Below are 135,600 nucleotides of genomic sequence, written 5' to 3'. Positions count from 1 at the left end.
TCCACCCCATCGCTCTGCTCCATTGTCCAGACCATCACTCCACCCCATTGTCCAGACCATTGCTCCGCCCCATTGTCCAGACCATCGCTCTGCTCCATTGTCCGGACCATCGCTCCACCCCATTGTTCGGACCATCGCTCTGCCTCATTGTCCAGACCATTGCTCCGCCCCATTCTCCATACCATCGCTCCACCCCATTGTCCAGACCATCGCTCCGCCCCATTGTCCGGACCATCGCTCTGCCTCATTGTCCAGACCATTGCTCCGCCCCATTCTCCATACCATCGCTCCACCCCATTGTCCAGACCATCGCTCCGCCCCATTGTCCGGACCATCGCTCTGCCTCATTGTCCGGACCATCGCTCTGCCCCATTGTCCAGATCATCGCTCCACCCCATTTCCGGACCATCGCTCCACCCCATTGTCCAGACCATCGTTCTGCCTCATTATCCGGACCATCGCTCCGCCCCATTTCCGGACCATCGCTCCGCCCCATTTCCGGACCATCGCTCCACCCCATTGTCCAGACCATCGTTCTGCCTCATTGTCCGGACCATCGCTCCACCCCATTGTCCGGACAATCGCTCCGCCCCATTGTCCAGATCATCGCTCCACCCCATTGTCCGGACCATCGCTCCACCCCATTGTCCAGACCATCGCTCCGCCCCATTGTCCAGACCATCACTCTGCCTCATTGTCCGGACCATCGCTCCGCCCCATTGTCCAGACCATCACTCCGCCTCATTGTCCGGACCATCGCTCCGCCCCATTTCCGGACCATCGCTCCGCCTCATTGTCCAGACCATCACTCTGCCCTATTGTCCGGACCATCTCTCTGCCCCATTGTCCGGACCATCTCTCTGCCCCATTGTTCGGACCATCTCTCTGCCCCATTGCCCGGACCATCACTCTACCTCATTGTTCAGACCATCGTTCTGCCTCATTGTCCGGACCATCGCTCCGCCCCATTTCCAGACCATCACTCTGCCCCATTGTCCAGACCATCACTCCGCCTCATTGTCCGGACCATCGCTCCGCCCCATTTCCGGACCATCGCTCCGCCCCATTGTCCAGACCATCACTCTGCCCTATTGTCCGGACCATTTCTCTGCCCCATTGTCCGGACCATCTCTCTGCCCCATTGTCCGGACCATCGCTCCGCCCCATTGTCCAGACCATCGCTCCGCCCCATTGTCCAGACCATCACTCCGCCCCATTGTCCGGACCATCGCTCCGCCCCATTGTCCGGACCATCACTCTGCTCCATTGTCCGGACCATCACTCTGCCCCACTGTCCAGTCCATCACTCTGCTCTCACTGCCTCCTTCCCATAGTGAACCCTAGTGCCACCTCCACCTCAGGTAAGTGACACTTACACACGCGGCAATACACATAACCGTAACGAAAATGTCATTAATCTGACCGGGCGCCTTCTTCCATTGCTCTAAGGTCTAGGTCTGATGGACAGGGGTCAGTCTGGCCACTCTAGACTGGTCTGTGGTCACATATACAGCAAACTGCGATGCCCTGTGTGTACTGACGGCTTTCTAGGGATCCATTCACATTACGTTGTATACATCCATTTAGCAGATCCAGTTAACGGGTGCAAAAAACAGATCCAAACACACAGACGCCCAATACATAGAGATCAATGCAAAATAAGGATCGACCCGGTTCTGTCCATTTGTTTGTATACCATACTGTTATATCCATCAGAAGAAAAAAATGATTTTTTTTTTTTATTTTTTCATACCAAAACAGCATTACACAAAATCTTGCAAACCCTATTGATTGTTATGGGGGCCATCATTTTTAACCCTTTCCCACCGGAGGCAAATTTCATTTCTGACTCCCCCAGGAGATCCGGTCGCTAATGCCTTGCAAAAATCGTCTGTATAGAGCGTCCTGTCATACAAATGAACGCTGGACAAGCCTGGGAGCCTTCAGCTGTCATAGCAATGGATGCTAGCCCTGGATCTTGTTCTGGGCGCCTGTGACTCTATCGAAAATGGCGGGTCAGCCCTGCACCGCCGGGAGAATAGCGCATTGGGCACTGATCACAGGCATTAGCGCCTGCTTTCGGGTTCCCATTCGTGGGGACCCAACGAATGGAAACCTATTGTGCTTAAAAAAGCGGTTATCCTTGGAAACCCGCTAACCCCATTGTTTATAATGGGGTCCCAAAAAATGCGTAGAGAGAAGTCCTGCTTGCAGGAACGGAGACTGGGCGCAGGTGTGAACCCAGTCTAAATAGGGTTTGTAGAAATCTAAATGCATGCTGCAAAAGCGACTCAATGTTGAAGGGTTTATGCAATTCCTAATATTCATGGCCTATCCTTCACTATTAGATCTGACAACCAAGACCCCCACAGATCTGTTGTTTGGTGACGACACAATATCCAGTAATGTTGAGATGTCAGAAGCCTCGCTGTTCGCTGCCATACAATTTTTAGTGGCGGGTTTTGGTACTGCAGTACCCCTTTGAAGTCTATAGGGCAGCGCTGCAGTACTGTACCTGCTGCTATAGTTTGTACAGTAAATGTTGATCTGCGGGGGTCTCGGCTGTTGGACCCCGCAGATCTAATATTGATGATGTACCCTAAAGGTAGGATATCAATATTAGGAACTGGATAACCCCTGTCATTTCTCCGAAAAATCTGAATTCGTCCCAAGAACACGACAGGGCCGTGGGTGCCATAAATAAGTTGGGGGGGCGCCCTAATATACAGGGGCTTCGTGTTACACCGTGTGACTGGTAACGCTCCTCATCCTTACAATTCCCGTACATCGGCGACTATTTGGAAGTGATTCCAGTTCTAGAATATTTCTCTGCTCTCCTTCATAGAAGCCGATTCTCATTTCTCACTTAAAACGAAAAAAAATTCTCTTTTCTTCAAACTACAGAAAAAGTCCATTTTGTTGCACATTTATTTCATTTTGCAGTTGCTACGGCAACAGGACTATTCCGTAGACATAGCAAAGTGACCGTTTTCTATAGTCTTATAAGACGGCAATCAGAAATATCTTTTATCAGAGGGAAAAAAAATAAATCTGTAGCAAAACTTCACAAACCAAAGTCAAGGAGATGATCAGTGTCTGATCGGAGGGGGTTCGCGTTGACTGCTGTGACCCCGCCAAGTCACAGACGCTATGAAAACCGCCACTCTTTTTGTAGACGCTTGGATGACTATGCAGCTTCCGTAAAAAACAAGCTGACAGAAGTTGAGGAGCCGTGGCGGGCATATTGTTCTAGCGAGGGTCACCGCAGACTGGTTTTCCAGGAGACAGTTACATTCTCAGTACTTATCGGTAGATCTACCTGGCAGGTAACTGCTGGGCGGCCCTACACTGCCTGCCGTGCTTGCTCTATAGCTGACACTACCACTAGAGGGAGCTCACTGCGCAGCTCCCATTGTGCTTACTAATCCAGATGCAGCTAGCTCCCTCTATTGGTGGCTTTATATACCCAGAATAATATTATTTAAAGGGCTCAGCCCACAATTAAATTCATTCCCAAGCTAGGAGATATCCTGTGGTTTGGTGGGGGTCTGACTGCAGTGATCTGCACTGGCTATGAGAATGGGGGTCCCGCACCTCCATTCAAATGAAGCAACAGGCCAAGTATCTGCTCACCCACATTGAAATGGAACAGGCCAAGTATCTTCTCACCCACATTCAAATGAAGCAACAGGCCAAGTAACTGCTCACCCCCATTCAAATGAAGCAACAGGCCAAGTATCTGCTCACCCCCATTCAAATGAAGCAACAGGCCAAGTATCTGCTCACCCCCATTCAAATGGAGCAACAGGCCAAGTATCTGCTGACCCCCATTCAAATGAAGCAACAGGGCTAGTATCTTCTCACCCCCATTCAAATGGAGCAACAGGCCAAGTATCTGCTCACCTCCATTCAAATGAAGCAACAGGTCAAGAATCTGCTCACCCCCATTCAAATGGAGCAACAAGCCAAGTATCTGCTCACCCCCATTCAAATGAAGCAACAGGGCTAGTATCTGCTCACCCCTATTCAAATGAAGCAACAGGCCAAGTATCTTCTCACCCCCATTCAAATGAAGCCACAGGCCAAGTATCTGCTCACCTCCATTCAAATGAAGCAACAGGCCAAGTATCTGCTCACCCCCATTCAAATGGAGCAACAGGCCAAGTATCTGCTCACCCCCATTCAAATGAAGCAACAGGCCTAGTATCTGCTCACCCCCATTCAAATGAAGGAACAGGCCAAGTAACTGCTCACCCCCATTCAAATGAAGCAACAGGCCAAGTATCTGCTCACCCCCATTCAAATGAAGCAACAGGCCTAGTATCTGCTCACCCCCATTCAAATGAAGCAACAGGCCTAGTATCTGCTCACCCCCATTCAAATGAAGGAACAGGCCAAGTAACTGCTCACCCCCATTCAAATGAAGCAACATGCTAAGTATCTGCTCAGCCCCATTCAAATGGAGCAAGAGGCCAAGTATCTGCATTGCTGCTCCATATACTGTCTATGGGACTGAGTGCAGTGCCCTATAGAATGAATGAAGGTGCAGAGCCCTCGTTCTTGTCATTGGTGGTAGACCCAGCAGTCGGACCCCCACTGTTTGGTCTAACCATGGGCTGTCCAATGACTGACGACAACAGATTCTGCAGGACCGCATTGACTTTAATGCTTGCAGAACATTTTCTTCCATGATTTCTCGGCACAGGTGTGAACGGAGCCTTGCCTTGTTGCAAAAATCCACCTTGGCTTGGAAACGACCTTTCTGACCGTTCCTCTGTAAGTGACATCATCATGCCTTGTATGATGTCACTCCTCCATGGTGATGTCACTGATTGAGCCCTAGTAGTCACATTAATCTGATCAGTATGATGGCCACTCCATCTTCTCTCCACTTTTTGATCGTAGATTATCTTCGCTGCCTTTATGGAAAAAAAAAAAATACACGGGTGACAAAGGCAAAATCTTTAAAGGGGAAAAAAAATGTGTTTTCCTAAATGGTTGTTTGTTCCATCAACAGTGAAAGGTGGCGGCCATTCATGCAAGAAATTCTCATTTAGCTTCGGGAGCGCGGCGTCCATCAGTCTTGTGGGAATTTGCGGCTTAGCGCTGAGAACGGGCTCTGCTGACACTCGCTGCTGTTTTGCTACAACAAACCTCTTATTATTTTCAATAGCAGCCACTTGTTTTCTAGATTCGGATCAGATCGCGTCGATCCATCTCCGAAGGAGTAAAGACAAAGCCGGCAGCGCTGAAATCGAGTACCGTACAATAGCCGTCAAGTGTCCCTAGTATTGTAGTGTATTTTATTTCTCATTTTCCACCCCAAAATGGGGATGAATGTCCTAGTTTTATAATATGTGGCGATTATTATAATTTATGTTCATATTCTTTCTGTACAGACTGAGCTGCAGTGCAAAGCATGGTGGAGGCGCAGAAAAACAGCCTACACGTGAGGTAAGACGGGGGGGGGGGGGGGCGTACATTTTGTATTCTGCACCCCGCTAACTATACCCACTTTTGACGTAACATCCCTAGACGGGTATTCTGGGATTTTGATATTGATGACTTATCCTTAGGATTTGGAGAGGTCTGACACCCAGCACCCCCAGCGATCAGCTGTGCTCAGGGAGGCTTATGTTGTCACGTTTGTTCCTTATGTGGCCTGTTTGAAGCTCAGTCGTATTCAAGTGAATACGACTGGTTACTCTTTACTACCCTAGACTACCAAGGATACCCACCACCCTATTTCTATCTGGTGGATCTGCGTCTTTTCTGTTCTATCTGGTCTTTCCCCCCCTCCGATGCTCCTGATACTCCTCTATGGCTATACTCAAGGGGTCACTTCAAGGCTTACAATACGATATTTTAAAGCCTGAGAGTCTGATCTGAGTGGAGAATATTCTGAATTATATCCAGTATATTCCTGTGAACTTCTGACACTGCATCAAACCATTCAGGGGCCATAAACGCATTGATGTTGTCGCTTATAGCGAAGGCCTGGACGCGTTTTATTTGTGCTATCATTGTGGCTATTCTGTTGGATTTAATACACAATTTCAGTGGAATATTTTATTGATGGATATTATGGCGCTTTGTAAACTTTACTGCTATTGCAATGTGAGCACTAAAGAGCTACAACATGGCCGAGTGCCACGGAGGGAGGAAAAATGGTTCTGGGGAGATCTAGCAAGAACAGCTGGTCTTTATGTAAAGAGACTGAAGTGACATATGAGATGCTCTAATATACTGTCCCCACTAAATACCTCCACTATAGTAGCTGCAAGAAGCACCATGTGAGTCCTCGGGGGAATTTGATTGGCTGAGAGGAGAGGCTGGGTAACTGGAATATTATATGACAAACGTATGGGCTGCATTCTACAGATATCCTTATATTATACTCCAGAGCTGGGCTCACTATTCTGCTGGTACAGTCACTGTGTACATACATTACATTACTTATCCTGTATTATACTCCAGAGCTGCGCTCACTATTCTGCTGGTACAGTCACTGTGTACATACATTACTTATCCTGTATTATACTCCAGAGCTGCGCTCACTATTCTGCTGGTGCAGTCACTGTGTACATACATTATATTACTTATCCTGTATTATACTCCAGAGCTGCGCTCACTATTCTGCTGGTACAGTCACTGTGTACATACATTACATTACTTATCCTGTATTATACTCCAGAGCTGCGCTCACTATTCTGCTGGTACAGTCACTGTGTACATACATTACTTATCCTGTATTATACTCCAGAGCTGCGCTCACTATTCTGCTGGTGCAGTCACTGTGTACATACATTATATTACTTATCCTGTATTATACTCCAGAGCTGCGCTCACTATTCTGCTGGTACAGTCACTGTGTACATACATTACATTACTTATCCTGTATTATACTCCAGAGCTGCGCTCACTATTCTGCTGGTACAGTCACTGTGTACATACATTACTTATCCTGTATTATACTCCAGAGCTGCGCTCACTATTCTGCTGGTGCAGTCACTGTGTACATACATTACATTACTTATCCTGTATTATACTCCAGAGCTGCGCTCACTATTCTGCTGGTACAGTCACTGTGTACATACATTACATTACTTATCCTGTATTATACTCCAGAGCTGCGCTCACTATTCTGCTGGTGCAGTCACTGTATACATACATTACATTACTTATCCTGTATTATACTCCAGAGCTGCGCTCACTATTCTGCTGGTGCAGTCACTGTATACATACATTACATTACTTATCCTGTATTATACTCCAGAGCTGCGCTCACTATTCTGCTGGTGCAGTCACTGTATACATACATTACATTACTTATCCTGTATTATACTCCAGAGCTGCGCTCACTATTCTGCTGGTACAGTCACTGTGTACATACATTACATTACTTATCCTGTATTATACTCCAGAGCTGCGCTCACTATTCTGCTGGTGCAGTCACTGTATACATACATTACATTACTTATCCTGTATTATACTCCAGAGCTGCGCTCACTATTCTGCTGGTGCAGTCACTGTGTACATACATTACATTACTTATCCTGTATTATACTCCAGAGCTGCGCTCACTTTTCTGCTGGTGCAGTCACTGTGTACATACATTACATTACTTATCCTGTATTATACTCCAGAGCTGCGCTCACTTTTCTGCTGGTGCAGTCACTATGTACATACATTACATATTGATAGGTTACTGCACCTCTACTTTCTTTTCAGAACTTTTTGGAGTGATGAAATCCTGAAGTCTCTCCCTCAGCTCTAGCGATGAGGTGCAGCAATCAATTCCTTGTGACATCTAGTCAATGACAGGAGATGTCAGAACAATCCTCACGGCTGGCCATGTCTCCGTGGTCTCACAATGGGAGGTTTTGTTTATTGGCCTTCAATAACAGAAATCCCTCCAAACAAGTCACTGGTGACTCTGATGAATGTGATGTTTATTTGTAGAAATGTCCCCGCGGCCGCCAATGTGAAGGTCAAATTTCCGCAAGTTAAGTTAAAAATGCGTCTGGGAACAGAGAATTAACAAACAGGGAGCAGGGTCCAAGATGTTTTGGGCAGGGGAACACTGCCATGGAGTCAAGATGGAAAGTGCATGAATGGGTTAAAGGGGTCGTCCAGGATGTAGAGGAAACTCGGGGTGACCAAGGTGGGTGTAAAACATAAACAAGTAGATGCTCTCCTCTCCTCTCCCCTGACACTATTTGTCCTGTTCTGGTCCCTCTTTCTCTCCTGCACCTGGACTTGCCTTGCTGGAAGCGAAGGGGCTCGCATGACCATTGGACCAATCAGTGACCTCAGAGGGACTGGTGACATCACTCACATATACCATTGATCTCCGCAGTCATGTGAGACCCGGCACAGGTCAATTGACTTCTATTAGTGCTGACTTTTCTGATCCAGATCCCTACAGCACCCCCAGAGGTGACATTAAGAATGACACTATTTTCATTAAAATTTCCACCATTAAAGTCCTCCAGATATAGAGATTTGTGCCTGCTCCAAAAGAAAGGGGGGTCTTTTTGTTTATTAACAATTTTCTGATCCGGATCTCTATTGAAATCCATGTGCTGCCCAACCATGCCCGATCTTCCAGAGTAAAAGATGCCCTCCCTAACTGCTCCAACAGAGGAGGATCTTTGTATTCCTGCAGGATTTTCTGAGCTAGATCCCTACAGCACTCCCACAGGAGAAAAGAAGAATTACAATAATTCTATTAAATTCAATGTCGGGCCTTGAAATGCAAAGACGGTGTCAGACTGGGATTCTGGGGGCAACAACAACCCCTTGGAAGAGGACTATGGTCTAATTCCTATTGTTGTACCTACTCTTGTTTCAGAGCCTGGGCCCGTTGGAGAATCCTCTGCTACTTTGGTGGGTTGTCCAACACAATGCCCAGAGATGCCAAATCCTCCAAACTGGGAGATGAGAATCCTTCTATTAGTGCATACTTATCTGAGCCAGATCCTTACAGCACTCCCATGGGAGAAAAGAAGAATTACATTAATTCCATTAAATTCAATGTCAGGCCTTGAAATGCAAAGACAGTGTCAGACTTGGATTCTGTGGGCAACAACAACCCCTAGGAATTAGACCATAGACCTCTTCCCATTGGAGTACCTACTTATGGACCATCATCGTTTCAGATCCTGGGCCCATTGGAGAATCCTCTGCTGCTTTGGTGGGTTGTGCAACACAATGTCCAGACTGGGAGATGAGAATCCTTCCATTAGTGCTGACTTTTCTGATCCAGATCCCTACAGCACCCCCAGAGGAGAATTCTAGAATTACACTGCTTCCATTAAAATCAATAGTTGGCTTTGTGATACCCAGACACGCCGGGTCCTCCAGAGCGAGAGACACTCTTTGTACCTGCTATAACGAATGAGGATACTTCTGATCTCTTTTTTAGCACCGTCTTCGAGTTTATAACTCAGGAGAGTTTCTTACCGCGTAATTTTTCCCGCCTGATGCCGCTGTTACCCTCACAAGATATCCTTCTAAGTGTTGTTCTTAAAAGCAATTTTAATCGCCCGGCAATTGTTCTATCCGGAGGGATTGTCTACGCGTGTCTTCTTTATGAATGTCTCCGCCGTAATGTCTTGTAATCATCGGATGGCGCCGTTGTAGGTTTTAAAACTTGGTGATTTCTTGCTAAGTGCCTCTGCGTGCGAAACGCGTCGGTGCAATGGCCGCCAGGATCATAATGATCAGAAGGTAATGTACCTCCGTATAATTGTTTCCATTTCTGCGTGATGATGACTAAATGTTTCCCACCTAGATAATACCGTAGATTTTCAGGTCCCATAGACACCGCCGTATCCACCGCACAATCCGAGACGTGATGTCCCCGGACCTGGAGAGGAGAGGCTGAGACTCGGCAAACAGATGGTAATTTTGCACATTTTAATTGAAATCATATTTCACGTCGGATAAAAGAGCAGGAGACTCACTGCTCCCCACCAGCAAGAAGCGCGGCCGGGCTGAAGCGTGTAATGTCATATGAGCGATGCTTCCCGCCTGTACTCCGTGATATTCACAAACTCCGTGGAACTGTAAGGTGTTCGCCGTCTGACTGATAGCTTCCCCCTCCGGGTCAGGATCCGCCATAATAAAGTACATTACGGGAAGGTTTCCCGGCAAAATAATTAGTCTGACTACTATGGCGAGCGGCTGCACACTCCGGTTATTAATGGAGCAGCCGAGGATCCTTAACCTCTTAAGGATGGGGTTCATTTGGTACTTAAAGGGGTATTCTGGTAACGAAAAGTTAGCCCCTTATCATCAGGGTGCAAACTAAGGAACCCCCACCAGTTGTGGGAACCATGTGTCCTTGCCAAAGAGACCTTGCTACGTTAGACAATTTTATGGGACCCGCACCAATCTGCACAATGAAGCAGAGCCCTCGAACGGAGACCTGAACCCAGATGTGATAGGTCAGAAATGATCGGTGCGGGTCTGACTCCAGGGATTCTGGCTGATCATACAGTCCAGCTGCAACCCATAGCATGGGGGCGTTGCAAGGATCCTGGATAGCCTCAGAGGTTTAAGGTGGGTTAGAGGTCAGCACTTAAATGGTCACTAACTCCTCCCCCTATCGGCCTTTTTCCTGCTATAACGGCCTACGTTCTAAAATCTCTGCGGAATACGTCCTGTTAGAGCAAGACGGACTGCCACGACGGACTGTCGCTCGCTAATGTGTCAGGGTGATTGCCCTTCATCAGTGCACACCGAACTGCTGCCTTCCAACAGGTGGCGCTAGAGGCACAGCTTTCTTATTATTTGAAAATGAGCTAATTTGCATACATTTTATTACCTCAATCAATGATGACCTATCAGTTGGAAAGGTCACTGCTTCTTGGGGGGGGTCTGTCTGCTGGACCCCCTCACTGATGTCATAGGCGGAGGCACTGATACCATATTTTTAGGTGATTTTCTGAGTAATGATGAATTCTGCCGGTGTCTCCTGATAATCACGGCATGTAAATGTTGATGATAATTACTCCCATCCTAATTGGAAGTAATTGGACATGTTAGAAATGTGTGTCATTGGGCAGTCCCCCTTCTGGTGATTGCAGTGTACGCGGGCAGTTAAAGGGGTGGTCCGGCTGATTAAAATAAAAAAGTAAAAAGACTTAGAATGGTGTAAAAGATTAATAGAAGTGACCTCACCTCATCGACCCTCCTTTCCTGCACAGACAATGACCATTCAGTGACTGGCTGGGGATTGTACATTAAAGGGATTGTCCAGTTCCTCAGGATAGGTCAGAAATGATCGGTGCGGATCTGACTCCAGGGATTCTGGCTGATCATACAGTCCAGCTGCAACCCATAGCATGGTGGCGTTGCAAGGATCCTGGATAGTTTCGGTTACAACAATCTTAATACCCAAGGTGTGTTTTATAATAATAATTTTACGCGTTGCTGGTGGCCTAGTGTCCTGGGCCACCTTCTCGTCCCCCTGGGCTTGTTTCGGAAGAAGTCCCTGTTGCACGCCGCACATGACAGCTGAAGCCAATCCGCACCCTAAGGAAAGGACCTGGGACGTCACAGGTTATGTATGATGCAGCACCGCACCTCCCATGAGGTGACTGCTTCAGGTGGCACTATGCTGGGCCCCCGGGGGGGGGGGGCATTTTTGCTGACCTAAGCCAGCCCAGGACAAGCTGTCCTGGACTGGCTTAGCGTCACCGTCTCGGCAAGCGGGTGGATTGGGGAGGTCCTGTGGACGCAGCGCTGCTCCAGCGGCCTCCCCTCACGCTCAGGCAGAGAACAGGTCCTCTCCCTGCCTGCTCTCTGCCTGCTAACGACGCTCGCTCCGCTCGGTCCCGCCCCCTTCCCCCGGGGTGGCTTTCTGACGTCCGCCTCAGGCGGCATAAAAGTTAGGTTCACCCCTGGTATGATGACTTGGGTCCTTTCCTTAGGCCGCTGAATGGCCTCATCGGTTATGTGTGGCGGGACTTCCAGAGGATGTCAAAGGACCAGACAGCGACCTGGGACAGCAAGGAACCGTGCCAAGTGACTATGGGTTGTTTTTTTTGGGGGGGGGGGGCTCCACCTTGACAACCCCTTTAAGTGGATATCCCTTTAAGCAGACAGTGCAGGTATTTCAGTGGAAGGCAAAGCCTATTGCGAGATGTGTGTTAGGGCTCGTTCACATCTGCGGCCCGGCACTCCGTACTTAGGTTTCCGTTTCCTGCCTAAAACACAGGCAGGAGACGGAAACCTGCAGGAGACTTTCTCACCCATTCATTTGAATAGGTGAGAGAGATGTCCAGACGTGCGCGGCGGTGAGCGTTTTATGCTCTCCGCCGCGAAACCGGGTTTTATAATCCGGACACAGAGTCGGACATGCAGTACTCTGTGTCCGGATAAAAAAATCCGGTTTTGCGGCGGAGAGCCTAAAACGCTCACCTCCGCGCACGGCCGGACCCGGTCTATGGTTTCCGTCTTCTGGCATGCAGAAGACGGAAACCATAGAACGGAGACCCCAAACGCAGGTGTGAACCCAGCGTCACTAATGGCGGTGATATACCAGGACAGTCATAAGCTACAAATCATGCCCGTGTCCAGAATTTCATCCCACAGTGAAGGAGTTCGGGGTCCCGTTCACGTAATAGGGCCGTATACGCTGGGACCATTGCATGAGACCAATAGGTGGCCAGCGTGTAAAGGAGTGATGGTGCGAGCACCACGGACAGCACCACAGTATAGCTAAATAAAGGTAGGACTAGTCATAGAGCGCCCCATAATCTCTAATAATAAAACGGAGACCCCATAAGTAACGCCGGGCCGAGCCACATACCAGGAATAGGGCCTTATTCTCACAACACTGAAAAACGGCCGTGTGACGTCCCAGGAAAGTCTATTGTCGTATTCACGTTGGTGTTTTATTCAACCGTCAAATTAGACAAATATAGGACAAGTTTTTATGACAATGACCATTAAAAAACATACGTGTGACTATACCCCTAGACTTTCATGCTTTTAAAATGGGCCTAGAGCTTTCCCAGCACGTAGTAAAGTGATACTCCATAAAAACCAATCACAGCGCAGCTTTCATATTGTATTCTGATCCATGAAAAATGAGAGTTGCGCTGTGATTGGTTGCTGTGGGTAACAGACAGGTTTTCTTTCAGAAGGTTTCGCAGATCTGTCCCATAGTATTCCCAGGAGCGGCGCCTCCATTACAGTGTCACACACCACACTGCTGTCTACTACACACATACACATCATGCTGGACACACAACCACACTATTGTCTGCAGACACTGCTATTCTCTATTCACACAGCTGTCTGCTACATAAACACACACACAGTGCTGTATACACAACTACACTGCTGTATACAGCCCATCCTGTACACACAGCCACACTGCTGTATACAGCCCATCCTGTACACACAAACACACTGCTGTATACAGCCCATCCTGTACACACAGACACACTGCTGTATACAGCCCATCCTGTACACACAACCACACTGCTGTATACAGACCATCCTGTACACACAACCACACTGCTGTATACAGACCATCCTGTACACACAACCACACTGCTGTATATAGCCCATCCTGTACACACAGACACACTGCTGTATACAGACCATCCTGTACACACAACCACACTGCTGTATACAGCCCATCCTGTACACACAGACACACTGCTGTATATAGACCATCCTGTACACACAGACACACTGCTGTATACAGCCCATCCTGTACACACAACCACACTGCTGTATACAGACCATCCTGTACACACAGACACACTGCTGTATACAGACCATCCTGTACACACAACCACACTGCTGTATATAGCCCATCCTGTACACACAACCACACTGCTGTATACAGCCCATCCTGTACACACAGACACACTGCTGTATATAGCCCATCCTGTACACACAACCACACTGCTGTATACAGCCCATCCTGTACACACAGACACACTGCTGTATACAGCCCATCCTGTACACACAGACACACTGCTGTATATAGCCCATCCTGTACACACAACCACACTGCTGTATACAGCCCATCCTGTACACACAGACACACTGCTGTATACAGACCATCCTGTACACACAGACACACTGCTGTATACAGACCATCCTGTACACACAACCACACTGCTGTATATAGCCCATCCTGTACACACAACCACACTGCTGTATATAGCCCATCCTGTACACACAGACACACTGCTGTATATAGCCCATCCTGTACACACAGACACACTGCTGTATATAGCCCATCCTGTACACACAACCACACTGCTGTATACAGACCATCCTGTACACACAACCACACTGCTGTATACAGCCCATCCTGTACACACAGACACACTGCTGTATATAGCCCATCCTGTACACACAACCACACTGCTGTATACAGCCCATCCTGTACACACAGACACACTGTTATCTATACACACACAGCCACTAATCTGTACACACAGCACTGCCATTCTCTACACACACATACATTATGCTGCACACACACAATCACACTGATGCCCACGGCACATACACTGCCACCATGCTGCACACACATAAACTAATGCCCACTGCACACACATAGTCACCATGCTGCACACACACACACACACTCATACTTATGCCCGCTGCACACACATACACACTGATACCCTTTGCACACACATTGACACCTGCATTGTCATCATGCTGCACACACACAATCACACTGTTGCCCACTGCACACATATTGTCACCATGCTACACACAATCACACTGATACTCACTGCACACACATTGTCACCATGTTGCACACACATACACACTGATACTCACTGCACACACATTGTCACCATGTTGCACACACAATCACACTGATACTCACTGCACACACATTGTCACCATGCTGCACACACATAAACTGATGCCCATGGCACACACATTGTCACCATGCTGCACACATACACACTGCACACACATTGTCACCATGTTGCACACACACAATCATACTTATGTCCACTGCACACACATATTGTCACCATCCTGCACACACACACACTGATACTCACTGCACACACATTGTCACCATCCTGCACACACATACACACTGATATTCACTGCACACACATTGTCACCATGTTGCACACACATACACACTGATACTCACTGCACACACATTGTCACCATGTTGCACACACAATCACACTGATACTCACTGCACACACATTGTCACCATGCTGCACACATACACACTGCACACACATTGTCACCATGTTGCACACACACAATCATACTTATGTCCACTGCACACACATATTGTCACCATCCTGCACACACACACACTGATACTCACTGCACACACATTGTCACTATGTTGCACACACATACACACTGATACTCACTGCACACACATTGTCACCATGTTGCACACACACACATACACACTGATACTCACTGCACACACATTGTCACCATGTTGCACACATACACACTGATACTCACTGCACACACATTGTCACCATGTTGCACACACACAATCATACTTATGTCCACTGCACACACATATTGTCACCATCCTGCACACACACACACTGATACTCACTGCACACACATTGTCACCATCCTGCACACACATACACACTGATACTCACTGCACACACATTGTCACCATGTTGCACACACATACACACTGATATTCACTGCACACATATTGTCACCATGTTGCACACACACATACACACTGATGCTCACTGCACACACATTGTCACCATGTTGCACACACACACTGATACTCACTGCACACACATTGTCACTATGTTGCACACACATACACACTGATACTCACTGCACACACATTGTCACCATGTTGCACACACACATACACACTGATGCTCACTGCACACACATTGTCACCATGTTGCACACACATACACACTGATACTCACTGCACACACATTGTCACCATGTTGCACACACACATACACACTGATATTCACTGCACATATATTGTCACCATGCTGCACACATACACACTGATACTCACTGCACACACATTGTCACTTTGTTGCACACATACACACTGATACTCACTGCACACACATTGTCACTATGTTGCACACACATACACACTGATACTCACTGCACACACATTGTCACCATGCTGCACACATACTCACTGCACACACATTGTCACCATGTTGCACACACACATACACACTGATGCTCACTGCACACACATTGTCACCATGTTGCACACATACACACTGCACACACATTGTCACCATGCTGCACACATACTCACTGCACACACATTGTCACTATGCTGCACACATACACACTGCACACACATTGTCACCATGCTGCACACATACACACACATTGTCACCATGCTGCACACATACACACTGCACACACATTGTCACCATGCTGCACACATACACACACATTGTCACCATGCTGCACACATACTCACTGCACACACATTGTCACCATGCTGCACACACACACACACTGCACACACATTGTCACCATGCTGCACACATACACACTGCACACACATTGTCACCATGCTGCACACATACACACTGCACACACATTGTCACCATGCTGCACACACACACACTGCACACACATTGTCACCATGCTGCACACACACACACACTGCACACACATTGTCACCATGCTGCACACATACACACTGCACACATTGTCACCATGCTGCACACATACACACACATTGTCACCATGCTGCACACATACACACTGCACACACATTGTCACCATGCTGCACACATACACACTGCACACACATTGTCACCATGCTGCACACATACACACTGCACACACATTGTCACCATGCTGCACACACACACACACTGCACACACATTGTCACCATGCTGCACACATACACACTGCACACACATTGTCACCATGCTGCACACATACACACTGCACACACATTGTCACCATGCTGCACACACACACACACACTGCACACACATTGTCACCATGTTGCACACACATACACACTGCACACACATTGTCACCATGCTGCACACATACACACTGCACACACACACACATACACACTGATACACACTGCACACACATTGTCACCATGCTGCACACATACACACACATTGTCACCATGCTGCACACACACACACTGCTGTTCTCTGTTCTCCACCACCTCCCCTCCCCTCACTCACAGTCATCCCTCCCATTTCCAGCCCCAGCAGCTTCATCCTTGCTCAGTACAAACACATTAGTGTCACACAGGCAGGGACCCTCACATGCCATTACAGTGGCAACAAGGAGCCCCCTGACTCAGCCGGGAGACCATCTCCTCCAGCCTGGGGAAGATGGGTAGGAGGGGGGGTGCCCACACCTCTCCATTTGGTAAGTCCTTTTTACACTATAGCTTTCTGCTTGTGGTATGGTCCATTCTGTGCATGGTGGGCTCAGGGGTCTATCACTGGGTACATGGTAAACACTTGTATCTGCATTGAGGAAGAGGATGCTGCTAGACGTTGCCTCTGCTGCATTGTGTGGCTTGGGTTAGGACAGATTTGGGGTACTGATGAGGGGGGTTCTTTGCATCCAGTGTATAGATTGGGGGGGGGGGTCTGCACTATAGCTGGGCCTATGGCCATATCTACAGTTTGTATATAGCATCCCTAGAGCTGTCCTGGGTGCCTCACTTGCTGGGATCCCCCCTATCAGCGTATAGCTCATTTAATAAGGACAATACATGGTGATGCCAGAGCCAGACTGAAATGTGAAAGTTCCCGGTACCACAACAAAGAGCCTGTCTGCTGTCACTGTGCTGCCTTCTGCCTGCAGGACCTGCCATTGGCCTGCTTGTTTTTTTAGCATTCCATGAAGGATCTATTATTATTCCAAGAAGGATCCCATTGTCAGGTGCAGCGAGGCGATCTGAGGTCACATGAGGGTGAAGGATTTAGTCGAAACCTCGTCAAACATTACCAGTCGGCTATTTCAGATTTGTATCACCTGACTTCTAGAAATAGCACCGCCATCCTGTGCTGAAGAGCTTGCAGTCACTTGAAGATCTGTACCCGTCATATTTCCATCCCTCATGTGCGGAAAAGTACCAGGAACTTGATTATTGATCCCTGCATTGGAGTACTGGGGGCGCTGCAGTTTTGCTTTTTTAGTACACAAGGCATAGAGATGCAAAGGATTGATGTGGGACTACAAATCTCAGCATGCCTTGGGTAGCATAGAAGTGCTGTATATGGGATTTGTGTATAGAGATCATGTACAGTCCTGATATATTCTTATGGGTAGCTACGACTGGGGTGATCTGGGGTAAAAAAAAACATTTTCACCTAACCTATGAGGACACTAGGTAAGAAAGGGGGTCTACTAGTCCAAATTATAGAGAATGGAGCCCCCCTGTGTCTATATCTGCACTCATTACCATACTGTACCAAATAATGCCTACACAATACCGCTATTCATTGTCTAAATAAAATTGCTATTCGACGTCCAAATGATACCACCATATAGTATGCATGCATAGTATATAGGGACCACATCACACTGCGCTATACTGTATACCCCATTCATTGTATGTATAAAATGTATAAATTGCTATTTGATGCCTAAACAATACTGCCATACAGAGATTAAATAATACCGCTATACAGTATGCATGCATAGTATATAGGGACCACATCACACTGCGCTATACTGTATACCCCACACAGTACCACCATTCATTGTATATATAAATTGCTATTTGATGCCTAAACAATACTGCCATACAGTGATTAAATAATACCGCTATACAGTATGCATGCATAGTATATAGGGACCACATCACACTGCGATATACTGTATATCCCACACAGTACCACCAATCAGTGTCAATATAAATTGCTATTTGATGTCCAAACAATACCGCCATATGGTGATTAAATAATACCTCCATACAGTATTGCCAATAATATTGCTATATAAGGTCCACAAAACGGTGGCATAGATTTCCCACCCAATAACACACTATTTAGTGTCTATTAAGTTACTGTTCACCATGTAGCTAATACCAACAAACAATGGATAAATAATACTCCATACAGTCATCAATTATATTACAATATAGGGTTCATCTTCCCACTCAGTAATGCCTTTTAGTATCTAAATAAATTTTGCTTTTTGATGCTCAAGTAATACCGCCATAAAATGTATAAATAATACCTCCATACCGTATGGAAATAATGTTACTATCTAGGGCTCATCTAACACTACCGTATATAGTGCTGCCATTTAGTGTCTAAAGTTGCTATTCATTGTTCAAATAATACCGCTATACAGTGTCCAAATAGTAAAGGGAGCCTGTCACTGTGTGCACCATCGGACTATGAAAGGAGGAATATTTTCCCTGATTTGGACTGTTGCGTTGCTAATATCTTCCTCTGTGACTCGGATTACTTATGGAGATCCAGTTCTTTGAAACCCCCTGAGAAATCGATGCCCTCCACCATTGCCCAGTTCAACATACGCCAAAAAAGTCCCTGATAGTAGCCACTTTCCTCTGTTGGCTAGTAAATGAGGATACTGAGAGCTTCTCTTTCACAGGATTTTAATAGACTCTGTGTAATGCTTTATTTATCCTGCGGAGGCGCTGCAGGAAAACCGAACACTGACTTAGAGGTGTGCCCTTACAGTGTTGGCCAAAAGTATTGGCCCCCCTGCAGTTCTGTCCGATAATCCTCGTTGTCCCCCAGATAATGATTACAAGCACAAACTCTTTGGTAATATCTTCATTTATTTGCTTCCAATGAAAAAACACAAAAGAGAATGAAAAAAAAGTCACATCATTGATCATTTTACACAAAACTCCAAAACTGGTGCGGACAGAAGTATTGGCGCCCTCAGCCTAATACTTGGTAGCACAACCTTTAGACACAATAACTGCGCACAACCGCTCCCGCTAACCAGCAATGAGTTTCTTACAAGGCTCTGCTGGAATCTTAGACCCTTCTTCTTTGGCAAACTGCTCGCGGTCCCCCCTGAGATGTGAAGGAGGCCTTCTCCAAACTGCCACCAAGAGATCTCTCCCCCTCCCCCACAGGTGTTCTATGGGATTCAGGGCTGGACTCATTGCTGCCACTTTACAAGTCTCCAGGGCTTTCTCTCACCACCATTTTCTAGTGCTGACCTGAAGTGTGTTTTGGGTCATTGTCCTGCTGGAAGAGCCCTGACCTCTGAGGGAGACCCCGCTTTCTCACACTGGGCCCTACATGATGCTGCACAATGTGTTGGTCGTCTTCAGACTTCATAATGCCATGCACACGGTCAAGCAGTCCAGTGCCAGAGGCAGCAAAGCAACCCCAAACCATCAGGGACCTCCGCCATGTCTGACTGTAGGGGGCGTCTTCTTCTCTTTGAAGGCCTCTCTTTTTTCCCTGTAATCTCTATGTTGAGGCCTTTTCCTACTTTTGTCTCATCTGACCAGAGAACATTCTTCCAGAACGTTTTTGGCTTTCTCAGGTAAGTTTTGGCAAACTCCAGCCTGGCTTATGTCTCTGGGTAAGAAGTGGGGTCTTCCTGGGTCTCCTACCATACAGTCCCTTCTCATTCAGACGCTGACGCTGGATAGTACGGGGTGACACTGTTGTACCCTCGGACTGCAGGGCAGCTTGGACTTGTTTGGATGTTAGTCGCGGTTCTTTATCCACCATCCGCACAATCTTGCGGTGAAATCTCTCGTCAATGTTTCTCTTCCGTCCACATCTTGGGAGGTTAGCCACAGTGCCATGGGCTTTACACTTCTTGATGACACTGCGCACGGTAGACACAGGAACGTTCAGGGCTTTGGAGATGGACTTGTAGCCTTGAGATTGCTCAGGCTTCCTCACAATTTTGCTTCTCAAGTCCTCAGACAGTTCTTTGGTCTTCTTTCTTTTCTCCATGCTCAATGTGGTCACACAAGGACACAGGACAGAGGTGGAGTCAGCTTTAATCCATTTCAACTGGCTGCAAGTGTGATTTAGTTATTGCCACCACCTGTTAGGTGCCTCAGGTAAGTAACAGGTGCTGTTAATTACACAAATTAGAGAAGCATCACATGATTTTTCAAACAGTGCCAATACTTTTGTCCACCCCCTTTTTATGTTTGCTGTGGAATTATATCCAATTTGGCTTTTTGACAATTCTTTTTGTGGTTTTCCATTGAAGACAAATTAAATGAAGATAATAATACCAAAGAATTTGTGATTGCAATCATTTTCTGGAAGAACATGAGTATTATCTGACAGAATTGCAGGGGTGCCAATACTTTTGGCCAACACTGTATGCTGCACTGCCGGACACATCCCCCGTGATGAGATTACAGGAGCCTTTTGGTTGCTATATCACCTGGAAACCTTATGCAAGTCCCAGGCCCGCCATTATATAGTTCCTATTACACCTTGCCTCGGGCAGGATTTAATAGGAACATAACAAATTTACCATAGACGGCAATACGATGGTGCTGCAGCCTACGCTATAAGCAATGTAATGTTCAAACCCCCTAGGGCTCTAAGAATAAAATAAAAAATAAAAAGTTATAAAAAAATTTTAAAAAAGTAGCAAAAGAAATAAAAATTTGGATTGTCCCATTTAAAAAAAAATAAGCAAAAAAAAAAAAGAACACCCCGGAAGATCTGGAAATACCCGAAATAAAATATAGAAGAATTTAGCCCATATGGTGAACCCCATTATGATGGAGGTCGGAATAGTTGTCATTTCATTGCTTCACCTCCCCCCCCCCCAACAAAAAAAAAAAAAAATTGAATAAAAAGTGGGGAAAATTAAAAATATAGCAAAAAGTTACTGAAAAATTTTTGGAAATATTTTGTTTTTTTTTCCCACGTTATTAAAATATAACAATAGCTATATAAATGTCGTATGTACTGTGGGCGGAATTAAAGGGGTTGTCCAGGCCAAAATGAACAATGCTTTTAACTTTTAAATCAGCCGGGGGCATTGACAATTTTTAAAAAATACATACTCGCTAGAGATGAGCGAACACTATTCAGAACAGCCGTTCCGATAGAAATGGTGGCCGGTCGCTTAACCCCCCACATGCCGGCTCCGTCCATTCATTTCTATGGGAGCGTGCTATTCGGAACGGCTGTTTCGAATAGTGTTCGCTCATCTCTAATACTCACCTGTCCCTGAAGCTCCTCCCACGCATTCCGTTTCTTCTGTTCCGGCGGCTTCTCCCGGACCATTTCCAGAGTTCCACTGATTGGCCAATGAGCAAAGGGCCTGTGATGTCACTACCTTTGACATCACGGGCCTGCTGAGGTCACTGATTGGCCTCAACAATCATGACAGCTGTCACGTTCCACCAATCAGTGAAGGGCCTGTAATGTCACTTCCTGTGACATCATGGGTCCTCTTCCCGAGGCCTGCTGAGGTCACCGAATGGCCTCATTGATCATGTGACAGTTGTCACGTTCCGCAATCAGCGAAGGGCCTGTGATGTCACTACCTGTGACATCACGGGTCCTCTTCCTGAGGCCGTTGATTGGCCTCAGCAGTCACATGACCAAGGAGATGTTGCTGGAGCAAAAGAACCGGGACGCACGGGAGGACACCGGAGCATTGGGGTCAGGTGAATATGCATTTTTTTAAAAAAAATTTCATTGCCCACGGCTAATTTAAAAGTTAAAAGGGTTGTCCATTTTTGTCTGGAGAACCCCTTTAATTTTGCACACCAGCACATACCACATTGATTTACCGTAGTCATTGTTATATTACACAAAAGCAAAAAATGGCTACGACAGATATAACCGCAGTCGTAATCACAACACATGGGGCCCAGACTGGGAGCTGCTCTGCCTCATAGAGGGGGCCCCAAATATCATACATGCAAATGAGTTGTCCTAATGGTATAACAGCTTTAATAGAGTCCTGCAGACTGTGGGATTGTGGGTAATACAGACTAATGCATTGCAGCCATGAACTGGTTAACCCCGCACTTCCTCACTCCCTCTTCAGTATTTTAGTAATTTCCTCTGACTTGCACATTCTGAAACAATTCCTGAAATATTTGTCAACATCAATGCCGAAACAAATGTCACCAACAGTCACAGCCCGACCAGAAGGGATTATCCGGGGCAAATATTATCAGATTGTGGCAGATTAGTTATATCAGGGATTTATTATTAACATTTTTTGTATTTTTTTTAAGTTAATTTTGTTTTAGTTTGTGATTATTCAGATAAAAAACATGAAGAATAATAAGTATAAAATGTAATGTATGTACACAGCAGAATAGTGAGTGCAGCTCTGGAGTATAATACAGGATAAGTAATGTAATGTATGTACACAATGACTGCACCAGCAGAATAGTGAGCGCAGCTCTGGAGTATAATACAGGATAAGTAATGTAATGTATGTACACAATGACTGCACCAGCAGAATAGTGAGCGCAGCTCTGGAGTATAATACAGGATAAGTAATGTAATGTATGTACACAATGACTGCACCAGCAGAATAGTGAGCGCAGCTCTGGAGTATAATACAGGATAAGTAATGTAATGTATGTACACAGTGACTGCACCAGCAGAATAGTGAGCGCAGCTCTGGAGTATAATACAGGATAAGTAATGTAATGTATGTACACAGTGACTGCACCAGCAGAATAGTGAGCGCAGCTCTGGAGTATAATACAGGATAAGTAATGTAATGTATGTACACAGTGACTGCACCAGCAGAATAGTGAGCGCAGCTCTGGAGTATAATACAGGATAAGTAATGTAATGTATGTACACAGTGACTGCACCAGCAGAATAGTGAGCGCAGCTCTGGAGTATAATACAGGATAAGTAATGTAATGTATGTACACGGTGACTGTACCAGCAGAATAGTGAGCGCAGCTCTGGAGTATAATACAGGATAAGTAATGTAATGTATGTACACAGTGACTGCTCCAGCAGAATAGTGAGCGCAGCTCTGGAGTATAATACAGGATAAGTAATGTAATGTATGTACACAGTGACTGCTCCAGCAGAATAGTGAGCGCAGCTCTGGAGTATAATACAGGATAAGTAGTGACACAACAGTTTTGCAGTATGGCTGTTATCCATGATTCATACTAAGATAGTTCATGGCTTCTATAAGATTGCATTGTATTTCTTTGCAGAACTTCTTCTACTTAGTGATATAATTCCCGGTTAGTGAGTTTGGTCGTCATCTCCTTCACCCACTCAGTGTATGGGTGAGAACTTCAGGACAAGATAGAGTGGGCACATGTTAGACGATGATGGCTGAGATAAATTCCTCCCAATAAGATGTGTAAGTTGATTTTCTAGTCTGGTTGTCAGTGTCAGATAATCACCTTGAGAGGCGTCAGACTCCTCCAGAAAGTCCTCAAGTCACTCGGTACCTTAAGTGCAGGAACACGCCGATGAGATCTCCGCTGTGCTGCAGAACTGATCAATAGCTCGCACCGATACATTAGTGACTAGATGAATCTATTGAATCAATGTAAAGTAGAATTTCTATCATTCAGTTTGAATACAATGGAAAATTCCTTGGAAAAAATAAGAGGCCAGCGCTGGGATAATTTCACGCTTTCAATGACATAAATGCTCGGCGCAGATCTAGATGGCGGAAAATTGCCTGATTATCTTTAGCATAATGTACATTTTGCTTTTTCACAGATCCTTGATTCCAAAGACGCCATCTAAGCATTGTTGTCTTCTGACAGTACGGTACTGTAGGTAGAGTTCGGCTATATGTTGATGTAGTTCTCCCTTGTCCCTGTAGATGTCACTGATACTGTTATATGGGAATGGTCAGCACTGACCCCTGCTGTCTCGGTTGAGTATGACATTTCTTAGTATGGATATATTACACAAAAATGCATATTAAAGGGATTTTGTAGGGTTTAACCCATTCTTAGGATAGGCTATAATGTGATCCAGATATCACAATAGTCTTGGGCTTCCAGGGAGAGCTGCAAAACCTTCACTGCAGTAAGAGATGCAGCAATTCATGTCCATGCAATACAGTGAATAGAGCTGAGTGGCAGGATTAATACTGGTTACTGCAGAGAAGTACTGCAACGCCAAGGTCACTTAATTCTGCTGATTGTGGGAATTTCAGGGTCACACTGACTATTTGTTTTAGAGATAATACAAACAGTGATGTCACAGTACAGGATAATACGCACAGTGATGTCACAGTACAGAGATAATGCACACAGTGATGTCACAGTACAGGATAATACACACAGTGATGTCACAGTACAGGGATAATACACACAGTGATGTCACAGTACAGGATAATACACACTGATGTCACAGTACAGGATAATACACACAGTGATGTCACAGTACAGAGATAATACACACAGTGATGTCACAGTACAGAGATAATACACACAGTGATGTCACAGTACAGAGATAATACACACAGTGATGTCACAGTACAGGGATAATACACACAGTGATGTCACAGTACAGGATAATACACACAGTGATGTCACAGTACAGGGATAATACACACAGTGATGTCACAGTACAGAGATAATACACACAGTGATGTCACAGTACAGAGATAATACACACAGTGATGTCACAGTACAGAGATAATACACACAGTGATGTCACAGTACAGAGATAATACACACAGTGATGTCACAGTACAGGATAATACACACAGTGATGTCACAGTACAGGATAATACACACAGTGATGTCACAGTACAGTGATAATACACACAGTGATGTCACAGTACAGGGATAATACACACAGTGATGTCACAGTACAGGATAATACACACAGTGATGTCACAGTACAGTGATAATACACACAGTGATGTCACAGTACAGAGATAATACACACAGTGATGTCACAGTACAGGGATAATACACACAGTGATGTCACAGTACAGGATAATACACACAGTGATGTCACAGTACAGTGATAATACACACAGTGATGTCACAGTACAGGGATAATACACACAGTGATGTCACAGTACAGGATAATACACACAGTGATGTCACAGTACAGGGATAATACACACAGTGATGTCACAGTATAGGATAATACACACAGTGATGTCACAGTACAGGGATAATACACACAGTGATGTCACAGTACAGGGATAATACACACAGTGATGTCACAGTACAGGGATAATACACACAGTGATGTCACAGTACAGAGATAATACACACAGTGATGTCACAGTACAGAGATAATACACACAGTGATGTCACAGTACAGGGATAATACACACAGTGATGTCACAGTACAGAGATAATACACACAGTGATGTCACAGTACAGGATAATACACACAGTGATGTCACAGTACAGGATAATACACACAGTGATGTCACAGTACAGAGATAATACACACAGTGATGTCACAGTACAGGATAATACACACAGTGATGTCACAGTACAGGATAATACACACAGTGATGTCACAGTACAGGGATAATACACACAGTGATGTCACAGTACAGGGATAATACACACAGTGATGTCACAGTACAGGATAATACACACAGTGATGTCACAGTACAGAGATAATACACACAGTGATGTCACAGTACAGGATAATACACACAGTGATGTCACAGTACAGGATAATACACACAGTGATGTCACAGTACAGAGATAATACACACAGTGATGTCACAGTACAGAGATAATACAAACAATGATGTCACAGTACAGGATAATACACAGTGATGTCACAGTACAGGGATAATACACACAGTGATGTCACAGTACAGGATAATACACACAGTGATGTCACAGTACAGGATAATACACACAGTGATGTCACAGTACAGGGATAATACACACAGTGATGTCACAGTACAGAGATAATACACACAGTGTTGTCACAGTACAGAGATAATACACACAGTGATGTCACAGTACAGAGATAATACAAACAATGATGTCACAGTACAGGATAATACACAGTGATGTCACAGTACAGGGATAATACACACAGTGATGTCACAGTACAGGGATAATACACACAATGATGTCACAGTACAGAGATAATACACACAGTGACGTCATAGTACAGAGATAATACACACAGTGATGTCACAGTACAGAGATAATACACACAGTGATGTCACAGTACAGAGATAATACACACAGTGACGTCACAGTACAGAGATAATACACACAGTGACGTCATAGTACAGAGATAATACACACAGTGATGTCACAGTACAGAGATAATACACACAGTGATGTCACAGTACAGAGATAATACACACAGTGACGTCACAGTACAGAGATAATACACACAGTGACGTCACAGTACAGGAATAATACACACAGTGATGTCACAATACAGAGATAATACACACAGTGATGTCACAGTACAGAGATAATACACACAGTGATGTCACAGTACAGAGATAATACACACAGTGATGTCACAGTACAGGATAATACACACAGTGATGTCACAGTACAGGAATAATACACACAGTGATGTCACAGTACAGAGATAATACACACAGTGATGTCACAGTACAGAGATAATACACACAGTGATGTCACAGTACAGGATAATACACACAGTGATGTCACAATACAGAGATAATACACACAGTGATGTCACAGTACAGGAATAATACACACAGTGATCTCACAGTACAGAGATAATACACACAGTGATGTCACAGTACAGGGATAATACACACAGTGATGTCATAGTACAGAGATAATACACACAGTGACGTCATAGTACAGAGATAATACACACAGTGATGTCACAGTACAGAGATAATACACACAGTGATGTCACAGTACAGGAATAATACACACAGTGATGTCACAGTACAGGGATAATACACACAGTGATGTCACAGTACAGGATAATACACACAGTGATGTCACAGTACAGGGATAATACACACAGTGATGTCACAGTACAGGGATAATACACACAGTGATGTCACAGTACAGGATAATACACACAGTGATGTCACAGTACAGAGATAATACACACAGTGATGTCACAGTACAGGAATAATACACACAGTGATGTCACAGTACAGGATAATACACACAGTGATGTCACAATACAGAAATAATACACACAGTGATGTCACAGTACAGGATAATACACACAGTGATGTCACAGTACAGGGATAATACACACAGTGATGTCACAGTACAGAGATAATACACACAGTGATGTCACAGTACAGGGATAATACACACAGTGATGTCACAGTACAGGGATAATACACACAGTGATGTCATAGTACAGAGATAATACACACAGTGATGTCACAGTACAGGGATAATACACACAGTGATGTCACATTACAGAGATAATACACACAGTGATGTCACAGTACAGGATAATACACACAGTGATGTCACAGTACAGGATAATACACACAGTGATGTCACAGTACAGAGATAATACACACAGTGATGTCACAGTACAGGGATAATACACACAGTGATGTCACAGTACAGAGAAAATACACACAGTGATGTCACAGTACAGGGATAATACACACAGTGATGTCACAGTACAGAGATATTACACACAGTGATGTCACAGTACAGGGATAATACACACAGTGATGTCACAGTACAGGGATAATACACACAGTGATGTCACAGTACAGAGATAATACACACAGTGATGTCACAGTACAGGATAATACACACAGTGATGTCACAGTACAGGATAATACACACAGTGATGTCACAGTACAGGATAATACACACAGTGATGTCACAGTACAGGATAATACACACAGTGATGTCACAGTACAGGATAATACACACAGTGATGTCACAGTACAGAGATAATACACACAGTGATGTCACAGTACAGAGATAATACACACAGTGATGTCACAGTACAGGATAATACACACAGTGATGTCACAGTACAGAGATAATACACACAGTGATGTCACAGTACAGAGATAATACACACAGTGATGTCACAGTACAGAGATAATACACACAGTGATGTCACAGTACAGGATAATACACACAGTGATGTCACAGTACAGAGATAATACACACAGTGATGTCACAGTACAGAGATAATACACACAGTGATGTCACAGTACAGAGATAATACACACAGTGACGTCATAGTACAGAGATAATACACACAGTGATGTCACAGTACAGAGATAATACACACAGTGACGTCACAGTACAGGAATAATACACACAGTGATGTCACAATACAGAGATAATACACACAGTGATGTCACAGTACAGGATAATACACACAGTGATGTCACAGTACAGGAATAATACACACAGTGATGTCACAGTACAGAGATAATACACACAGTGATGTCACAGTACAGGAATAATACACACAGTGATGTCACAGTACAGAGATAATACACACAGTGATGTCACAATACAGAGATAATACACACAGTGATGTCACAGTACAGGATAATACACACAGTGATGTCACAGTACAGGGATAATACACACAGTGATGTCACAGTACAGAGATAATACACACAGTGATGTCACAGTACAGAGATAATACACACAGTGATGTCACAGTACAGGATAATACACACAGTGATGTCACAGTACAGGGATAATACACACAGTGATGTCACAGTACAGGGATAATACACACAGTGATGTCACAGTACAGAGATAATACACACAGTGATGTCACAGTACAGGGATAATACACACAGTGATGTCACAGTACAGAGATAATACACACAGTGATGTCACAGTACAGGGATAATACAAACAATGATGTCACAGTACAGGATAATACACAGTGATGTCACAGTACAGGGATAATACACACAGTGATGTCATAGTACAGAGATAATACACACAGTGACGTCATAGTACAGAGATAATACACACAGTGATGTCACAGTACAGAGATAATACACACAGTGACGTCACAGTACAGGAATAATACACACAGTGATGTCACAATACAGAGATAATACACACAGTGATGTCACAGTACAGGATAATACACACAGTGATGTCACAGTACAGGAATAATACACACAGTGATGTCACAGTACAGAGATAATACACACAGTGATGTCACAGTAGAGGAATAATACACACAGTGATGTCACAGTACAGAGATAATACACACAGTGATGTCACAATACAGAGATAATACACACAGTGATGTCACAGTACAGGATAATACACACAGTGATGTCACAGTACAGGGATAATACACACAGTGATGTCACAGTACAGAGATAATACACACAGTGATGTCACAGTACAGAGATAATACACACAGTGATGTCACAGTACAGGGATAATACACACAGTGATGTCACAGTACAGAGATAATACACACAGTGATGTCACAATACAGAGATAATACACACAGTGATGTCACAGTACAGGATAATACACACAGTGATGTCACAGTACAGGGATAATACACACAGTGATGTCACAGTACAGAGATAATACACACAGTGATGTCACAGTACAGGGATAATACACACAGTGATGTCACAGTACAGAGATAATACACACAATGATGTCACAATACAGAGATAATACACACAGTGATGTCACAGTACAGGATAATACACACAGTGATGTCACAGTACAGGGATAATACACACAGTGATGTCACAGTACAGAGATAATACACACAGTGATGTCACAGTACAGAGATAATACACACAGTGATGTCACAGTACAGGATAATACACACAGTGATGTCACAGTACAGAGATAATACACACAGTGATGTCACAGTACAGAGATAATACACACAGTGATGTCACAGTACAGGGTTAGTGAGTACAGTTTCCCTGCCCCCTCCCATCATACATAATTATTGGATGCACTATACAATGTTGGCCAAAAGTATTGGCACCCCTGCAATTCTGTCAGATAATACTCCTGTTCTTCCAGATAATGATTGCAAGCACAAACTCTTTGGTATTATTATCTTCATTTAATTTCTCTTCAATGGAAAACCACAAAAAGAATTGTCAAAATGCCAAATTGGATATAATTCCACACCAAACATAAAAAAGGGGGTGGACCAAAGTATTGGCACTGTTTGAAAAATCATGTGATACTTCTCTAATTTGTGTAATTAACAGCACCTGTTACTTACCTGAGGCACCTAACAGGTGGTGGCAATAATTAAATCACACTTGCAGCCAGTTGAAATGGATTAAAGCTGACTCCACCTCTGTCCTGTGTCCTTGTGTGACCACATTGAGCATGGAGAAAAGAAAGAAGACCAAAGAACTGTCTGAGGACTTGAGAAGCAAAATTGTGAGGAAACCTGAGCAATCTCAAGGCTACAAGTCCATCTCCAAAGACCTGAATGTTCCTGTGTCTACCGTGCGCAGTGTCATCAAGAAGTGTAAAGCCCATGGCACTGTGGCTAACCTCCCTAGATGTGGACGCAAAAGAAACACCGACGAGAGATTTCACCGCAAGATTGTGCGGATGGCGGATAAAGAACCTCGACTAACATCCAAACAAGTCCAAGCTGCCCTGCAGTCCGAGGGTACAACAGTGTCACCCCGTACTATCCAGCGTCAGCGTCTGAATGAGAAGGGACTGTATGGTAGGAGACCCAGGAAGACCCCACTTCTTACCCAGAGACATAAGCCAGGCTGGGGTTTGCCAAAACTTACCTGAGAAAGCCAAAACCGTTCTGGAAGAATGTTCTCTGGTCAGAGGAGACAAAAGTAGGAGAAGGCCTCAACATAGAGATTACAGGGGAAAAAGAGGCCTTCAAAGAGAAGAAGACGCCCCCTACAGTCAGACATGGCGGAGGGTCCCTGATGTTTTGGGGTTGCTTTGCTGCCTCTGGCACTGGACTGCATGGCCGTGTACATGGCATTATGAAGTCTGAAGACGACCAACACATTGTGCAGTATCATGTAGGGCCCAGTGTGAGAAAGCGGGGTCTCCCTCAGAGGTCAGGGCTCTTCCAGCAGGACAAGGACCCAAAACACACTTCAGGTCAGCACTAGAAAATGGTGGTGAGAGAAAGCCCTGGAGACTTGTAAAGTGGCAGCAATGAGTCCAGCCCTGAATCCCATAGAACACCTGTGGGGGAGGGGGAGAGATCTCTTGGTGGCAGTTTGGAGAAGGCCCCCTTCACATCTCAGGGGGGACCGCGAGCAGTTTGCTAAAGAAGAAGGGTCTAAGATTCCAGCAGAGCCTTGTAAGAAACTCATTGCTGGTTAGCGGAAGCGGTTGTGCGCAGTTATTGTGTCTAAAGGTTGTGCGACCAAGTATTAGGCTGAGGGCGCCAATACTTCTGTCCGCACCAGTTCTGGAGTTTTGTGTAAAATGATCAATGATGTGACTTTTTTTTTTATTTTCTTTTGTGTTTTTTCATTGCAAGCAAAATAAATGAAGATATTACCAAAGAGTTTGTGCTTGTAATCATTATCTGGTGGACAACGAGGATTATCTGACAGAAGTGCAGGGGGGGCCAATACTTTTGCCCAACACTGTATGTAGATCTGTATAGTAGCTGCTTTGGGCTACGCCCGTCCCCCTAGTAGTTATATTTGGGGTACAGGTGACACTTCCTTACATACATGTGGATGACGTTGCTGTAACTCCAGAACATTGTAGAGATCTGTCCGTGTCACTTGTCAGCTTCATCCTCTGTTACTAGGCAAAATAAACCGAATATAAACTCTATGGAGATTTTGCCCCTCGGTCGATTTTGAAGCTTTGTGTAACCAAAAGACTCCGATCTTTAGCCCATAAGGATTTCTCTGATCTATCGTACAGTGGTCGCCTTCACAGATTTGGGGTATCTATGGCATAGAGTGACCCGTATTACATGGAGATAGGGTTTAGTAGGGGCGTGAGAAGGCCTGGATTAGAGCGGCCTATTCATCCTAATCTCCTTACTGGCGGCCATGCTTTCTCCGTCTTATGTGTCGCCTTGTTTATCCACAAACATGTCCTTAGATGCGAGATGACAGGAACGCAGTGACATTTGTTACAGGGACACCACAGCTGTGTATGGAAACACAATGGCGCTCTATTTAACCATCTGAACCCATGTGGAGTAACAATAGCTCCATTATGTGATATAATTACCAATTTCATCATGACAAGCGACTTCAGGAACGCTCCATCTCTATTCACAAACCTTCTTCTCGTCTTTTGTCTGGATGCGATTTCTCATACTCAGATTCTGGCACAGCCTGGAAGAAAATGATATCATAGAAATACATAAAACTATCTGACAAAGGACTGGATTTTCGGTGGTCACCAGTGACCCACAGCCTTCTAGAGGAGGCTGCTCCATTATCTCTGCATCTGAAGACGACCACCTACATTGCATACAAGATAACACTAATGGTCATTCTCTAACCCAGACCCAAATGTTATCATTTTATTTAGTTCCACAAAGGTCTATGCCACAAATCTGAACTCCAACCATGTTACAGGCTCAATACTCCAGAGCTGCACTCACTATTCTGCTGGTACAGTCACTGTGTACGTACATTACATTACTTATCCTGTATTATACTCCAGAGCTGCGCTCACTATTCTGCTGGTGCAGTCACTGTGTACATACATTACATTACTTATCCTGTATTATACTCCAGAGCTGCGCTCACTATTCTGCTGGTACAGTCACTGTGTACATACATTACATTACTTATCCTGTATTATTCTCCAGAGCTGCACTCACTATTCTGCTGGTACGGTCACTGTGTACATACATTACATTACTTATCCAGTATTATACTCCAGAGCTGCACTCACTATTCTGCTGGTGCGGTCACTGTGTACATACATTACATTACTTATCCTGTATTATACTCCAGAGCTGCACTCACTATTCTGCTGGTGCAGTCACTGTGTACATACATTACATTACTTATCCTGTATTATACTCCAGAGCTGCGCTCACTATTCTGCTGGTGCAGTCACTGTGTACATACATTACATTACTTATCCTGTATTATACCCCAGAGCTGCGCTCACTATTCTGCTGGTGCAGTCACTGTGTACATACATTATATTACTTATCCTGTATTATACTCCAGAGCTGCGCTCACTATTCTGCTGGTACAGTCACTGTGTACATCAGGCATGTCAAACTCCGGGTACCCCGAGGGCCACATGAGTAACAAGAGGTTGTTGCAAGGGCCGCACACGGCAGCTAATGTCACACACGTATTTTAACAGCAGTCATGAAAACAAGATATGAAGTAGTAATATGTAAGAGCAACATATATTTGCAGTGCGCAACAGCAACTAATATATTTAACAAAAATACAGCAATTAAAAACTAAACATTTATTTGCTATCATTTTTTTAGTGTTTTGTCCTAAGGCTTGACACCTCTTTGTGCTAACAATTGTTGGTATATCAGGCTGAAATGACAACGCAGTGCCTACTTTGATCAAAGATGATAAGTGGTGATCAGTCAGCCTTGTTCTCTGAGAAGATTTTGTTAGTTTCATAAAAGAAAATTATCTGTTTACATATACACCCTTCATCTGCCTCCAGTTTCATGTCCCCTCCATCTCTGCCCCCAGTTTCATGTCCCCTCCATCTCTGCCCCCAGATTCATATCCCCCCATCTCTGCCCCCCAGATTCATGACCCCCCATCTCTGCCCCCCAGATTCATGTCCCCCCCATATTCATGTCCCCCCTCCATCTCTGCCCCCAGATTCATGTCCCCTCCATCTCTGCCCCCAGATTCATGTCCCCTCCATCTCTGCCCCCAGATTCATGTCCCCCATCTCTTCCCCCAGATTCATGTCCCTCCATCTCTGCCCCCAGATTCATGTCCTCTCCATCTCTGCCCCAGATTCATGTCCCCCATCTCTGCCCCCAGATTCATGTCCCTCCATCTCTGCCCCCAGATTCATGTCCCTCCATCTCTGCCCCCAGATTCATGTCCTCTCCATCTCTGCCCCAGATTCATGTCCCTCCATCTCTGCCCCCAGATTCATGTCCCTCCATCTCTGCCCCCAGATTCATGTCCCTCCATCTCTGCCCCCAGATTCATGTCCCTCCATCTCTGCCCCCAGATTCATGTCCCCACATCTCTGTCCCCCAGATTTATGTCCCTCCATCTCTGCCCCCAGATTCATGTCCCCACATCTCTGTCCCCCAGATTCATGTCCCTCCCATCTCTGCCCCCAGATTCAGGTCCCCACATCTCTGCCCCAGATTCATGTCCCTCCATCTCTGCCCCAAGTTTCATGTCCCTCCCATCTCTGCCCCCAGATTCATGTCCCCACATCTCAGCCCCCAGATTCATGTCCCTCCATCTCTGCCCCCATATTCATGTCCCCTCCATCTCTGCCCCCAGATTCATTTCCCCTTATCTCTGCTTCTAGATTCATGTCCCTCCATCTCTGACCCCAGATTCATGCCCCCCCATCTCTGCCCCCAGATTCATGTCCTCTCCATCTCTGCCCCCAGTGTCATGCCGTCTCCTCCTTCATCTGCCCCCAGTTTCACGTTCCACCTCTATGTGTACACACATTAAACTTACCTTCTCCAACAACTCTGAGTCCTCGCTCCCCCGCTGCACTCTCTCTCTCTCGCTAACAGTTGTAGACGCGATGTGACGTCATCACGTCACATCACGTCTACACAGCGAGTAGCAGCGTGAGTTTTGTACATCTGCGGCCCGCACAAAAGTCTCAAACTTTGTCTCTAAACTTTAGAGACAAAGTTTGAGACTTTTGTGTGGGCCGCAGATATACCTGTAAAGGGCCGCATGCGGCCCTCGGGCCGCATGTTTGACATGCCTGGTGTACATACATTACATTACTTATCCTGTATTATACTCCAGAGCTGCGCTCACTATTCTGCTGGTACAGTCACTGTGTACATACATTACATTACTTATCCTGTATTATACTCCAGAGCTGCGCTCACTATTCTGCTGGTACAGTCACTGTGTACATACATTACATTACTTATCCTGTATTATACTCCAGAGCTGCGCTCACTATTCTGCTGGTGCAGTCACTGTGTACATACATTACATTACTTATCCTGTATTATACTCCAGAGCTGCGCTCACTATTCTGCTGGTGCATTACTGTGTACATACATGACATTGCTCAGAATACAATCCCCTATCCCAGTATGTGTTCCAGAATACAGCCGTCATATCGCGCCATGTTATAAGCTGGCAGTACATTAATTAGATGGAAATTTCAGCCTATGCGCACGTCTTTGCAGCGTCTGTAGACATATAAACATGCAGACTTCACTGCTATTTACGTGTATTAATATTTACACTCTGACCTTTTATGAATATGTAATAGATGACTTGCAACAAGTCCCTGAGACATGGCTTAGTGTCTGCAGCTTTTACCGCAGTCCTCAGCACGGCTCTCAGGATGTGCGGACGCTCACAGCAGTCCATGGATTCCAGCACCGCAGCAGCCACAACACAAACAAGCGATGTCTGCATAGTCTGCACTGAGACAGATTATTCTACAGTGCCAGGTACATTGTAGGACTGGAACAGTGATGTCACTCTCTAAAACATTAGAATTGTGATGTCACTTGTCACGTTATTCTCTATAATTCTCTTTTAATAGCTTAAAAATGATAGTAATACAAATATTAAAGTGCTCGTCCTATAAGGGACCTTCAATTGTGGCCCTGCGGACCCCACGGCGTATAGCTCAGCTTTGACTTTCTGCCATAGCTTTGCTTGATGTTTAGTCTCAGACAGGTTGAGACTAACTGTTGTGTGGCTGAATGATGGGAAGATCACGCCGGATTCTTCCCCATTAAAAATAATCGAAGCCAATTCCAGATGGAATTTGTTGCTGATTTTTATATAGAATACTCCAAATCTGCTCTAAATTCCTCCATAAGAATATATCCAAAGTGAGCACCAACTGGTAATCAGCTGATCGCAGACGATCCCTCCTGCCAGTGACTGCATGGTTCTTCTACAGTGGCCACTGGTGGCGAAATGTGGTATTACATGCTGCCTATATAAATGAATGGGTGGGCAAATAACACTTGGTCATGCTGAGTCCTCCATAATGGGAACCATTGCTTGCTACATGTATCAGAAGGAAGTTCTTTGTGGGCCCCTCTCTCTATGAGATCCATATATCCAACTGCTTCTGAATATCCGACTTGTTATTGTCCATGGACGTGACAAGCTTGGCAGGTATTCACTATATCATGTTGTAAAGTGACCTGACAGCAGAGTACACCTATTTGTATACTGCAAAGTCAAAGGAACTCCATATACTGCCCTATGACTTCCATAATAGCTACTATTAGCAAAGTTAATACCGCTATAATACTGCATGGTGTGAATATGGAACCATATAGAGATACTGTCTGGACTAGGGTTGAGCCGATCTTGACTTTTCAGGATCGATTTTGAAATCCGATTTCCGATCATTTTTCATTCGAACCCGATCTCGATCCCAATTCCGATCCCAATGCAAGTCAATGGGATTTTTTTACTAATCGGAGATCGGATTTGAAAAACAATCCTATTCACTATACAGCATGGAGTCTAACAACTGAACGCTTTAATTTTAGAATCCACACTGTTTAGTGATTTTTTTTAATCACTAAGTAGCCAGAGGATTTTTTTTTAATCCTCTGGCTACTTAGTCCCCCCTGGTGTCCACTTACCTGCAGAGATGGCTGGTCCAGGGCCCGGTGTTCTTCTTCACCTCGCTGCCCCCTGCCTCCCAGGTTAGGAGAGTGTGGACGGGTTAGGAGAGTGTGGGCAGGTAATGGGAGGAGAGACGTCACATCTCCCCACCCTATACCCGCCCACACTCTCCTAAGCCACAAGCCCCGCCTTCTTCCTAGCTCTTTAAGACTAACCTGGGAGGTGGGGGCAGCGAGGCGAAGAAGAAGGGGAACACCGGGCACCGGACCAGCCATCTCTGCAGGTAGGTAGCTACTAGCTAGTCTCCCATTAGAATGAATGGACGCAGCCAGCACGCAAGGGGTTAAGGCTGTGTGCCGGCTGCTTACATTCATTCCTATAGAACCACAGCGGAGCCTTCACACTGAGTATACAATACTCAGTGTGAAGGCTAACATTGTTAGCTTTTCCCACAATGCTTGGCCAGTAGCAAAGCATTGTGGGAAATAATCACCGATCTCGATCCCACCTAAAAAGATCGTGTTCGGAATTCCGATCGCGATCGTGAAATTTTCTCGATCGATGATCGGAATCCGATCTTTTCCGAACACGATTGCTCAACCCTAGTATGGACGCATATCAGTTTATGGGTGCTGTGAAGTACAGAATTTGTACAGAGTAGGGTTGAGTGATCGGGAAAGATTGCATCCCGATCGGCGATCGAGCAAATTTCACGATCAGGATCGGCTGAAGAATGATCGGAAAACGGGTTTTAAAAACGATCCTGAAATCTCAAGATCGGCTCAACTCTACTCCATAAACATAAAGTAACTAGGGTTGAGCAATCAGGATCAGAAAAGATCAGATCCTGATCGGTGATCGAGCAGATTTCACGATCGGGATCGGCTGAAGAATGATCGGAAAACGGGTTTTAAAAACGATCCTGAAATCTCAAGATCGGCTCAACCCTAGCACAAAGCCATTACATGACCTGTGACCTCCTCTGACCGCGCCTTGTCATGGACGCTCGCCAATAGGTACTTGGGAGATAACAATGAGGGTTGAATACCGCCTGTTCGCTTCTTCTTGTTAAATCGTCTGGCCCTGTGATCATTCTGAATGGCATTTTTTTTTTTTTTTTTTTGCTATTCCCTTGAAGAACGGAGTGATTGTTACGAAATGAGATGTATTGTACTAGGAAATAAGAGACCTGATATCTAAGTGGGTATTGATTTGCGATAAAAGCCTTTGGAGATGACTTTTCCGAATGAATTTGCTTTCAGTTGCTTTGAGGGGAAACTTTCATACAATTCAGCGGTTTTAAGTGATTACACAAATGTTGAATAAATCAAGATCCATAAACACGATGACATCATTATCCCGCCGAGCGGAGTCTTTACATAGAGATGGAGCCATTCGGATTATTCCGTGCAGGTGTACTATTAACTGCTCGTAGAGAAATCATTGAATGTCATTGAAAGAGTTCAGACAGGGACAGTGAGCGCAACGGAGGAACACACCAAATATTTCATCGACAAAAATGCTGTATTAGGGTATGTTCACACAGCGGAAAATGAAGAGGAACTCCTCTTTATTTCACGCCACCACCACTTTTGCCACGGTTTAGCTGCAACTGGATGCTGATGCAGTGTATGGGCATTGCATTGTGGCCTCCCGCTGATGGTTAGTCCCAGATGAATGGTCCTAATCTGCAGGGAGTTTCGAGCCGTGGTAAGATCGAACAAGGCGCTTCTTTTTTCCACGTCCTGCTCCGATCTCCGCCTCCTATTGAAAACAATGGGAGGCGGATTCTGGAAGGAATCTGCCCCGGATTCAGGATCGAAATGTACAAAGATATAACGACCATAAGACTTCAGGGTGAGAGGGCTTTGATTTTTACAGAGAGGCACTCTGATTACATTGATTCTGGATAAGACACACTCTATATGCTTTCAATACAGAAGGAAATGGAACATCAGACGCCCCTCTGATTTGTGTATGAAACCTAATACCGCTCCTTCTGTACAAGAATATAACTACTATAATACTGCTCCTATGTACAAGAATATAACTACTATAATACTGCTCCTATGTACAAGAATATAACTACTATAATACTGCTCCTATGTACAAGAATATAACTACTATAATACTGCTCCTATGTACAAGAATATAACTACTATAATACTGTTCCTATGTACAAGAATATAACTACTATAATACTACTCCTATGTACAAGAATATAACTACTATAATACTACTCCTATGTACAAGAATATAACTACTATAATACTGCTCCTATGTACAAGAATATAACTACTATAATACTGTTCCTATGTACAAGAATATAACTACTATAATACTACATCTATGTACAAGAATATAACTACTATAATACTACTCCTATGTACAAGAATATAACTACTATAATACTACTCCTATGTACAAGAATATAACTACTATAATACTGTTCCTATGTACAAGAATATAACTACTATAATACTACTCCTATGTACAAGAATATAACTACTATAATACTACTCCTATGTACAAGAATATAACTACTATAATACTACCCCCTATGTACAAGAATATAACTACTATATTACTACTCCTATGTACAAGAATATAACTACTATAATACTGCTCCTATGTACAAGAATATAACTACTATAATACTGCTCCTATGTACAAGAATATAACTACTATAATACTACCCCCTATGTACAAGAATATAACTACTATAATACTACCCCCTATGTACAAGAATATAACTACTATAATACTACTCCTATGTACAAGAATATAACTACTATAATACTACCCCCTATGTACAAGAATATAACTACTATAATACTGCTCCTATGTACAAGAATATAACTACTATAATACTACCCCCTATGTACAAGAATATAACTACTATAATACTGCTCCTATGTACAAGAATATAACTACTATAATACTGTTCCTATGTACAAGAATATAACTACAATAATACTGTTCCTATGTACAAGAATATAACTACTATACTACTGCTCCTATGTCCAAGAATATAACTAGTATAATACTGCCCCCTATGTACAAGAATATAACTACTATAATACTGCTCCTATGTACAAGAATATAACTACTATAATACTACCCCCTATGTACAAGAATATAACTACTATAATACTGCTCCTATGTACAAGAATATAACTACTATAATACTGCTCCTATGTACAAGAATATAACTAGTATAATACTACTCCTATGTACAAGAATATAACTACTATAATACTGCTCCTATGTACAAGAATATAACTACTATAATACTACCCCCTATGCACAAGAATATAACTACTATAATACTACTCCTATGTACAAGAATATAACTACTATAATACTGTTCCTATGTACAAGAATATAACTACTATAATACTGCTCCTATGTACAAGAATATAACTACTATAATACTACCCCCTATGTACAAGAATATAACTACTATAATACTGCTCCTATGTACAAGAATATAACTACTATAATACTACCCCCTATGTACAAGAATATAACTACTATAATACTACTCCTATGTACAAGAATATAACTACTATAATACTACTCCTATGTACAAGAATATAACTACTATAATACTGCTCCTATGTACAAGAATATAACTACTATAATACTACCCCCTATGTACAAGAATATAACTACTATAATACTACTCCTATGTACAAGAATATAACTACTATAATACTACTCCTATGTACAAGAATATAACTACTATAATACTACCTCCTATGTACAAGAATATAACTACTATAATACTGTTCCTATTTACAAGAATATAACTACTATAATACTGCTCCTATGTACAAGAATATAACTAGTATAATACTACTCCTATGTACAAGAATATAACTACTATAATACTACTCCTATGTACAAGAATATAACTACTATAATACTGTTCCTATGTACAAGAATATAACTACTATAATACTGCTCCTATGTACAAGAATATAACTACTATTATACTACCCCCTATGTACAAGAATATAACTACTATAATACTGCTCCTATGTACAAGAATATAACTACTATAATACTACCCCCTATGTACAAGAATATAACTACTATAATACTACTCCTATGTACAAGAATATAACTACTATAATACTACTCCTATGTACAAGAATATAACTACTATAATACTGCTCCTATGTACAAGAATATAACTACTATAATACTACCCCCTATGTACAAGAATATAACTACTATAATACTACTCCTATGTACAAGAATATAACTACTATAATACTACCTCCTATGTACAAGAATATAACTACTATAATACTGTTCCTATTTACAAGAATATAACTACTATAATACTGCTCCTATGTACAAGAATATAACTAGTATAATACTACTCCTATGTACAAGAATATAACTACTATAATACTACCCCCTATGTACAAGAATATAACTACTATAATACTGCTCCTATGTACAAGAATATAACTACTATAATACTGCTCCTATGTACAAGAATATAACTAGTATAATACTACTCCTATGTACAAGAATATAACTACTATAATACTGCTCCTATGTACAAGAATATAACTACTATAATACTACCCCCTATGTACAAGAATATAACTACTATAATACTACCTCCTATGTACAAGAATATAACTACTATAATACTGTTCCTATTTACAAGAATATAACTACTATAATACTGCTCCTATGTACAAGAATATAACTAGTATAATACTACTCCTATGTACAAGAATATAACTACTATAATACTACCCCCTATGTACAAGAATATAACTACTATAATACTGCTCCTATGTACAAGAATATAACTACTATAATAATGCTCCTATGTACAAGAAAATAACTACTATAATACTACTCCTATGTACAAGAATATAACTACTATAATACTACTCCTATGTACAAGAATATAACTACTATAATACTACCCCCTATGTACAAGAATATAACTACTATAATACTGCTCCTATGTACAAGAATATAACTACTATAATACTACCCCCTATGCACAAGAATATAACTACTATAATACTACTCCTATGTACAAGAATATAACTACTATAATACTGTTCCTATGTACAAGAATATAACTACTATAATACTGCTCCTATGTACAAGAATATAACTACTATAATACTACCCCCTATGTACAAGAATATAACTACTATAATACTGCTCCTATGTACAAGAATATAACTACTATAATACTACCCCCTATGTACAAGAATATAACTACTATAATACTACTCCTATGTACAAGAATATAACTACTATAATACTACTCCTATGTACAAGAATATAACTACTATAATACTGCTCCTATGTACAAGAATATAACTACTATAATACTACTCCTATGTACAAGAATATAACTACTATAATACTACTCCCTATGTACAAGAATATAACTACTATAATACTACTCCTATGTACAAGAATATAACTACTATAATACTACTCCTATGTACAAGAATATAACTACTATAATACTACCTCCTATGTACAAGAATATAACTACTATAATACTGTTCCTATTTACAAGAATATAACTACTATAATACTGCTCCTATGTACAAGAATATAACTAGTATAATACTACTCCTATGTACAAGAATATAACTACTATAATACTGCTCCTATGTACAAGAATATAACTACTATAATACTACTCCTATGTACAAGAATATAACTACTATAATACTACCTCCTATGTACAAGAATATAACTACTATAATACTACCTCCTATGTACAAGAATATAACTACTATAATACTACTCCTATGTACAAGAATATAACTACTATAATACTACTCCTATGTACAAGAATATAACTACTATAATACTACCTCCTATGTACAAGAATATAACTACTATAATACTGTTCCTATGTACAAGAATATAACTACTATAATACTGCTCCTATGTACAAGAATATAACTACTATAATACTGTTCCTATGTACAAGAATATAACTACTATAATACTGTTCCTATGTACAAGAATATAACTACTATAATACTACACCTATGTACAAGAATATAACTACTATAATACTGTTCCTATGTACAAGAATATAACTACTATAATACTACACCTATGTACAAGAATATAACTACTATAATACTACTCCTATGTACAAGAATATAACTACTATAATACTACTCCTATGTACAAGAATATAACTACTATAATACTACCTCCTATGTACAAGAATATAACTACTATAATGCTGTTCCTATGTACAAGAATATAACTACTATAATACTGCTCCTATGTACAAGAATATAACTACTATAATACTGTTCCTATGTACAAGAATATAACTACTATAATACTGTTCCTATGTACAAGAATATAACTACTATAATACTACACCTATGTACAAGAATATAACTACTATAATACTGTTCCTATGTACAAGAATATAACTACTATAATACTACACCTATGTACAAGAATATAACTACTATAATACTGCTCCTATGTACAAGAATATAACTACTATAATACTGCTCCTATGTACAAGAATATAACTACTATAATACTACTCCTATGTACAAGACTATAACTACTATAATACTACTCCTATGTACAAGAATATAACTACTATAATACTGCTCCTATGTACAAGAATATAACTACTATAATACTACCTCCTATGTACAAGAATATAACTACTATAATACTACCTCCTATGTACAAGAATATAACTACTATAATACTGCCTCCTATGTACAAGAATATAACTACTATAATAATCAGAGGCAGAGATCACTGCAGAACGCAGAACAAATAAGCTAGATCTTGTCGCCTAAGTTGTTGGGTTTATTAATAACATAAGTGCAGCTATGATATGAATGTGAAGATCTGTTGGAGAACTGTAAGGAGATCTATAGATCCTTCCCACAGACTTCTACACAAACTAAGCCGTATATAGGTGTAATCCTTGGAGAGGGCAGAGCAGGCCTGGCTGCAGGACATGATACTTGGTATTCAGAGCGGCTCCTACCTCAATTTTCAGCGACGCTTGTCTGCGCTGATCATATCGCTGCTCTTTCAATCAGACAAGGCCTCGCTCCACCAAGAAAACACACATCTCTAAGTCATTAAAAAATATGTGCTAGTACAATGATGTTGAATAAAAGTCACACAATGCAGATCTATAGCCGCAGGTTCAGGTTATCCAGAAACTGTATGTCCATTGTAGGAGAGGAAAAAGAGGCTAGTAGCGAAGAAACAATGAGGAATCAGGCTGAGAAATTAAAGGGGCTGTCCAGAAATTTCTGATTTCTGCAGGGAGGCCAGGGAAGATGAAAAAAAAACAAACAAACCATACTCTCCTGTCCCTGACAAATCGGGGCATGGTAAGGACAACAGAACTGTCTTAGGCCTCTGATTGGTATCAGCAATCACGTAAGACGAGGACTTTTGTCAGAAAACCTCCTGGGACACTGGAGAACTGGACAGCTATGGGAGACACCGGAGAGCTAGGGACTGAGAAGTATGTTTTGGGGGAATTTTTTTCACCGTCCCTGGCCTCCTTACAGAAATCTGAAATTCCTGGACATCCCTTTGAAATTTCTGCTCAAGATTGTTCCTAGGATACAGTATTATAGTAGTTATATTCTTGTACATAGGAGCAGTATTATAGTAGTTATATTCTTGTACATAGGATGTAGTATTATAGTAGTTGTATTCTTGGACCTAGGAGCAGTATTATAGTAGTTATATTCTTGTACATAGGAGGTAGTATTATAGTAGTTATATTCTTGTACATAGGAGTAGTATTATAGTAGTTATATTCTTGTACATAGGAGGTAGTATTATAGTAGTTATATTCTTGTACATAGGAGTAGTATTATAGTAGTTATATTCTTGTACATAGAAGTAGTATTATAGTAGTTATATTCTTGTACATAGGAGGTAGTATTATAGTAGTTATATTCTTGTACATAGGAGTAGTATTATAGTAGTTATATTCTTGTACATAGGAGTAGTATTATAGTAGTTATATTCTTGTACATAGGAGTAGTATTATAGTAGTTATATTCTTGTACATAGGAGTAGTATTATAGTAGTTATATTCTTGTACATAGGAGGTAGTATTATAGTAGTTATATTCTTGTACATAGGAGTAGTATTATAGTAGTTATATTCTTGTACATAGGAGCAGTATTATAGTAGTTATATTCTTGTACATAGGAGTAGTATTATAGTAGTTATATTCTTGTACATAGGAGCAGTATTATAGTAGTTATATTCTTGTACATAGGAGTAGTATTATAGTAGTTATATTCTTGTACATAGGAGTATTATAGTAGTTATATTCTTGTACATAGGAGGTAGTAGTATAGTAGTTATATTCTTGTACATAGGAGCAGTATTATAGTAGTTATATTCTAGTACATACAAGCAGTATTATAGTAGTTATATTCTTGTACATAGGAGGTAGTATTATAGTAGTTATATTCTTGTACATAGGAGTAGTATTATAGTAGTTATATTCTTGTACATAGGGGTAGTATTATAGTAGTTATATTCTTGTACATAGGAGTAGTATTATAGTAGTTATATTCTTGTACATAGGAGTAGTATTATAGTAGTTATATTCTTGTACATAGGAGTATTATAGTAGTTATATTCTTGTACATAGGAGGTAGTAGTATAGTAGTTATATTCTTGTACATAGGAGTAGTATTATAGTAGTTATATTCTTGTACATACGAGCAGTATTATAGTAGTTATATTCTTGTACATAGGAGTAGTATTATAGTAGATATATTCTTGTACATAGGAGGTAGTATTATAGTAGTTATATTCTTGTACATAGGAGCAGTATTATAGTAGTTATATTCTTGTACATAGGAGGTAGTATTATAGTAGTTATATTCTTGTACATAGGAGGTAGTATTATAGTAGTTATATTCTTGTACATAGGAGTAGTATTATAGTAGTTATATTCTTGTACATAGGAGGTAGTATTATAGTAGTTATATTCTTGTACATAGGAGTAGTATTATAGTAGTTATATTCTTGTACATATGAGGTAGTATTATAGTAGTTATATTCTTGTACATAGGAGTAGTATTATAGTAGTTATATTCTTGTACATAGGAGGTAGTATTATAGTAGTTATATTCTTGTACATAGGAGTAGTATTATAGTAGTTATATTCTTGTACATAGGAGTAGTATTATAGTAGTTATATTCTTGTACATAGGAGTAGTATTATAGTAGTGATATTCTTGTACATAGGAGCAGTATTATAGTAGTTATATTCTTGTACATAGGAGTAGTATTATAGTAGTTATATTCTTGTACATAGGAGTAGTATTATAGTAGTTATATTCTTGTACATAGGAGTAGTATTATAGTAGTTATATTCTTGTACATAGGATGTAGTAGTATAGTAGTTATATTCTTGTACATAGGAGCAGTATTATAGTAGTTATATTCTTGTACATAGGGGCAGTATTATAGTAGTTATATTCTTGTACATAGGGGCAGTATTATAGTAGTTATATTCTTGTACATAGGAGTAGTATTATAGTAGTTATATTCTTGTACATAGGAGTAGTATTATAGTAGTTATATTCTTGTACATAGGAGTAGTATTATAGTAGTTATATTCTTGTACATAGGAGCAGTATTATAGTAGTTATATTCTTGTACATAGGAGGTAGTATTATAGTAGCTATATTCTTGTACATAGGAGTAGTATTATAGTAGTTATATTCTTGTACATAGGAGCAGTATTATAGTAGTTATATTCTTGTACATAGGAGTAGTATTATAGTAGCTATATTCTTGTACATAGGGGGCAGTATTATAGTAGTTATATTCTTGTACATAGGAGGTAGTATTATAGTAGTAATATTCTTGTACATAGGAGTAGTATTATAGTAGTGATATTCTTGTACATAGGAGGTAGTATTATAGTATTCTTGTGTTTGGGAGACAGTTTTAAAATTTTTGCAATTTACTTTTAAGAAGTTTGTGTGTGTTCTCAGTTATTCGTATGAGCAGACTAATGTAAAACCACAGATGCTGTAACACATTGTGCAATCATTTTGTCACATTACATCTCGGCTCTGCTTCTCTCTCCTTGCGGTCGCTGTATGTTGTTATGTTGTGTCACACTTACACACCTTATTTATTAGATTTCTGCTTTTTTTGAAGACTTTTGCACCCTGTGACACTTGTGACTGTCTGGCTTTTTCTTTATTCACTCCTGGTTTTTTGTTTTTTTTTTGTTTCTGTAAAAACATTAAGAGAAGCAGTCCAAAGTATTCTATGTTCCCCAAAATGGTGTCATATAAAAATACAAATTGTCTCACAAAAAACAAGACCTTATATGGCTATTGTTGATAAGGAAATATATATGTTGAAATACAGAGAACAAAAACATTCCCTATTTTCTGTCCATGATTATGGAGGCGGCCATCTTGTCTCAGTGGCTGCTCTTCTCTGTTATAACAGCATTTAGTGATTTGCTTTACAGCAGTCTCATAGTTATAGACCGCAATAGTGTGGAGACAACTCTTTAAGGTTTATAGGAGGGTTTTCTAGACATGTTCTATGCAGGGAGGGGAGGAGATGAGTTGTGACATTATCTATTGTCAGTAGTGGATGCAATGGTGGGTCAGTGGTGTTATCTATGGAGGTGTTATCTTCTATTGTAATCCTGTCTTCAGAGTAAAAATTGCAGGACATAGTTCTTAGTGCCGTGGAAAATGAAATATAAAATGATCAAAAAATCCTAAAAAAAAAATGTGTTTAACATAAAATCTTATTTTACAAGATCGGCCCTTTTTGGTGACCCTTTAACAGTCGGCCCTGGTGATACGCTTTCACATTTTTCAGTCTCTCCGTTCTCGTCCTAGAAATGCTTGGAGCGCCTTCAGGAAACCCTTGTCTGTGCAGTGAATGGAGATTTCTGGCCACGAGCGATCACAGCTTGGAACTAAAAAGAATTGTTTTTGCTCTCGGTCGCAACAAAACGCTCATTTGTCACAGCCCATAAATAGCGGGATGTAACTATGGGCAGATGTAAGCCACAATCGGTGCGTTCATCTTACTGGTCACTCGTCTGGATCTGATCTCGGCCTCGTGAGACAAAGTCACATTGTGCGCAAGAAATGCAGAAAGACGTGTATGCAGTCACATATACTGTGAATCATCGCCCGTGACCTTTGCAAGGAGTGTTCTGGTGAATTGTTTGTTTTTAGGGGTGGGGGCTACACTGTGAGTTTCTTACTACTGCTGCTGGTATACTTATAGCTCATTGGCTATACATTAAAATGGATACACTGTAGCAAACATCAGCTGTGTGAAATTACAAATCTATAGGCCTCAAGAATGTTCACACTAGTGTTGCATTCTCGTTTGGGTCTGTTGGTGGACCTGAACGATGGAGAGCTGGGTCGCCGTTTCAGCGATTACACGTGGACACCGGCGGACCCCATTGACCATAATGGTTGGGTATCCGCCATTTCAATGATGAAACCAGCTCACAGAAAAATCCTCTGTCCAGGACTTTTCTCCCCGCCATTGGAGACTCCAACACACATATGAACCCAGCCTTACTCACTGGCAGCAAACAGAGATCTTGAAGATAATGGATCAATAAACAACAAAAGATTTTACATCATTTTCTTTGCCTAAAACCCGATATCCCCTTCAAGGAGCATCTTACACCTCCTCCACCAATTCCAGATCTCTGCCTCCTTCCATAGACACCGCTCCACTGATTCTGGGGCAGTTAGAATTTTTTTTCTAGCCCCTACCATTCCCAAGCAACCACCAGAGATAGTTTCAGCACACTTTTGCGCTCTGTTGCCTGGTGGGCGGTCCCTGACTTTCTGCTCCAGTCTAGGACCGCCCACCTGAGACCATAATTGTGCTGAAACTCACAGCATTGATTGTTCGAGAACGGTGCGGGCTAGCGAAAAAATTCCAACTGCGCCAGAATCAGCGGAGCAGAGCCTATTGAAGGAAAAAATGGGTTGGAGTTGATGGAGGTGGTGAAAGATCCCCTTTAAGGGTATGTTCTAATCCAGGGGGTAGGCAATCTTGGGCACTGCAGCTGTTGTAAAACTACAACTCCCAGCATGCATACTTGCCCTGCTACTGTTGGAACTCCCATGGAAGTGACTGGAGCATGATGGGAATTGTAGTTTCATAAAGCTGGAGTGCCAAATGTTACTGACCACTTTTCTATTGGTGCTTTAAAGGGGTTGTCCAGTTTAGGGAGTTGTTAGCCAGGGTACCCTGTTCAGGATCCTCAGAGAAGTTCCAGAGAACATCTTTCACTCTGGAGGACTTGTCTTGTCCAGTACTACACAGTCAACCCATTCATGTGAATGGACAGCGTGCAATACCTTGTTTATCCCGTAGTGGCACTGTGAAGACGAGTGAAGTTTTATGGACAGGTTTCTCCCCAGATTACAACAGATACCTCGGGGTCTCAGCAGGTGAACACTTTTTGATCTGTTCATTGTGAAGGGATCCTTCTAATAAGGAGACATTCCAAAGTGGAGAATCCCTTTAAGAGCCACTTTTATGTATTAGGAAATGGCAATAGGGTTCTATAGTACAAGTGTAACGTATGAAGATCCCTTTAAGGCTGTTGAAGGTTTCCTCTTCCTTCCCCTATATGTATATAGACACTATATATAGTCAGACGTATGCTATGGCTGCTGATGAAGTAGGACATGTATTGTAGAGCGCTCTCAGTATATGACATGTTGATTTAGCAGGTGATATGGGATGGGGGCGGCGGAGCGCTCCACTATGCCACGCTGTATGTTCGGTGATGAATATTTGCCCTGCTTTCTCCTCATTGGCTGCTCCGTGTTCTATTTTAGACTTTCTATATAGAGATATGATGTGGATATGAATATTTAATACACATTTCTCAAACCCTGGAAAGAACAGAATTTATTTTTATTGCTCGAACTTCTCCAATTGTTTCACTTAATACAGAGGAAATGATGCAGGACCTAATCTCCAGGACTAGAACTCTGCCCCTGGCCTAGCACATCTTGGTAAATTGTGGGCAGCTACCCCGACTGGTCCTGCTGGTAGAGCGCCCCCTGTAATATCATGATGTGTACAGTATGTAAGTGTTATATCTATATCCTACAGGGTATAATGTAATGGATTGTACTGTAGTAATATCTGTATAAATCATGATGGCCGCCACGACCAGACCCTCGTATTCTAGTAATGACATAATGCAGATAGTTCAGCCGTCCAAGATGAAGTCATGGCTATATGTGACTGGACTGATGTCATCCAGGGTAGCAGGTAGGTAGGTTCACCGATCCCAGAATGCATCGGCTTGGCCGTGCCTGCAGGTTTACACTAGCAATTGGCTGAAGGCCTGGAACAAAAAGACTGATCAATGATGACAAAGAGGTGAAGGCTTATAGACCATAAGAGAAAGGAGAGGATACTGCCTGTGATCTACTGAGCTGAGAGGATAGATGGATAGATAGATAGATAGATAGATAGATAGATAGATAGATAGGAGATAGATAGATAGATAGATAGGAGATAGATAGATAGATAGATAGATAGATAGATAGATAGATAGGAGATAGATAGATAGATAGATAGATAGATAGGAGATAGATAGATAGATAGATAGATAGATAGATAGATAGATAGATAGGAGATAGATAGATAGATAGATAGATAGATAGATAGGAGATAGATAGATAGATAGATAGATAGATAGATAGATAGGAGATAGATAGATAGATAGATAGATAGATAGATAGACGGATAGATAGGAGATAGATAGATAGATAGATAGATAGGAGATAGATAGATAGATAGATAGATAGATAGATAGACGGATAGATAGGAGATAGATAGATAGATAGATAGATAGATAGATAGATAGATAGGAGATAGATAGATAGGAGATAGATAGATAGATAGATAGATAGGAGATAGATAGATAGATAGATAGATAGATAGATAGACGGATAGATAGGAGATAGATAGATAGATAGATAGATAGAAGATAGATAGATAGGAGATAGATAGATAGATAGGAGATAGATAGATAGATAGATAGATAGATAGATAGACGGATAGATAGGAGATAGATAGATAGATAGATAGATAGATAGATAGGAGATAGATAGATAGATAGGAGATAGATAGATAGATAGATAGATAGATAGATAGGAGATAGATAGATAGATAGATAGGAGATAGATAGATAGATAGATAGATAGATAGATAGACGGATAGATAGGAGATAGATAGATAGATAGATAGATAGATAGATAGATAGATAGATAGATACGGTAGATAGGAGATAGATAGATAGATAGATAGATAGATAGATAGATAGGAGATAGATAGATAGATAGGAGATAGATAGATAGATAGATAGATAGATAGATAGATAGATAGATAGGAAATAGATAGATAGATAGATAGATAGATAGATAGATAGATAGGAGATAGATAGATAGATAGATAGATAGATAGATAGATAGATAGATAGGAGATAGATAGATTCCGGGCAGGGGAACGTTAAGTATCTACACTGAAATTACTCCGATCTTGTAGGCCGCAGGTTTGTGACCTCCAAGTTTGGGAAGCTTTATAACCAAGTTGGGGGTTTATCTCTCCCCGGTTCTGTCAGTCCAACTGGTCGCTTGTGGTCTGTGTAGTTGGGACCCCTGACCTATGGTATTGTCAGTCCAGTGATGGGTTTCAAGTCCCAGCATTCTCTATGATCCCGGTGCTCTTGGAATATGCAGGGCTGGCAGTGGAGAGTGAGCGATCAATGATTGTCGCTCTACTTCCTGTTGGCGGTCTTTGTACTTCCTGCTACAACACTCCACATCAATATCCATCTAGCCACCACATCTTTGTGATTTTAATGTGACCCAAAGCGGTTGACAACAGAACACTATATTGCAAAGTATAGTAATTCATAGTCCTCCATATTTTGGGCAGAAGTTAAGCGAAAGTGAAGTTTCCCTTTAAAGGGTTATTCTCATTTCACACATTTCTAGCGTATCTGCAGGATCTGTCATTAATGTGCAATAGATGTGGATCCCTACTTTAGCATTGCTGCCTATTATAAGTACATGTCGCAGCCACTGACAATGAAGTGGTGCCTTTATTGGGCAGGGCCAAGTTCTATATTGTATATATTATATTCTGTACACTTTATTCTGTAATCCTGAAATCGGGTTAGGCTCAGCCAGTTATCTCCCTGACAAGATCTGGATTATTTGTGTCCTGAGCTTTCCTAAATGCTGATTATCTGCGGCTAATTGTCGCCAAGTGCGGGAGGGCGGACGTGGTAAATAACCCATGGAATGAAATGTATGGGGGACACTTCACGCCTTATAAGTATTGTCAGATTGTGGTTCCCTGAGTCCTGCAGAGGGACTGAGCACCATCGCCTGACTACTGTAACACTTATATACTGAGTCAGACACCGTGTGATACCGAGCGGAAAACATTCAGGATGTGACATGTATCACACGGCCTTTATATCTACAGCAGATATGTATGGTATGTAATATGTGTAAGGAAGGAAGAAAGAGGGGGACAAGATCCATAGGGCAGACAATACAAAGTCACTCCAGCCAAATATTAGAAAAGTCATAGGAGGCACTATTATAGTAGTTATATTCTTGTACATAGGAGCAGTATTATAGTAGTTATATTCTTGTACATAGGAGCAGTATTATAGTAGTTATATTCTTGTACATAGGAGCAGTATTATAGTAGTTATATTCTTGTACATAGGAGTAGTATTATAGTAGTTATATTCTTATATATAGGAGTAGTATTATAGTAGTTATATTCTTGTACATAGGAGCAATATTATAGTAGTTATATTCTTGTACATAGGAGCAGTATTATAGTAGTTATATTCTTGTACATAGGAGTAGTATTATAGTAGTTATATTCTTGTACATAGGAGTAGTATTATAGTAGTTATATTCTTGTACATAGGAGTAGTATTATAGTAGTTATATTCTTGTAAATAGGAGCACTATTATAGTAGTTATATTCTTGTACATAGAGTAGTATTATAGTAGTTATATTCTTGTACATAGGAGTAGTATTATAGTAGTTATATTCTTGTACATAGGAGGTAGTATTATAGTAGTTATATTCTTGTACATAGCAGTAGTATTATAGTAGTTATATTCTTGTACATAGCAGTAGTATTATAGTAGTTATATTCTTGTACATAGGAGCAGTATTATAGTAGTTATATTCTTGTACATAGGAGTAGTATTATAGTAGTTATATTCTTGTACATAGGAGTAGTATTATAGTAGTTATATTCTTGTACATAGGAGCAGTATTATAGTAGTTATATTCTTGTACATAGGAGCAGTATTATAGTAGTTATATTCTTGTACATAGGAGCAGTATTATAGTAGTTATATTCTTGTACATAGGAGTAGTATTATAGTAGTTATATTCTTGTACATAGGAGCAGTATTATAGTAGTTATATTCTTGTACATAGGAGTAGTATTATAGTAGTTATATTCTTGTACATAGGAGTAGTATTATAGTAGTTATATTCTTGTACATAGGAGCAGTATTATAGTAGTTATATTCTTGTACATAGGAGTAGTATTATAGTAGTTATGTTCTTGTACATAGGGGCAGTATTATAGTAGTTATATTCTTGTACATGGGGGCAGTAGTGATATAGTAGTTATCCTGGTACATATCAGGGGTTATTACCAAGCGGTGCTGAATATCTATGTGATTAGAAATGACTCTGTGGGGGTGAATATTAATCTTCTAATCTGATATGGACATGGAGACAGCGCTCCCTATAACTTTACCAGGCATACGATAAGCTGATCAGCTCTGCGGGGAGAGATCAGTCATACATTTTCATATATTTGAATAATTTGTACACATTTTTTTCCCAAGAAAATGAAGTAACGTTTCCAGATCTGAGGTTGAGGTAAAATCTGATTTAATTTTCGCTATCACTCATCCGAGAATGATTCCATTTAATGATGCTTCACGCACAGGACGCAGGACTCGCTGTTTCAGGGGAAATAAGATGAATTTATTTAGAATTGCTAAGTGCAAGTAAAAGCATAGAGAATATGGGGTAGTGATGGGGAATGTGAAATCCTAGTTTTTAATATTTTTTTTCTGAAATCCCAAATTTGTGTTGTAGATCCTAAACCTTCAGTATTTTGTTGTGTATGGGGCCCTTGGAGCTCCAGGCTCTACTGGGTCTGCAATGGTTCTGATGTTCTGGCATAGGCCTAACATAATGTGGGCACTCTGACATGATGAATTGAGATGCAGTACCAGGCTTGTCCACTACTACATGTATGGCGCTGTTCCCTCTCAGCAATAAAGCCCCTTCCCTCACCTGAGTCGGACCTGCACCAATCTGACATTGATCTCCTGTCCTAAGGTTAGGCCTATATTTTCGTTCCTTAGGCCCCCTTTAAGTCTCATAATCTATTAATTGGTCACATGGGTGCTGCATTATTGGAATTTTCCTGTGTATAGTATAAGCCGAGACGTGGTACAAGGAGTCTGAATCTTAAGAAAACAAGTAGAGACCGCCAGACTTATCGGGAACGTAATAACATGTTCCTTCCTGTCAGCAAGATATGAGTGCGGAGCTCCTGGGATTAGGGATAAGCACACAGATGGTTTTATCTGCCTGTATATACTTATTACTATTTTGCGAGATATAGGTCAGTGTGTATTGTGTTACCCCCGGGATAATCCTGCAGACAGGTCTGAGAAAGCAAACTACTACTGAGCACCTGGGTGTGCGGCTGTTTTATTGGATCTATTACAGTATTTTATTACTTTTAATAACATTATATTTCACCCAGGAATAACTGAAGCCACTGGCGCATGGCGGAGACCCCCCTCCTAAACCCCCTACCGATACTGCATTACAAAATACATAGCATAGCAGGTATATATGAGCAATGGCCTAGTTATAGCCTGCTACAGCAGAAACAGAATAAGAATTACACACATTTTTAAGAACTTCACAGATGAGGATGACAAAAGGATTTATATCAACTAATGTTTCTTTTTTTAATTTGTATTTTATGGGCTTTTTATAGGGAATATTCAATTATTAATACATCACTAATTTAAATACATTACATTGCTTATCCTATATTATACTCCAGAGCTGCGCTCACTATTCTGCTGGTGCAGTCACTGTGTACGTACATTGCATTACTTATCCTGTATTATACTCCAGAGCTGCGCTCACTATTCTGCTGGTGCAGTCACTGTGTACATACATTACATTACTTATCCTGTATTATACTCCAGAGCTGCGCTCACTATTCTCTCCCTGCAGTCACTGTGTACATACATTACATTACTTATCCTGTATTATACTCCAGAGCTGCGCTCACTATTCTGCTGGTGCAGTCACTGTGTACATACATCACATTACTTACCCTGTATTATACTCCAGAGCTGCGCTCACTATTCTGCTGGTGCAGTCACTGTGTACATACATTACATTACTTATCCTGTATTATACTCCAGAGCTGCGCTCACTATTCTCTCCCTGCAGTCACTGTGTACATACATTACATTACTTATCCTGTATTATACTCCAGAGCTGCGCTCACTATTCTGCTGGTGCAGTCACTGTGTACATACATTACATTACTTATCCTGTATTATACTCCAGAGCTGTGCTCACTTTTTCTGCTGGTGCAGTCACTGTGTACATACATTACATTACTTACCCTGTATTATACTCCAGAGCTGCGCTCACTATTCTGCTGGTACAGTCACTGTGTACATACATTACATTACTTACCCTGTATTATACTCCAGAGCTGTGCTCACTTTTTCTGCTGGTACAGTCACTGTGTACATACATTACATTACTTACCCTGTATTATACTCCAGAGCTGCGCTCACTATTCTGCTGGTACAGTCACTGTGTACATACATTACATTACTTATCCTGTATTATACTCCAGAGCTGCGCTCACTATTCTGCTGGTACAGTCACTGTGTACATACATTACATTACTTATCCTGTATTATACTCCAGAGCTGCGCTCACTATTCTGCTGGTACAGTCACTGTGTACATACATTACATTACTTATCCTGTATTATACTCCAGAGCTGCGCTCACTATTCTGCTGGTGCAGTCACTGTGTACATACATTACATTACTTATCCTGTATTATACTCCAGAGCTGCGCTCACTATTCTGCTGGTACAGTCACTGTGTACATACATTACATTACTTACCCTGTATTATACTCCAGAGCTGTGCTCACTTTTCTGCTGGTGCAGTTACTGTGTACATACATTACATTACTTATCCTGTATTATACTCCAGAACTGCGCTCACTATTCTGCTGGTACAGTCACTGTGTACATACATTACATTACTTATCCTGAGCTGTGACTCTGGTATCTGTGTAGATTCTTGCTGACTGTTTCCATCACTAAGCATTGGTTATTACAGCTCTGTACTATTGTATCTGGGATAACTAAGTATAAGATAAGTAATACAATGTATCTCTTCCCACATCTGATGTATACAGTGTAATCCGGTGCTCGGCCTGGTCCTATCTCCACCTGTAGAAAGTTAGGTGCAGTTGAAATGAGGGCAGTGTATAGTCAGTATGGGAGCAGTGAGTGGAAGGTGTGATTTATCAGTGTGTGGGCCGGGCCCAGGCTTCCCACAGTCACTGACTCTTCCTGCAGCAGACGGAGCCTCTGAACAGGTTTATTTTTAACCTAGTTAAAGAGTGTTTTGTACGCCAGCTCATGTACTGGAAACGCCGCGTATAAATATCCTGGAGGAGAGAGGACGCCGCAGGAACATGGCCAATGAGGAGAACTACTATGGAAAACACGGTAAAAAAAAATCCCTTTCATCTTTTTGTCGGGTCACGGTGTAAAGTTTATTGTGTAGATCTCTGTATACCTGTATACAAGAGGCGATGAGTAACACAGCAGCGATTCACTAAGAAGGTGCCTGTTATAGGACGCCAGCCCATCAGACTGTAAGGTTATAGATAATACACATGACAGGGCGACTTTTCTCATGTGACGCCAAGATCACAAGATGTCTTCGTGACTTCGCAACCAATAATTGTGTTACTACAGACGACCGTTGTGAACAATCCACACCTGCTGGATTTTTGGGTCACGAAACGTAAGCGACTTTTCGAGCATGGCGTCATGTGCGACCTGATGTTCTTTTTGATCGTCTACGACATGGCGACTCTGGTGGTAACACAGGTGACACGCGAATGATTGAAATGTGGCCCCCTCTGCATCGCGTCACGTTGCATCTCGCAAATGACCAAACCATGATGCTGATCTAAAAAAAATTGGGATTTTTTGTGACTGGCAAGTATTTACTTCCGTTAGACGCCAATGTAGGTGGGGCGATGCTGCCGTCGGCTACGCAAGTTGATATGCGGGCAGTTGTAGTCGCCACGTTACCTTAGTCTTTGTTGGGGTTGAGCCGATCTTTAGATTTCAGAATCGTTTTTAAAATACGATTTTCGATCATTTTCCAGCCGATCCCGATCATGAAATTTGCTCGATCGCCGATCGGGATCTGATCTTTGCTGTGATGTGTTTCTGCGGCGGTTTTTCTGCAGTGCTTTTTGGCTGCTGTCCACTATATGGGGCCTTATCCGAAAACCGGATTCACATGGCTAAAATACATCTGTGTTATTCTATGTATAACCGTATGACGCCTTCAAATTCTGTCCTGGCGGCAGGCCTAATGACCCGAACTTCTATAGGCGTCATAGCGCCTATGGTCGTACGAATCTAGCCGTATCTAAGCTTTCGCTACACTTGTAATAGTATAGACTATGTCATTGCTCTCTGGTATCAGCCACTTTGGGCTAGACAGAGGCTGACTGTATAATACATCAATGGGATGACCAATACCAAGTCAAGAAGAATTCATTGCTCTTCACCTTCTGCATTGGATTTAACCTGAATTTTTTTCCTTTGTGTTGCAAATGGTGAAATGTATCACTAAAAGTTTGCAGCAATTCTGCAACACAGTAGGGTTAAAATTCCCAGTAAGCTGCCGTTTCTGGACTGTTTTTTTATGCTATGTGTGAACTATAATTTGCCACGGATTTTGTTTCTGACACCTGCCCCAAAAATCAACAGCAACTCCATCATATGTGAACAGGGCTTCACTTTACAAATCTTGTGGTGGGGTCAGTCAGTTTTGCAATGTTATGGCCCTATAGAATGTATACGTGTCTGTACTCTATGTATGTACACCATGACCGGGTTCTATAGGATTTATGATTATAATAATATGTAATATACATAATTATAGGTACACTCATTGATAAAAAAAAAAAAAACATACCGCACCCAGATTGAGATGTTATATTGCTCCATGCAGTGATGTAAATGATTACAGGTGTGGTCTGAGTAGATACTGAGTACTGCCACCAGAGGGCGTAAAAGCGTTTCCTCTGCTACCCTATAAATAGGCTACAGAGGCTACTTTTAGGTAGTGTACCTCTTAGTGAGAGATCGTTGAGTGCTAGACATGCCTCTACAACACTCTCAAAGGCGTATTGCCCATTTGACAGACTTTAAGGAGGAGATCTATGGATTGAGAGAAGCAGGATGGATGAGAAATCTGGACTTATATATACTGTATATATACTTACACTACAATATCCAGTCAGTCACGGTTTAGGCCTGTGTGAAGACTACACCAAACAGCACCCCTATCTCAGCTTCCTCGACTTGGGACCTCCAGCTGTTTCTCCAGTTGCTGTATATGATGTGGTAAAGCAATGACTATGTCATTTTTGCCTTACCCCCCTCTAGGAAATTCTAAGTTATTAGAGGGGGGGTCCCCTGTTCAGGATCCTCACCCCAAAGAGTTCCTCTTGCTCTGGAGGACACAACACGTCCATACATTACACAGACATTTGTGTAATGAGAATTGTGTAATGCCTCATTTTCCCTGTGGGGGAGCTGCAGGGAGATCTTACACTTGCTGATGGTGTGTTACAGCTGATGGCTGGGGATCTCAGCAGCAGTTTAACCTTAAGGAATACTTCTAATAAACCCTTCCTGTTTACTCGGAGACATTACCGCCTGGATCGGAATAATTAAGAACATTCGTTATGATAATTGCTCAGTGTAAATGAATGAGAACAATAAACTATAAAAACATCATTCATGAAATGGATATTTCTTGTACGAGATTAGCACAATCCCTCACTTGTGCACTGACATTTGTTTCTCCGCTTAGTTGTTAATGGTCGCTTAACAAACATCCCTGCTCTGCAAATGCTTCATGTAAACAGGCATTAAAGGGGCTCTCCGCTATCTACAAACTTTACTTGTTACAAGGGGTCCCCTGGCAATAAGCTGATCACAAAGGGACCTCCAGATGAAACCTGCGGAACCTGACAGTTGAGTATTCAATTTCCCTGCAGCACCCCCACAGGAAAAATGAGGTATTACAGTGTCCATTCATGTCAATGGCTTGTCTGTGTAATACAGGAGAGTCCTCCAGAGTGGGAGACACTTTGTAACCACTCTGCATTCTGAACAGGAGATCCTGACCAGAGCACCCCGATATTAAAAGGGTTTTCCGGGCCCAAATTGAGTTTGGCTTACAGGGTGAAGGGCGTCTCATGGCCGTCTGTGTGAGCAGCTCAGTCTTAGGATGAGTTTTCCGCCTCTGGATTCCCTGACAGCAAGCAGAGATCTGTACATCTATTAAAGTGTACTGGAAATACAGGTTTCTTGTATGTCAGTCCCCGGAGTTCCTTCTATTCAGAGCTGCGTTGTGTTTCTGTCACTCTCCGCTCCCACATCGGGGGTGTAGTCGTGCTGGAGGCTTCCGGGCCTGCGACTGATAAGGAAACTATAATACAACAATGGGGTGCAAAGTCTGCTGGTTAATAGGTTAGATATTTAGGACCAATGTATTAGAACGTACACAGGCCTGATGGTAAATGTGACCCATATAGGTGAAGGATATCTCCAGATATAGAACCTTATACACAGAATAATGAGGCTTTATACCATGTAGAAGCTACGTGGGGGGCATTATACAGTGTGGGGGCAATTAGGGGACAGTACTGCACACACTTATGCCCCATAATGGCCCCTGCACATACTATTACGCCCCATAGCGGCCCCTGCACATACTATTATGCCCCATAGTGGCCCCTGCACATACTATTACGCCCCATAGTGGCCCCTGCACATACTATTATGCCCCATAGTCAGGGGTGAACCTACCCCTTTCGCCACCCGAGGCGAACGACAGAAAGCCGCCCCCACCCCCGGGAGGAGGGGGGCGGAGTGGAGGGGGCGTGGCTGAGCGGAGGGGGGGTGGCTAAGCGGAGGGGGTGGTGCTTAGCAGCGTTTGTAGGCAGAGAGCAGGCACGGAGAGTACCTGCTCTCTGCCTGAGCGTGAGGGGAGGCTGCTGGAGCAGCGCTGCTCCAGCGGGCTCCCCAATCCACCGCTTGGTGCTAAGCCAGTCCAGGACAGCTTGTCCTGGACTGGCTTAGGTAAGCAAAAATGCTGCCCTCCCTGGGGCCCTGACATAGCGCCGCCTGAAGCGGTCGCTTCAGGTCGCCTCATGGGAGGTGCGGCGCTGCCCATAGTGGCCCCTGCACATACTATTACGCCCCATAGTGGCCCCTGCACACACTATTACGCCCCATAGTAGCCCCTGCAAATACTATTACGCCCCATAGCGGCCCCTGCACACACTATTATGCCCCATAGTGGCCCCTGCACACACTATTATGCCCCATAGCGGCCCCTGCACACACTATTATGCCCCATAGCGGCCCCTGCACATACTATTATGCCCCATAGCGGCCCCTGCACACACTATTACGCCCCATAGTGGCCCCTGCACACAGTGTTACGCCCCATAGTGGCCCCTGCACATACTATTATGCCCCATAGTGGCCCCTGCACATACTATTACGCCCCATAGCGGCCCCTGCACACACTATTACGCCCCATAGTGGCCCCTGCACATACTATTACGCCCCATAGCGGCCCCTGCACATACTATTACGCCCCATAGTGGCCCCTGCACATACTTTTACACCCCATAGTGGCCCCTGCACATACTATTATGCCCCATAGCGGCCCCTGCACACACTATTATGCCCCATAGCGGCCCCTGCACACACTATTACGCCCCATAGTGGCCCCTGCACACAGTGTTATGCCCCATAGTGGCCCCTGCACACAGTGTTATGCCCCATAGTGGCCCCTGCACATACCGTTACGCCCCATAGTGGCCCCTGCACATACTATTATGCCCCATAGTGGCCCCTGCACATACTATTACGCCCCATAGCGGCCCCTGCACACACTATTACGCCCCATAGCGGCCCCTGCACATACTATTACGCCCCATAGCGGCCCCTGCACATACTATTACGCCCCATAGCGGCCCCTGCACATACTTTTACACCCCATAGTGGCCCCTGCACATACTATTACGCCCCATAGCGGCCCCTGCACACACTATTACGCCCCATAGCGGCCCCTGCACATACTATTACGCCCCATAGCGGCCCCTGCACATACTATTACACCCCATAGTGGCCCCTGCACATACTATTACGCCCCATAGCGACCCCTGCACACACTATTACGCCCCATAGTGGACCCTGTACTTAATTTTACACCCCATAGTGGCCCCTACACACAGTATTATGCCCCATTGTGAACAGCCATGAACAATTATTATACTTTGGGGTCTTTTCAGGCCACAGAGTATAATAGTCATTAGGGGTGGGGTTTGGACCAACATGAAAAACACTGTCACTTACCTATCTCTGGCTCCGCTGCACCTCCTCATTGGTGTCGGCCATCTTGATTGATGTCGGGGACGTCACACAACTAGACCGGAAGCCTGCCTGGAAAGGTAAGTAACACTGTTTTTTATGTTCCCTTACCTCTCCTGGGCCTTCGATTATTATACTTGGGGGTCTGAAAAGACCCCCAAGTATAATGATAGTGTTTGTGGGTCCTGCGGCGTCACTTACCGATCCAGGCCCCTGCCAGGGATCGGTAAGTAAATAGGGCCTGTTACCGGCTGGAGTAACTCCAGTCGGTAACGGCCTGTTAAAAAAAAAAAAAAAAAGACGCAGAGGTAGTGGCTGTCACTGGGCCCCCTAATGTTCCTGGCCCTGTGGCAGCTGCTACCCCGGTAGTTACGTCCCTGACTGTGTGGAAGCACTGAGGAGAGCATTACATTGTGTGGCGACACTAAGCAGAGCATTACACTGGGGACAATTAGGGGACAGTATACTGTGTGGGGACACTATGGAGTGCATTATACTGTGTGGGGACACTATGGAGTGCATTATACTGTGTGGGGACACTATGGAGTGCATTATACTGTGTGGGGACACTATGGAGTGCATTATACTGTGTGGGGACACTATGGAGTGCATTATACTGTGTGGGGACACTATGGAGTGCATTATACTGTGTGGGGACACTATGGAGTGCATTATACTGTGTGGGGACACTATGGAGTGCATTATACTGTGTGGGGACACTATGGAATGCATTATACTGTGTGGGAACACTATGGAGTGCATTATACTGTGTGGGAACACTATGGAGTGCATTATACTGTGTGGGGACACTATGGAGTGCATTATACTGTGTGGGGACACTATGGAGTGCATTATACTATGTGGGGACTCTATGGAATGCATTATACTGTGTGGGGACTCTATGGAGTGCATTATACTGTGTGGGGACACTATGGAGTGCATTATACTGTGTGGGGACACTATGGAGTGCATTATACTGTGTTGGAACACTATGGAATGCATTATACTGTGTGGGGACACTATGGAATGCATTATACTGTGTGGGAACACTATGGAGTGCATTATACTGTGTGGGGACACTATGGAGTGCATTATACTGTGTGGGGACACTATGGAGTGCATTATACTGTGTGGGAACACTATGGAGTGCATTATACTGTGTGGGAACACTATGGAGTGCATTATACTGTGTGGGGACACTATGGAGTGCATTATACTGTGTGGGGACACTATGGAGTGCATTATACTGTGTGGGGACACTATGGAGTGCATTATACTGTGTGGGGACACTATGGAGTGCATTATACTGTGTGGGGACACTATGGAGTGCATTATACTGTGTGGGGACACTATGGAGTGCATTATACTGTATAGCAACACTAATAGGGCATTATATTGTACATTGTGATCTACCCTGCTCTGGTGAACCTCTCGAAAATCTTGCATAAGTGGAGGGGTAGCTGAGCATAAACACCCCCTTACCCAGTGAGCCACTTGTGGCACTCTTCTTCTGATCACCGGGGTCCTCACTTTGGTGATATCTGCCTTGAGCCTGTAACTACTTCTAGAGGGCAAATATCTAATGCCAGGCTGATAGACATATTGTACATGGAGGGAGGAGCCGTATGAAATATATCACTCCACCTGCAAACATATATTTATAGAATGGCGCTGAACTCAGAGCGAAGAATTTCTCTCCGACACCTACCCTTGTGATAAAAAATTCAATGCTATGTTCCTGTACGCGGCTGAAGTGCAAACATAGGTTGTGATTAATATAACAATGATAGGCATCACACCCCAGTTACCCAGGGCCATCAGAATTAACCATTTTTAGGGTATGTTTTAGAGGGTGACAAATTGGGCATTTGGAGGGACCTCAGGAGCTGAATCCTATGAAACAGCTAAGAGTGGAATATAGAAACCTTCAATGTCCTAGACCACCAGGGACTTCATCATCATATCCTCACTGCCTAGACCACCAGGGACTTTATCATCACATCCTCACTAGTGTTGAGCGAATAGTATTCGATCGAATACCTCGCCGGCATAGGAATGCGTGTAATTGGCTGAACACCATGGGGTTAAACGCACCGAATATTTGAAGCGTTTATCCCCTTGGTGTTCGGCCGATTACATGCATTCCAATGCCGGTGAGGTATTCGATCGAATATTACTCGCTCAACACTACTCCTCACTGCTTAAACCACAAGTGCCTTTATCATTACCTCCTCAGTGCCAAGACCACCAGGGACTTTATCATTACCTCCTCAGTGCCAAGACCACCAGGGACTTTATCATTACCTCCTCAGTGCCAAGACCACCAGGGACTTTATCATTACCTCCTCAATGCCTAGACCACCAGGGACTTTATCATTACCTCCTCAGTGCCAAGACCACCAGGGACTTTATCATTACCTCCTCAGTGCCAAGACCACCAGGGACTTTATCATTACCTCCTCAGTGCCAAGACCACCAGGGACTTTATCATTACCTCCTCAGTGCCAAGACCACCAGGGACTTTATCATTACCTCCTCAGTGCCTAGACCACCAGGGACTTTATCATTACCTCCTCAGTGCCAAGACCACCAGGGACTTTATCATTACCTCCTCACTGCCTAGACCACCAGGGACTTTATTATTACCTCCTCACTGCCAAGACCACCAGGGACTTTATCATTACCTCCTCACTGCCAAGACCACCAGGGACTTTATCATTACCTCCTCACTGCCTAGACCACCAAGGTCTTTATCATTACCTCCTCAGTGCCAAGACCACCAAGGACTTTATCATTACCTCCTCACTGCCTAGACCACCAAGGACTTTATCATTACCCCTTCAATGCCTAGACCACCAGCAGTTTTATCATTACCTCCTCACTGCCAACACCACCAGGGACTTCATTATCATCATTACCTCCTCCTCAGTATTATGTTGAAGGTATATGGCAGTATACTAGACAGTAGCATGATTTGGATACTGTATGGGGGTTATTTAGGTATTGTATGGCCGTATTATTGTCTTGAAGGTATTCGGAAGTGTAATGTAAGTTAGTATAATACGGACACTGTATGGGGAATTATTTTGGCATTGTAAGGCAATATTATTTTGGCACTGAATGGCAGCATTGTGTTGCAGGTATATGTCAGTGTACTATGTGGTAGTGTTATTTAGCCACTGAATGACTGTACTGTTAGAAATATATGGCAGTGTATTATACAGTAGGATCATTTTAATGCTATATGGAGGGATTATTTAGGTATTTGGATACTGAATAACAGTATGGTTTTGATGGTGTATGACGGTGTACTATATGGTAGTATCATCAGCCTTTGGTGCAGAGCCACACATTGTAGACGCCTTGTTTTTTGCAGTTTTATAGTATAACACCTATGCAGGTAAGTTTAGTATAGGGGAACATGATGGCTGACAGCGATAGCAGTAACCGACTTATAATGTAACCCATGTCTGTGCCGAAAACTCCAGAACTGCAGCTACTGCCGCATAAAAGAACATTACAGAGGGTGACGCACAGATTATACTCCAGAGTATCAGCGCTGTGTTTCCATATCTGTCCTCCCACAATTCCCTGCACAGCAGCTGCTAGACGTATGGCTATGATATCCTTGTTTCACGAATAGGATGCTGGAAAGACAGTAAAGACTGACACACAATTAGGCTGGAGACATCAGAAATCACGTACTGCAAGGCCAACTTTTTCGTCTGGGGATTTCAATAAAAAAAAAGACACCTGACAGACACCAATATAGTTAATGGGGTCCCTTGGGCTCCAATTGTGTCCACATTTCTCTGCGTCTGTCTATTCCCAGCACTGATGTGAACATATCGTCGCCTGTTGTTACTCTGATCACCCTGTTACTGCTACCTCTCTGTTCCCAGGTTTTGAGGATTTTCTGAATGGAATGCCAGGAGCGCATATTGTACTGACACACAGGGCCACCATCAGGAATTTTGGGGCCCCATACATCCTAAGTGTCTGGCTCCCCCCCCCCCCCCCCTGCCATTTTAAAACGACCTTATTTTGCGTCATACCAATTATGTATTACATTTCCCTTTATTTAGCAGCATTACAAGGCTTAATCAGATTCTATTTGCAGGTAAAATCTGATACGTGTGACAGCGCCTATAGTGAGCCAACACCATCTATAAGAGCCCTCCTAATAAATCCTCAGGGCTTATTCACATTGCGTTTTTGGCCTCCCTTGCCGGGATACGTTGGTAACCAGTCAGAATCAGCTGTCAACTTATCCCTGCACGAAGAACTGGCCATTAAAAAAAAGGGGGGCCTGCAGTTCTCCGTGCAGGGATAAGTGGGGAGCTGATTGTGACTGGTTACCAACGTATCCCAGCAAGGGAGGCCAAAAACTTTGCACGCCGCGGGAAATTTAGCCCCACCCACTGTTGTGTTGACTCCGCCCACTCATTAATTTTCATGTGCCCGCACACTGTATAATCCTCCTACAGTCACCCGTAAATTATATGTCCCCCCTCCATCTCTCCCCCAGCTTCATATACACCCTTCATCTGCCCCCAGATTCATGTCCCCCCATCTCTGCCCCCAGATTCATGTCCCCTCCATTTCTGCCCCCAGATTCATGTCCCCCCATCTCTTCCCCCAGATTCATGTCCCTCCATCTCTGCCCCTAGATTCATGTCCCGCCCATCTCTGCCCCCAGATTCATGTCCCCACATCTCTGCCCCCAGATTCATGTCCCCCCATCTCTGCCCCCAGATTCATGTCCCCTCCATTTCTGCCCCCAGATTCATGTCCCCCCATCTCTTCCCCCAGATTCATGTCCCCTCCATTTCTGCCCACAGATTCATGTCCCTCCATCTCTGCCCCCAGATTCATGTCCCCTCCATCTCTGCCCCTAGATTCATGTCCCGCCCATCTCTGCCCCCAGATTCATGTCCCCACATCTCTGCCCCCAGATTCATGTCCCCCCATCTCTTCCCCCAGATTCATGTCCCCTCCATTTCTGCCCACAGATTCATGTCCCTCCATCTCTGCCCCCAGATTCATGTCCCCCCCATCTCTGCCCCCAGATTCATGTCCCCCCATCTCTGCCCCCAGATTCATGTCCCCCCCATCTCTGCCCCCAGATTCATGTCCCCTCCATCTCTGCCCCCAGATCCATGTCCCCTCCATTTCTGCCCACAGATTCATGTCCCCACATCTCTGCCCCCAGATTCATTTCCCCCCATCTCTGCCCCCAGTGCCATGCCGTCCTCTCCATCTCTGCCCCCAGTGTCATGCCGTCCTCTCCTTCATCTGCCCCCAGTTTCACGTTCCACATAATCCACATTATACTTACCTTTTCCTCGTTCCCCCGCTGCTCTCTGCGCGCCTCTCTTACTGGCGCACAGTTGTAGACGCGATGTGACGTCATCACATCGCGTCTACACTGCCGGGTAGCCGGCGGCAGCGGCGAAGTGAGGAGCTGACACAGGTCAGCTCCTCGCTTCAGCGGCTGAAGCGAGCTGACCTGTGTCAGCTCCTCGCTTCGCCGCTGCCGCCTCTCTTGCTGACGCTGACACATATGCGGCTGAAGCCAGCCGCATATGTGTCAGCCAGAGAGGCCGCAGCGGCGAAGCGAGGAGCTGACACAGGTCAGCTCGCTTCAGCCGCATGTGTCAGTGAGAGAGGCGGGCAGCGGCGAAGCGAGGAGCTGACCTGTGTCAGCTCCTCGCTTCAGCCGTGTACGTGTTCAACTCAGATCTGCGTCCTCTGGACGCAGATCTGAGTTGAAACAAGCAGGACATACAATGACTGCTGCCGGCGCCAGGGGCCCGGGCCCCCCCAATTTTTAAGTTTGGCCGGGCCCCTGACGCCAGTAGCAGTAGTACTGGCCTATCGGCGGCCCTGCTGACACACGGTGCAACAGTAAAGTACAAGAGGGAATGCAACAAGGCTAGGAATAGTAAAATGTAGATAAGATGATCCAGAACTGTTATTTTATGGACAAAACGACAAAGTATTTTACTAATATTGTGGATAATGAATGGACGTCGTACTGATATTCTGTTTTCTGTCTTGTAGGTGAACCAAGGAAGTTTGATCCAAAGTTTAAAGGACCCATTGGAAACAGGTAAGCGTGTACAGTCCTGAGTATTCGGCATCTGGCACCCCTGTCCTGTCGCCTCATTACTTTCTGCAGGGGTTTGGCCCCTGTTACTGGAGATATAATAGTGATATTATGGTTGACACCTAAACAAATATAAAAACCCCCTTAATAAATTCAGAGCCCCTAAATACAGACATCAGACGAGACCCTCTAAATAACTACAAACTCCTGATCCCTAAACCAATAATGACTTCAGACCAGATCTGTTATACAAATACAGACCCTCCAAACAAATACAAACCCCCATTAATAAATCCAGATCCTCCTAAATGCAAATCCTAGAACAGACCCTCTAAGTAAATACAGACCCCTAAACAAATATGTGTCCCAGACCAGGCCCCTGAACAAATACATAGATCCCCTTCATAAATACAGAAATCTGATGAGTCCCTCTAAATAAACACAGACCCCAGACCCTCTAAACAAGGAAAGATTTAAGAACAGATCTCTTACACCAGTACATAGTCCAGACCCTCTAAACAAGTTCAGAACCAGACTCCATCACTAAAGGAAGACCCTCAAAATAGAACTGCAAAAACAGACCCTCTAAATAAATAAAGACTCCAGACCACTGCAACAAAAAGACCTTAGACCAGATCTATTATACAAGTACAGACCCTCCAAACAAATACAGACCCCCATTAATAAATTCAGAACTTCAGAATAGACCCCCTAAATACAAACCCCTAAACAGAAACATAGACTCCTTAATTAAAACAGGCATAAGATGATACCCTCTAAACAACTACAGACCCCAGACTCCAATTACAAATACAGACCCCAGACCACTTCAACAAAAAAAGACCTTAGACTAGATTTCCTAAAAACAGACTCCAGAGCGGATCTCCTGAAGAATGACAGAGCCCAGACCACTGAATAAATACAGACTGTAGACCAGACCCCTTAGCAGGTCCAGATTTCTGACCATGTCCCTAAACAAAAATACACAAACAGACGAGATCACCTAAAGTTACACAGACCCCCGACCCTATTCTGCAGATTCTGGCTTCACCTCTTTTCTGCAGTTTTGTTATCCTCTTCCCTCCTACAGACTGTCATGTCCGGGCACTGGAGGACTGCAGGACTAGGAGAGGTGACGATGATCATGGGGTTTCTGGGACACTTAAAGGAATGCTATCATTGGATACCCTTTTTTTCTTGATAACATGTAGGAATAGTCATATGAAGGGCTATTCAACTCCTACCTTTAGATGTTTTCTCCACGCCGCTGTTCGGTAGAAATCCGGGTTTTATTCGGTATGCAAATGAATTCTCTCGCAGCACTGGGGGCGGTCCTCAGCCCTCAAACAGCACTGGGGGCATGTCCAAGGCTGCGAGAGAACTCTCCAGCGACGCCTCCATCTTCTTCAGGAACGCTCTCTCCCTGCGTCTTCTTCCATCCTGGGTTTCAATCTTCTGGGCCTCAGGCAGAGCCGACTGTAAATGTCCGGGCCACAAGAAAATGGCCGCTTACACAGTAAGCTGTGTAAGCGGCCATTTTCTTGTGGCTGCTTACACAGTAAGCCGGTGTAAGCGGCCATATTCTTGTGGCCCATGCATGTGCAGTCGGCTCTGCCCGGGGCCTAGAAGAGAATTGGAGAGTTCTCTCGCAGCACTGGGAACGCCCCCAATGCTGTTTGAGCACTGGGGCCCGCCCCCAGTGCTGCAAGAGAACTCATTTGCATGCCGACGAAAATCAGATTATATACTGAACAGTAGCGTGGAGAAGACATCTAAAGGTAGGAGAAGAATAGACTTTTCTTAAGGCTATCCCTACGTGTTATTGAGAAAATAAGGGTATCCAATGATAGGATCCCTTTAAGTCCTGGAGGTCTTTTCTTATTCTGATGGAAGATTTCTTGGACACTTGGGGGATTTAGGAAGAGAGTGCTATTGTCACTATGTCGGACTGCGTAGTTTCCATCTCGGAGACACCAAGCCCGTTGCCTTGTCTTGCAGCTCCTGAGCGTTTGGTCTTTGGAGTTTTGTACCAAAATGAAGGCAATTAAGAGAGAGCGACTTTCCATCCCTCGATTCGGGGCACAGAAAAGGCCTCCTGTTTGGCAGCGGAACAAGCTTTTGTGACTAACTCATCCCAATCTGACCACTCTCCGCACCCTACGCTTTCTTCATAAACAACTATCAAGCTGTCTGACTTGTTTTCTTTGCCAACGTGTTAGGATTGTACGAATCCGACAGATGCCACCATTGAAAAGGATCCGGAAGAATTCCAGAAATGTCTCTGTGTGAACATTACCATAGATGCCCCCACATTCTCCGCAGCCTGACAACAACATCAATTCATTCCTCTGCCTTCCAAGACCGCGCAGAGAATGTGTCGTTTCCATGCCATTCCCGGGACTCGGCGGCCTCATGAATACAGAGTGGCCTCATCTTCTGTTTTTACAGCCCCGTCCACTTCAGAGCGGCGCGGCCGGCCAAATGAGGGACATTACACTTACAGCAGAGAGGCAATGGGCCGGGAGATGTTCTGCTTTCTGTGAGAAACGAAATGTGCAAATCTATCCAAGCCGAAAGTATGATCCGAATTCTGACAGTGTAGGGCGGCGCGCCTGGTAAGGAAGCCATTGATAACCAAGAGATCGCACTACATCAGGTGCAAAAAATGGCCGTGCTTATCAACTTTGTCCAAGGGCACCCCAGGAAAACGGCGTGTGAACCGTGTAACAAACATATTCAATATACATTTGGACTCTCAGAATATTCCTCTGATGGAAGGTTGCAGCATCGCCCACTGTATTGGTATACCGCCAGATATGTCCCCTATATATCCCCTTCCCCTCTGACTACAGTAGTCTGTAATGTCTCCTCCGATCTCGGGAAATAAGAACCTGCCTACAGGCAAAGGCGCAGGAGGGCGCGCCTACTAAATAATTTTTACCAAAAAACAAAGACTTTTTCATGTGACTTTTGGTGCAGTTCTTGAATTTACTTCCGGTGCTCAGAGCTTCACCATCTGATACTTCTCATCCAACCCCCTGCACGGAGAACATATCAAGATTCATCTTTACCATCGCCCACCACCCACAATACCGTAAATTCACCTTCTCCATGCTCCCTTTCCCCCATGTATTATAATAGTCTCCAGTGGCCCCTACATAAAATAGAATGGTCCCCAGCACCCCTTACACACGTCATAATGGTCCCCAGGGCCCCTACACATGTTATAATAGTCACCAGTGGCCCCTACACACCTTATAATATTCTCCAGTGGCCCCTACACATGTTATAATAGTCTGCAGCGAACCCTACACACACTATGTGATCTACAGCAACTTCTACAAGTCATAATAGTCCCCAGTGGCCGCTACACACCTTATAATATTCACCAGTGGCCCCTACATTCGTTAAAATAGGCCCCAGTGGCCCCTACATACTTTATAATATTTACCAGTGGCCCCTACACATGTTATAATAGTCCCCAGTGGCCCCTACATACATTATAATTAGCCCCAGAGATCCCTACACACGTTATAATAGTTCCCAGTGTCCCCTACATACTTTATAATATTCACCAGTGGCCCCAACACATGCTTTGTGATCCCCAGCAACTTCTACAAGTCATAATAATCCTCATTAGCCCCTAGACATGTTATAATATTCTCCAGTGGCCCCTACACATGTTATAATAGTCTCTGGTGGCCCCTACACACCTTATAATAGTCCCCAGTGGCCCCTACACACCTTATAATATTCTCCAGTGGCCCCTACGCATGTTATAATAGTCTCTGGTGGCCCCTACACACCTTATAATAGTCCCCAGTGGCCCCTACACACCTTATAATATTCTCCAGTGGCCCCTACGCATGTTATAATAGTCCCTGGTGGCCCCTACACACCTTATAATATTCCCCAGTGGCCCCCTGCACATGTTATAATAGTCCCCAGGGGTCCCTACACACACTATGTGATCCCCAGCAACTTCTACAAGTCATAATAATCCTCAGCAGCCCCTACACACGTTATAATATTCTCCAGTGGCCCCTACACATGTTATAATAGTCCCTGGTGGCCCCTACACATGCTATGTGATCCCCAGCAACCTCTACAAGTCATCCCCCTACACATGTTACAATACCCTCCAGCGGACCCTACACATGTTATACAGTCCTCAGGAACCCATCCACATGTTACACCAGTCCCCAGCGCCTTGAGGAAATAGCTAGAGCTGAATGAAGAATTGCAGCCATCTTCCCACCAGCGTGTTATAGAATCCCTATGTAGTGTGTAACCCTGCAGCCGCCATTTTTAAGAAGCCCAGAAGCTCCAGTGATACCTCTGTATATTGGGACAGTTCGGCCACTGGAGCCCCCCAATGTATTTGTGTGACAGGCGCCATGTCGTGACCTATAGGCTGCTATGACGTTCTATAACTGCAGGACGGAGTAGCGGCGCCTTGTATTCTCATACACTCAATGCAGTCAGACTACAGCACCAAATCCTTACCACAATCCTAGCTATGTGAACACGGCCTTATAAGCCTGCTGCTGCTCCTGTGGTCGGATTAAAAGAATCTCACCGAAACACACAAGGATTTTTTTCTTCCGTCTTTTCCAGGGACGTGTTCACTTTAAAAGAAAGTCTGTAACGCGATGAATGCGTCTCGCTTCATTTTTTTTTCCTGTTGTGTTGACTTCAATCTGCTTATCTGGCAAAAGCTTTTCAAGGGGAAGCCGCGCTTTATTTCTAAAGTGAAATGTCAGGAATAATTTCGGATTGGCAAACTGCGCTTTCACCTTGTGATAAAATCTAATCGCCTCACCCCGTGTTCCGGCAGGTTCTCTCGACGCAATCAGAGCTCCGCCTGACAGTCCTGCATTTCACACTTGTTTTTGGCTGCGGTCGCCGAGCGCCGTTTCAATCTCGAGTTCTGCGGCGCGCTGCGTTACCTGCTTTTCTTGCCTGAGGGTAATTAAGGGGAGCTGGGAATTAAAGGTGGGGAATATGCGCAACGCAGTCTATGGAGACGGCCTGTCAAGAAGCGAGCGGAGCCATGCCGGGGAGCGGGAGGTTTTATTAAAATCTCTGCTGTGATACAGCCCGGAATATCGCAACCGCAGCAGACATGTTAAGCGTCTCCTCACTTCTTGGAGTGAGGGGTGTTTGACATTGGAATGGAGAGATTAGAATTTTTTGACAACCTCGTTCTAGAGGTCAGTCATGTGTGGATGTCAGGATGATGCAATGCAGATAGCCCGACAGGCCCTTAAAGGGGTATACCGGCTTCGAAACTTACAGGCAGCCCAACGGGCCCTTAAAGGGGTATACCCGGCTTCAAAACTTACAGGCAATCCGACAGGCCCTTAAAGGGGTATACCTGGCTTCGAAACTTACAGGCAGCGTGACGGGCCCTTAAAGGGGTATACCCGGCTTCGAAACGTGTAAATGTATGACGGGTGTGGTAAATAGCTGTCTCCAAAATGGGGATCCCTTGACCCCTGTCCTGAAAGGATGAAGTAGCCACTGTGAATGGAGACGTGGAGGCTCATCCATGACTCTGTCCATTGACTTCTATGAGAGTTCTGAAAACAGACAAGCACCATTTTAATGCAATGTAGATCTATTAAAGGGGATGTCCAAGACTCAGGAAAATTGGAAACTGATAACTTATCCACAGGATGGGCTACCAGTATTAGACCGTTCAAGGTCTGACACCAGGACCCTGCACCGATCAGCTGTTTCAATGGAAGAGGTAGGGTATATGGCTCCTATTCAGATGAGCGGGATCGGGGTGGCCGTTCTCATTGTCAGTGCTACAGTATATGGAGTGTATACGGCGTCGGATCCATACACTCTAGTGGTGATGCCTGGAACTGCAGACACGATCCCATTCATGTGATTAGGATTAGAAATAGTCCAATAAATAGGATTAAACCTTCCTCCCGTATACCCGGTATACAACTTCCACATTTGAAACAGCTGGATTATATTATTGGTCCCTTTAAATGTATTATTCATGTGCTAACATTATTTTTTCCTCTTTTTCAGACACTGTACGGACGTCCTTTGCTGCATCATTTTCGTGGTGGTCATTTTAGGTTACATTGCTCTAGGCATTGTTGGTAAGTGGCAGTTAGGAATACATATGTGTGTATATATATATATATATATATATATATATATATATATATATATTTATATATTCCAGGTTTACACACTGTACACACCATGCAGATTACATCAGACAAGCGCCCCCTGCAGTTCGTCCCCATCCAGGACATGTGGCGGCTGCGGCAGTCTTGCAGCTTTGCCATAACTGGTTAATCAGATAATGTCTTCTGATATAAAGCGCTGATATTTAATGGCTAATAATGTAATTTGCAGCAGGTGGTGTTTTCCAGGCTGACCAGCGTCATTACACGGCCGCTAGCCAGCTGCTGTGTTCTTCTAATATGCTTTATTACATTGCAGACGGGCCGTCACTTGGCAGCGCCAGCCTGCAGTCTGCACATATAGCCAAGATCTCCCTGTTAAGATAAGAAAGATAATGGTCATGAGGCTCCTGTAGTTACTACGGTATAGCCGGGCGCAGATTAACCCTTGCAGGCCCATAATCCCCTGAGCGCTGGTATTTTGGGTTGTGTTCCCGTATTGCCTCTACCATCCCGCCATACACAGACTCGTCCCCCCAGGGCTCCTGAATACATCTCCATATCTCTCCTGTATCAGCTGATACTTTGTGCAGATTTATTTCAGGTTGTCCCTATACATCTGCGTTGCGGTGTAGTAAATGCACCCCCCACCCCCCCATAGATATGGCGCATTCGTCTCGTAAGATCTTACAGACTGTCACATAAGGCGGATTCATGGAGAACAATAGATGTTATTTCATTAGAGGGAACGCGGCAAATGTCTCCACGTTCTGCTCCTGTCACTTCCCGCAGATATTTACATGGTGTCATCTCCGCAGCACATTTCTGCAGAATGTGGATGGCGGTGAAGTTTATGAGATGAGCAGCACAGGCCCTGCGGGGCGGGGGAGTCTTATTAATCATCTTAAGTATTAAAGTGACAGTACTCCGTATTATAAGACAGCTTAGAGACAGACTACACCGTGCCTCTGCACAATCCTCCAACTCCTGATCATGTGACTTTAAAGAGGACCTCTAACAGTATAACAATTGTGGAGCATCATTTCCTAAAACACTGTGTTCCTCTGTTAGTCCTCCTGGAATTGCATGAATAAATTTAGCGCTACTTGGTGAAGGTGCAAACCTCCCAACCATCCCTGATTTAGCGGGACAGTCCCGAATTTTGGAGGCAGATACTAGTATAGCTGGTAGCCTTCCATACACTTCTTTACTAGTTCACCGTTGTCTCTGGATACATAGGAGCAGGCGGGGGCGATGTAATGACTTCACTACTTTGTGTCTGCTACTCCCAAACCGCCAGCAACAGAGACTGGAGCGGACTCCGGGGGAACAGAACAAAGATAGTATTACTGTGGGGGTACCAGGATGGGACATTATACAGTGGGGGCCATATTAAAGGGGACATAATACTGTGGGAACCACATTCAGGAGGACATTGTATTGTTGGGGCCATATTGAAGGGGACATAATACAGTGGGGCCATATTAAAGGGGACATAATACGGTGGGAACCAAATTCAGGAGGACATTGTATTGTTAGGGCCATATTGAAGGGGGCATTATACAATGGGGGCCATATTAAAGGGGACATAATACTGTTGGAACCACATTCAGGAGGACTTTGTATTGTTGGGGTCATATTGAAGGGGACATTATACAATGGGGGCCATATTAAAGGGGACATAATACTGTGGGAACCACATTCAGGAGGACATTGTACTGTTGGGGCCATATTGAAGGGGACATTATACAGTGGGGGTCATATTAAAGGGGACATAATACTGTGGGAACCACATTCAGGAGGACATTGTACTGTTGGGGCCATATTGAAGGGGACATAATACAGTGGGGCCATATTAAAGGGGACATAATACTGTGGGAACCACATTCAGGAGGACATTGTACTGTTGGGGCCATATTGAAGGGGACAATGTCCTGTGGGGACCACAATAAGGGGAACATTATTCTATGGGGTGCGCATTATACTGTAAGGGCTACAAGGGAAAATTATACTGTGTGGGGACCATAAGGAGCATGGTACCATGTCAGGTCCACTAAAGGGGCATTATATTATGTGGGTGCACAGAAGGGACTGGAAGACCTAAATCTTGTCCCTCTTTCAAAAGTTGAGAGGTATAGGGGTGTGTTGCTACTGTCCAATCAGTACTCATAGTGCCATGCCACACCCTTTGACCATGGAACTGGTAACACCCAGTTGTCAATGTAGGTAGATATTTCCAGGAGGAATAACAGTGGAATGGCACAACACAAATTTTTAACAAAATATGATCCAGAATTGTTATATCATGAGAAAGGTCAGGAGGGGTGACAAACTGCAAATATTTTATGATTTTAAGACCTAAAAAGTGAAGCAAAAATATAGAAAAAAAACCCCCAAATAACGTGCACTGTAACCGAACCTTTTATTTCCCCCTTTAGCCTGGATTCATGGTGACCCCAGGAAGATTGTATATGCAACAGACAGCTATGGGCAGTTCTGTGGACAGAAGGGGACTGCAAATGAGTAAGTGCTTCCGATCCCTCCGTTCCTGTACGCAAATCTGAATTTATTATTATTACGAGTGGGCTGTAGTCCGATGTCCACCATGATTGTAAGAGGTGATACCCAGCAGTAAAGGAATATCTTCAATCAGTTACAAAGAAAGTTGTAACTTGATCTAATTCAGCTTATGGTTGTGCTGTGACTTGCTGCTGCGAGAGGGGGAGAGGGAGCTGCATTCTACATTGTCCCTTCTTATAACCACTCCGCATAACAAAACTGGGGAACAATACAGCAAAGGGAATGGTTATGGTTATGAGGGTCTCTTTAACCCTTTTCTTTCTTATTTTTTCCAGGAACAAGACCGTCTTAATGTATTTTAATATTCTAAAATGTGCCAGTCCGGTGGTGCTTATAAACCTGCAGTGCCCTACGACCCAGGTGAGCGCTGTACTGCATTGTGCGCCTTTTCCCCTGAAACGCTGCGTCCCAGATTCCATGTAATCTCATCACCACACTTCCGTAATAAAAACATTGCAGAAAACACATGAATTTTTAAAAAATGCAACAATTTTACCTGCATTTTTTGTCCCATAGACTTATATGGGAAGAAGGCAAAAAAAGGAAAAACACAGCAGAAAAGCGTTTTTATTTTATGCTGCATTTAGGCTGAATTTTTTTTTTCAGCATTTTTTTTTAATCCTAAAAATTGCTTAAAAATGTTCCTCTGTTATTCCTTCTGGAAATGTCTTGCTGTGTAGAGACACGCCTTTTGACAAAGGGGAGTGGTGGCACTCAGTTGTCAATTTGCTCATAAACTTCCAGTAGGAATAGCAGAGGGACAGTAGACAGCAAAGTTCTCAAAAAAGATGATCCTCACTTAATATTATGGGAAATGTAAGTATTCGCTAAATCAGACCTATTGCACGTGTCTGCCGTCACACGTGTTGTATGATCCTATGTTGATAGCCGATTTTTATTTCCAGCTTTGCGTTTCCAAATGCCCGGATAGATTTGCCACGTACCTGGACATGCAAGCCAACTGGCTAAACAACAGCTACTGGGAATTTTACAAGCAATTCTGTAAACCAGGGTTTAACAGCCCCAGAAAGGTGAGTGACAATAAATAATGGCGGACATCGGCGTTAGGAACATATCACATGTGATCCTCCAGAATATAAGCAGCGCCCCCTGGGGAATGTTAGCTAGAACTTCATTGTACAGTGAATTACCATTTCCTGTTATTTTTCACGGAGGATACAGCAGAAGCTGTACTGTATTCTATTGGGTAACAGAGTTTCACCAGTATGATGTGCACTGATCGATACATTGTGACTACCAGACGGTACTATAAGAAGAAAAATAATTGCAATATATTGTAACAAAATTCTGTAGGTTGCTCATAGACTTGTGTACACTGCTCATAGACTTGTGTAGGCTGCTCATAGACTTGTGTAGGCTGCTCATAGACTTGTGTAGGCTGCTCATAGACTTGTGTAGGTTGCTCATAGACTTGTGTAGGTTGCTCATAGACTTGTGTAGGCTGCTCGTAGACTTGTGTACACTGCTCATAGACTTGTGTACACTGCTCATAGACTTGTGTAGGTTGCTCATAGACTTGTGTAGGCTGCTCATAGACTTGTGTAGGCTGCTCATAGACTTGTGTAGGTTGCTCATAGACTTGTGTAGGTTGCTCATAGACTTGTGTACACTGCTCATAGACTTGTGTACACTGCTCATAGACTTGTGTAGGTTGCTCATAGACTTGTGTACACTGCTCATAGACTTGTGTAGGTTGCTCATAGACTTGTGTACACTGCTCATAGACTTGTGTAGGCTGCTCATAGACTTGTGTAGGCTGCTCATAGACTTGTGTAGGTTGCTCATAGACTTGTGTAGGTTGCTAATAGACTTGTGTAGGCTGCTCATAGACTTGTGTAGCATTCATTAAAGGGGTTGTCCGGGACTATTATATTGATAGTTGTGACCTCTTCACTGCTTATTAAGCACAGCATCGTACATTGTATAGTGGCTGTACTTGGTATTGCAGCTTAGCCACATTTATTTGAATGGGACTGAGCTGCAGCATGGTCATGTGACCCAGTGGTTGTGATGTAATTGGCCTGAGAAGAGGAAGTGGAGCTCAATATCATAGTCCTGGGCAAGCCCCTTAACAGTCTTACCCTTCACTGTACTGTACTCTGTAATACTCCTATACCGCGCATTATTATTAGACCTTCATCCTTTATGGTGCAGAGGAAGTTTCCCCTACACCAATATAGAGACGTTTCCTAGTCATATGTAAGTTCCAGGCATGAAGATATTTTACCTGATCTGTGATTCTCTCAGTCTATTACAGAAGTTCTACGGGATGAAGACTGCCCCGCTATGATCATTCCCAGCAGGCCGTGTAAGTGCATTATATATATATAAATAAACATACATATATATATATATATATATGTATATAATCTTAACTCAGACTGTTTATTTATAAAGCTTTATCTCAATATTCACCTCACACAATGAAGTCTATGGAGAGGGGAGGAGGAGGCTATTCATTCATATATTGCCTCATTCGGTGTAGTGATCGTGAAGCATAACAGTGTACGAAGAGCTCACTAACTTACAGTGTAGCATCTGCAGTTATTTCTGTGTCTTTTCCAGCAGACTCCTCCCCATCTCCATAGACTTCTATGTAAAAAGTAACTCATCCTGATAAGAAGCAAGCAGATTTCTTTAATCAGATATATTATACAGTTTCCTTTCTTCACTTGTACTATTCATTATGCTTTGTTATATGTTCTGTGTCCCCCTGTACAGTCCTGCAGAGGTGCTTCCCAGATTTCTCCACCAGGAACGGTGTTCTGACTGTCGCTAATAAGACGTTGTTTAAAGATGGAAGTGGCCATATGAGAAACGTGACTGATCTGAGAGAAGCGGCTAAGTAAGGATCGCAAGTAATTCCTCTTACCTGGGGAGCAGCGTTCTCCTATAGTCTTTAGGGGCTATAATGCCCCCCTTGATTGTTCAGTACTGTATACGTATATCCTTCTACATTCTTCCTCTTTTGGGGTCAAGGATGATTGATATATCTGCCGTGACCTCTTCTCAAGGTTTACTATGTATATTGTTGTGCGACTTCATTCTATTTTTCGCAATGATATGGCCCGGACCCGATCTTGGTTTAGTTGTCTCCAGAATGGAGTCCGACACGCAGTTCCGTCGCCTGCACAATGATGTTGTATGAGGTTTAGTCATTTTCGGCATGGAGCTTGTACAATGGAGACATCTCTGTAATGTCATCCTATACAGTCTAGGAATCCAGAAGGAAGTCCTGCACACAAGATATAGCATTCTCTAGAATGGAGCTGCACATGGTATAGAAGTCTCTAAATTGGAAACTTATATACTGGACCAGTCACTATACAACTATTATATTATTAATGGTCACGTATAATGGCATCCTGTATACTGGACCTGTCACTATATCAATATTGTATTATTAATGGTCACCTATAGTGGCATCCTGTATACTGGACTGATCACTATGTCACTTATAATGGATAATATAACTTGTTTATTGGGTCGATCACTAGACCAGTATAGTATTATTAATAGTTATCTATAATGGAGTCCTGTATACTGGGTTGATCACTAGACCAATATTATATTATTAATGGTCACCTATAGTGGAGTCCTGTATACTAGACCGGTCACTAGACCAGTATTGTATTATTAATGGTCACCTATAGTGGAGTCCTGTATACTGAACCGGTCACTATACCAGTATTGCATTATTAATGGTCACCTATAGTGGAGTCCGGTATATTGGCTCAGTCAGTATACCACCTATAATGGCGCCCTGTGCAGTATTAATGACACCGTCGGTTTTCTCCCTCCATGTTGTGTATTTTGCAGGATCGGTCGGACGTCTCATCGTTGGTTTATTTCACCCTCATAACCGCTTTCATTTTGTTTTATAGCCATGTAACTACCATTCAACATGGGACTACAAGGTTACCAATCACATTTCCTAACGTTTTGTGTATGGCTTGTACGTGCTCAGCTAGAACAAAGCAATACTGACACACATTAATATGGCCGAACGAGGCGTTACGTAGGATATTAAGGTACTTAGTCATTGCTAGGGGTGTAGGCCGTAGTCCTGAGGGGCCGAGCTAAATTACCTCAACGGATGGCCACAGCTGGCCGGGAATCCGGAAAATCTACGCGCTTAAAGGGATTGTCCCACCAACATAATCCTATGAACAATTGTAGACAATTAAGAGAGCAACATTATTGCAAATATAAATCACTTTAAAAAGTTGCAGTTTTCTAGATTTCCTTTACCCATCTTAGGCTGAGGGGTACGGCCTCAAAATCCTGACCAAAAAGACAGCTCCCATTGAAATGAACGGGAGCCGGTCAGTTCCGTTTGTTCCGGCTCCCACATCCGAATTCTGCCCTTTTGCAGGGCATTGGAGGGAATAGCTGCCTATATACTCAATATACTCCCTGTATATGGGAACAGGGGCTGTTATATACAGAAGTATAGATGACAATGTAGGGCACTGATGGATACTGAAAGGGAGTGTCACCTGACCCAGCCCTGCAGATAGATAGGTTAACCATACAGGTTCCCTTGTAAGTCGCTGCCAAGATTTTGGTTCTTAAAATTCCCCATTATTTTACAGATCTGTGCCAGATTATCAGCTTTTCTAGATTACCAGATGCATCTCCATCAGGCTATAGGATTACATATTATATTAGCTGTTCCGCCCCCATCCTAGATACAGCCGCCCCTGGCGGCCCTGACCAGATATTGCCATGTTCTATAGCTGAATACATAGACGATGCATGGAAGCCAGCACCGAACACGTGACTATGACACGCCATCTTGTTATAACCCATTAATAAAGGCCATGATGTGGAGACCTCCCCCGAGGAGACCCATCTCGTGCTGCAGGGGTAACGCCGCAGCCGCTTTTACGCATGATATCATTTAATCTTATTTTTTTTAAGGCTGTTTTTATAGCCCTGGGCATGTTGGAATTCGGGGTGCACCTGTCATTCACACACACGGGTAAGACCCCAGTTTTATAGGCTGAATGCAAACTCGGCCTATAAAATGGCTCCTTCCTGTGGTGACAGGTATATACTATAGGATGGGCCCTAATCAATCAGTAATGTCTATAGTCTTTATGTGTATGGCCCAGTGCTGATGTAATGGGACCAGCGCCCGTGTGTGTAGCCAAAAGGAGTGCAAAGGTAGCCGTCACGGCCTGATCCAGGTGTTTGCGGGGGCCCTAAGACCTCTAGGCCAGACACCAGATTTTGCACTGGGGCCTCTGCCAGGGTCTCTTATTCCCTAATGTGGTAGAGGGGTCTTTATGATTTCACACCCCTGTCTGACTGCACCCCTAAAGCTATATTATTAGGAAAGGCCCAAATAGGTATGGGGATATGTCAGTTTTAGGATAGCCATGCTGCCACGTAGTCCTGTGTACATTGGTGTACCACCTCACAGTATCATGAGCAGGATAACACAGGGTCCAGTGGGATAAAACTGTAGCCTAAACCCTATAGTCGAAGTTGAATTAAAGGGGACTTTGGTATCGATCACCTGACCTTAGCATAGGTCATCGGTATCAGTTTGGTGGGGGTCCGACACCCAGAATCCCCCCTAATCAGAGGAGCGAAGGGGCTGCAATGTTTACCAAGCACAGCGCCGTACATGGTGTAGTGGCTGGGCTTGGTATTGCAGCTCCAAAAACTGGCCTAGATGGGTTGGGGTAAATTGTTCCCGTTTTTTGTACCTGTGATGGGTCAGGTGTTGTGTTTTCCTGTCTGAGTGACTACCATATCAGCTAGCCATGTGGCAATGTGTACAGAGGTGGTCACAGGAAGTTCTGCCTACTCTATAGTAGACTGCCTCTCCATGCTGCACAGGCTTGCTTTACATCTGAGAAGATAACAGGACTAGGCTCTAGGATAAGAGTGAAGCAGAAGAAACTGGATATCCTTGACATAACCTGTATGAGATGGAACAACCCCCCCATCTCATAGATTTCGGGATTGATTAGGGCCCTGCGAATTCTTGATCTTCCTAACCTTCGCCTCCATAACATTTGTATCCTCCTCCATATAACATTTGTTGCATCGATGTAACCTGGCTGTGATAGCTCCGCACTAATTCATACTATAACCTGGATTATGCGCAGAATTTTGCCTGTTTTTTTTCATATAAAACATTTTTGGGATAATATTTTTTTTTCCTCGTTCCCTTTTATTCACCAGTGGGATAAACGCCGTCCTCGATGCCAGATCCATCGGGATGAAGATCTTTGAGGACTACGCCAGCTCCTGGTACTGGATCCTCATGTAAGTGATGGCGTTGTGTGATAAGTATCGAAATCCTAGGCCCTAATATAAGACCTATAGCAGGGCGCACCTAGGTAAACGTCAGTCCCCTATGGCACTGTATAGAGATTGCTGTGACTGCAGATCTGACAACCATGGAGTCATTGGTCTGTTCCTGAGTGTTGTCCTGGTCATGTGATGGTCACACAGGTGTATGGCTCGTTGCGCTGTAAGACTGACCATAGACTTGTGTGGCTGACAGCTATTCCTCCAAACTTCTCCATACACATGCATGCTGGGTCTGGCCAGAGTAAGCCATTACCAGATATCACTAGTGATACGTTATTTTCCCTGTGAACTAATGGATTGGACTTGTTGCATTTTAACATGCCCAATCCTTTCCTCTTCCAGCATCTTCAGTTGATGGAGAGTTATTAGCCCCAGTTGTGGACTTTGATCTTCTTTCTGATTCCTTTTGATGGCCAGAAGTCCGTGCATCGTATATATATATTCCCCTGTCCTCTGGTGCACTGGAAGGTTTATGATACACAGCCTTCCACTGTCAGAAAGGATCAAATTAGCAGCATGTAGTCAAGAATTGTGTGTGTGGGGGGGGGAATTGTGGTGCCACAGGGGGACACAAGTACTATGTGGGAGGGCGGGGGGCTAGGACAGTAGATGACAATGAAGGGAAGCTTGTGTACATCGACTTGTTGTAAATAAGTCATCATGGTGGTCTGGGCCAGATAGAGAAGGAAAGGGAAATATATGGATGGTACACGGCTGATGAAGTAAAGAGAAGAGGTACGGGGGGGGGGGCATGTGTGAGTGTGTGGCCATCTTACTGTAACGCACCATGCACCTGCGTGTCCATCACATGACCAGCACAGATTTTTGTCCCTCTGGGGGTAACCAATGAACAATTCTATTGAATGACAGACAGGATGCAAGAAATCTATTGCAAAATTCTAGAACTTTTATAACAGGCCGGCCTATAATAACAAGGTTGTAACAAGGTGGGATCATAGGGTGATCGAGATGGACCTGTGCAGGGCTCGAGGCACATGACCAAGGTGCAAGACGGATGTGAAAAACATCTATTTTTGCACCCGATGGGCACTCGAAAACGGTCAATAGGACAATGATGGACATTATGGGAATGTAGTCTTATTCAACCTTATCAGCTATTACACCCCTTTAATCTGGACACCCGTATGACAAAAGTGAGGGGACGTGTTGGACTCAGTGGTCTCAAATCAGACTGTACCATATGGCTATGACAAATCAGACAATTTTGACAGGGTTTCCCCTCTCACCCATCCCTGTCCCGCCCCGTGAATGAGTCCTTAAAGAGTTAATAGATATGGCCGCCTCCTAATTGATTCCAGCTCCTCGGGAAGGTTTCTGGGGGTCTCGGGTTTTGATCTCATATCTGCTTTTATTATGTCAACTTGGCAAAGAGCAAATAATCTAATTTAGTGGGAAGTGATAAGAGATCTCTCAGGTGGCGCTCTCGCTCCGGACCACAGGCCTAACTCTAAACAAACATACAATTTTCTGAATTTTCGTTGCGATAATTTTTTTGTTGTTCCATTTGCCTTCCTCACAGAGCCCTCTTTATTGCCATGGTCATCAGCCTCCTCTTCCTCATCCTTCTAAGATTCACCGCGGGGGTATTTTTCTGGATTTTTATATTCGGTGTCATTGGAGTTGTGGGGTACGGTAAGTCTTATGTCCGAAATCTAGGGGAGTCATTTAAAGGGGTTTTCTGCCAGTGTTGGACTAAGGTTCCTTGAGCCCACAAGATATAATGACCCTGCTGCCCATCCTGCAACAACCCTTAGGAATAGACTGCTATACCCTTCATATTCGGGCGCCTTCTGTTGGATCCTCTGGTACGCTTCCCTTCTGCAATATACTGAATAGTACTAAGTCCAATGAATATAAGTCTGTTTCCCTTTAAGACATCAGAAGGGTAGACTGGATTTACCCCCCTGTGCGGGCACTGTGGCACTCTAAAATCAGAGAAGGGCATCCTAATTCATGCTAATGGTTTCTAGATCCCATCTCAAGATGATAAGAAAGATGTCTCCCAGTCCTCCAACATCCCCTGCTGTAGCCGGACTGTCTGCCTGGTTCCCCTCCCTCCCCCATCTACCCTGATGGATAACCTCCATGAAGGGCTGTAAAGTGATCGGTACATAACTCTCTTCTTCAGGCATATGGCATTGCTTTTGGGAATATAACAACTTGAAAGGGGTCCCCGGATCGGACTTAACCATCTATGACATCGGGCTGCAGACGGACTTCAGGGTCTATTTACAGCTGAGGGACACGTGGTTGGCGTTTAGTAAGTATTAATGTATGTACACAGTGACTGTACCAGCAGAATAGTGAGTGCAGCTCTGGAGTATAATACAGGATAAGTAATGTAATGTATGTACACAGTGACTGTACCAGCAGAATAGTGAGTGCAGCTCTGGAGTATAATACAGGATAAGTAATGTAATGTATGTACACAGTGACTGTACCAGCAGAATAGTGAGCGCAGCTCTGGAGTATAATACAGGATAAGTAATGTAATGTATGTACACATTGACTGTACCAGCAGAATAGTGAGCGCAGCTCTGGAGTATAATACAGGATAAGTAATGTAATGTATGTACACAGTGACTGCACCAGCAGAATAGTGAGCGTAGCTCTGGAGTATAATACAGGATAAGTAATGTCATGTATGTACACAGTGACTGCACTAGCAGAATAGTGAGCGCAGCTCTGGAGTATAATACAGGATAAATAATGTAATGTATGTACACAGTGACTGTACCAGCAGAATAGTGAGCGCAGCTCTGGAGTATAATACAGGATAAATAATGTAATGTATGTACACAGTGACTGCACCAGCAGAATAGTGAGCGCAGCTCTGGAGTATAATACAGGATAAGTAATGTAATGTATGTACACAGTGACTGTACCAGCAGAATAGTGAGCGCAGCTCTGGAGTATAATACAGGATAAATAATGTAATGTATGTACACATTGACTGTACCAGCAGAATAGTGAGCGCAGCTCTGGAGTATAATACAGGATAAGTAATGTAATGTATGTACACAGTGACTGTACCAGCAGAATAGTCAGCGCAGCTCTGGAGTATAATACAGGATAAGTAATGTAATGTATGTACACAGTGACTGTACCAGCAGAATAGTGAGCGCAGCTCTGGAGTATAATACAGGATAAGTAATGTAATGTATGTACACAGTGACTGCACCAGAAGAATAGTGAGCGCAGCTCTGGAGTATAATACAGGATAAGTAATGTAATGTATGTACACAGTGACTGCACCAGCAGAATAGTGAGCGCAGCTCTGGAGTATAATACAGGATAAGTAATGTAATGTATGTACACAGTGACTGTACCAGCAGAATAGTGAGCGCAGCTCTGGGGTATAATACAGGATAAGTAATGTAATGTATGTACACAGTGACTGTACCAGCAGAATAGTGAGCGCAGCTCTGGGGTATAATACAGGATAAGTAATGTAATGTATGTACACAGTGACTGCGCCAGCAGAATAGTGAGTGCAGCTCTGGAGTATAATACAGGATAAGTAATGTAATGTATGTACACAGTGACTGTACCAGCAGAATAGTGAGCGCAGCTCTGGAGTATAATACAGGATAAGTAATGTAATGTATGTACACAGTGACTGTACCAGCAGAATAATGAGCGCAGCTCTGGAGTATAATACAGGATAAGTAATGTAATGTATGTACACAGTGACTGCGCCAGCAGAATAGTGAGTGCAGCTCTGGAGTATAATACAGGATAAGTAATGTAATGTATGTACAGAAGCCTGGGCTGCAGTATCTGTAATGTGTGTTCTTGTGTTTGGGGCCATTGTAAATGACTCAGTGCTAGTTGTGCTGGCTCAGTGTGTACGGAGCCGTAGTCTTATACAATGGTTACTTTTTATTATCTATGTAGAAATGTCCCTTTTCCCATGATGCCGTTCTGTCTGTATTCTTCCCCAGTGATCATCCTCTGCATTGTTGAAGTTATCATCATCCTTATGTTGATCTTCTTGAGAAACCGGATCAGAATCGCCATAGCGCTCCTGCAGGAAGGAAGCCGGTAATACAATCTATACTGTCACACGTGGCCTTCAGATACGGGCTCATCCATGTGATCCTGTATGTGGTCCTGAATAGTAGTAGTGCTGTATTACACTGGAGCCAGGCTTACTGCTGTATATGACAGTTTTCTTCATATGGATCCATACTGTGCCCTGTATTATGTAGACAATGGACATGTATTACAGACATGGCATTACCTTTGTCATACACTGGAATATGCCACGATTGTAAGCAGTTTCTGCCGTCAATGGACACACTTGGGCTTGAACATAAGGCTCAGGCTGTTGCAGTCTATCTTGTCTTCAGCTTTGCAGCCAAAATAACGCTAAATCTGCAATGTGTATTGGACAGAAGCATCGACAATAGTGACGCCACTATGGAATCCAATGATCTTTGGATCCACCACTATGGCAGACCGGGCACCTACAGCACAACTATGAGTATAGCCCTACTGGAGAAAACCGCAAGCAGCCACTAGATGGCACCATACACCCCTGTCCTTGCCAAATGTGAAAAAAGTATAGACTATGGTGTTAGACCAAGTGCCACCAGATGAGGGCGCTGTTTAGTTAGATATATATAGAACTGCGAATACCTAGATAGATAGATAGATAGATAGATAGATAGATAGATAGATAGGAGATAGATAGATAGATAGATAGATAGATAGATAGATAGGAGATAGATAGATAGATAGATAGATAGATAGATAGATAGGAGATAGATAGATAGATAGATAGATAGATAGATAGGAGATAGATAGATAGATAGGAGATAGATAGATAGATAGATAGATAGATAGATAGGAGATAGATAGATAGATGATAGATAGATAGATAGGAGATGATAGATAGATAGATAGATAGATAGATAGATAGATAGATAGATAGATAGATAGGAGATAGATAGATAGGAGATAGATAGATAGATAGATAGATAGATAGGAGATAGATAGATAGGAGATAGATAGATAGATAGATAGATAGATAGATAGATAGATAGATAGATAGATAGATAGGAGATAGATAGATAGATAGATAGATAGATAGATAGATAGATAGGAGATAGATAGAGAGATAGATAGATAGCTGATCTGTTGGGGTCTGACACCTGAACCCCACACCAATCTAACATCAGTATGACGCATGCATTACAGGGTGGAAAAGCCCTTTAACCTCTGCAATATTCTGTTTCTTTCCTCCTCTCTCTTTGGTTTTGTAACAATGTGTCGCTTTCTTCTGCAGGGCTATCGGCTACATCATGTCTACCTTGTTTTATCCAATCATCACCTTCATCCTGATCGCCATCTGTATCTCGTACTGGGCTGTCACCGCCGTGTATCCTTTATATCACATCACTATATAGAGCACCTTTCACAATCCGGAACATATGGAAATAATCACATTGTTTGTCCTTAACTCTGAGCCCCAGGTTCCTGGCCACCTCCGGAGAGGCCGTATATAAGGTGATGGCCAATAAGACCTTCTGCCAGTACGCAGGCAACGTCTGTTCGCCTGAAGTAAGTCGTCCTATAACAGCATACCGTATCTCAGCATCCGACTACAGGAGAGTTTTATAGGGGAAAAGTCCTGTCTACCACTATGTCTGGAGAGTCCTCGAAAAAGAGGAGGCGTCTAAAAGTCCCTTACGCCACATGTTGCAGAAATGTAGCTTTGCTGCTTTGTGTAATGCAGGGAAGCTTTGGCTGAGGGCGCCGCGTCATACAGTTACCGTATTTTTCGGACTATAAGACGCACTTTTTTTCCCCAAAATTTCGGAGGAAAATGAGGGTGCGTCTTATAGTCTGAATGTGGGTTTGCAGCATGGCCGCGCTACTGCCACCGCTGGTTTTCTTCAGCGGCAGTATCGCGGCAATCCGCAGGCCCCGGCAGCTAAGACAGTCCCCGGCATCTGCTGTAATAGACCGGCGGATGCCGGGGAGTGTCTTAGCTGCCGGGGCCTGCGGATTGCCGCGCTACTGCCGCTGAAGAAAACCAGCGGTGGCAGTAGCACGGCCATACTGCAAACCCACTCCTCCTCCACAGGTCCCGACAGTTAGTTAGCCCCCCCCCCCCCCCCATACCTTTAGTGATGCAGGCCGGCTCTTGCACGGCGAGGCCGCAGGAGCCGGCCTGTTCCGATGACAGCCGGGAGCCTAATGAAGGCTCCGAGGCTTGTCATAAATATATATTACTATCGCGGCTGGTCTATGACCCTCCGCGATAGTAATGTATAGAATCTCCCATAGATGGCAATACACTTGTATTGCCGTCTATGGGACTTGCAATCAAATGATTGCAGGTTCAAGCCCCCTAGGCGGGGGATATTAAAATAGTCAAAAAAAAAATAAATAAAAAAAAACACTTAAAAAAAAATATAATAAAAAATAAAATAAATAAAAGTTCACCTCCTTTCCCTAGAATACATATAAAAGTATAACATTACTGTGAAACATATACATTAGGTATCCCTGTGTCTGAAAATGCCCGGTCTACACCTGGCCCCACAAAAAAAACGCCCTATACATCCCCGTACAGCTGCAGGGTCACCTGTCAATGTGGCCTTGCAGCTGTTCCAAAACTACAACTCCCATATATTAAATATTTTACCATTTTTTGCCTGAAAATTTTTTTCCCCTATTTTTCTCCTCTAAAACCTGGGTGCGTCTTATAGTCCAGTGCGTCTTATAGTCCGAAAAATACGGTATATCTCGGGTATTATAAGACTTAGAACAGTGACTCTGGTGTCCTATGAAAGAGCAGATTCACGGCTTCCATATGACATCAGGATCACAGTTCTGCCTTTATCATTTTCGGAGATATTACAAGTTGAATACACATTTGGGTTTAGGAGCAGCTTCATAGAAATATGTCAGTCCCAACTGTGTGTACAACTGCTGATATCTCCGGGAGTAACACAGCTAGAACGGTGACTGGAGTCGTATGGAATCTGAGAGTCTCTTCTTTTCATATGACACCAAGACTCTGTTCTAACTACGTTTTATATTGCATGAGATATAACTGTATGAAATTCCCTCCCAACCTGAGCTTCCTTGCCTTATACAGGAGTCCCCACCCGTACTCCAGTGACATGCAGTGTACAGATTCTGCTGACAATAGAGGAACAATCAAAAATTGTTCAAAAGTTTAGATACACGTAAAGGGAATGGGGGAGACTGTGGGTGTCAGGCTGGGTTTTGGGGGTCTACATTTTGTAGTTTAGGGGCTGACGTTGGGTTATGTGGCACATATGAAGATGGCGGTCAGTGTTTTTTGTTGCATTTTGTACATTGGGTAAGTTCAGTATATCAAGGGGCGGGGAATATATTTAGAAATTGGGCATCATGTTCCCCTGTGATTTCTGAGCAGACCCGCCCCTCTCTCACAGCAGACCCGCCCCTCTCTCACAGCAGACCCACCGCTCTCACACAGAAGACCCGCCCCTCTCTCACAGCAGACCTGCCCCTCTCTCACAGCAGACCTGCCCCTCTCTCACAGCAGACCTGCCCCTCTCTCACAGCAGACCTGCCCCTTTCTCACAGCAGACCCACCCCTCTCTCAGAGCAGACCCGCCCCTCTCTCACAGCAGACCCCTTCCTCTCTCACAGCAGACCTGTCCCTCTCTCACAGCAGACCCGCCCCTCTCTCACAGCAGACCCCCCCTCTCACACAGCAGACCCCTTCCTCTCTCACAGCACACCCGCCCCTCTCTCACAGCAGACCCGCCCCTCTCTCACAGCAGACCCGCCCCTCTCTCACAGCAGTCCCGCCCCTCTCTCACAGCACACTCGCCCCTCTCTCACAGCACACCCGCCCCTCTCTCACAGCAGACTCGCCCCTCTCTCACAGCAGACCCGCCCCTCTCTCACAGCAGTCCTTGCAGCACTTTCCGCAGTTTTTATACTTCACCTCTTGTATTTTCCAGACCTTCAATACCACCAACGTCACGCGGCTGTGTCCCGGGTCTCAGTGCACGTTTGCGTTTTACGGGGGTGAAAGTTTCTACTATCAATACATCCTGATCTTTCAGCTCTGTAACGTCTTCGTGTTCCTATGGCTGGTGAATTTCTCCATCGCTCTGGGGCAGTGCACTCTGGCTGGGGCCTTCGCCTCCTATTACTGGGCTTTTAAGAAACCTGCTGACATCCCGGCGTGCCCGCTATTTTCATCCTTTGGCCGAGCAATAAGGTAACGATCAGCAGTCTTGCAGAGCTGGATGGACTTCGAGGTTCAGTCTATACCTCCTCTTACACCACAAGTGGCAGGTAGAAGTACTACACATTTCCCTGCAACGTTTCTACTGCACTGACCTCTCCTTCCCTGCAGGTATCACACTGGATCGCTGGCGTTCGGTTCCCTCATCCTGGCTCTTGTACAGTTTATACGAATTATATTAGAATATTTAGACCATAAACTTAAAGGTAAAAGTCCAGAGTCTGCGATTTCTATCCGTGTTCAGTTATATATAGATTTTTCATGATACTTTGCTATATTGTATATATTGTATATTTAGAGCTACAAATGTAGCAAACTTGACTTGGATTGAGCACGCTGTTGGTTTTACCGGTATCTGTCCTGATCCCAGAGATACCTTTGCAATATTCTTGCACTGTCATAGGGTCGGCCTCATAACTCTGCATCATCACTGGGCAGTGAGGAGCGCCCCCCTTAGGTTTCAAGAGTGAATACTGCACCGCACAGAGGTGACGCTGAGTTATGAGGCCGGCCCCTCTGCAAGTGCAGGGATATCGCTACCGAAACGAATGGTATCAATATCCCTGCACTGTCATTGGGGCCGGCCTCATAACTCTGCATCATCCCTGGGCAATGAGGAGCGCCCCCCTTAGGTTACAAGAGAGAGTACTGCACCGCCCAGCGATGATGCAGAGTTATAAGGCCGGCCCTTCTGACAGTGCAGGGATATCGCTACCGAAACTAATGGTACCAATATCCCTGCACTGTCATAGGGTCGGCCTCATAACTCTGCATCATTGCTGGGCGGTGAGGAGCGCCCCCCTTAGGTTACAAGAGAGAGTTCTGCACCGCCCAGAGGTGACGCTGAGTTATGAGGCCGTCCCCTCTGCAAGTGCAGGGATATCGCTACCAAAATTAATGGTACCAATATCCCTGCACTGTCATAGGGGCCGGCCTCATAACTCTGCATCATCGCTGGACAGTGAAGAGCGTCCCACTTAAGTTACAAGAGAGAGTACTGCACCGCCCAGAGGTGACGCTGAGTTATGAGGCCAGCCCGGCAGGGATATCGCTACCAAAACTTACCGTACCAATATCTCTGCAGCCAGAGCACGTACGGGCGCACTGAATCCAGCACACTTTGGACGCACAATGTTAGAGGGCATGAAAGGTTCCCTTTCATGTGCTGTCCATTTGCTGCACTGACCTGGGCCCTTTATCTCCCCCTTTACCTTCCATATTTAGCTGCTTTTACCTGCAAAATCAATAACTGATCCCCTAGATTGGACTCATAGGGCTATTAAAGGGGCTACCCGGGACTAGGATACTGAGCTCTACTACTAAAGACATCACGTACATTGGTCACCGCCACCTAATGTACTACCTGTAGGCCCTCTACAACAGCATATATAGGGGGTTTAGAAGTGATTCTGCCCACCTCACCCCTGGGTTAGTAGTAGCATCCCTGGTGGTCCGGAGGTGAAGTGCAGGTCCTGTAGATACTGAATGTGTTGGATTCATTGTGTTTTGTCTTCTCCCCGCAGCGTCTCAGAATTCCTTCGCTAAGTTCTTATTGTGCTGCCTGAAATGTTGCTTCTGGTGCCTGGAGAAGTTCATCAAGTTTATCAACAGGAATGCGTATATCATGGTGAGGACACCGGGCCGGGTATATCGCAGTCATCTCCTGATGTCCCCTGGGGTGACGCCATATTAGACCAGGGAATCCAATTCAGATCCCCTCAATACCTATGACCGCCATGACCATGACTTTAGACGTATTACTACGTAGCCCCAGCTTTAGAGTAAATCTCCGCTTATTATCATCATTCGGTACTGATAACTTCATAATATATTTATGGTATAGATGTAAATGCTGACGGCTGCCACTAGAGGGAGCTATTTGTATACTGGGTTGTTATTGAGCTCAGTGTATCACCAGTATGCAGTAAACTCCTGAGCTCCCTCTAGTGGTGTCCGCAGGCACCGTGTTATCTTGTATATGTATAATCTGATGATGATTTTCTATTGCAGATTGCCATCTATGGAAAAAATTTCTGTACTTCGGCTAAGGATGCGTTCTTTCTATTGATGCGGAATGTTGTGCGGTACGTGTCTGCTCCGTCCATCTTGAATTGAATTATTTAATATGGATGGCATCGCACCCTCACCAAAATACTGAAAATTCTGGTTTGAAATCAGTTGTACCCCCTCCCTCCCCTCACTTATTATTATAAGCTGAGATCTATGCTGCTGTATGCCGGCCTCTTATAGTAAAGCAGGTTTGATATCTGTATCACTGCTACAAGGCATGGAGGGCGAGAAAGCCGTCACCAAATACGTAACTGAGACGTTCTGCAGAGCTGAAGAGTCAAACCTTTTTTTTTTCTGACTCCCCAGAGCCACCATACTTTTAGAGGACAAAGTCACTAGTAATACCCTTGAAGGAAAAAAACATTTTTGCTTCAAATCTCTTTTTCTTGGTGAAATATAAACATGAAAAATATTCAGCCTAATAAGAGCCATATTGTGTGTCAATACCATCCGGATCCAAGTGTCAGTGTCATTCATTGCCTAAACAGCTATATACAGTGCCTGAAAACTACTTCTACACAATGTATAAATAACACCGCCATACAGTGTCTAAATAATACTGCCATACAGTGTATAAATAATACCGTCATACAGTGTATAAATGCTACCGCCATACAGTGTATAAATAATACCGCCATACAGTGTATAAATACTACCGCCGTACAGTGGTGTATAAATAATACCGCCATACAGTGTATAAATAATACCACCGTACAGTGTATGTATAATACCGCCATACAGTGTCTAAATACTACCGCCGTACAGTGGTGTATAAATAATACCGCCATACAGTGTCTAAATACTACCACCGTACAGTGGTGTATAAATAATACCACTATACAGTGTATAAATAATACCGCTATACAGTGTATAAATACTACCTCCATACAGTGCCTAAATACTGTAATACTGTCATATATTATCCAAATTATACTACTGTACAATGCTTAAATCGTACCAACATAAACTGTATAAATAATAACATAAAGCGCTCAAAAATCTTCCCTATGCTATCTACCTCCATACAATGTATAAATAATACCACCAGTGCCAAATACTGCAATACCACAATATAATGTCCAAATAATACATTGCCTATATAATACCATTTATAGTGTCCACATAAAATCACAACATAGTGTCCAAGTAATACTACCATACAGTGTCTAAATAATGCCACCATATAATATCTGAATAATACTACCATATAGTGTCTGAATAATACTACCATATAGTGTCTGAATAATACTACCATATAGTTTCTGAATGATACCACCATATGGTGCCTGAATAATATTACTATACATTGTCCAAATAATACCACCATATAATATCTGAATAATACCTACCATACAGTGTCCAAATAAGTAGGCTTACGATAATGTGTTCATCTGGTAATGAATATCACTGCTTCATGCTGAACATTTCTGGTCTTTGAGCCCCTGAATCATGATGGTCACATGGTGGGTATTGTTGGAGGGTCCCGGGGTGTTGTCTTCATCTGACCAGTGTTACTCTGCCCCACAGGGTGGCTGTTCTAGACAAGGTGACAGATTTCTTGCTGTTTCTTGGGAAGATCCTTGTGGCGGGTTCTGTAGGTAAGTCGTCCATAGCTTTAACCCTCCGTATTCCTTACACTCAGTGGTATACGTATTGGTGGGATACTAAATTTATTCCAATGTATAATCATAAATGGTCATAACCTGTAGCTGCGGTATATACCCCTCACTGTCCTCTGTATACCCCTCACTGTCTTCAGTATACCCCTCAGTGTCCTCTGTATACCCCTCACTGTCTTCAGTATACCCCTCAGTGTCCTCTGTATACCCCTCACTGTCTTCAGTATACCCCTCAGTGTCCTCTGTATACCCCTCACTGTCTTCAGTATACCCCTCACTGTCTTCAGTATACCCCTCAGTGTCCTCTGTATACCCCTCACTGTCTTCAGTATACCCCTCAGTGTCCTCTGTATACCCCTCACTGTCTTCAGTATACCCCTCAGTGTCCTCTGTATACCCCTCACAGTTTCTTCTGTATACCCTATCCAGGTGTCTTGGCTTTCTTCTTCTTCACAAGGAAAATACCCGTCATTACCGATGAAGCTCCCTCGCTAAATTACTACTGGGTGCCGCTCCTGGTAAGGAATATTCCTCTACAACATGATCTTATATATCAAAGTAAAATGCCTTTATTCCTCTATTGTATTTATACATCGCTCCAGATCCTTTTCATAGTCAGAGAGTCAAATAATAAAAATCTGGCTTCCTGCAGCCACCACTAGAGGGCACTGAGGAGCACACTGTATACTGTTTATAGTCACAACTCTATGATAAGACAGTAAGCAGAAATCTCTTGAGCTCCCCTAGTGGAGGCTGCAAACAACTACAGGTTTACCAGTCAACTGCATTTATACAGGGGATTTGCAGCCGTATCAGAAACTTATATCGCAACCGTATGAATTATATGGACTAAAGAACTTTGACTTGTGGGATCGATTCATTTCCTCCTTGTACCCCACAGACGGTGATCATTGGATCTTATCTCATTGCACACGGTTTCTTCAGCGTCTACGCAATGTGCGTCGATACACTCTTCCTGTGTTTCTGTAAGTATTATGACAAATTTACAATTTTATAAGTGTTGTAATATCAGTGATGATCATATTCATGTTAATTATCAGACACCGAATATTCTCATTGTATATAGCGCCCTCTTGTGTCAGTCACAGAAATAATTTAAAGGGCAATTCCGGTTAGACGCGATATTAACGCACATCACTAGGTTACCTGGTAGGTGTAGTCATTACGACTCCCATCATGCATCAGGGGGAGCTCTTACTCCGTTACCCTCTCTATTCTTATAGGGGCTTTTCCTTTGCTCTCTGATGCCCCCTGTTGGGTAAAATGTGTAACTTACCTGAAGAGAGGAGTAAAAACAAGAACTAATTCTGAGCAGTTTATGGAGATCGCACCGTCTAGTAGCCTGCGGGTACACGGCTCATTTAGTGTACCAGAGTACTGACAGTAACATGCTCTGCAGCTCAGAATTAAAGGGATATTCACATATTGCTGTGATGTGGTGGGGTCCCCACCAATCCTGAGGGTGAGGGGGCTTCAGCGCTGAGTCTCCTACATTTACCCTGCACGTGTGATCACGGATTGACAGCTGACCCCGTCCACTTGCCCATTCACTCCCTGCAGAGCAGCATAGTTTCATCAATGAACATGACGCTGTGGCCCAACCTAATTCTCAGGTTTATGAGGGTCTCAGAGGTCGAAGGTTTTTTTTTTTTTGGGGGGGGGGAGGGACTTTTTAATTGCTGACATATCATTAGGATAGGTCATTATTTAAGGATTCATTGGGGTCCATCACCTGGGATGATTGCAGCTCAGTCCCATTCAAGTGTGCAATACCAAGCACAGCCACTACCTAATATATGGCGCTGTGCTTGGTAAGTAGCGAAGAAGCCGCAGCGCTCGCTGGAAAGCTGCGGCCTCCTCAAGCAGCTGATTGGCTGTCGGCCCAGGTGTCTGACCCCCGGTGATCTCTAATAGAGGATCTATCCTAGAGATAGGTCATCAATTATTTAGGCCTGGAAAACCCCTTTAAGGCAAGTATTCTTCTTCCTCACGTAAGCAGTAAGTGTTCCTATCACTGGGGACTGAAAAGAAAGTCCCATTAAACATCGCAGTCCAGAGCTGTCGCATTCTATTCGTTATCTGCTGCCTGTTCCAAGCTTTCCTTTAGCATGTGATCTGCTTACTCGGGGCTTATTCACACCACAGTAACAAAAAAAACACCACCTATAACAGCCAATTTGTATCGCTGCCGTGTGAATAAGGCCTTATGGGGCATTCTCATGTGATAATCTGCAGGGACTGGGGCTCATTTACTAACATCATAACGGAGCGTGCCTAATAGGGCCCAGTACGTCGGAGGGCCCGGTACACATGGCTGTGATATGGATCCCCTTTTGGCACCATATGGCGGCACATCCATCATCTCTAAGCATTGATCTCCATCACGGTCCACAGGTTCTCGCTGTTAGTAAATGAGCCCTATAAAAAAATCTGACGCGTTTCGCAACCTACAATTCTTATCACTCTCCCCTCCAAGTCTTCTGTGTCACGTTGCGTTTCTGTCTGCCGCTTATCTGGAAATCTGCTCCTCATTTTCTTCCTTCTTTCCCCCCTCCCTTTTCTCCGTCCTGTCCCTTTTGCTTCCGCCATCTTGACCTTCAGGCGAAGATCTCGAGAGGAACAACGGCTCGGCGTCCAAACCCTACTACATGTCTCCGGAACTTCATAGGATTCTGAGAAAAAAGGAACTGGGCTCCAAGAAGGCAAAGCGTTAATGTCTTGCACTCGCTTTCGCTAACAACACGCTCCTTCTAACCCAATAACTAAGCATTGAAGAGGCGCCTCGCGCAAGAAGGAAGATTCTCTTTCCACGCGAGGTCCGGAGACGTCTGTGAGATCTTAGAGGAGGTGATGGTTTGCTTTGGGGAAGAGATGAGGACCCACTGGTGAGGGAAGCGACGAATATCCGTTCTTGAGTTTGCAGCGACTGGTGAGGGAGATTCGCTGCGTGAGGATCTTCTGTTGAGGCAGTTTAGCTGGAATCTAATCTTGGGAGGTCGAGGATTCGGGAAGGACCTTCCATCAAGGGTGACCTTGGCCGAGGAACACTATGGGGAGTCAATCTGGTATGGAAGACCTTCGTTTTTTGACCTTGACTAGTGAGGAAGGTTCTTGACCCGTGACCACCCAAGAATCTGACCCTCCTGGTGGAAGAAGTCCATCTCCACCACCCGAGACGTACTTAGAGGGTCCTTGATGTAAATCATGAGGAACAGTATTACATTTTAGTGCCTACGAACAGGAAAAAAAACAAAATGTCAATATTATAGCTTTTCCTAAACTTGCTTTTAGGGTTTTAATATTTTTATAGAGCCGGCGCCCGCACGACGGGCCGGCGCTTTTTATAGATGTAACCTTTCACTTTTCATAGAGGGAGACAAAAAAAAACAAAATACTTGATATAAATGGTACCTTGATAGAATTAGCCATATCTGGTTTTTCTTTCGTACGTTTGGTTTGAATTTCTTGCAATTTTTTTCTTTTCGAATGAAAGATTTGGCTACGCAAACTTGACTTTCCGAACATTTGGTGCTAAGTAATATTTGCACTTCACAGAACAACCATTTATACTGTGACTTCATGTTCTCCGGTGGGGTGACCAGAAGTGGGTAATGGTACGGTAATGGTGTGCTGCATTAACCGAGGGCTGCTCTGAAGTGTTCCTTGTTGTGTCCGTGCGGTCGAGGCAGCCATTTTGAAGATGGTCATCGATAGAGTCCACCGTGCACTGTTGATGTTCCTGTTTTTTGGTTCTGAGCTAATAGAAGAGGCCGAGTAGGTGTAAAGAGTGTCTCCCCCTCTGGAGGACTGTCCTGCATTATACAGACAAACCATTGATTTGAAAGGACGTCCTGTAATATTTTATTTCGCCTGCAGAGGTGCTGCAGGGAATGTGACCACTTGTTACCAAGTTACAGCTGATCGCTGAGGGTCACATCGCGATCTGGTTATTGTCAAGAGAATCACATGAACTCACCTTAACACTGAATTTAACCCAAAACGGCAATATTATGGAGAGGGGGCAAACTATAGGCCCTCTCTATCCATGACCCCTTAGCCAGTACCCTAGAGTCCTCTCCTGTTGAAGGTTCAGACAGTGCTCCTATGAAAGGGGTTTCCAAATGGGAGAGGAGGAAAGAGGCGGAGTTACCTGGAGTCTGGGTGCTAGCTCCGATCCCTTAGGTACAAGATCTAAAAAACCCCAAGGTATGTAAGTGGCAAACAAGACTCTCCGGAAAACCCTTTATAACCGTAACTCACCCACGTGACCCTTGGCCAACAACTCTTGTAACAAAGCATTTCATGCAACCAGACTAGAACATGCTTTATACTGCAGCGCTGCATGTTCATATACACTCACCACTAAGTCAGTGCCCAAAATATGGATTTTTTTTTTAAATTTATTTTTACAGAATTATTAGAAATCACAAATTGTTTGATAATTTCTTGTTAAGACTTGGGCCATAACACACCAACGTTCAAAATGGCTGCCGCTACCGTACACGAGCACCGGGTACAAATCCAAAAAGTGCAATCAGATTTTTTGTTCTTTCATTTAGGCCTTACACTAGCGGAAACGTCTGTCCTTGTAGATCACGTTTCTTTTATTCAAGTCACATTATAAATAAGCAAAATTATATTTCCATAAAATGAAATATTCATGGACTGAAATTTTTTTCTTTATGTTTTTGGGTTTTTTTGTTTTCCTTATTATCCGTTGTAACAAAACTTCTCTTACCTGGATCACTTGTCCTATTAGAAGGTGAGATTCAAGACTGTTCAGATTACAGTCCACACAGCACAGCGGCCACTGCAGGAGAGATGTAGTATTACATGGCAGACATTCAAAGTAATGGGCAACTATGCAGTAACATGGACGGGCCGGGTCCTCCAGGAGTAGAGAGAACCACCTTCTGTGCTGCCTAATGTAAAGGGAACCCAAATGGATTGACGAGACAGCCCATATATTAATAATAATAATAATAATAATTAAAAAAAAAAATTATATATATATATATATATATTTTTTTTAAGACCCCTTTAATTTTGACAAGTTCAAAAATATTTCATTTTATGCTATATAATATTTTATTCTTACTGGGAGTCCGGGGAGTGGTTTTGCACATTAAGTATAATATATAACATTTGTGTTAATACGATAAGACTTTAGATCACTACACAGAACGATATGGGGGAGGTTTTGGAAATGTTTTTGTTTTTATTCAGCACATGTTGCTGGTTTATAGGATCGTTTATGCTAGTTTATTGAGGATGTAGTGTGACACAAGGGGCTTGCACATGTACCTCTGTCTAGATACAATGGCAATTTTTTTTACCCTTGGTGGGACATCATTTTTTGTTTCTTCTGGAACCTAAAGGGATCCTATCTTTCAAACATTTTTTTTTCCAGAGTAACACATCAGAATACTTAAGAAAGGCTATTCTTCTCCTACCTTTTGTTGTCTTCTCCGCACCAGCATCGCCTAAAATCCCGGTTGTTGTCGGTATGCAAATGAGTTCTTTTGCAGCACTGGGGGCGGTCCTAAGCGCTCAAACAACACTGGGGGCGTCCCCAATGCTGCGAGAGAACTTTTTTTTCTAACTAACACGTCGGAATAGCCTTAAGAAAAGGCTATTCTTCTCCTATCTTTAGATGTCTTCTCCACGCTGCCATTCCATAGGAATCCTGGTTCTTGGCAGTATGCAAATTAGTTATCTCGCAGCACTGGTGGCGGTCCTCAGCACTCAAACAGCACTGGGGGCGTCCCCAATGCTGCGAGAGAACTCTCTCCAGCGCCACCTCCATCTTCTTCTGCAACGTTCCTCTTCTTCCGGCGCAGGTTTCAGACTTCTAGGCCTCAGGCAGAGCAGAACAGACTGCGCATGTCCACAGGCCATGAGAAAATGGCCGCTTACACAGTATTGTAAGCGCCCATTTTCTCGTGGCCTGTGGGCATGCGCAGTCTGTTCTGCCCGAGGCCTAGAAGTCTGAAACCTGTGCCAGAAGAAGAGGACGTTGCTAACAAAGATGGAGGTGGCGCTGGAGAGAGTTCTCTCGCAGCATTGGGGACGCCCCCAGTGCTGTTTGAGTGCTGAGGACCGCCCCCAGTGCTGCGAGATAACTAATTTGCATACTGCCAAGAACCAGGATTCCTACGGAATGGCAGCGTGGAGAAGACATCTAAAGATAGGAGAAGAATAGCCTTTTCTTAAAGCTATTCCGACGTGTTAGTTAGAAAAAAAAAGTGGGTTGTATGATAGGTCCCTTTAATTTTTTGTTTTGTTTTTAAGAAAACTGAAATACTTAGAAACTAAAATATTTTCCCCATTTATTTATTTTCTAATATTCTAAATAAAAAAAAATGCAATAAATTTTCTAGCAAAAAAATCTGCATAAAAAAAATTGGTCGTAATCGATTTCTAAACTTACAGAGGAGGTTTTCAATTTTTTTTTTTTGTTCGCTTGACCACTTTACGTATCATAACATGATTCTCTTTTGCGACTTTATTCTGACATGACAAGTGCACTTAGGAAATGGGAAAAAAAATAAAAGTATTATTCAGAAATGAAGTGACACAAATGTAAAGTTCTATGGGAAAAAAAATATAGCAGTCGTTTGTAGGAACGCAGTTCTGCCAAACAATTTTTATGCAAGCTTCAAATCTCACATTTTCATAATAATGGGTAAATTTTTGTAACTTGTGGTTAAAAAAAAAAAGTAAAAAAAAAAAATTAAATTATTGGATATTTTCTACGTTGCAATGTAAATAATTAGGTCATTACTTTTATTGAATAAAATATTGGATGGATTTAAGGTTTCAAATTTTCTGAAATTTAATTCCATTGTCCGAAATGTTTAGAATTAGAAAAAAAAATATCAATGTTGAGAATGTATTTGTATTCTACGATATTTAAGATGAATATTTCGTTTTTCGGCAAAATTCTGTGTAACCCCGACAGCAGGTCGGATTGGAATTTTTTTCAAAAATTTAGTCCGGACGTTTCTTGGCCACGTTGGAAAAAAGGTTTTATACGGTAAAAGTAGAATAAAGGCAACAATTTTTTTTGAGCTCTATATGTCTTACATTATATATATATATATATATATATATATATATATATATATGTCTGGTTATTGTATGTCTTCCTATAGAAGATCAGAGTTTTTAGAAATCTCATCAACTTTTGGAAACAGTTCCAGCGCCATGACTACAGACTGGGGAGGGGCCGCCAAAATCAGAGGCCGCCTCAGGTTCCGGACCAAAAAAAAACGGGTAGCCACGACTGAATGCTGGTGCAGTGCACCAGCCTCCAGACGTGCACTCCACTCCAATGAATGGGCCTAGTCAAGAGAAGGGAGTGTCTTCAGGCCGAATCGCGAGGCGAATAGGCCTGAAGAATGAACATCTCGCTTCTTTTTTCCGGGACCGGCTCCCAGAGATACGGATACGGCCTGACCAAAATACCCCGTGTGAACTCAGCCTTAAAGGGATATTCCAGGACCAGGATATTGATTGCTGAGGTCTCTTCACTACTTACCAAGCACAGCGCCACACCTTGTATAGTGGAAAACAACCACATGGACCTGAGTCCACAACAGGGAATCCGCACTCACTGGTAGATTGAGGAAGTGCCGGGTTGACAATCCAAATAAACAAGCACCTTTTATTGGGATGAATAAAAAAAATAAATCACAACGCGTTTCAGGCCACCAATAAGCCCTTTCTCAAGTCCAGAGTAATAGGTCACGTTGGGCTGTGACGCATCTGGGCCAACGTGACCTGTTACTCTGCTCTTGAGAAAGGGCTTATAGGTGGCCTGAAACGCGTTGTGCTTTTCTGTTTTTATTCATCCCATTGAAAGGTGTTTGTTTGGATTGTCAACCCGGCACTTCCTCAATCTACCAGTGAGCGCGGATTCCCTGTTGTGGACTCAGGTCCATGTGGTTGTTTTCCTTTGTTCTCTCGATTTCCAGTGTTAAACAGGTTGAACCGCTGCCACCCTCACCTGGGTATCTACATGCTCTATAGGGTGTTGTGACCAACACAACCCCAAAAGGTGAGAGGTCATCCGGTATAACGACTTTATTTAAGACATCTCAATAACATCTAGTTTAATACTACACTCAGGCTCTCGGTGTCACTCCCTCTTTTCTTGTAACACCTTGTCTAGTGGCTGTGTTTGGTATTGCAACTACTTCCTGGTCATTTGAATAAGATAGAGCTGGAGCTTGGCCATGTGACCAATGGGTGTGATGTCATTTCCTGAGAACAGGAAGTGGCGTTCAATACCATAGGCCTGGAATACCCTTCAAAGTCAATGGGATGTCTGATGTGATCCAAAAATGTACCTCCCATAAGGCCAATGGGCACTTGGCCGAGGGTCACAAAACCCTTCTAATTCAGTGTATAGTATATATAGCGGCTGATGGTAGGGAGAATCTTATTGTGTCTATGCAGAGGGTTTGGAGCTTTGTATCAGGAGCTCCACATACAATAAAGGTAAGTTATCAGCACTGGATGAAGGTATCGGGTTTGTCTCCAGCGCTTCCAGGTCTCGCCGCCCGTCATTTTTGCGCCATTGATCACTCATTTTGTATTAATTTTTGCTCCTAGTGGAAGATCTGGAGAGACACGACGGCTCCGCCGAAAAACCCTATTTTATGAATAAAACCTTGATGAAGATCTTGAACAAACACAATACCCCGGCCAAACCGCAGTGACCGCCTCTAACCGTATTATATACCAAAGCCTTATAGACCAACGTCACCATGGACGGCGCCGGAAGACGTGAAACAAAATATAGTCAAGTCTTAAAGGGCCTCGGAAAAGGAGACCTTAGTGCCCATGTCAACCAATCAGAGCTCACCTATCATTGCGTGCCGTGATTGGTTGCCATGGCCAATAAGTATGGTAGGAGACTACAAGAGGTCGTCCACAGCCATAGAATATTTTTGATTAATCTTGGAGGTCAAAAAGTTGCCTGGTTGTAAATAAATAAAGTGCCATTCTAGGGTTAAATAGATGTATAGAACGTCTAAAAAAAAGGATCCGCTACATGCTTTGGGTTACCTACCATGCTATAGTTAAAGGGGGTGTACAGGATTACAAAACATGGCTGCTTTCATTCAGAAACAGTGCCACCCTTGTCCACGGGTAGAGTCTGGTATTGCAGCTCAACTCCATTGAAGTAAATATTGAATCTCAGTCTCATTCAAGTAAATAGACACGAGCAGTCTTCTTTCTGGGGAAAATAAACACACCCCATTTTTCTGTACGCCTTGGCGAGTTTAACCGTGACCCACAAATTATGAATAGAATACAAATAGGATTTCTTGCAGACACTCAGATTTCACAATATTGTGAAAGGCTTGGCCCAAATGGACAAAAAAACCACAATGGTATTATAAGGACCAATGTTATTCAATAACTTACCATTTTTTTGTGTGAAGTTATGTGCTCCCCTCTGCAGCACTGACACCCTCCTCTGCTTCTACAGGTCTATAGTAGTCAGATCAGAACTTCTTGATGTACACAGTATTCGTGTGAACAAGAGGTCAGACCCACATTGCAAGTCAGAGGGCAGAGAGGAGTTCAGTGCTCCGGAGGGGAGCACATAACTTCACAATGAAGCAGTTATGTTATTCAATAACATTTCAGGGGTGGGTTTTCTTTAATTTTTTTTTTTTTTTTTTAAATTGGAGTGCCTCTTAGTTTTATACACCGTACTTAGGGGGGGTCCTGTTACTGATTTTTGGGCCCAGCAACTTCAAGTTACTCCTCAGCCTATGATGTTCGTTTGTTATTAATCTGATGGTTGGGCAATGAGTTGTAACCATAATACGGGTGTGAATTAGCCCCCCACATTACAATCGGGTGACACTCGCTCAATAATTTAAAAATTTCTGATAATATATTCTATTTGATTTTATTATATAATTATATTTTTGCAAAAAAAAAAAATCACAGCACAATGAATAAAATGATGTTCTAAATCTGTGCCAAAATCTTATACAATAATGAATAGCAGTAATCAGAATAAGTCCCTTAAAGGGGATGCGTCAAGTTTACAAGTAAGGGCCTGGGCACATGTTGTAACGTGGTGTTGAATCTGATAGGTAAATCAAGTGCTGCAAAACAGAATCCCATTGACTTCAATGAGTTCCGCCTTACGCCCGCTACCCATTGAAGTGAATGGGATTCTGTTTTGCAGCACTTGTTCTGACACGAGTTTATGTGTCAGAATCAACGCCGTGTTGCGTCGTGTGCACGGGCCCTAATTCCCTAGAATATAGATAAAGTTGCAGGTCGGTGGGTGTATAAAAGAGATGACATTGACGGTCATGTGACTATAGCCTATCACTTCTGTCTGGAGGCGACCACCATGTCCTTTAAGTTAGAGACAATGGAAACAGACACGGATGGAGGGGACGCCATCTTTGTCCCTCACTCTGCTCCTATGATGGATGACAGCAGACAGATGTACCCTGTTTCCCCAAAAATAAGTCATCCCCCCCCCCCTTCACCTCCTGGACCACCTACAACCGGCAACTGCCGATTGTCCCTCGCTCCAGCCGCTGCATAAGACATCCACCGAAAATAAGACAGCTCATATATTTCGGAAGAGAATTTAATATAAGGCACTGTCTTATTTTCAGGGAAACAGGGTAGTAGTGTGAACATAGCCATACAATTCAAAAAGTGAAACTTTTTGCACAAAAATAAAGCAAAATCGTACAGCACCGGGCTCAATAAATATCCCCAGATTATATTAGAAAGTTGGAGAACGTTTGATTTCTACAGAATTACGTATTTAAGGAACGGTTACCCTTCGAAGTCAATGCCCAAAATAAGTTTGTAGGCCGACTAGACTGGAGCCTGCAGCATCGTACCTTACTATAGGCAGGGCAGCACATGTCGGAGGACTAGCGGTACCATCTGCTGTGCAGAATCCATTGGAAGATACAAGATTGGTTTTAATGTATATTTTTTTGCTTACGTTCTACAATGTAAAATTTTATTGTATTTAAAAAAATAAAAGATTTTTTTAAAAATATATTTGTAAGTATTTTTCTGTGACTGATACAAATGAACAGAACAGCAGCCTAATATATTGCTCCGATAGTGCCCCATCATTAAGGGGGCATTCACCTGGGAGAATTATTCCTTGCAGAAAAATTCACATTCTGAAATTTGGAACTGAAAACTTTCTGCTTGATGAAGTTGCATCACATTCTGCACCTGAGCAATCGGGAGGAAGTGACAAACCAAACATCAGCTTAAAGTTAATAGAGGAGGGGCCACACAGTGGCTCAGTGGGTAGCACTGCAGCCCTGCAGCGCTGGGGTCCTGGTGTTCAAATCCCACTAAGGGCAAAAAATTTGGAGGTGGAATCTGCCTCAAATTCAGTGTCGTGAAAATCCCCTTAAGGCTGGGTTCACACGGGAGTTTTTTGGATCAGATTTTGACGCAGTGGCCGCCTCAGAATGTAGTACATTGGGTGCGGTAGTACCATCAAACTATATTGGACAAATTGGGTACTTACCTTGTTCGGGTCACGTCCTGACTCCTCCCACCTGGTATTGCCGGATGATGTACTCAGCCATAATGGCATCTGATTGGCTGAGCCAGCGGAGGCGCGGTCGTCTCCCAGAACTGGGTCCATTTAAACCCTGAGAGTGTAGTGGACGGCGTCAGACCTGCTGCGAGTACTGGGACCTACCATCAAGGTCCCAGGAAATGCATTTTTTACCGCACATCTTTATCTGTTCTCTCCCAAAAAATCTTAGTCTCTCCTGAGCAGCTACGAGTGTAGCTAAACACGTTGAGGGCATAATGCATTGACGGCACCGGCCGTGCCATACTGGGGCTTTACCACCACATACAATTGCACTGAAGGGGAAGGGTTAGGTATTAGGTAGGGAGGACTATGTTGGTCTGACCCAGTGTAGTTTGCCGTGGGCATATTGATAGCCCCGAAAGCCAAAGGCCTTCAAAACATACAAAGACAAGGTTTCCCCATTGTGCCCCTGAAAGTAATGTCCACTAGGAATACCACCTGTCCCCATGCACAAAAATAAATAAAAAGACAAGTACCCAAATGATTTCCTTCCCAACGGTGCAGACTACAACCAGTAATGGTTGGGCCTAGTGCAGATTGTACATTGCAGCTCATGAGATCCAAGCTGTTCTTCTGAGTGGCATTGTGAAGATACCGGATGGCTACTGAGTGGCAAGAGAAGCGGGACAGCGAACACCACACACGGATGGACACAGACAGCTGTGGGCGTCTGTGTAAGAACAGGTATGTTCACCTTGTTTTCCAAAATTTCAGCATGGCACAACCCCCTTCTGTCTGTTCTGAACACCTAGCAACTATATCACAACGACTTAATCAGCAATTAATTGAAATTATCTCATGTCTCAGTCGTCCTCTCGAAATCTGTCAGCTGGGCAAAAATGCATCATCAAGGTTTGTCTAAGTCAATGAGCTCTCGCCTCGAGGTACACTACCCAAAAGTAGCCTCAAAGAGCCTTTTTTACAAGACGCAACGTCTAGTCATACGACAATTCCAATCTCAACAAACCGAGACTTTGCCAGGATGTAATCAAAGCTTTATTCAGTTTGCTTGAAAAAAAAAAAAAAAAAAAAAGTAAAAAAAAAAAAAAATGAAAAAAAAAATAAAATATCCAACTGAATTTTGTCAGTTCACAGATGAAAAAAAAATAAAAAAAATTTCAGAACTGTTAAAGCAAATCAACATACATATGCACTTTTGTAATAATTTACAGATACACAATAATGAAAAATACAATTTCACAAAAAAATTGTAAACATTTTTTTGCACACTTGTCAGTCTCTTTTTTTTTTTTTTTTCTTTTTTCCTCTTCTTTTTGGCAAAGTGCTCTCTCCATGACAAATAAATAAACAAACAGAACTAAGTTTGGACTAATTCCAGACAATACGAGAAAAAAAAAAACAAAAAACGCGCGAGTCGGGAACTTAGTGGCGCAATAATACTCATAGAAGGAGGAGGGGCGGCGACACACGGGTCATGGGTCTGTCACGTGTAGGCGGAGCCGCTGGCAGCCATGGTGCTGAGGGACACGTGAGCTGCGGGCCGTGTAGTTCAGCATAGAAAGGAGTTATAAAAATAACTAATGATCTTCATTCTATTTTATACACAATAAATGACTCCAGATTTTTTTTTAACCAAACATTTACATTCTTGGAAAAAAAAAAAAAAGAGAAAAAATGGAAGTGAAGTTTATGCGTGACTTATAGGTAGCTGTGCCATGGAGTGCGGCAGGAGCGACTGAAGACCAATAGGAGTTGGAGAGTGAGCTGCGGAGACGAAGAAGAAGAAAGTCACGTTATATAGGAAAGATGACGGGATAGACAAGATTACAAAACATGGCCACGCCCATGACTCAGGAAGTGACATCACTTCCTGCCAAATTAAGTCCAAATTTTTTTAGCCCCCCACCCCCCGCAGGGCTTGACTATGTGATCTTCAGATCACTTGTGCCATAGACTGGTTGATTTGCTATGTAACGCTTGAAGCCTGCTGCAGGCATCCGTAGTTCTAGTACTATGGCAGGTAACGGGACGGCCCCCGCGATCACGTCGCTGCATTACTGAACATGATAGGGAAAGTGAAAGTAACCACTCAGATGCCGTAGTCAAATGCCCGTGATCTGTATCATCTCTGATTACGGGCAATGCTGCCGGGTCTCCGCTGTGTGAAACAGCACAGATCCGGCAGCTAGTGCATTTGCTCAGCTTCAGAGTGGACACCATAGTTAGTCATTGGGGTTAATAGGGCTGAGGTTCAGCATGGCCATGTGACCAGTAGATGTGATGTAACTTCCTAGGAAGAGAAACTAAAGCATATGCCTTGCCGGAATCGCTTGCATTTATTCCCCAGCAACAGTAAAGTGGATGGGATTAAACCAAACAAATAATTCTGCACCATACGGGGGAAATTTAGCTATCTCCCTGCACTCGTTTTCTGACAGAGGGGCGACATTGATGCAGATTTGTTGCAAACCCCTTTCTTGTGCACCACTATACACATTCTATGCTTTGCTCACCACATTGGGCAGGGGCATTATAATTCACACCAGTATTTCGGTGCAAGTTACGTTGGAAATCTAGGCCGATCCCAAGCCAGTGTAGATTTCCATTCTGGCGCTGGGATGTGCAGCTGATTTATAAAGAGGAGGTCAAAGCCTCTACATAAATCAGTCGTTTCCCGCACCAGTTGGAGATTTTTTATTAAGACTGACATGATACACCAGTCTTAATAAATCTGCCTCAAAGTGACAACTGCTGCAAGTTTAGCTATGGATTTCCATCTCTGCAATGCAAAAGGTTCGACTCCAGCCAGTCACATGAAACCATCTGTGAAAGCCTCAGCATACAAGAGAGGACTACAGGTTATTGTTGCTGCAGGTGGGTCTGCTGCGGCCTTAGCTTAGAAAGATCTTCCAATAGATCGTGCATGAAGGCGAGCTGTCATGTCTGAGCTGTAGGTGGCGTACATCACTCATCCTCAAACATCGCTGATTTCCAGAATGCAAGGTCAATGGCACAGGGGGGTTAAGGAGTTGTCTAGGTCTTGACATATCAATTGTAGCCATGTGATTGGTGGAGGTCTGACACCCAGCACCTCTACTGATCAGCTCAGGTGAGTGCTACAGCCTCTTCACTGAATATCACCATACAGGTCGTAGTGGCTGTACTTGGGATGCTCAGTCTCATTCACTTAGATGGGACAGTATCGCTATACTACATGACCTACTCACCGTCCATGTAACTGTGCAGGGCGGTCAGCATGGGCCCATCTTGAGGTACGTATGCAGAGTAGGTCATTTCATCCATCATTGGTGGAGAAAGCCTTGAGGACTGAATGGCTGTAACTGGTGCAGTTGAGGAGTGAGTAGGACTGACGTGCTTCTTGTGACGCGCTCTACAGTTCTGGAACCAGACCTGGTACCGGGATCAGAAGGTAAGAGGAGATCAGCGGAGAGCAGAAGGATATACAGTATGTCGCTGAACACAGGCAGAGTCCTAACCAGGGACATTGTGGCACTGCTGAGTCTTTGCAATGGGTGAACAAGAAGGTACCAACAAAAGCGTTTACTGGGTTATGGAAAACCATCAGGCTAAATGTATATAATTGTATATTCTAGGACTGAGAATATATATTATCATACACATCAGGGAAATCCCGACTACTCAGCCAAGTAGTGGTATAATGATGTCACTTCCCAGAATGCAAATCACCAGAGACCTAAAGAGTGAGCTAGCACAATAGTGAGCGCAGCTCTGGAGTATAATACAGGATAAGTAATGTAATATATGTACACAGTGACTGCACCAGCAGAATAGAGAGCGCAGCTCTGGAGTATAATACAGGATAAGTAATGTAATGTATATACACAGTGACTGTACCAGCAGAATAGTGAGCGCAGCTCTGGAGTATAATACAGGATAAGTAATGTAATGTATGTACACCGTGACTGCACCAGCAGAATAGTGAGCGCAGCTCTGGAGTATAATACAGGATAAGTAATGTAATGTATGTACACAGTGACTGCACCAGCAGAATAGTGAGCGCAGCTCTGGAGTAGAATACAGGATAAGTAATGTAATGTATGTACACAGTGACTGTACCAGCAGAATAGTGAGCGCAGCTCTGGAGTATAATACAGGATAAGTAATGTAATGTATGTACACAGTGACTGCACCAGCAGAATAGTGAGCGCAGCTCTGGAGTATAATACAGGATAAGTAATGTAATGTATGTACACAGTGACTGCACCAGCAGAATAGTGAGCGCAGCTCTGGAGTATAATACAGGATAAGTAATGTAATGTATGTACACAGTGACTGTACCAGCAGAATAGTGAGCGCAGCTCTGGAGTATAATACAGGATAAGTAATGTAATGTATGTACACTGACTGCACCAGCAGAATAGTGAGCGCAGCTCTGGAGTATAATACAGGATAAGTAATGTAATGTATGTACACAGTGACTGCACCAGCAGAATAGTGAGCGCAGCTCTGGAGTATAATAAGTAATGTATGTACACAGTGACTCCATTATGTATTCAGAGAAATTCCATATATAAACTGAAAATTAGGTTTTAAGGGAGATTCCCTTTAATCATGTGTAAATCTGGGGCCCCCTTGTAGTTAGTAAATAACTGCACATTGCAGCCTGCGTCTCCAACTCCCCCACCATAAATTGCTAGCATATGATGTAGACACCTCGTGTATGAAGACATAACATTACATCTCAAGCTTCCATTTACAATAAGTCATACAGAATCTGCACTGAGATGAATGGCAGCAAAAATTAAAATAAAAAAAAAAACCAAAACCCCTCAAAAGCAAAACGTTAAGTCTCTGATATAAACATCTGCTACCTGTATTACGCGCCTGCTAAGACCTGTCCTTTCTGACAACTTCTGTAGCGTCTGTGCATCAGGGTTGTTGTCTTGAGCAAACTGTGCTTGCATAACCTATAAGCAGATGGAAAATACAAGGTTTTCAGTGTGGCAAAAACCCAGAGCTATGAATACACATGCGGGATCTTAGCAAGGTTGTATACATCATGTAAATGCTCACACCTATGCAGCGGCTACCATGACAACACTTCCTGTCACTTCGCCTTCCCTGCACCCCTCTTTACTGTAGGTTTGGATGTACACAGAGCCCCACAGTAACTTACTTGGAGCTGATCTGCGGTGAAACTTGTCCGGGCCCTCTTAGCTGGTTTCGGCTGATTAATATCCTGCTCCGTCAACAAAGCCCCTTCCACACTAACCCGATTCCCTGAAAAGAAAAGGGAAAAAAAATAATTGACATTTTTGCTGCATTCCATGAGCGCCCGGTCCTGGTGTGGCGGAGGCACGCACCGTTTTCCACCGCTCTCTTTAGGTTATCCAGCATACAGTCGTAATGCACGCGGCAGAGAACCTTCTCCTCCACCAGAGCAAACTCTTCCCCCGTAGAAAGCTGTCTCTTGCAGGAATAGCAGGCAAAGCATGCCAAGTGGTAGACGTTGCCCTTCGCTCGCCTCACCCAGTCTGTGGAGTGGATGTGTCTGCCGCAACGCGAGCACCGTGTTCCATATCGCCTACGTGGAAAGACGACACATTACTATGTGCAACATAAAATATGGCGTACAAAACACGCATTGTATTTATCGACATAACGTACAATTTTACTGTCCCCAAACTAACTAAGTAACCCATTAGGTCATTGTGAGAAGATCTATTAGAGCAGAGAGAAGCAGGGATCTTAAGGGCTCGTTCACACGGGGCAGATTGACGTCGAACCCACCTCCAAATTTGCCCCCTCACAATGAAGGTCTATGCAGACCACTAGCATTCTTTTTTCCGTGAGCGGTATGTTCTGGCTCACGGAAAAAAGAAGCGAGCTGCCCTTTCTTCAGGCGGACTCCGCTGCGGATTCAGCCCCAGCATCCACCTCGCAACAGCATCCTCCTGACTAGGCCCATTCATTTGGGACTACTCTGGAGAGGGAAGCCGCGACAGATGCATTTTGGTCCTATTCTCACGCGGCTTCCCATGTCAAAAATCAGGACCAGAATACGCAGTCACTAGCCTCGTGTGAACTAACCCTAAGTAACCACTCTGGAGGACCCAGCCATGTAATGCTTCACTTCTCCTGTGGAGGCACTGCAGAGAATGGTAACATTTGCAGTAGAGAAGTGTTAATTGTTGGGGAGAGCCAGTGGTCAGCCCAGATATAGATAGATAGATAGGAGATAGATAGATAGGAGATAGATAGATAGGAGATAGATAGATAGGAGATAGATAGATAGGAGATAGATAGATAGATAGGAGATAGATAGATAGATAGATAGGAGATAGATAGATAGATAGATAGATAGATAGGAGATAGATAGATAGATAGATAGATAGGAGATAGATAGATAGATAGGAGAGAGATAGATAGATAGATAGATAGATAGATAGGAGATAGATAGATAGATAGGAGATAGATAGATAGATAGGAGATAGATAGATAGATAGATAGATAGGAGATAGATAGATAGATAGATAGATAGGAGATAGATAGATAGATAGATAGGAGATAGATAGATAGATAGATAGATAGATAGATAGATAGATAGATAGGAGATAGATAGATAGATAGGAGATAGATAGATAGATAGGAGATAGATAGATAGATAGATAGGAGATAGATAGATAGGAGATAGATAGATAGATAGGAGATAGATAGATAGATAGGAGATAGATAGATAGATAGGAGATAGATAGAAGATAGATAGATAGATAGGAGATAGATAGATAGATAGGAGATAGATAGATAGATAGATAGGAGAGATAGATAGATAGGAGATAGATAGATAGATAGATAGATAGATAGATAGGAGATAGATAGATAGGAGATAGATAGATAGATAGATAGGAGATAGATAGATAGATAGATAGATAGATAGATAGATAGATAGATAGATAGATAGATAGGAGATAGATAGATAGATAGGAGATAGATAGATAGATAGGAGATAGATAGATAGATAGGAGATAGATAGATAGATAGATAGATAGATAGGAGATAGATAGATAGATAGATAGATAGATAGGAGATAGATAGATAGATAGATAGGAGATAGATAGATAGATAGATAGATAGATAGGAGATAGATAGATAGATAGGAGATAGATAGATAGATAGATAGATAGATAGATAGATAGATAGATAGATAGATAGATAGGAGATAGATAGATAGATAGATAGATAGATAGATAGATAGATAGATATCCATATACACACACAGCCCCTTTATATTGCTATACATTTGCATCAGCTCATTTATGCCAAGTATGCATGCTACACACTTAAGACATGTTGTAGAGACATTCACCCCCAGTCCAATCTGCTTAATATTTGCATTTATTGGGATTTATACCATACAAACATCACAAGAAGCGGGAGATTTATCAGAACCGATGCCTCTATGGGCAACTATTTTAATAAATCTGCCCTCTTGCGGTTAAACAAGCAGTGAACATAAGACTCTGAATACAAGGGTGAAGTATGGAGGAAGTGACAGTCGCATGGTTGTAATGAATACATACATGAATAGTACCTAAAATAATCAAGTTTGCAGAATATGTCTTTATCTTTGATGTAGCAGCTGGTGTGTCTCCCCAGGGACGTCCGGCACACACTACAGGACAGACAGCGGACGTGCCAGCACAGATCGTTTACCTGCAGGGAGGACAAGGCACACAATGGGTTAACATTACAGATTTCGCCTCTTCTAGGCCGAGGCCACACACAGCAAATAAGCTGCAATTTTTACTGCAGATTTTGCACCAAATCCAGGATTGCATTTGGGGGGAGAGAGAAGTAGGAGAGTCTTATATTTCCCTTTCCTTATGAAGCACCTCTTGGTTTTGGCTCAAAAACTGCAGCAACGTCTGCACAAGCAACAAGAACTACACAACGTGTGACCTCTGCCTTACACGAGTATTGTAATGGGGCGAGAAGTGCGGTCACAGAGTAGAATAGCTGCCACACCAGACCGAGCACCACGGAAAACGAACTTGTGGTCCCTGTAGGTTATCGGAGCCCAGTATGGCGGTATACACACACTGCATAGTATATAGAGGGGGGAGCATTGTATAGCAGGGTTATCTAAACAACCATATGGACAAAACATGGGCATCATAAATATGGCACTAGAACAATATATGAGGGATACCAACAAAGGGGCACAAAGTGAAAGCTTTCCAAAAAAAACAAAACAGCCCCTTCATCTAGACAAGCTTTTTTTTCATTAATGTAGATTGTGAGCCCCATATAACGATCACAATGTACATTTTTTTCCCCCTATCAGTATGTCTTTGTAGAATGGGAGGAAATCCAAACATACACGGGGAGAACATACAAACTCCTTGCAGATGTTGTTCCTGGCGGGATTCGCACCCAGAACTCCAGCGCTGCAAGGCTGCAGTGCTAACCACTGAGCCGCCGTGTTGCCCCATCTAGACAAGCTTTCTGTGATGGATTCTCCAGTCCCACCCTATATTCTGCATATTGTCCAACTTCTATAAGACCACCCCCCTAAATAAAAACTTATCAATGCAATCTTGGTGAGGTCGCCTCCCTGTGGTCTCCCTGTATATCACACTTACACCGGGAACAGATCACTAGGCCATAACCACAGATTTAGGATCCTACCAACCAAAGCAACGCATCAGCCTCTCTTATTTGTGTCCCAGTCTCATCATCTTAAAGGTTAATACCCGTGGACAAACCTGACCTTTAACTGCACGGTGTGAATGAAAATAAAAATCTATGCCTGCCGTATTGGCCTCACTGTAGCTCTAACGTGGAAAACCAATCACAAAATCCATGTCAAATACAGAACTAGGGGTGTAAGATATTAGAATAAACTGAAATATAGGAAATTGTAGCGGCAGGAGAATCCTACAGACACGCGCCAGCTCCTGTGTCCTCTCCCCGTTATAAGACAAGCCCTGGCCACTTTCTACAGTCAGGTTTGTTACCCTTGGACATCACCATTGTTTCGTCCAGCCAGAGGAATCGCTTACAGTCTCAGATTCTGGACACAAACACTTAACGTTACAAGTTCAGATGTCAGCCAACAAGTCCCCGGATAGCGAGAGCTGACGTGTGAACTGGGAGAGATCCAGCTGATCCGAGCTACAAGCCAGCCATACACATGTAGCAGAGCTGAATGCGTTATATTAGGAGTTAGCTGCAGCTTTACATAGGACTGCTGATGTGATCACAACAATGACACGATGAGCTCTGCTACATCTGTATACATGAAACCTAGACCTGATCCTTTCTGCCTGGAGGTCAGCAGCCATGTATGTAGATCCGGCCGCCTACAGAATGTATACGTTGTACGCAGAGCGCCTCCTTCCCCGCGGTCGTGTTTATTTATACATGCTGGAATGTATGGCGCCATTTAGATGCCAGAAGGAACAGATTTGGGACGACGCTGGATAGGACGACTAGGACTAAACCACAGAGCCATGCACAATCCACGTTTTACCAAACTGATCTACTGCCCATCATATCAATGGCCCTCTACCAGCAGCAGGTGTTCAATTCTTGTGCAGCGCCACCAGAGGAGAGATCAAGCATTACATTGGGGTGTCTGTATAATGTATGGGCATGCTGGATCCTAAGAGATTATTCACAGTTGTTCCAAAAAGAGAGATAAAGCAGTGCCAACATATATTTGGAGGATGCGTCCTTGTACACAAGTTGACTCCACTATTCCTAAATGACCAAGTCAGCTCTGCTACTCTATAGTCAATGACTGAAGTATATACTGTGCATCACATATATCCAGAGGGGACTGTCCATGATCTGTAACTCATAGGGAACCTCTCCTGCTGCCGGTCAGGTATTAGACATGTCTGAACCATTAAAGAGACAGCTCAGGTCTTCGGATGAGAGCGTGACTTGTATCACAATGATGGAGATGACACATTGCCCTGAACAGTGACAAGACAAGAGGAAGCCGCGGGGACCAAACCATCAGAAATACAGCGACCGTACCGACAATAGTCACAAGCAGCTCATTTTGGGATATTTCTATATGTAAACTGAAGGTCTGCGACAACACACGGACAACGCACAAGACATTTACGACAATTTGTGTATAGACATAGGTTTGGTTTTCCATAGGGCATAGCCCCGTATCCAAATACAATCCAAGGACCTCCAGAAACCCTTATATACATCACTACGCGCTGCAAATACTACAACCAACACATGATAGGAGTTGTAGTCCTGCAATATCTGCACAGCCACAAGTACCAAAACACTGCCCAGGGAAGAAAAATTCACATAGTCAGCCCGTGAGGTTATAGGGTCCGTACCTGTGGGTAAAGACACAAGGACCCCCATTTCACGTGACGAAGAGGGGAGGGCTAGCGTTCAGGATCTAGTGGCATTAACCAGCTCTGCGCCCCCTCAAAATAATCAACAGAGTAGTAAGAAAGTCTACAAAGTTCCAGAAGACGTCGATGAAGAAATATCGCGCCTGCCATCACAATGCATGAAACAAGAGACGTCACTTCCTCTATAACCGCACACCGCGTTATTCTGCCGCCCACGTGGCGCACGTCTCACCTTCAGCAGGTATTTATCTACGATTTCCATCCCACAACTGCTACAGATACTTTTCCCTTGCGTGTGGCCTGAAGATGGCATGGAGTGAGGAGAAGACAACGAGACTGGAGACAGAGGAGCCGAAGAACAAGAATCCTCGTCCAGCGCCGCCCCGGGGCTTCCCTGCAGCTGAGGAGACGAGAGAGAAGGAGTCAGACATTAAGTGTATGTTATAGACTGCAATAGGTCAAAAGTATAGGAAACGCACATCTAGGGGGTCTGGGAGGGGGTTAGGTTTAGGAAATGATCCTCTATAGACATCCTTCTAAGTGGCCAAGTCTTTGGGACATCAACTTCATCTGTTGTGGAACTACAAGTGCCAGCAAGTGCTCCCACCGAAGTGAACGGAGCATGCTGGGAGTTGTAGTGTCACAACAGCTGGAGTGCCCAGGGTCGCTGATGCGTTCTCAATGAGGATGAACGACGTCATAAGAAGATATTCACATTTGATAGAGATTGAAAATAATAATAATAATAATAATAATAATAATAATAATAAAACCACCAGGCCTATTCATTGGAGGACGTATTGGCAGTACATTGATGGATTTCTGCTATAAAATCTGCAGCAAGTGAATATATCCTCAGTGACAACATCTCCAACCGCTATAAAACGGCAACTTTTTACATGATGGGAGTTGTGGTTTTGCAATATTCAGAGCAATAGTAAGAGGTCGTACATAAGGTGAAAATGTCAAGTTACAACATTGAATACACAACATGAACGCTGAGCGCACAGAATACAGCAGGATGAGCCAAAAAGGGAAGAAAGATACGGGATGGCTAGGAAACAATACATATTTATTAATATACACACTGTATAGATTCACAAAAAAAGTATGTCCAGCAACCATTGAATAAAATATATCTTTTACTTTATCAAAAAATAAAAAGGAAACATCTTACATGCTCCAGGAACAAGACAGAAGACAAAATATCAGCTTACATGTCCCGAAACGAGTAAGCTGATATTTTGTCTTCTGTCTTGTTCCTGGAGCATGTAAGATGTTTCCTTTTTATTTTTTGATAAAGTAAAAGATATATTTTATTCAATGGTTGCTGGACATACTTTTTTTGTGAATTTTTGAACATTGTTGACCCTTTGCAGTCAGGGTTTTGTCCGATGCAACCATATCGGATCTACAATTGAGTCTGATGTCGCATTTATCTTTTGTACACTATATAGATCTCTGTACACACATTTACTGCTACACACACTCCCTGTCCACCCAACCATGCACCATACACCTATAGATATACTGTACAGACATAGCAGGAACTAATTTGTCATTTGGCCTCTTGAGGTTTTGTACAGCCCTGTTAACACCCCCCTACCCCCACCCAGCGTGACAGGCCGCTTCAGAATGGTTAGGGGATGTTCACACAGTGTCTTACAGCAGTTTCTGCTTCGTCTGTCTCACAATGACTTCAATAGGAGGCAGGTATTTACTATCTCCTTGCCTAGTCCTATTTGAGACTTTTTTTTTTTTTTTTTTTTCGGTTTTAACCACTACCGTTGGATGTCTGTTCTGATGGGGTCTATAACAAAAAAATAAAAAACAGAACCTATAATAACAGACACTGACGTCCAATAAAAAATAAATAAATAGAAATAAAAAATAACACGGACACTAGTGAACAACAGATCAAATCCCATTGAAATCAACAGGATTTGTAAATGGATTTATGACGGCTCTGTTAGCGGCCATTACAAAATATTAACAGTAGTGTGTAGGGGCAACAGGGTGGCTCAGTGGTTAGTGCTGTAACCTTGCAGCACCGGAGTCCTGGGTTCGAATCCTGCCAGGAACAACATCTGCAAGGAGTTTGCGTGTTCTCCCTGTGTTTGTGTGGATTTCCTCCCATTCTACAAAGACATACTGATAGGGGAGAAAATAAATGTACATTGTGATCTCTATATGGGGCTGATAATCTACATTTAAGAAAAAAAATTTAACGGCGGTGTGAAGACCCCTAACCAAGAGGAAAAAGAAAAAAGTTTTAGAAAACACGAGAAAAGAAAAAATCTCAACAGATCGCTTTACAAAAACAAAACAAATATATAATTCTGATGTGTGTATGTGTAATATATATACACATACATATACATGCACACACATTAGAATTATATATCTAGATACACACTATATATATATATATATATATATATATATATATATATATACACACATACATACATACACACACACCAGCCGCCGCCATGACTGTACACAGCGCTCTCGTATCCTGTAACACAGTCCATGTGTCTCTATGACAAGTCCCCGGCGTCTCTCTCCGTTGCGCTCTTTTGTACCGGTGCGTAAGCGGCAGCAGATTTCAGGAAGCCGTCTTCTAGCTGTTGTCCCTAGCAAACAATCACAGCCCCGCACTCCATTCATATTCATGGTAAACTGAAAGCTGCGCTGTGATTGGTTGCCTGGGACAATTAACATAAACCCATCCCGTTACTTTTTTTTTGTATCATGTATTTTTTTTTCCTCCATTTTTAACCTTTGTTGAAAAAACGTGTCAACCATTGTAACACTGTATCCCTCTACAGAAAAACAAACCCCACGCACATCCCCGAAGCCAGAAAACCGCCACAACTACCAGGCAGATCAGCGCACTGACTATTCTGTCCCAGGGACACACAAAAACATTTGCAGCATTTCTAAAGTTTTTTTGCACCAATTTTCTTCTATTTCTGCCCAATTTTTGGATGTTTTCTGCTGCAGATTTATTTTGAGGTTTCTTACACAATTTGCGCCACTTTATTATTTGTAAGAGAACGCGGTCAGGTAATATATTACTATGTATTACGGCACTTTAGTACGGGAAAAAATCCCCCCAAAAACTGAGGATTTGACATCACCTGAATCCCAATATCTACAAGCGTTCTCTTGTGTAAGACTGATGATAACGTTTTACTAAAACAGTCGCACGGGATGAGGGGCCTTGAGTGATAAATGACCGCCATTATGTGTCCGCACTACCGAGGTTCACAGGCGAGCGCGGCCTGACCTACGTGAAGAAGTAGAAGATACTGAAAATCGCATACGCATCAGCACAGTAGTGTGAACAGAGCTCGAAGCAAAAGTTTGAGGCAGAAGAATAGGACGTTGAATCGGCAACTTGGATGCAGATTTTTGTGCAATTTTTGACGCCGTTTTTTCCCTTCGTGCAGATGCCGGAGCAACAAAAACCAACATTTATGCCGTGTGTCTGTCCGATGCAGATTCATCAGAAATCACCCAAGGATGAAACGCAGCAAGACAAACTTTTGTTCCTCACTTTCAGAAAAAAAAAAACAAAAAACACCCCATTCTAGTCACCATTTGTCATTTCACGGATCCGTTTTTTTTCCAGTCCTGCTATAACCCAGGAGAACGGATAGGACGGCGCATGTATAAAAGCAGTATAAGCAGAAATTTGAGGATATTTAGGATATTTCCAATGTGTGGGGCTTCATAACACTTTTGCAAAATACTGAATAACTCTGCAATGTGTGAACAAGGCCTTATGCGGACACAATACGGATGCAGCAGAGCCTGTCATTATTGAACATGGGGTATACATATATCACACAACAAGCATATACAGACATGCTATGCAGTGTCTACAGCGATAACCAGCAGAGACATGTGGTGTAGGCTGCATTCACAGCAGTGCAGAGGATGTCAGCAGTACTCACCAGGCTGCCCTCGGTCTTGCGGCTCCGGCCCATGCTCAACGCTGCCGCCCCGCACTCCTCCGACATAAGGGACGTAAACTGGAAAGGAAAGAGCAAGGAGAAAGTGAAAAATCCGGGCGTACACCCGCCGGCCAGGTGACAGCCGCCCCATTTATTAACCCCTCCACCGCCGCCGCCTTACAGGAGGAGCCGCCCGGTGCAGCTGGCCAGCACACAATGCTCCGCTATGGGGTAACCCCTGGAAGGTGAAGAGGTTTTATAATCGGGCACTCGAGTGTAATTGTCGCGGGTTCTGCGCCGCTTGGGGAAACGATTTGAATGAAAATGCTGCAAATTAACCCCCCGATACCCCTCCTCCCCCCACGGCGATAAAATGCGCTGGTCCACCTGCCGCTGATTACACCGCGCCCTCCACCTGGGGATGACCCATTTATTGTTCTGGAAGGGGGGGGGGGGGATGGATAACGGGATCGTCACCAGAGACCCGGCCAAAATAAAAGCGGGGACGAAGATGAAAAAGTGGAAAGACCTGACTGAGAATAGCGGGAGTCTGAGGAGACCAGCGGCCTGAGACCTGACACACTCATATGTGCAATGATATATATATATATATATATATATATATATATATATATATATATATATATATACATACATACAGTGTATAATATAGGCCGGCTCACTCCTCTAATATCACCTCAGATGGGACAGAGACGGAGGGTCACTCATATTCTGTACAAATCCCCCACACAGGTCTAGTTGTAATGATGAACTCAGCTCTGCTACGTGACACAGCCGGGCTGACACCTCACACTGCACAGGACTGTCACTGACAACAACGTCATTCACAAGTATGGAGGAAGAGTCAACTATATACACCTATGGAATACTATATATATATATATATATATATATATATATATATATATATATATATATATATATATACACACACACACAGACGATGTATATAGGGTGTGCCATGAGTCCCTGTACACATTTGCAGAATTATCACTCCCATACATCCAGTATTACCGGAGGATGATGGGAGGAGTAGTCCGTGCTGAAGGATGCGGCTCCAGTGCAAATACACGGATTTATACGGAACAAATACGGATTATATTCACACTAATCGGATAGATTTATTAGCCCTGCACTAAGGACAACACCGCAAGAATTACTAATATATATATATATTACACATTACTAATGTCACCCACATAACAATCTAACACTAATACAATTACTGTAATACTAATGTAACGTGTATTCCTTAATATTAACTAGATTATGTGCGATATGGTCCGTATATTTATTAATACACACCAAGTATATTATCATCCAACCTCATCTATGTATGTAATTAGTGTGTATAAATTGCTGTCATTGTATTGTATAGTACTATCTGCACACACTACTAGTGCAACATACAACAATATAGCAATTCATCATACTAGTAATATACTATTGGTGTATATATATATATATATATATATATATACATACATACAGGCATATATGTACATACTACTGTTACTATTACAGTTTACTGGTATACACTGCATATTACTACTAATATATATGTTATATTCTAGAACATATAACACACATATATACGTATTATGACATACTACTAATGTACTGATATATACATGATGTATTACACATGCTTCTATGTACAGATGCATACACTAAGTATTAATGTTACACTTACTGATATATACAGATTACACATGCTATTACTAATATTATACAGAATATATTACACGTGCTTCTAATGTACTGATGTATACACTATGTATTAATGTTACACGTACTGATGTATACAGAATATATTACACATGCAATTACTATTATACATCTATATACAGGATATATTAGACATACTATTACTATTATACAGAATATATTACACTGATATATATTACACAGGCTATTACTATTACACTGCAGGTATTGACAGAGTCACTTTGTTATTTTCCTCCAATGTTCTGACGAATCTACTTAATAAATCCATCGCTCATCTCTATATATTATTTGTACCCAGATGTAGAGAAAGTTTAGAGGACTGAACATACTGTATAATACAGATGGAGATCTATAGAATAGGGGACGGTATATGAAAGATATAAGAGATATAGACAGTATAGCACAACTACCTAGGACTGCAGCGATGTACAGATTGTGATCAGCAAAAGTTTCTAGGACTAAGAAAATATTCAGAATGTACATTTGTAATATATCTATAACCTCATGTACACACACACACATATATATATATATATATATATATATATACACACACACACGTTTGCGATACATTCCGCATGTCTATAGGTATACAAGAGAAATCTATAGAATGTAACTACACGTATTCTAACTATGAAAAGCTAACAACTGAGACAAAAAAAATAATATATATATATGTTATTCTAACTAATATACACTTTATATAGAGGGATATAGAACTAGGGAGATGGATACTATATATTATATATTAAACTACACTCAGACTTCCTATACAGTATATACTATACATGTACTTGTACAAGTTTGTTGTCTGCCATGCAATACCATATATATATATATATATATATATATATATATATATATATATATATATATCCCATCCAGATATACACACACGTATAGAAGATATGTACACACAAATACAGACATGTATATAGACTATACACACATATATAGAATATGTACAGTACAGATATAAATGTTACCGATTCGATGTCCCTGGAATTTGTACGAATTCTATAGATAGTTTTGGAATATTGTAGATTTCCAGTCCGTGCCTCTATCCGGTCTATCATACATACATACTGCACCCCCTTGTACACACATGTGGAGGCTTCCTCACCTGGTCAGCTGGCACAGCAGGGATATCCTTGTCTTCCAATTTACATAGGAACATCTGCTCACTCTTCCAATACATGGCACAGCCAGGCCGGGCCCTCACATCCCCCCTGGTCCAGGCTCCTGGGGCCCCCGTCGGTCACCCCCAGCACCTCTCTCCCTGACAGCCTTTTCCACTGCCGATCTCCTCCCAGATGAAAAGTTTTTGTTTGCAGGTGGGAGGATCCAGAGAGGACAAGACAAGGTTTCTGCAGCCGCCTGGCCGCACCTCCGCAGACTGCTCCCTCCTCCCCCCTCCTGCTTGGGGGGCTTCACCGGGACAGGGCCAATGTCACTGGAAAACAATGCAGAGAATAATATGCTTACAGCATGCTGAGGCTTGTAGTTCTCCACACTTCCTTAGATAGCTCACCAGATATTTGGGGATTTGCAGTCCCTCTGCTGAGATTACTCTATTGTACAGGTTTAATGTTGGGAGTTGTAGTTCTCACGACTAGTCTGCCCTCCCAAAATCTGCTGTCACCTGTAGAGCCTCACCAACACCTGCCAAGAGAACTAGCACTGCTAGCAGGGCATGCTGAAACCTGTAGTGCTTCTGCAGTCTACTCTGCAAAACCTGAAAAGTAAGCTGCAACTTGTAGTTCCCACATCATACCCTCTATATACATGTGTGACTTGTAGTCCATTAGTATTCTCTGGGTGACTTAGAAGTTGCTATATAAGACAGCTGAAACTTGTAGTTCTCCATCTGCCAGGTAGATATTTACAATCCTTAAACTGGTGGAAGGCAAGGAACTCCGAGTCCTAAGACTCCATTGACAGTGCACTACAAGTCACAGAAAGCCATCAACCAGGACTACTGCACCTCCAACACTTTCTGCGACCTGTAGTTCCTCACTGAGCAAAGACTGATGTCACTAGACGTTTACTTAGAACAGGACTTGCTGCAACTTGTAGTTCCCATAAAAGTGACCCAGTCTAGTGAAGATCTACATTCCCACCTGCTCCAGTATAGCCTGCTGAGGTCAGTGACCAACCTGCTCAGCCCCATCAGTGTAGATGCCCCATCCAGGGTGACCTCTCCCTGCTGGGCAATCCTCTGCCCCTTCTCCTAGTCCTTACTATGAAATCTTTCTCATTAGGATAAAACACAACATGTGAGTGACCCCAAATCATATGTGAAGAGAAGCCAAAATCAATCCTACCCTACCCCAGTGTGTGCTAATTAACCTCCAGCCCAGCCTGACACAGGGGAAGACCCAAATCACTGAGCAGAGGAGCAGAGCTGGGGCTGAGCTCTCACCATCATCATCATCACACTCTCCATCATCATCACCATCCTCATCATCTTCTTCTTCTTTCTGACTACTGGGGGGATCATTACTTCTGACAACTTTGCTTTATCCTCCAGGAGAATTGCTGCATTATTCAAGACATGGCAGAAATTCAGCTCCAGGTGAGGACATGATGGTTGGAATGTGAATAATGTATATTAATGTGGATGTAGCAGAGCTGAATGTGTTACTGCACTCTGTATAGTAGCCACTGGTTTATCAGATGTAGCTCTATCAGATATAGCAGAGCTCACATTCACCATGGACAATACATTGCGTTGCAGTCCTATGTAATAACACAGATATGATAATTATCAGATGTAGCAGTGCTGAATGTGTCATTGAACATTGGAGTTCACATTTACCATTTATATACCGTGCAATAATAACACAGATAACACTATATCAGCCCATCAGATATAGCAGAGCTGTATGTGTCAGTAATATCTCTGTGGTTGCAGACATTGCTTACATTGGGCGCTGAGTGATCTCTGCTACATCACATATAGCAGAGCCTTGGTGCACAATACAATGGCTTGCAGTCCTATGTAATCTATGTGTAAATATGGTCTTATCTGGAACACAAATAAGACTATATTTACACTATTGGTTTGGATTTTGTTGCAGTTTTTTTTTTGTTACAGTATAAAATTTTACTGTAAGTTTTTTCCAAAATGGAAAAAAAAAACCCTGCAAATGTATTTTATGATAATTATAGGTTATATTATAGATGGATTTCTCCCCATTCAGATGTATAGAGTGTACAAGTTTTTTATTTATTGCAGCAAGATGTTACTTTAACCTCTATTTTGAGACATTAAAAAAAAACAAAAAACCTGTGCCTTTGGTGGGGCATGCTCTGGGTGCAGTGTTTTTTTTTTTTCACAGGCTTCCAAATAGAATGAAAAAAAATACAAAAATAATACAAAATATTTTTTAAAAAAAACACCATAAACACTTAAAATGCCTATAGGTTTTTTTTTTTTTTATAACTGAGACCTAGAGCTGCAGTACCGATGATGTCGCGCCAATTTTTCCCTATTACGAAATCATTGCCACCATGCAGAATTTTCAGTTTTTGAGTCCTCGATAAGAAGCAACGGAAGAGGTAATTTTGCTACCAGTTCTTGCGCCTCTCTGGCGTCTCGATGCCTTTTTAGATGCACACAGGGTCAGAAAATCAGCACGGAAATCCTTTCAGAAAATACACACCGACTTGTGGCGAATTTCCATACACGTATAGGCGGATTTTGGTGCACAGATATGCGGATTTTGAAGACATTTTTGATTTGAAAATCTAAGATGTAAAAAAAAAGTCTGACAGTGAATTTTAAAATCTGCAGAATTGGTCAATTTCTGGGAGAAAAAGAAGAAAAAAATACAACGTCTCATTGACTTGCCAATGGCTTACAGCCCAGATTTTCCGCATTGAAATCCGCATGGAAAAACCGCACGTCATTGTGTGCAACGTTATCTTGTTGTACAAACTTCTGCTCATCTAAGGCTTAGGCCGCACGTTGCAGTGTTTGTGGCTGCGCTGGAAGCGCTGTAGGAGAAAGTCCCAGAAAAGTGAATGAGATTTTGCTTAATAAAAAATTCTTTGGAAGTGTCACTATTTAAAAACTGCGCACATTTTTGCAAAAAGCGGCACGTTTGGTTTACCTGCAGAAATGCAGAATTTTTTTTAGACAGACTTATAGGGGGGCGAAAATAAAAAAACGCAGTGGAAAAGCGCTTTTGGTGCATTTATTTTTGCAATTTTTTTTAGCTGTTATCATTATGAGTTAGCCATTAAAATAGGTATCATCTACTGAAGACTTGCAAGATTTTTGTGTGGCCTTAGCCAAATCTGTCATGTGAATTTACCCTAAAAAAACACATGAACACAGCACAAAAGGGACCGCATGTGTGTGTATATACCGTATATATTTTATATAATGTCTGTGTATGGACACATACACATATACAGTATAGAGATGTGTATGGGAGCATCTATAAGAACATGTATGTAGCAGAGCTGACTTTACCATTCAACACAGTTGTCATAGCCAACAAGACACTAAAAATGCACCGTATTGCTGTACGTGTATTAAATGGCGCACACGTTAGACGTGTTCACCTTCCTAACTCCGCCCCATGACTGACGTACGCAAAGTAACATGGCGTCTATAAATCTGCAAGGTATCTGGAATCCTGTAAGCGGCTTCGTTTATAATAATAATAATAATATTATAATAATATAATATATTAATAATGTAATAATAATAATGTAATAATAATGATAATATATTAATACTGTAACAATAATAACGTATTAGTAATGCAATAATATAATAATCCATAATAAAAATATTATTATTACATTATTATTATTATTATTATTAATATATCGCCAACTTATTCTGTAGCACTTTACAAACTCAATCCATTTTATTCATCTAAAACCCATAATACATTTTTGCTATGTCTTAGACTTCATTTTGGACAGACATCTGGTAGCTTTAGCTTAGTACGTCTTCCTTATGTGTTCTCTCTGTTTTTACATAGGACTGCAGGTACCTCTGGTGCATTGTGTCTACCCAAGTCTATAGGTAGCACTACAGCGAATGACTCCAGTCCACTATATACTGGATCTTATATACTTTCTAGGCTGCTTTATCCTTCCTAAGGTTATAATTGTCCATGTATAGTATATGCCCCATACTGTATGTATATAGCAGTGAGATGTCTAGAGGCCTCAGGCAGAATACGTGGAGTGCCCTATGCTAGGTGGGCACCCGGGCACATTGATCGCCAGCGCCTTAGTGCAAGCATTGTGTATAATATCATATCATAGAGATTTTAGTTAAATCAATACTCATTCACTAGGCTGTAATATGTATAATCTCCTAATAACCTGAAAAGAACATGTTGACAAATCTTCCCCTAAAACAGGCCCAATCCCTATACTTTGCCCTTCCTTCCACTCTGCAGGCTCCATTGACAGGTCCCATTCATCTCCTGGGCACAGCGCTCCTGCCCTATCTGCCCCCATTGAAACTTGATATTTTAATGAAATAAATGTGAATTAGTAAATTACGACTCCAGGAGATAAGTCAGGGCCACAGAGAGTAAACACCGGTTATTAGGAGAGGGGCTGGGGGTGCGGGCAATGACTGGGAGGGCACAGAGGATTAGAGCGACTGAAGTGTCGCAGCCAAATCTGGGGCTCTGAGCACTGCCCACCAATGTGCCAACCTGGGCCAAGGTTTACATTTTAGGATGTTAAAAAAAATCTATATATTTTTTGCATTTTTTTTTAAAATATAATTTTATTTAGAAAATGTTTTTTTGCAGTTTTGAATTTTTCTATGATTTACTTGTGGGGGAAGAGATCCAATTTTGCTATGAATTTTAATCTAAAAAATAAAGTGAAGATAATACCAAGTAGATTGCTAGTGTAATGAATTGTAATATTTTACATGACATTTTTATTTTGCTTTCTGCACCGTTTTCGATACTTTATATAATATTTTCTTTAGAATTTTATCTTTTGAAATATCAGAAAATCTGATGGAATATAATGTAATGTAACACAGCCGGATCCTGATCTCCATGCATCTATATGTTTGGTAGAGGTTACTCATATCTATCAGTTGTATCTTTCGTTACTTTGGGTATATTCTATAATATTAGTGTCATATCTTACACGCTTATAGCAGAGCTGAATTGGTCATGTACCTGTTTTATGACAACTTCCAAGTTTGCTTCTCCCATCACCCCTGCCAGGCAATAAACAGGCATCACATTGAAGATACATGTAGCAGCATACAGTATACATAGAGATCTACAAAGCAAAATGCAACAGTGTACAATATAGACTAGTGTATTTAGCTCTGTATATGTGTATACTGTATATTTCTATATTCATAGAGTTGTATTAGTACAACTAAACATATATATCTATATACTGTACATATATACACACACACACTATAGACTTAGGCACACTCATTCTGTTGCAGGTAAAATACAAATATATATATAGGCAACCATAGGATAAGGAGCAGAAATATCACCAATTAAAAATTAATTAAAATTTTCCATATATTGGTGAACTAATCAATTCACCGTACTCACTTCTATATAGAATACACTTACATTCACTATTATTCTAAAATAGTGCCAGAGCGACCCATACATCCTAATAGACTGCAAATCATACAGACCAAAAAGTGTTATCCCATATTATCTATCTATCTATCTATCTATCTATCTATCTATCTATCTATCTATCTATCTATCTATCTATCTCCTATCTACACAAGTAACTGATCCTGAATTATATCCTGTGTTATACAGTTATTATAGATATTATACTATTCTGCTGGTACAGTCACTGTGTACATACATTACATTACTTATCCTGTATTATACTCCAGAGCTGCGCTCACTATTCTGCTGGTGCAGTCACTGTGTACATACATTACATTACTTATCCTGTATTATACTCCAGAGCTGCACTCACTATTCTGCTGGTACAGTCACTGTGTACATACATTACATTACTTATCCTGTATTATACTCCAGAGCTGCGCTCACTATTCTGCTGGTACAGTCACTGTGTACATACATTACATTACTTATCCTGTATTATACTCCAGAGCTGCGCTCGCTATTCTGCTGGTGCAGTCACTGTGTACATACATTACATTACTTATCCTGTATTATACTCCAGAGCTGCACTCACTATTCTGCTGGTACAGTCACTGTGTACATACATTACATTACTTATCCTGTATTATACTCCAGAGCTGCGCTCACTATTCTGCTGGTGCAGTCACTGTGTACATACATTACATTACTTATCCTGTATTATACTCCAGAGCTGCGCTCACTATTCTGCTGGTGCAGTCACTGTGTACATACATTACATTACTTATCCTGTATTATACTCCAGAGCTGCGCTCACTATTCTGCTGGTGCAGTCACTGCGTACATACATTACTTACTCTAGGTTCACACCTGCCCCCTGTTTCTGTTCTGCCCCAGTCTTAATAAATCCGCCCCTGCATCTGCAAAGAAAAAACTCCTGAACTGCACATAATGAAGGGGATGAGTGAAGAGCTTTATTAACAACCAGTAAGATGACAATTGCCGTGTCTTCTCCTTCTTTATGTTGATGGGAGTCCTGAGTGCTATGGTCGGCCATGGTGTCATCTGGTCCAGCAAGAAATACCTAAAATAGGAAAAAATAATATATGAAATTAATTGCAGCCAAGCTAAAGCCAATAAACCCCATATAAACAGAACACGGGCTGAGTATACGGCAGTGGGGATATGAGCCCTCCTCTTATGTCACCTTTGGTGATCGGCCATGCTCCTTCTGACCCATTCTCATTTTTTTCTAATCTTTGCAGGTTATAGCTCCCCTAGTGGCCAAGTCATTCACTACAGCCGAGCCGCCATGTTGTGGACTATATACAGTAGTGTAATCTGAACTTTTACATCTTGAGGTACCTACGGGTTAGTGCCTTGGCGGTCTGTAGGGGAGGCCCCTCACATCTGCCCGTAGTCTCTGCAGGATAACACGGAGCCGCCGTCTTCTATAGCGCCGCCTGTAGAGCGTTACAGTCCTCAGGCTTGGCGGCATGTCGGCCATCTTTACTATAAAGCCTGTAGGAAAACGGCATTATAATTATACGATTTTTTCCAATTTTTGGAGGTGGCCGATGTGTTAAGGCCTAAAATTGCAGCGATATCCATTTGGGGTAAATTTTTGCAAAACCTCATACGCAGATATTCAGATTTTTGGGAGTCGGGGATTGATAACATGGGGTAAATGGAAAACAAGGTCTTTGTTGGCCATAGAAACCTATCCCAGAGAGAAGAGGAGACGACATGTTGGAACAACAAGGTCCAATTCGTGGTGCGTGTACATTTGCAAATTTCAACTGGGTAGTAGGGCAAAAATTTGTGCATTTTTCTTTTTTGGGCTATGCCCTCTCTTCTTCCTCAAAAGGGGACATGGCGAGGGCAAGAAGGGAGTGGGGTCATCATGTGACTTTTTTACATTCGCTTTCATTTTCTATTCTGATCCTGAAAAATGAAAGCTGCGCTGTGATTGGTTGCTATGGGGAACTAAGACAACGTTATATGTAGCTGAATAAATCTGCCCCATTGGTTCCCATTGACTTATAATGGGTGTATCAGGTGTTTGTCCCCGGACCCCAGCCTATCCTTTTATTACGTGGTGGGGGACTCTGTCACGGTTGGACGACCCCTATATCTTGATGCTACGATGACATCACGTGACCTTATTCCCCTCCCTGTAGGTCCTAACCTGACATTGGGAGCACCTTCAGTTGTATCTAATCTCTCCCATCTGATGTATCCAAGCCAACGGCCTCTTAGGTCTGTTCAGACATAACTGAAAACATGGCGGCAGTTGCAGGACGGTCCAAACCAAGGGAAAGGGTGGGGGAGGGGGGGAATGTACCAAAATTGTGACACGTAAGGATCTGGGGGTCTCAGATCTACATCAGCTCATTGTTGGCGTAGATTTCGGTTCATCTTGCACTCCAGATAAAAATCTGCCAATGGCCCCGTCCCAACAACTTTGCACAGGGTGGTGAAAAAATTATAGTCTGTTTGCAATTTTTTATGCCAGAAAACTAATAATAAATAGGGGAGGCTAAGTTTGTTTTCTCAGCTTTTTTTTTTACCCCGAATGCCCGGCCTGTTTTGCATTTATTTTTGCAGATTTTTCATTTTTCAGTTCCTTTTACAGGTGACAGATGTTCAGCGTTCAGGCTAGGGTCACACTAGTGCTCGGCCTCCGCTTGGGGTTTCTTTCCCCAAATCCACTTAAAAAATGTGGAATGTTCCACCTTTTTAGAACAGAAAACACACGGACCCCATTATAGTCTATGGGGTCCATGTGCTTCCATAAGCTCACCTCTTGTCAATGTGTTCGGTATTCCGTTTGGGGTATTACCGAATGCAGATGTGAATCAGGCCTAAGACGAATACCCAATTGTTCAAATTCGTTAAAAAACAAAGAATTTGAGATATCCTTTTCAAACCCGGCTCAGGACGATTTAGTTCACAGATCTGAAGCAGAGAATGCTGGGAGATTTCAGCTCTGGAGCCTACAGACAATTAGTGCAGCTGTGTATCCCGGGATCCATATAGTGAGTGCTGTAGTTTTGCAACATTTAACCGCCCCCAATTCTAATGACGTCTTAGCTTTAGTTTCCCAGAAGAGTCTTTAAGACCTTTAGGCACTCTGACCAGTCTTTCCTCCATTGCGTCCCCTGCCGCGCGGTCATTGTCACACATTCCCGTGTTACACGCCCGACAGGTGTAATGACAGCTCTGCTGAATATCCCCCATCATCGCGGGTTACCCGTCTTGTTTATTTATGTGGCTGGTTCAGGTGCTGGCGTAGTCTGTCTGACATAGGAAATCTCCAGACCCCGGGACTCTGTAAGTCTCTAAGGTAATAGCTCCCTTCTGTTGAGTAGGAAGTGGGCTGACCTCGGGGGTCAAGGTCTGACCCCATCCCCCTCCTGTGTCATGGAGAGGGGGGGGGTAATTGCCTTTAGACCTTGAATGTTGGCAGTGGCATTCGGCATGACTGTGTATTGGAGTTTGGTCAGGACATATGTCAACTGTATATAGTATCGCCGTCCTGCGGCTTCCTAGTTGTAGCAGAGCTGAGCGGTCAGGATTCACATTGTCCAAAAAGCCGCCATTATTGCCCAAATGTCTCACTAAAAGGATATTGTAGAAGCAATGGGCACATGTATCAAACCCCTGCCCTCCATGTTCCAGCTACAATGAGGTGCAGAACAAGGGCCTTGTGCCAAATGCGCGCCATAACATCATCCCTCTGTGGCAGAAAAACGGGTGCAAAGACTGATGAATTCTGGAGTCCTGGGATCCCCTGTGTATATACAGGTGGATCCGCATCTATCGGAGGTTTTGGGCATATTTCTGTAATAGGAATATTCCATATATGACAGCCAATGTCCCATTCACATGTAGTGGATATTTTGGTCTATTATTTTACCAATATATAACGCTACGCAAAGGGCGAGAACTACAGAGATGTGACATTGCAACAATCGGGTGCAACCGCTGGACTGTTTGCATTCATTTAGTGAAAAAGATTCCTGCTATTTTGATATGGAATTATATCGATTTTTTACGCTACATTGTGAGAATCTCTGGACAATTACATGCCGCTCCATTTGGTGCAAAGAAGGTTTATACACTGAAATAGAAGGGGATTCATTGAAAGAGTAAAAGAAGGGCCCAGGTGTGTTTTTTAGGTCCTAGAGGGCTGCCGAGGTCAGTAATTGGGTCTCATAGGGTCCCATGATGTCAGTGTGCCCCAATCACAGGCCTCAGCAGTCCCCTGGAGCCCATGACATCACCCAGAAGTTTGGAAGACGATTACAGAGGGATCGCCGGACACCACAAGGGCGCCCAGGAGAGGTGAGGGCAGGGGGGTATCAATGTGTATTATGTTTCTGCCCCTTCCTGGGGCCACTGCTTATTATACTCTGGGATTTGAAGGGACCCCAGTATATAGTAATAGGACTTCCAGAATGTATATATAACATACTTACAAGGTTTGTCTTTCTCTATTACACATACAGCATGTATTTTATAGTGTTGCAAGGACACTACTGTAGATATCCCCACATGAAACATTAAAATGTATATTGGAGAACTGCCTAAATAGCAATCCCCTGCCATAATGTAACCCTGGGAATAACCCAGCAACACTAAAGTAATATCGTCCTGGGAATTGCAACTACCCTAAACCCTAATGTGCACTATCTCTAAGGCACGTCCAATATAAACAGCCGAAATGTCAGATGACAGGCCGCTAATGCAAAAATGGTACCTGCGTAGTCACAGCCAATTATCACGTGAGCTAGCAATCTACCCTCAACACAATCCGAAAGCCGCCACCGAATACAGCACTTTAATCATTGGCTCATTTTGATTCAATGATTTAAAAAAAAAAAAGAAAGTAAATCCAGATTCTTATTTCCCCCGGGGGTGGGGTGTCCATGTATGCACCACCGACTGCCAAATAAACAATTCATACCCCCAACCATATGGGAGCGAAATAATGAACTCCATGTTATGTGAACACAGGTATAATGTCTATCTATCTATCTATCTATCTATCTATCTATCTATCTATCTATCTATCTATCTATCTATCTATCTCCTATCTATCTCCTATCTATCTATCTATCTCCTATCTATCTCCTATCTATCTATCTATCTATCTATCTATCTATCTATCTATCTATCTATCTCCTATCTATCTATCTATCTATCTATCTATCTCCTATCTATCTATCTATCTATCTATCTATCTATCTCCTATCTATCTATCTATCTATCTATCTATCTATCTATCTATCTATCTATCTATCTCCTATCTATCTATCTATCTATCTATCTATCTCCTATCTATCTCCTATCTATCTATCTATCTCCTATCTATCTCCTATCTATCTATCTCCTATCTATCTATCTATCTATCTATCTATCTATCTATCTATCTCCTATCTATCTATCTATCTATCTATCTATCTATCTATCTATCTATCTATCATCTATCTATCTATCTATCTCCTATCTATCTATCTATCTATCTATCTATCTTCTATCTATCTATCTATCTATCTATCTATCTATCTATCTATCTATCTCCTATCTATCTATCTATCTATCTATCTATCTATCTATCTATCTCCTATCTATCTATCTATCTATCTATCT

The 135,600-nt window shown here is 43.0% G+C and overlaps 2 protein-coding genes across 6 annotated transcripts; one reads left to right on the top strand and one right to left on the bottom strand.

The window, feature by feature from the left end:
* Positions 1 to 17,186: 17,186 nt before the first annotated feature.
* Positions 17,187 to 104,555, top strand: SLC44A5 (solute carrier family 44 member 5). Of its 5 annotated transcripts, none has more exons than XM_075287794.1 (23): positions 17,187 to 17,389; positions 68,577 to 68,625; positions 74,671 to 74,744; positions 77,213 to 77,297; positions 77,630 to 77,714; positions 78,260 to 78,385; positions 79,623 to 79,683; positions 80,097 to 80,220; positions 81,260 to 81,292; positions 83,574 to 83,657; positions 85,246 to 85,358; positions 85,855 to 85,986; positions 87,671 to 87,770; positions 89,017 to 89,109; positions 89,204 to 89,291; positions 91,697 to 91,959; positions 92,098 to 92,192; positions 93,510 to 93,613; positions 93,997 to 94,070; positions 95,584 to 95,654; positions 96,105 to 96,193; positions 96,577 to 96,661; positions 104,313 to 104,555. In XM_075287794.1, the coding sequence occupies exons 1-23, from the start codon at positions 17,353 to 17,355 to the stop codon at positions 104,417 to 104,419; spliced, it is 2,172 nt and encodes a 723-aa protein (XP_075143895.1). In that variant the 5' UTR covers positions 17,187 to 17,352; the 3' UTR covers positions 104,420 to 104,555. The 5 variants fall into 5 exon arrangements, with proteins under 5 accessions (XP_075143895.1, XP_075143893.1, XP_075143897.1 ...); XM_075287792.1 differs by lacking the exon at positions 104,313 to 104,555 and adding an exon at positions 98,298 to 101,250; XM_075287793.1 differs by lacking the exons at positions 17,187 to 17,389; positions 104,313 to 104,555 and adding exons at positions 57,402 to 57,542; positions 98,298 to 101,250.
* A 4,397-nt stretch (positions 104,556 to 108,952) lies between these two features.
* Positions 108,953 to 124,556, bottom strand: LHX8 (LIM homeobox 8). Its single transcript, XM_075287801.1, has 9 exons — positions 124,482 to 124,556; positions 121,610 to 121,687; positions 117,880 to 118,047; positions 114,851 to 114,972; positions 112,623 to 112,843; positions 112,436 to 112,539; positions 112,131 to 112,226; positions 110,505 to 110,688; positions 108,953 to 109,041 (listed from the first exon to the last, which is right to left on the bottom strand). Exons 1-9 carry the CDS (start codon positions 124,554 to 124,556, stop codon positions 108,965 to 108,967), a joined length of 1,125 nt encoding a protein of 374 aa, XP_075143902.1. The 3' UTR covers positions 108,953 to 108,964.
* Positions 124,557 to 135,600: the final 11,044 nt, after the last annotated feature.

The sequence above is a fragment of the Leptodactylus fuscus genome, chromosome 9, assembly GCF_031893055.1.
Source record: "Leptodactylus fuscus isolate aLepFus1 chromosome 9, aLepFus1.hap2, whole genome shotgun sequence".
In the NCBI taxonomy this organism is placed as follows: domain Eukaryota; kingdom Metazoa; phylum Chordata; class Amphibia; order Anura; family Leptodactylidae; genus Leptodactylus; species Leptodactylus fuscus.
The sequence above is the reverse complement of the archived record's forward strand: the minus strand, read 5'-3'. Positions and strand labels throughout refer to the sequence as shown.

Coding starts and splice junctions, on each gene's coding strand:
- SLC44A5 (XM_075287792.1), top strand. CDS start 17,353: ATGGGTAGGAGGGGGGGTGCCCACACCTCTCCATTTG. Junction 77,298..77,629: donor CAGAAGGGGACTGCAAATGA/GTAAGTGCTTCC, acceptor TATTTTTTCCAG/GAACAAGACCGTCTTAATGT. Junction 79,684..80,096: donor GATCATTCCCAGCAGGCCGT/GTAAGTGCATTA, acceptor CCCCCTGTACAG/TCCTGCAGAGGTGCTTCCCA.
- LHX8 (XM_075287801.1), bottom strand. CDS start 124,556: ATGTATTGGAAGAGTGAGCAGATGTTCCTATGTAAATTGGAAGACAAG. Junction 114,973..117,879: donor TAGATAAATACCTGCTGAAG/GTGAGACGTGCG, acceptor TCCTCCCTGCAG/GTAAACGATCTGTGCTGGCA. Junction 112,227..112,435: donor TCACCGCAGATCAGCTCCAA/GTAAGTTACTGT, acceptor ATCTGCTTATAG/GTTATGCAAGCACAGTTTGC.